Source organism: Strix aluco, chromosome 1 (genome assembly GCF_031877795.1).
Source record: "Strix aluco isolate bStrAlu1 chromosome 1, bStrAlu1.hap1, whole genome shotgun sequence".
Taxonomy (NCBI): Eukaryota; Metazoa; Chordata; class Aves; order Strigiformes; family Strigidae; genus Strix; species Strix aluco.
Genome location: NC_133931.1, coordinates 114681278 through 114825456, shown reverse-complemented (window position 1 = coordinate 114825456; position 144179 = coordinate 114681278). Strand labels below are relative to the sequence as shown.

Genomic DNA, 144179 nt, shown 5'->3' with positions numbered 1-144179 from the left:
TTAATCATGCATTGGGGATGAAACTCAGGGTTTTCAGCTGCTGCAATAAAAAATACAAGCTTCCTAATTTGGACACTTATCTCCGGGTTATGGTAGGCCAAGAATCCAGAAATGTTAGTTCATTTTTCCCTTGTATAAATGAAAGCTGGAGCAGTAAACAGAAGTTGACCCCTATTCCTCCCTCCATTATCAGTAGTCTTTTTGAACCAAGTTTCTTTAATCTTACAGGCAACAGGGAGGAAAGTGCATCGCTAGCCCTGAGAAAGACAAACATGTAATACTATACATAGTGTTGTTATATTATCGTATTGCATAGCACATATATTATTCATGATATGCATATGTAAATGCTAATATACATAGTGTAATACTACATATAAAAGGAAGGGTTCTCTTGTTTGAACTAAAGAACTTACATTGGTTTTCATCCAACAAATGAATGAATGTGTAGAAAACAAGACATGCTTGTGAGCAAAGTGCCATTAAACACATACAAGACACAACAGTACAATGCGTACTGATGTCTAGCCATAAAAATTAAGACTAGAAATTTTCACAGGCATTTGAGGACACAAGAAGAAAGACTAATCTTACCAAATTTAGAATAAAGATCTGAGTTACTCATTTAGATTCCCTAGATAGTCAGTGGAGAGAAGGTGGCATATTTTAACTTGTCCCAGGGAAGGAATCTTACTTAGGTTGGATTAAATGCTTCCTGTTAGTGCCTGTTTCTTTCCATTGCTTATACAGAGTTATCGGGTGACCAAATCAGAAACAGACGTGTAGAAGCAGGTGTCTACAACTGGTGAGACGAATCACACCAGAGGACTCATAGCTCCTCTGGGGCTATGGTTATCAGTAGGTGGGGTTGAAAGCAATGCTGACAGCTCATGTAATGGTGTGTATCTTTGAGTGCCCTTAAAAATAAACTGGGGGTTGTCAGTCTGGAAAAGCATTTCTAAAAAAAAGTCTACAAAATCAGAAAGATCATGTAGATAAATAGGAATTTTTTTCTCACCATTCTTCTTAGTTTCATTAATGCCCTCTAATTCTTGTACTATGAGGTGACATATTCAAAATGTACAATGTAGGTGTTGGGGTTTTTTTCAACATGATAGGATGCTGTCACAAGACTGGATGCCTAAACAGCAAAAATCAGTGAGACCAATACCTGGAAGGCATATGTGGTAATGCCTGTTGATCACATGGAAAACATCTCTAGGTGAGGAAGTTCCAAAACTGCAGAGTGCTGGAAGGCAGGAGAACACATCACAGGAGCAGGCACTTTATGTGATTCCTTTCCTTGGCATCTGCTGTCAACAGCTACTGGCATCAAGGTGCTGAGTTAAATGGGTCAATGGAGGCATACTCATGTCCCTACTGTGTGCACAGAGTGTGCCTTTTTATTTACAATCTGGTACCCGACATGTATTCATCCAGAGTCTAGTTACCTTCTATCTTGAATTTGGAAAGGAACATCTGAAGCACACATAGATTCCAGAAGAAAAAGCTCAAATCTCAGCAGACTGAAGAGCCTGCGTAAGTGAAGGGACCCTGTCTCATAAGGGCACGAAGCAGTTCCTCCTTGGCCCCTTCCCTACTCTCTTTTCTTTAAAGATGACTTCATGACTTTAGAAAGTTCACAGAGACTGAAAGAATAAAGCATTTTCTGAACCATTACTAGAGGTTTGTGGTAAATCATATTCTCTAGGAGAAAACTTGTAATGTCAGGATATACTTATTTGGAGTTCCTTGTACTTGAAGCATGGATCATCCAGGGACAGGAGCTCTTGAAGCAGGTGTACCATGGGAAACTGGAAAAAATATGCTATTTTATTGACAAGCATCTCAGTTCAAGTATGTCTGAAATTAATTAAGGTTTAAAATTTAAGACAAAATAAAGTATTCAACTCCCTGTGCATGCCATGTGGGATTCACAATAAAGCCAGCTTGCTCAACTCTGTACTAGGGTAAGAGAACATGAACATCAGCAGCATGGCTCTATATGACTCCTATGGCAATTCAACACCAATTGAAGCTAAGAAGAAAGGCATCCAGCATTCCCCTCTGTCAGTGTGCCTGCCTTACACACTGCCTTAAAATGGATGGGAGAGACTGTGTTCAAAATCAGAGCCATTCCTTTGAGGCAAAGGGTTTCAAAGAGGGTAGGCTCTCTGTCAACGCTTGCTGCATCATGTTTTCAGAAGTTGCCACTGTCAGCTGGAAGTGGCTGCCCTGCAGCCCACACATAAAGATTGGCTGTGTAGAAACTACAGTGTTGCAGTGGGAAATAAAATAATTTTACTGGCTATCCTCACTGATGCACTGTAACCTTCTGCAATGGTTTAAGCAAGAATATTTTAGTTCACATTATGAAAAAAAAAGGACCATGTGCAATTACCCCAGCTTAGCTGAGAGAGGCTAACATCATCACATATGCCACTTGGTTTCTTGCAGTTGTATCATCCTTAGATGTTGGTCTCAGTTTTACTGAGTTCTGGGCCAATAGCAAGCTTTTAACTCCTTGGAAAAGAGAGAACAGGAGAAAAATTACTGGGAAGAAAGTTATCTGGTGGTTACCTGTACTAAGGTTACTCTGAGTCTTCTGGCAGGTACCAGCTACCGGGGCATGTAACGTTATATCCTAGGGTATAATGCTGGAGTTTACAGACTTGTATTCTTCTTGAAAATCATTATTTACAGTGATTTAAACTTCAAATGAAAGTCCAATGAAAACATTTTTGTAGTAAGCAGATAACTAAACAATCTTCTTTCTCAAGGTTGCATCTTAAACCTTTTGTCCATCTATTTTCTCTTTAAACAGCTGTGAGCAGACTGAAGGAAACCCTGTTAGTGCTGGCTGGCTGTTTGAGCCATGGTGAGTGCACGGTGTCTCAGGGGAAGGGAAAATGGATCATGGTCTGCAGTGCTGAAACCAAGAGATTGTCTGTCTGGTTTGTGAGATGGGGGAGAGAGAGCAGATAAAGGTTTGCTGTCTGTAAGCAGAGAAACAGCAGAAATAGACAGGTCTTCATGACCGACTCAATATTTCTGATCTCTACAATACCTTGAGTATCATTTCCTGGTGTGTTAATTATGAAAGTGCCTAAGCTGGCTCAGGGTCTGTGTTGCAACAGGCACAACGTGTAGCAGCCACGTTGCAGTGAATTTTCTGATGCTGACCCACTGCCAGACCTTGCTCGGGCTGGGCAGACTCAGGGAGGGCTACGTTTGCACCACTTCAACCTCCCAGAAATATCTGCTGTTTGAGTTTTTCCTGATACTGGGCCTGGGAGGGCTATGGACACGGCTGGGCACAAGCCACGAGGTGATACCGCAACCAGGTCTGTGCTCTTCTTCTTCTTTGTGTCCTTATCTATTTGCAGTGAGTTGGACCCATGACAGGGACTGAATTGGCAGCACTAAAACATGTGGCAGAAGGCAGGTCTGCTTCAGGGCCAGCTACAGAAAGTACGTCAATTCAAGATAGTAGCAAACCCATGTCACTGAGCAGAGAAGAAAGCTGTGACCTGCTGTCCTGTGCTTGCCCACAGCTGGGAGAACTGGAGTCCCTGTAATCCTCAGCCTGTCCCAGCCCAGGCAGTGGTGTGATAAACCTCTCCCAGTGAACCACATTTGGCTCAACATCTACTGCTGTGGGCAGAGCTTCTAAGTGGGATATACCCACTTAAGAGGACAGAACAATTATCTGTTGGCTACTGCATGCAACAAAAAACCAGGACTTATAGCCTACATTAATACATCTCACCATCTTTAGTGAGAACTCCTACAAGCCTTTACTGGCAGTGCAGATGTCAGCCCTGGTGGAAGGATTGGCTTCTGCTGATCCTTGCACCATCTTCCTATACTCTGTTTTTCCCCCTCGGGTTTTATACCTTGTCATATCAGTATTTCTTCTCTTGGCTCACTGAGCCACTGCTAGTGTTTCAGTAATGACACCTCTCTGTTCTTGCTTTTCCTACCTTTCATGGATTCAGCTAACAGCCCTGCCCATATCTTGGTGACCATTTTCTTGGTTAAACTGAGCCGAGTTCTCATGGCCATGTTGCAGCAAGCGAGGCTGTGAGTCCCAAGCAGCTCATGCCAGCGCTGAGGGTCATGGGAGGTTAACTTGCAGAAGGAGTGGATGGTGACAAATGGAGAGGAGCATGCCAGGTCCCAGCTGTGTGGTCGAGGCAGGCTCCATCGCCACCAGACTGTCCTTAGTGACAGGTCTGGGTGAGATGCTTTGGAGAGAAGCACCCCAGTGCTGGTGTGATGGTGTGAATGAAGGACGATGTGTACTGCATGATCTAGTTTTTAAGAGCTGCATTGCGTGCCAGGCTGTGCTCCTGTGAGGGCTCAGAAGTGTAAAATGCAGTTCCTGAATGTAGGTCATTCTGAGTATGTGCATGGGTGCCCTGCCATGTGCCTTGGGTCTCTCTTCAGTTGTCTCCACTCCTCTCTTTCTTGGCACAGCAGCCCTGATTCACTCTTCTTCTCCCAGAGGGTTGTCCAGCAGTTCAGGGTGCGGGGACTGGGGGATCAGGGCTCGTGAGTGCTCTTGGGAGAAGAAGGAGTGGGGGGTAATACAGCTTTGGTGATGCCTCTTTGCTTTTTAGGATTAGAGTCAAAACCCAGGATAACATCAATCATGAAAACCATTACAAATATATTAATCCTTGTCCTCTCTATCAGAACTGTAATAATGTAAAGTGGCATCCATCTAGATTAAAATCAGAAACTCTGTGCTTTTAAAATGTTGTGAAATCCCCAGTTGTTATATCCTGAGACCAGTTTATTCACTGAAGGAGAGTAATGCTGATGAAATCTGTGTTACTTCACAGCAAGCACCTCTGAATTCTGCTTTCTTCTACGAAGGCTTCCAAGCATGAGAGCTGACTTCTTCATTTGTTTCACACACGCTTGAATCCTGTTAAAAACTGCAAAATAGTAAAATTTCATTTACCAGGTGTTTTATAATGTGCTTTTTGCTAGTCCATGGGATTACATTTTGCTTTTTTGTGAACATAAGGAAAACAGTGGAAAAGAAAAAAAAAAAAAAAAAAAGGAAGTTGTGGGGTTTTTGGAGGTTCTCGTCAAAGTATTTTTATTCAAAAACCAAAAGTTAAAATTGTTATCCTTAGGTGGCATTTGACGGGTGCACTGTACAAACCTAGTTTCACAAAGTTCAATGACTGAGCAATTTATACCTTCCTTACCATGGATCTGAGAGCCTGAATTCCTGGTGCAAGATGCATAGCTCATGACTGCACAGATTTCTTGGCAGCATCTCTCAGAAACAGCCCCTCTCTTTCTTCCACTCCCTCATCTGCTAAGTAAATGCTCTCTCATAGTAACTCTGGCATTCTGCTATGGTTGTGTTACTGCAGTATGTATGGGTCTTTGGCCAAACATGAATCAAAAGGTACATAGGTACTACTAGCAGTGACTTTAAAACAATTTTTCCAATTATTAGTTGGTAAGTAACATAAAATCCTTTGTATGCATGTAAGCCATACATACATACACTGATATTCAGCAAACTACTTGTTAGAGAATTTTGGCTACAAGACAGTTAAAAATCCAACCCTGTTTGGAAACAATTTACCAAAACAGTGCAATGCTTCTAAGGAAAGAACAAGATTGCAATTAATCATCAGTATTGGTGCTGCCTGCGACAGCCTTCATAGCTACCTAACACAGGTTTTAAAAGTCTGAAATGGAGATGCTTAGTAGTGTTTCAGGATCAGTTTAACACCAAAGGATTTTTAACCTCTTCTTTCTTCTAACAGTAGATATTCTTCAGTGCAACCCAGAGCAAGTGCCAGAGGACAAGGTCACTTCGCACGGCACATACCTGCAGCTGGCATGGTGTGGCAGGAGAATGACACTCACAAATCTGAAGCAGTGGCCAGTGGTGAGAGCACTATAACAGGGAAACAGGGAAAATCATAGGTTTGCTAATGAATGTGGCTGTGACTGTGTTTTGACAGTATAAAAGGTCTCATTTAACAGAAACCAGACATACCAGTATCAGTCCCCAGATGTAACAAAAATATGTTTATCTGAGGATACCCACTGCACTGAGAAGTAATCACTTCCCATGCTACACCAGAAAAGACTTTCTCACTTTCTGTGGCAACAAAATCCTGCAGCCCCAAGCCCACTCTGCTGAGATGAACAATTAAATGAAATTACTCTGATAATTAAGTTCATACAGCAACTACAAAGCATGATACTGTGCCCAGTGAACAATTTGTGGTTTAGTTACATTTATTATAAATTCAAATATCCCATCTAGAATATAAGCTAATTTATACTGCTGTCTATTAGAGGCATGTTCATCCTTTTAGGCAATGAATGTTTAAGAGCAACTGTTTGGTTTAGTCTTGGAGAAAGGTTTTCATGGATCAGAGAGCAATATTCAGTCCCTCTGTAAAGGGCTTTGCATGCCTATGTATTTAGTTAATTTTACTTAAAAAGTACATATTTTTCAAGCCTCTCCAAATAAAAGGCCAGCCTGTGTAAACTGAGGAAGCATTTCTGACTTCAGTGGGGTTATGACCATTTACCAGGGGCTTGTCCTTGGTGTCCAGGCTGGAGTTACAACCCTTGCAAATGCTACATCAGAGACAGTTTTGTGGTTGGGTTTTTAGTCTAATGCTAGACATAACTGGGTCATGACCTTTTTGCTGATCTTTTAAGAGGCATCTGATTTGCTCTTTTTCAGGACGAATCTCTTTGTGTCGTTACCAGATGAACCCCACCTCTTTTATCCTTTTGAAAACAACCCACAAGAAACAGGCATCACCTCTGTACAAACTTGAATCGTGTTGTTTTTTTTCTTTAAATTTAAATTCCTAAAGGAAGATATATCCTTATTTCCAGAGTTATTTCTGCACAGCCAACAAACAAAAGTAAAATGCAAGAAAACCACAATTCATATATCTACTTTTTATCATTCTCCCTCCTCTTTAGCTCCTTTTCTGAATGGGAATGAGCAGAATGGAAATCAAATGTAAAAGAATATATATAAATGCAGCATGGGGAAAAAATATTTCACAAATGCTTAGAATCATGTTTATTTTATGGTTTTAATACTTGGTAAAAATAGCCCCCAAAACTGAGTGCATGTGGAAAAAATGCAAACTGTGCTCTGTGTCTTCAAAATGCAATTTTGTCAATGCCACATGCAAAGCCAGAGCAGCACACTGCAAAAATGGATTTCCATGTGTAATCAGACTGTGTAGCACAAGCCTGTTCCTTGAACTTTTACCATAGAGTAAATGTTGTCACGTTAGGTCCTGTTTTCACATTCTCCTGACACCACAACATGTTCAAAAGTTGTTTGTTGTGTTTGCCCATTGCTACTATGTTCTCAATTACAGAATATTTATCACTTTTACAATTACCAGGGTAGTATACTTTGTGAAAAGTTACCTGAGATTCTGTTTGTCAAGGCTTCTGTATAAACACAAGCATCCACTTAGCTTTTTTCACTCAGCCATATCTCTAAAAATAATGGCAAGCTAAACATCTCCTTGGAAGAGCTCTCAGATCTGAGAGGCTTTGGAGCTGTGAGGGGGGATATTCTGCAAACACAGGCTTTGGGTGTAGTTACTGTAGTAATTGTCTGTCACTTGTGTAAGTAGGCAATAACCATCTTTTTCTCTTTGGTTAACATAATTCTGAACACATGGAGGAGGCCTTAGGAAATGAAAAAATGAAAAAAGTGATCTTCAAAATAACTTGCAAAATCGGTGTGTAACGAGGAGGGAGGAGATGCCCTCAGGAGAGTGAGCTCTCCCCAGCCTGTGGTAAGACCTGTAACTATTGACACATGAGAAACATTTTCAAAGGGAAGAGAAACATGCCACTGTTTACTAAAATGTTGGTTATGTGCTGTTTAATCCTTTCATCATTCTTTTTTTGGCCTTTCTTTTTTCCTTTGCCACCTTTCCATGGAAACATAACACAGTCTATTGTTTTGTTTAATTTTTGTCATTTGCTTTTCTTCTATTGACCTCGTCTAATATGTGTCTGATTCTATTTTTTTTCAGACAAGTTAATGATTCAGGAAGAGGAAAGACATTTTCAGGGCAGCTCGAATATAAATGATAAACTGTAAGTCACATTTGTTTGCACATGGATAGTATTTGTGGTTTCACACTGTTCCAAAGCAGGGGCTCTGCTTCCAAGAACTGGCTGGGTAGCGTGCCTGTTATTTATCACACTGTCCCAAGCAGATGATTTCTGGGTGATTAACAGAACTGTCATTGCACTCTTTCTTACATGCAGGCCAAACCTATCTTGATGCTTTTGAAATATTTAGTAGTTGTTAGAAAAAAACCAAAAAGCCCAGAAATACTCATCTACTAACCATGTTGCTAAATGTCTTCTAAATGCTAGTAGTATTTTACCCGTAATTAAAGCCTAAATGAACTTTCCCAGCCTTCCCATTCTCCATGACTTGCAAACAGTTGAAATCCCAACCTTTTTTTAAATTACAGTGTGGAGATTACATTAATGATTATTGACTTCTCAAAGTGGGAAAGGATCTCAGATAAGATACTGTCTTCCAAAGAGCATAGGGCAGTTTACCTTCAGTCTCCCAATGGGACTAATTCAAACAGTAGCCTAAACTCCAAAATATTGCAGGTGGTTTTTCCTCCTTCAATTTAGAAACTAGATTAGCAGAGCCCAAGGTAGGGATGACGCTACCAAGGAAATGCTTTCTACGTGCCTGGAGAGCATTTGTCAATCCTCCTCTTCAGTTTGTGGAAGTGAAAGGCTGGAATCTGAGGCTGTCCTTGGAAAGGCAAATTCATTTTTAAAACCACTGAGTTGTGTGCCTTCTTACTGCATGGGTTTAACAAATCCAAATTACAGCCATTGTTCTGTAGTATGTTGGGGGAGTTATCTGTGGTCTATTTAGGAACATTTTATGATTAAAGCATAGGAAGTGATTATTTTTACTTCACTGGGTTACACTGCTCACATTGCACTGTGGTAGCGAAGTCTGTGACCTAAGAAAGTTTGCCAAGTTCCATGACACATCTCTCAGTACAAGCAAATCATATATAAACCCATCTTGGGTTACTTTATTTTCCTTTTCTGGGCTGTGGGAAGCTAAGACAATCCATGAGTGTTATTATTATCATTACATTCACTTGTTTCATATCACTGAGCCTGAGCATCAGCCCTGTGGAAATAGAAAAGAGTCAAAAATATTCTTTCAATCACTTGCCATGGATTCTAAGCTGCATTTACCTCTATATTTCATGCTTATTTATGTGATTAATCTATATAGATATTTTAGAGAGGATTCAATCCCAGAGTATGTGGAGAAGTATGTTCAAATCTCCCTCCCCTACTGGATGCAGAGGGAAACATGGTAACTAAGGGTGAGGAAAAGGCTGAGGTGCTCAATGCCTACTTTGCCTCAGTCTTTAGCAGTGGAACTGGCTGTTCCCTGGACACCCAGCCTCATGAGCTGGGAGATGGGGAGGGGAAGCAGAATGAGGTCAGCACAGTTGAAGAGGAGGTGGTCAGAGACCTGCTACACCACTTGGATGCACACAAGTCGGTGGGACCAGATGGGTTACACCCAGGGGTGCTGAAAGAGTTGGCAGATGTGCTCGCCAAGCCGCTTTCCATGATTTACCTGAAGTCATGGCTAACTGGGGAGGTCCCATTGGACTGGAAGGTGGCAAATATGACACCCATCTACAAGAAAGGCAGGAAGGAGGATCCAGGAAACTATAGACCTGTCAGTCTGACCTCGGTGCCAGGGAAGGTCATGGAGCAGGTCATCTTGAGTGCCATTAAAAGTCATATAATGGACAACCAGGGGATCAGGCCTAGTCAGCATGGGTTTATGAAAAGCAGGTCCTGCCTGACAAACCTGATCTCCTTCTACGACAGGGCGATCTGCTTATTGGATGAGGGAAAGGCTGTGGATGTTGTCTACCTTGACTTTAGTAAGGCCTTTGACACCGTTTCCCACAGCATTCTCCTGGCAAAACTGACTACTCGCGACTTGGATGGGCACACACTTCGCTCGGTAAAAAACTGTCTGGATGGCCGGGCCCAAAGAGTTGTGGTGAACGGAGTTAAATCCGGTTGGCGGCCGGTCACGAGTGGTGTCCCCCAGGGCTCGGTTTTGGGGCCACTCCTCTTTAATATCTTAATGATGACCTAGATGAGGGGATCGAGTGCACCCTCAGTAAGTTTGCAGATGACACCAAGTTGGGTGGGAGTGTTGATCTGCTTGAGGGTAGGGAGGCTCTGCAGACGGATTTGGACAGGCTGGAGCGATGGGCTGAGGCCAACTGTATGAGTTTCAATAAGGCCAAATGCCGGGTGCTGCACTTCAGCCACAACAACCCCCAGCAGTGCTACAGGCTTGGGGAGGAGTGGCTGGAGAGCTGCCAGTCAGAGAGGGACCTGGGGGTGTGGATTGACAGCCAGCTGAACATGAGCCAGCAGCGTGCCCAGGTGGCCAAGAAGGACAATGGTATCCTGGCTTGTATCAGAAATAGTGTGGCCAGCAGGGACGGGGAAGTGATCTTACCCCTGTACTTGGCACTGGTGAGGCCGCACCTCAATTACTGTGTTCAGTTTTGGGCCCCTCACTACAAAAAGAACATTGAATTACTTCTTGAGTGTGTCCAAAGAAGGGCAACGAAGCTGGTGAAGGGTCTGGAGCACATGTCGTACGAGGAGCGGCTGAGGGAACTGAGGGTGTTTAGTGTGGAGAAGAGGAGGCTGAGGGGAGACCTCATCGCCCTCTACAACTACCTGAAAGGAGGTTGCAGAGAACTGGGGATGAGTCTCTTTAACCAAGTAACAAGTGATAGGACAAGAGGTAATGGCCTCAAGTTGCACCAGGGAAGGTTTAGACTGGATATTAGGAAGTATTTCTTTACAGAACGGGTTGTTAGGTGTTGGAATCGGCTGCCCAGGGAGGTGGTGGAGTCCCCATCCCTGGAGGTGTTTAAGAGTAAAGTTGACTTAGCGCTGAGGGATATGGTGTAGTGGGGAACTGTTAATGTTGGGTCGATGGATGGACTGGATGATCTTCAAGGTCTTTTCCAATCTAGACAATTCTGTGATTCTGTGAAATATAGTTAAGTTCCTAAAGATGAACTGGAAACAACGATGGATTATTCAAAAGCAACTAAGCTGCTTTTCTATCAATTTCTTCATGGCTTTTTATTGCCTGTAAGTAAAGTGGGTGCTAGCCAAAGGGAGAATGGTAAAGAAAAAAGGCTTAATTTTACTAAGAGGTGAACTGGCCAAGGTCAGCCCTCTGCCCCTGCATTAACAGGCTTTTGACAAGATGAAAGTGCCATGCTTTAACTGTGTTTTTCACCTTTGAATACCTCATATGTGCTCATCATCTCAAAACAGAGGAAAAAAAACGCTTGTTTTGCTCAATGAAGACAATCCCTTTGACTCTTGATTAAATTTGAAATCTAGTTCTTTTAGGAAAGTGTTTAATCTAGTTTATGCTACACAGAAAAATAAACCCAGTAATTCCCACCTTCTTTATGTAGATATAGCAGTAGCTTTAAAAATGTGGGGAATAATACTTCTTTGTACTTCTGATGGAGGGCTATTTTGATTCCATTTTCATAAGAACAAGACTCCTAACCCGACCTGCAGCATTTTTTCCCTTTTTTGCTCTGTTTTCCAGATGCTATCTTCTACCCTGGCAGTATGACCATTTCCTGTCATAGAAGCACAGCGAAAGGAGGAAAACAAATGCAAAATTTCTTATTGAATCATTCAATCCACCTAGAATAACATTTGAAATAACAAGAGCAGTCTTCCATTAAAAAAGTCCTGTGCACACTATTTAATCTAAAATGTGTGCTGTGGAATTGCAGTCCTGTCTGTTTGGAAAGGTAAATGAAAACTTTCCAGAAAAATTAGTTTTCCTGCTTATTGGGCATTGAATGCAAAAAAAACCAACCCAACATTCAAAATACCACAGGGATTTATAGCACTCATGTCCAATACAAGAAAGGATTAATTTACAGGTTATTCACCAGAAAATTTTGCAACAGTTTCAGTGCCCACTGTTACTGCATTATGCAGTGTCCTGCTTCCCATGGCCCTGTCACCCATCTCTAGATGGTAATAAATTTTGAATTATTTTTGAAAGTTATATTGAATCCTGCGATTTCCATTTGATTTCCAAAAGCAGTGTAGTTGTCATATTAAGCTTGTAAAGATCAATGTCCTGAATCAGGTCTTACTGAATGCTCAGTTTCCTCCTGAATCACTGGTTCATGTTCCAAAGTTTAAGTGGTCATAAGCACATTATTTGGTCAAATGTTGTAAGGTCAGTTACTATATTATGACTGCTGGCCTGAAGGATAGCAAAGATGATGAATATGCATTAATTCCCATTCTTTTTTCATATAAAATGGTCTCAAATAGTCATTCACATGGATTAGCTGGTTTAAAATGGTTATGTGCATGACAAGAACATGATCACCAAAAGATATTGAATCTTAATTCTGGGATTCACAATGTCTTCTACTTTACTCTGTTAATGTAAAGGGGTGCAAATGTCCTTCGTGAGGCCTTGAGAGAGGACTCAAGACAGCAAGAGGAACGTCAGGCAAAGATGAGTCTGTTTAAAAATGTTCTGATGAAAATGAGTGATGCCTTTCTGGCTCTGAAGTCTCATTGCAATAGAGGAAGTGTTTCTGGAGTCTTAAGGATTTTAAAACTATTCTGGAGTAAGACTGATCCTCTAGATTATCATATATGGGACCAGCTCTCTAGAGTTGGAGACAGAATGTGTGAAAAAGAGCTTTGCAAACTGATGAGAGGGAGCACCAGGATGTTCAGCACCAAGCCAGCATTTCTGCAGGGTTGCTGTAGCCCCCGCTCTGAGCTAAGGAAAGGATGGGTTTGTGGTGGAGGACTGCAGCCCACCCCAGCTGTGCTTTCTGTGACATTGGGTTCAAGATATATCTTCACTATTCTCATCCTGTGCTTCTTTTAGGACAGAAAAGGTATTGCTATTATTGCTCATTAGTTTTGTCCTCTTGATGACATTGAGAATTAGAGTATGCCTGACTTCCTAGAGACATTTTTTTTTTTTTGTATCAGTGATAATAGATAAACTGCTGGATTCCTCTGGAGAAAACTTAGTGGTATAGAGAGACCGCTAGTTGTCTTTCTAGTGTTTAATTTAATGTTCTATATTTCAACATTGTTACACTCAAAAATTATTTCATATGTATAATGAAAGAACCTTTTGTGTCTGTGACATGAATGTCAGTGTAGAAATAGTTGGCATGTGACAGATTCATTTTACAATAGACAGTGGGAAGCAGGGTCAGATCTGTATAATTAGGATGAACTTTGAGAAAACTCTACCATATATCAAGAGTAAGCTCAGTCCTTAGCTAGCCCCACAATTCCAACTGAGACTTCGGGGAATATGAAGTTTACCTGACATTTCTTTCCCTCAAAAAAATTCTCTAAAGCTCTGTCTAGCAGCCCATCTATAGTTTTAACTAACTCTGGCAGCACTGAGTGTATGAAGACCTGCTCAGAAATGGTCATTAAGGTGTAACCTGTTATCCTTAAAACTTGAAAGGGATGTGTCTCCACGACAGTTCAGGAGAGTTGTACTGTGTAATAAACCAGGATATCAGTTCAGTTTATGCAGAGGACTGTGAAACCTGGCTGCTGTGTACCAATGTAGGAGATCATAAATGAGAAAGCCCATAAACTGGGGATCCAGGAACTGCCTTGGAAAGGATTTTGTTATGCTCCAACTTTTTGTTGTTCTGAACAGACTGAATTGAAATGAAATTCAGGATGGGACTCAGCCGTAATGAAAGAGAATTTTTGTTGTCTGGTGACTGTTCGGCTTGCAGTTAGCTGTGATTAGCTCTATTGTTCCCCGATTAGTGATTGCTGGCCTTCTGCCACTCTGCTTCATAACGATAATATTAAAGAACTGTAACAATCTCAGGGATGTCAGTGTGGACTCTGCTCAGAAGCTGCTTATCTATGTTTTTTTAAAAAAGAAACATCTACATTAAGTAAGAATAGTTCAAAGAATGGGACACAAAAAACTGAGACTTGCTGCTTCCTACATCTTATTGTTATCTTTTGGTATACTTGTATAGTTTCAGGTTCTGGTTTTGCATACTGGGAAGGTTTTTGCAGCTAGCTCAGAGCTGGGCTGATGTCTCCAGATTCAAACTGGTTCTCAGCATCCAAGGAATTTAGTTACATGAACAATAAGAACAACTAAAAGGATAATAAAAAAAAAAAAGTGTGGGATATTAATTACACTACAAAAATTAAATTAAATTTGAGCCTTTCTTTCTGAGCTACTAGATTCAGAAGGTGGGCTTCCATTTCAAATAGTTGTAACTGATTTCCCTCTTTGAAACTTATTGTCCTTCTATTCATATCAGAACTAAATTCACCTTCCAATTCAGTTCTCTTTGAATGTGCACATTATTCACTTTTCTACATCTCTTGTAGGACTATTAAAGCACTGATGCTCACATTATTACTTATGTCCAAACTACACTTCAAATTTGAGAACATGGACCTTGTATGTGCAACAAAAACTTTCATCACTATTTAGCTAGGCTTTAAAAAAGCTCAGAAAGGTAAGAATTACTCTGAGGAAAATTCTAAATAAGTTAAATCTGAAAACAGCATCTAGTGTACTAGGGCAACTGTAAACTTATGCCACTGTGACAACATGCAGTGACCTTATTCTCATCACTAAAGCAGTTTATTATTCTTACTTCTAAATTAGCTTAAACATTTAAAAAAGAGTATATATTTCCTTTTTGTGATTTCCCTCCCAGGCACACATATGGTTATTTTAGTTCTACATTTTGCTACCTTACGTTTGCTGCCTTAATATATTTTTATTTCTTTTAAGAGGAACTTTATTTAATACAGCAGCCTTCATCTTATAATCACTCCAGTTTATCATCTGTGTTTCATTTGTGGAGGAGAACAGGATACCTCTTTCTTTTGAATTCATCTTGTTTTGAATAAGTCTTGTGACAAAGTGGAAGTAATGAGGTTGAAAGCATCATTGTACCTGTACAGACATGTTGCAGAATCAAAGGAAAGAGAAATCATTAACAAATACAGTCTACCGGGTCATCATGTCTTTCCAAATGGCACAGGAGAAGAAATATGCCAGAGTTAACAAGGCATAGTGCTTTTGAATTAGGCAGAGGAGGGAATGAAGCACAGTGTCTCTCTTGTGCCAATATGAGATACTTCCTTTTAGTCTCCTACTAATTTTCTTTTGATTGTTTGAACCAGTGCTTTGAATAGTTGGAACTAGCTAAGGAATGAATAGCTGATTTTTTTACACTGTTTGGTTCATCTTTAATTAGCAGATTTTACTAGCCTTTTCAGCAATTATTGTTAATCATTTATGTAGCACCTTAATGATCTTGTGTGAGTATTTTATATTTTTCAGAACTAATTGTTGCCTTACAACAGAAGAGGAAAGCTCCTCAAGGTAAGGTTGAATGACAGCTTTTGCACAGCTTCTGATAAATAACACTCTGAGTCTCTATTGTGTTACAAAGGCCAATGTCCACTTAAAAAACACTTTAAGAACATCTGTCACTGTCTTTGTTTTGCTTCAGTGCACTATGAACTAAAAACATTATTTCCACAAGGGAAATTAGAAAATCTACCTGCAAAATTGTCTCTATACCTCCAGGCTAGCTGGAGAATATTCACAGCAGCTTCTTGTTATTGGATTTAGTTATCAAGAATGTAAAATAAATCCAAGTAAAAAAAATTAAATAAATTTGTGGGGTTTCCTTTCCTTCCTCTGTGCCTGACAGTTGCGTTAACACTTAAACCTCCTTTTCCTTAATGCCTATCACCTTAGGACAAATCATTTATGTTTTTATAGCTGTGATCTACATTGACAGTCTCTTATGCTCTGTAAGTGCAACTTATTTTCTGCTGGGAAAAAGAAAATATAAATCAATCAATTCTGGCATAGTTTAGATACTTCATGAGCATGTTGGTCAAAATTCTCACATTTGTTGGATGTTTCCACTATGAAAATTTTCTGAAATCTGGCACATTTGCTGAGCTAGAGAAGATAACGTGGTCTACTTGGACACATGTGCTGGGACCTTGGTGTTTTGGGAGCTGCACAGAAAACAGAACAAAGACATGGTCAAAGCATTGAGAACTTGGAGTCTAATGTGCAGGAAGAGGCAGCAGAACAATAAAAGTTACATAAGTGCTTGTCAACAGGAGAAAGCACAGTTGTCCCAGGAAATTGCCAAACACCAAGTGGCTGTTGAAGAATTATGGAAAAAGAAAGTTAGGAAAGAGTTTAATGACAGACTGGGAAGTTTTGCACATATTTGTAAGACGTTTCTCTCAAACATTAGCAGTAGGTGGAAAGAAAGGATAAAGCTGCTTTTTGAAAATCTAGACAGGTACAAGCTAGCCACAAGCTCCGAACAAAGGCTTCAGAGCCAACTCAGAAGAAAAAAAGCTGTTATTGGTTGGGAATGTCCTCAAAAGCCTTTCTTTGATATGAAAGAGAGGAGAAACCTCAGAGAGAGAGAGAGAAGGAGACTAATGGCATGGATAAAGTAACAGACTTGGAGAATTATCACTGCAAAGGTCTTTTGGGTATATAGGGGAGACATGGGATTTACTCAATAAAGCATGCCACATGCATGAGATGAGAGCCTGGATAACAGTTTGAGCTGAGTAAATGAATCAGAAACGGTGTATTTTTGAGATGTCAAATGGAGAGATGCTGTAAAGCTGAGTGCGAGGACTTCAAGAACATGAAGGTCAAGTTATGGTCCTGTGTGATCATATGCTTGATAGTTCTGTCTGCAAGAAATGTGCAGAAAAATACTATGGAGAATATTGGTTTTATATTAGCTATGTTGAGCCTAAATGTCTACAAAGAAGTGTTAGAGATAGACTAGGATTTTAATTTGGACAAAAGAGTAAGATTTATCCCACCCAGCTTTATATAGTACGATGTGGATATTAACCTTCACAGTGAAAGAAAAGAAGCACAGTTAGATCATCATTCAGCTGTCTTATTTTAGAGATGTTCTTTAGCAGTCGGATTAATTGCACCCTATAGTTCTTCAAATATTATTGGCTTGATTTTCGGACTTCACAGAGACCCTACAACAGGTGGTTCAGAAATAAATATCTACATTCAGGCATATGAATCCCACCCACAAGGCCGGAATACAGTGGTAGAAGTGAGACATAGAAGCGGAGGGAGAATTTATGTTTGTAGATGACATTTACTTAGGAAAGATGTACATAGAAAAGACAGAGCCATAGAGGATCCCCAAAGAGGGACGGAAAAAGACAAGGATTCACTGAAGAACATACAGAAGGAAGTGTTAGAGAAGTAGAAGTGTTTATTTACTGAAGTCAGTCACTAGAGACTGGGGAGAAACAGGAAAGAGGTCTAAAGAGGGTGAGTTGAGCATGTATGGAAAATCATACCAGAATTTGTCAGTTTTCTCTTGGAATAAATAAATGAGGTTTTTTGGGAAGTGAGAAGCAGAGGAAAGCATAAGGAAGATTTTGAGGAATGGGTCAAGTTTGTGAGCAAATTCTTCATTTTTTTCCAGAACTCAGTTTCCATACCTGTAAAATGGGACCATAACAAACACTGCATCCTGAATCATCATGCACAGCATGGAGATACAGGAGGAGAACAACAGCAGGAGCCAGAGCCAGAACTAAGAATTAGCAGAACTAATTCTTTTTGCTTCTCACTGCACTGCTCCAGCTGCTCTGTTACGATGAATCAATGTACTCTGTTTCTTCCAAGGCCACGCTTTGTAGTGTGATGCTTCTTGATGAAGTATAATATGGCAAGACAAAATTTGATTCATTCACTTTATGCCTTAGTTCACATACAGTGCACATCAGTAATTGTGTTTCCATGAAGGCTCTCCTCACTTTGTTTCTTTTCCATCCTCCCTGTATCTCATACCTTCCATCTGTCTTTAGGGTAACAGCTTAGAAAGGAAAAATTGCAAAATATGCTATTGCTTAACTATTCATTGGATGCAGTTAAAAAATCCTGCAAAGGGTGAGCTGGATGGTATTACAGATACATCAGGAATAAAACTGGTTAGGGCAAATTGTTACCATATATTACTGTTCTGGAACGTAGACATCACAAGCAATGAGGGAAGATTTTCCAGTAGGAAAAAGTAAGCTGCTCAGCTTGAAACAGGCAGCAAAGATTATGAATCTGGATTCTCTATTTTCAGCATAATAATTAATAAATTAAAATTAAGTTTTACAGCAATGACAGTTGCTGATTCAAAGGAATATCCTAATGTCTGAGTTTCCTAGGGTGGGAGGGGTTGACTGTTTTGTTTAATTTTTAACACACGGCACTGGTATTTCATAACACTGTCATCTTCATTACTGCAAGATGATTAAACCTTTTTGCTTCAGTTTGATCCAGGCACTTAAGCAAACCAGTCTTTTTGCACTATAGGAAGAATGAAAAATCCAGAGCAAAACTATAGGCACACCTCAACTTGGGGAAAACTCAAACTTATGTTGGTTCTTATCTGCTAAAAATAATGTGTAGTTGGCTGTAAGCCTACTTGAAAGGGGACTTGTGAGGGTTTTCAGGTTGCTTCAGGTGTTGATTGTCACCTGCTACCCTTTTGGCAAAAAATATACATGGAACTTGGATGTTAGGCTAAAAGGGCCTGATGGAATTGCAATAACAGTAAATTTACTTGTATGTGCAGCTCCACTGAAACTTCAGAAAACCATTTAAAAGACTCCTGCCACTTCAGGGGTTACATTTCCAGTGCATTTTAATTCCAACGAGGTTCACGTGTCTCTTAAAATAGAAATACTTGTTTTGCTTCTTTAGTTCAACAGTGAACTCTCTAGTTGGATTACCACTAGTAACATGGACACTGACAAGAGAGTTTTCAGGCAATGTTAAGACCCAGAGTCTTAGATTTTCTCCTAAAATGGACTAATCAGGATACAAAAACTTCCTAGGTTTTTAAAAATGTTAATGAAAACAATAATATTTTTTTAAATTAAACCTGTTTCAGTCATGCTGGTTACACATACCTCAGAGTATCACACAAGTGCATGAGAACTACAGATTGACTTACATCATTTTGTGTTATAAAATGAAGGCGTAACTTGCTTAAAAAGCTAAAATGCATCTATTTTTAGACTCATAACTACTCATGATATAAAGGAAACTTATTTCAAAATGTTTTCCTTATTACAAAGGAACAGATTATTTTGCTGCATTACAATAGCACTTTCCTCCAAAATTTTTATGCATGCTATTATATAATACTAAATTACTTGTGAGAAAAATGTTTGAACATCTTTGAATCCAGGTCTGTGGATCTGAAATGCTAATATTTAGCACAGTGGGGTTTTTTTCATATCTTGTGGTTTATTTACATTAATATGCTTTTGTGGGATTATAACTACATTATGTTATTACATGTACAATAATATGTGAGGATAAAACATCATAATAAATTGCACATTGTGACTTTTGCTATAAATAACATTCCTTGTTTTACTCTCTTGTGCTCAGTTTTCACCATTAATCTGCTCTGGACTTCTGTCAGTTGACTGCAGTCACCACTGTGGTCCTCAGGTTTTTAACTGGTTTTTTTCAGTGCTGAAGCAGCAAATCTGGGAGCAGAGCTGATGCAACAAAAATGTGCACTGTACATAGATAATATGGACAGTACAAACTAGTTCACTGGCTGTTGTTGCTTATCTCGTCTTTGCACTGAAATAAAAAAGAATCTGTCTAAATTAGTTGATCGCAGAATGACCTTGGTCCACTGTTATGTGCACCCATCAGAAATGACAGGCAGTAGTAGGATTGCTGTAGGTTAGGTAATTTCTTTAGAGAAAGAGTAGTTTTGATGACCTTGTGCAAGGCACATCTGGGGCCCTGCTGGAATATTACATACAAATTTAATCACCTATGATCTGGCCTCCATGAAAAAAATGCAGGCAACTAAAAGGGAGAAAAGAGTCTAAAAGATTCATCTTCTTTAACTAAGTGAAGCAAAGGCTGAGAGGGAATATCATGGCTTTGGAAATATATCAGAGCTGAGAAAAAACAAAGTGCTCTTAGTAATATTTAATCTGACAAGCAGATGACGGATCCAGACTGTCTAGGAATACAGGTAGGCTGGAAATCAGGATGAGTTTTACACATCAAAGCAGTGTGATATGGAACAATTTTCCAGTACAATAAATAGAGCAAAAGCCATACATAGTTCAAATCTTGATCAGTTTTTTAAAAAATTATTGTATATTCTGAGGTCCCCAAGTGATATTTTGTACAAAGATATGAATCTTGAATATATGAGTTGAGGCCACTACACAATTATCATTGCAGACAATGTTTACTAAATATTTTTGAGTTGGAAGAAACATTACTCTTTTATCTCAGGCTCAGAAAGCCTGTTTTTTCCAATGATTAGGAGAAAATGAAATCTTGCAACAAGCTAAACTATTTAAGAACAGTAAACATAAATCAGAATGAGGAAGGTTTGGTACAATCCTATGGCTAAATGTTTATCGTATCACAAGATTAATAAACATTTTGTGTCAATTTGTTCAGCCTCTGAGGCAGTTACTCCATTTATAACATTTATAACTTCATTTATAATTTCAAAACCTTTGACAAACAAATACTTCTGAAATTATCTGTGTTACTAGAACTCTCTAAGTTTTCTCTTTTATTTTTGTGGAATATTAGCTTTTAAGTACAATCCATAAATCCTATTTTCTAACACTTCTTTTTACTCTCAGTACCCAAATGTGTATCACTGTTGATATATTTTTAAAATTTTACTTCTATGCCAAGATATATCTGACACGAAGATGTATGGAATGTACAAAACAAGTTGAAATCAGGGTCTCTGAATAAAAAGTATGCTTGATGCTGTGGTCCACTGAAACCACATGGAGACATCAGCAAGTCAACTTATCAATGACACAAGTGGGACTTTTTGGGGGTTGAAAAGGCCTCTGAATAGTGTCCCATCAATGTTTCAAGTGAAAGGAAGAAGATTCTCTATTAGTGAACACATCTATTCCGTGAAAAACAGTATTGCAAATACTGTACAAAAAATCCTTATTATCTGAATGATATTATCATGAGCAATAAGAACCCAGGTATTCTAGTCTCAGGTTCCAAAATATTCATGCATACATACTGTGATGGTCTGAAACAACAAACAGCGTTTGAATCACATGGAATTTTAAAGGAGTAATGGTGAATAGGGCAGTCAAAACTGCAGTTATCAATAGATCTGTAAAAGCAGAAAGTCCTGCTGCAAAAGTGATTAAAGCTGCTGTGGTGAAAAGGAAAAATTAGTGCATTACTTTATGCTCACTGCAATGGACTCGGCCTCTCTTCTACTCCTCCTTTTCTTGAGAATTAAAGATGCTGGCCCAGCTCAGTCAGCAAAGACACCAGCCAAAGCACTTCATTATTTACTGGAAATATATTAGAAAACAGGTTTCTAGAGCTTTCTCTGTTTTCTGGCTAGTGCGGAGCTGGGTAGCTGAGGATGTAACCCAGGGACTGTGGGAAGCAGCTGAGCCCGGCCAGCAAATCAGCCACGACTTGTAGAGCTGTGGCAGGAAAATGCACTGCCTGAAGGAGGGAACTGTGCTTGTCCCTGTGCTCTCTTAGGCCAATATCAGGTCTGCAGTTTACTGAGTATCAGAGTATGTATATGGTATGAAACCAGGATGAGGCAAGTGGAAAGTGACATTTTTTCTTGGTTTATACCCTGCTAAAATTGTGATAATTTTGAGCATGAATTACTTCACACTTAATGCTTAACAGAGATTTAAGACCTGTACAAACATCCATCACTGTACAGCTTTCTCATGGTTCAGGCACTCCACAATTTGAGTGTTTTAGGACATATAATTTATTTCTTTTGATTCTTCTCCATACACTGTCAAATTTTCCAAATATATTAGAGCTCTGGTAGGGAAAGTCCTAGGATAAAATTCAGGACTTCTCATTCAACTTAAAACCACAAATTTATATCATACCTCTTTGTGAGTATTTTCTGTTCATGATTGAATAAGTATAGCAAGACTTCCTAAAGAAAGCAAACAGCTAGTGAGTATTTATTTGAGTGAGTTAATGTGCAGTTTTTCCTTAAGTACTTTTTTTTTTTAAAAATGTAAAATTTTGTCACTTTAGTAAATTGGAGAAATTACACCATGTGGCTTAAGTGATCAACTTGCACATAGCTAGAATTAGTTACTCTAGAGTCTAATCTATTTGTGTGCAGTGTTGGGTAACCTGGTGTCGCAGATGAAAATATTAACACGGCAATCCTTTAGCAGCAAATCAAGATTTATTAGTGACTAGTAGCACTCAATCATTAACCAATTTAAGGATTTACAAAATAATTCAGTAAAATGTGTTATAATTAAAATAGCAACTTAATTACAGATTCAAAAATGACAAGATTCACACTAACTTGCGCTAAAGTATCCTAAATCTATCTATCTATATATGTATATTCACAAACACAAGATGTACAAACACATGGACAGACAAAAGTATTTGGATCCAATGAAATATGTATGTATGCACACTTGTAAACATAACTGTGTATACCCAAACACATCAGTAGGTAGCAAGGTGGGTGAAAGAGAAGCTAGCCCGAAGTTAAAATTTCCTTCTTCTCAAGTTTAAAGTAAATATTCACAATGCATTGGCATTCCTCAACAAGCAATAATTGAGACTCGAGAGGGTCGACCTCGCCCTGACTCTAACAGCAGATGGTATCTCGAGGATTTGATATATACCTGAGAGGTGTCCCAACTCAGGAGAGATGTTGGTCACAGGCCTGCTGCGATCCAGGAGAACTCAAAGAGTCTCACTTGGTGTCGCTATTTATAGGTTCCGAGATAATAGACTTTTGTTGGGTACTTTTCCATTCTGGCTCAGCTCAAGTGATGAAATATTCTGGTGTTTTCCACCAGTTGCACAGGCCAAGAACTTGATGGAGGTGCAGTTCTATTATTGTTCTCCCTCAGCCACATCCCAGGTACAAGTGTATCAAGACGTCAGGAGGTGATGGGCTGTTATAACTCTTCCCAAGTGATAGGGAAAGCAGGGGCCAGGCACGCCAAGCGGGTGCCTTAATGCTCTGGTTCACTGCCATTTTCAGTCCATATCACCTTAGGTTGGTATGTGGCCCAGGAGGGGGGTTGAAATCACACTAAGCACTGAATGGCCTAGCAAGGAGTAGTGGGGGAGGAATTTCACCACCACACCTGAATTACAAATTATCTTATTAAGAATTTGCCATCTAACTGTATGAGATTGATTCAGCACAATGGCATTTAAGGCTTCGGAGCTCACTAGGAAAATGAAGTCTTTCAAGAGGCAGTTTGTGCAAGGTGGGTTTGGAGGAGGATGGGCTGAACAGGACACTCCTTTCCTGCAGGACACAGGAGGCAGATGGATGGGCTCACGTCACCCAGGAGTCAGAGGCTTAATGCAGGGGCTGTGCTTAATGCAGGTAGCTCTGTGCCCCGGTGGCCATCTCCTCTCCTGGCAGCAAAGGTAGACATGGAGGCTCTCCAGACTTTTAAAGACGTTTACAGTGTCTGAAACCTGCCTTTTGGAGTGCAAACCCTCTGCTTCTGGGGGTTTCTGGAATGGGCATTCTGCATTATAATTTTGAATATAACCACCTCAACTCTGCCCAGGTGCCTCTCTCTCTCACCATAGAGACTTTGCCACAACACTCTATGTAGCTGTAGTCCCAAACCACCCTTGTATATTTTGCAGTTAGAATGCTATCTTCAACATAGCAAAACTGAGTTTCTCAAGTCTGCTTTGTAGCCAGTTAAGCCTTTGACATGGTGACATGTCAATACTCTGTGGACCAACTACTTTAACTTCTTGGTGAATTTTTCTAAGCTAATTTTCCCTGCATTACAATTACATAATAGTCTCAGATTGAAATCTCTTCAAAACTTCTGCTGCTTTAATTTGAAATAAATAGATTTTATTTACATCTTTCAGTTTCTTAATTTATTTGATCTCAGGAGAATCAGTTATTCTTGGGCATTGATTGGTATTTAAATTATCTACAAGAAATCATTATTGAGTATTAGGATAATAACACAATAATACTCTGATTAAGGTGGTAGTTTTAAATCCCTAATATAAATTTTGTCTTCAGCCTGAGGTTTCATAGGTTAATTTTTGGGACAATATGTACTTAGCGCAGCCAGATTGGCTCCTTAACAGAAAAAGTTATTAACATATAAAATGTAAAGTGAAAGCTCTAAGTATTTTGTAAATAGCATTGATGGGGTTTTGCATCCAAGAAAGATCATAATGTTAGATACATTAAATCTGTACAATCACTAATGCATGTGATTAGACACAACTGTCTGCTTATAATAGAATCTCTCTGAAGAGCTGGGAAAATGTGTTTGTCTGGATGCACAACAGTTTAAATAATTCACGGACAGAGGAAAATGTAGTTACTTGAATAATAGATAAATCAGCAGCCTGTGAGGAAGAGGTCTAAAATAAAACTAGCTATCTGAAAAACTCTGATGAGTGACAGGGGAGATAGTTTTGATGACTCAGATGTTGTCTATCTTCAGAAATTAAGTGAAATATCTGTCTCAGAAAATAGTGGCCATCTGAGGATTTACAATGAAACAGTTATTCTGGCTATTTCACCGTATTTTAAAACGTAAACAAGTCTTGAGTGCTGACGTATTTATGAGTTTATCTGCTGGTGTTTATTTTAAGTTGATGTTTGCAAAAGTCGGATGACTTAAATGATTAATAGTAGAGTCAGAGACTGGGTAACTACAGCCATCCCAAATGTGTCTATGTAGTCCATTTACCTTATTAACACTGTATTTTCCAGAAAGTAAAAGAGATTAATTACCTTTTTCTATCACAGACGTTACTAGCAGGAGTCTAATTCAATCATGCATGTTAACACAGACGTTACTAGCAGGAGTCTAATTCAATCATGCATGTTAACACAGCTGAATAAAGTTGTCACTACATATTGAGATACCTGACAATGGAGAAGGATTTCGTGTGTTCTGTAACACATGGCTGGATACCAGCTCAGGGACCTACAGCGCTGGGCTATCTGTTATGCTGCTACTTGGTGTGGTTGATATTAAAGGAAATACTGGGAAATGTAGGTCTGAATGTGAGAAAATTGGGAGTGAAGGATTTTTGCATTCTCCACCTAAGAAAACTAAGGCCCAGTTCTTAGAGCTATTATCCTAATTCTGCTGGAATGAGACATGTGAAATCAGGCTATCTGCAAAAAGCTTCCACTGACAGGTAAAAGCCCAAAGTGTTTGGGTTGTGAAGGCTGGAAAATTGGTCATTTTTTATGGGCATTATCATAGGCACCCACACATGCCTCACAGCAGTTACTGCGGGGATACATATTAGTTATTTTCTACTTTAGTGTAGCAGTCCAAATTGTTCTTTCTTCTATGTTTATCTCAAATAACTCTTTATTCTTAATAGAATTTTGTAGATATATTTATCCAAATTTTAAACAGGTAGCCCAATACTAATTCTTGTGGGACATCACCAGCCAATTTCTCTGTCCTTAATGAATTATTTATAATTTTTCATTGTCAGTAGCTCACAAGCCAGCTTTTGATTAGAATAATTGTATTGTTGTCTAAGACAAACTGATTTAATTTTCTCCCTAGACTATCATATGCCTCCTTATCGAAAGCCTGTCTAAAATCCAAGTATATTCATGGCACTCCTTCACTTTGGTATTCTGCCTAAAAACTATCAAGCTTGTCTGGCCAGCTTTATTTTTAGTATTTTCATGTAGTTTTGTTTCCATGGCAACAGCCCCATCTATGGACTAGATCGTGACAGCCCATTATCTGTCACACAGGGACTACGAGGGCTGTGGGACACCTCATGACATTTCTGAGCTTCACCTAAATATTCACCCAGGACATGAGAGTGGGCTCAAGGACTTCTCTCCAAAGTCCTCTGAAAGAGAAGGGCCTAGAATAAACAAAAAACAGCGTTGGCTATGGCCCATACTCCAGCTATCAAGCCCAAACGGACAGTAAATGGTTCCACTGAAACAGGCCCAGAAAGACATTCCCACCAAACATGGGGAAAGCAGTGAGAGAATTATGACTAGAGATATCAGAGGCACAATGTACCCACGTGACACGTACCAGCCAGCATGTTGCTACTGTCAAGAGCTAAGGGATCCCCTGGGGATAGGATGCAACCATAGCAAGGCAGGTTGTGTTAGTTATACTGCAGTTCAAGGTGATCTCACCATGTGGTGTTTGCTTCAAGATGATCTGAAACTTTACCTGAAACCCAGGATGCATGATGAGGTTGGATGATTTTAACTTGGTCTTTCAAGGAATTCAAGTTTGTCTTGAGGTAAAGCAAAGGTTCCTTCATGAGATGTTATGCATTTGGGAAAAATAATGAATATATTTGTGGTACATTTTCTATCATGATTGCTAATATACAATAAGTTGTTACTCTATAGTAAGGGAGGCTTTGTTTATCAGATTTGTACAAAGTAATTTCAAATTCTATTCTAGTATACTTTCTGAGTTTCAAATCTGACTCAGTCTTTCTGACAGTCTTAAAAAGGAACCAAACATTGCATGAATGACATTCAAAGAGAGTGTTATGTGTATTGAAGCATGTGTGTTAACTGATTAGATATAATGAACTATCTGTCCTGTAACAATTGCTTGTTTTCTTCATTGAAACAACTTCAAATTTTCCCTTTATCAGCCCCATCAACATCATTCTAGAAGTGTCAAACACACATACTGAAATGAAATTTAAAATAAGGACAGCAACAATAAATAAATAAAATATAAGATGTTTTTAAAAGAGCTTGAAGAGCTCCTGCTATATCACTCAAGGAAGAATGAGGAAGATTTCTTACCACGGATTAGAGAAATATGCTTTTCTCTTGAGCACAGACCCTTAATGCCCACCCCTAGCCATATGAGCATGGACCATCACATTTTAGTGTATTTTTTTCAAGTTGTTGAGTCCTTGAAGGAATTTTAGATGCAATGTGGACTTAATTTGAGCATTTCATAATCATATGCTATCTGGTATGCAATAAGTCCAACTCTACCAGTGTAGTAAACAAGGTAGCTTACCTGTTCACTGAAAGGACAAATTATAAAGGGGAAAAAAAAATTGAGCCTAGTACAGTCTCTTAAACATTTAGTAGCAACAACATTGTAAACTGGAGGAAGAAAAAGACCCAGGAGGACAAAGGTAGTGAGATCACTGGTTTTTAACCCAAAGTGAAGCAGAAACTCCTGTCTTCTGTCCCACATACGTGTCTTCACCTTCCATGGTTTTCAAGTGTTCTCTGACCAGCACATTCTCAAGTACTCTCTGACCAGCAATCATTTAGGTGCTTTGCATAAGAACACTTTCAGTGGGACAGAACCAAATGTATCAGTGTTTATGGTAAACACCTGCAAGGTGGGAGACTGTTCAAGTTTCTATTCCAGCCAAGTGAAGGGAGACAGCTAACTCAGGTCTTCAGTTTCTAGAGAGTATCTGTACCACTGTGCCATCCTCATTATCAGGTGGGTGTCTTAAGAGAAAGAAAGGACTGAAGAGATACAGATGGTTAACTGCAGGAGACAGGTTCTGACTGTGAACCCCAAAGTAGCTGTGATGCTTCACACTGTTGGGGAAGAGTGCAGGCTATCTGCCTCACAGGGGAGCTTTGTCTGTGTATTGTATAGGGCAGGGGTTCTCAACCTTTCCTTCACCACAGACCCCCTTTAAATATGTTTTGTGGCCATGGACTACAAAGACTTAATTCAAATTTAAAGCACTAAACTGCCTTGAGGGATGGCACTGAGACTGGGAGAGCACCTTCATGCTTGTTACTGGAGGCCAGCCCTGAAGAGCCCAGCGACAGAGGGACTTTCTGCTGAATCTGAGGGCTGAGGGGAGAGTCACCTGGCAAAGGTGAGGGTGCTTCTACCTCTCATGTGCATCTTGGCAGGCACTGGGGGAGGGGCTTGAGTACGAGAGGAGCATTGAGGGGAGAGAGCTGTGAGAAAAAAGAGGTGCAGTGCTTGCCACAGGCCAGACCAAATATTTCTGGGCTGGATGTTCCCCACTCATGCTTTAAGTCTCCATGGACCCCTGTGATGACAACACAAGCCCCCAGGGGTCTGCGGACCACAGGTTGAGAACCACTGGTATAGAGGATCCTGAATTTTGATTTCCCCTGTAATCAGGGTCCTTGCAAGATTAGTTCTCTGTCCTTTGTCATAGCTAAATAATGGATACACAAGTCAGTTTTGTTACTTCCATGTAGTATCTCATCATATCATACACTTCCATACTGCTGTTTATACAACCCTACTTCATCATCTTTATATTTTACAAGAAGACAATGTTTGTACTAGAAGAGGTATTCTCTTGGATATGTCCAAGCAGTAACACTGAGCATTCTTACATGACTACCAGTAGATTTCTTCAGCTGGACTACTGGTTTCTGCTGGCCTCCAGTTAATGGGAGGGTCTGCTCTCTCTACATTTCATCTATCATCTCATTACTTTGTTCCAAAGCTGTAATACTTGAATAGTAGAGGCAAAGGTGAATCACATTAAATTTCTTGTTTTCCACAAAGACACTTGAAATACATCAGACTTTCATGCAAATGAAATGTTTGATGTGCAGAATAGTCTAGCAAGAGTTAACTTATATGTTTACAAGAATTATTTCCACTGAAGAGTAATCAGGTATGCTCTCATAATCCTCCTCTAACTCAGCTTCTATTTAACAAATTTGTTGTGTCCAAGTTGTGTCTTTTTATCTGTACTTGCTGCTATTAGCTCTGCTATGACTTCTACCTTTTTATTATGTTTGAAAGCTACTTCTTTTCAGACTACTGTTTCGAAGCCATGGGTCAGACACATTTATATACAAAACCACCACGTGTGGGATGGATAATGGCAATGAAATTACCATGAAAATCATTTAGTCTGAAAGAGTGAAATTACAACTATTGTGCTCCCAAGGAGACAATACATGAAGTGCTAAGGGAAGGGTTATAATCAGATACTTTGATTAAGCTTATCAAGAGAAACATGAAAGGCTGCTATTATGTGTACCCATTCCCACAACCATTGGCAATTTTCATATTTAAGTTTCCAAACAAACAAACAAATCGATCTAGCAACCCCCCCAGTTCCTCCCCTAAATTATGAGAACAAGTAAGTATCAGTTTAGGTCAAAGAAAAGGTTTATTTCCAATACTTGTAGTGAGTTAGGTATCAAAATTTTGGCTGTTAATTTTGGCTTAGACTAAGTATCCAAAATCTCAGTGTCTTTACTGAACTTCTTCAATCTTTAAAGCATATTTGGAAAGACTGAAAGAAAATTAAGGTATTAGATTTTTTTTTTTTTTTCAAACCTGCAATTCTGTCTCTTTATAGTCAAATTCAGAATATAGCTGTCAAATAGATCTATCTAACTCTTTGGCTATCCATACATATTTTTGTTTTGATGTGAAAGACCTTTTTATTCCCAACGTTCCCCAAAGTGCCACTGTTATTTGTCATTTCAAAAACAAACCTTCTCTTTTCCTGAAAACCATTTTCTCCAAAAAAGTATAAAGCTGTGTTGTCTCTTGGGTCCATTAAATCTCTTTCTTGATGAAACCTCAGGAACTAAGTCAAGACAGACTTTTGTGTCCTCTACAGTTTTTCCACATGTCCAGAGAACAAGTACAGCCTGATGGTCCCAGTGAAAGTGGCAACACTCATTTCTGGAGCACAGCAGGCTCTCTTCTGAACATTGTGGAACATGGGAAACCTCTGCTTTTCACTGAAAAATGAAATTTACCTTGAAATTGAGAAGTTGGGACTGAGCAGCCAGGAACAAAGGGGAAGTTGCGTGATGAATTCTGTAGTTTTAAGACTTATTAGAGTGGTATATTACAAATGGATTGCAACTTCCTTCTAAACTCTTCTTTGGTGTCTGGCTACTAAGAAAACACCTATGTCATTCATCTGATAATCCAGCCTTAAAATCACCCCTAGTTTGGAAAAGTCAAGTCACCCTGTTAAGCTGTCTTGAAGATAAAGTGAGAAAGTACAAACTTTCTAATAACTTCTGATATTGTATTTTTATGCTATTTTTCTGTAGCTCTGAAAAAGTGAATTTTTCTGCTTTTGTGCTATATGGAATAAATAGAATTGTAGGTCTGACTAACCTATTCTGTAATTAAGATTTTAAAAATGTTTTATTTTATTTCTTCTAATACCCAGCTGATCTCAGTAAAGCTGTTTTACTGGTAATTCAAATAAAATGTAGTCCTCCTTGTTTTGCTTTTAGAAGAACAAACCTATCTGAGCAACAATAAGGTATAATTACATTGGATAGGTTGATTGCAAAGAGACTGTCAGTCCACTACTGTCTGTTTTATGAGGCCTTTTACTGCTGGGAGCCTGCAACAACATTTACATGTTTAAAATGTTGGGTAAGTACCAGATGAAACTTCAGCAATCATGGGCTGGTTCTTCCTTTGCAGGTCCTTTCACTGTACAACTGGAGAGTCACATTAGCAATATATAGATAACATTCTTACATACATTTGCTAAAACTAAGGCTTGCTTGGCTCAAATGTTTGATGCAATAAAGTAACTTGGCTTAATATAGAAATAATCAAGGCTCCATCTTGACGTGACCCAAGAAAATAACTATCTTCTAACAATCAGCTCCACTGGCAGTAGATAATTATGCTTTCTCTCTTGCAAAAATGTGTATTTATAGTGTAGCAGATAACTGCACTGGATATATTCTTGGAAGCCAAGATAAAGCCTTTATTTTTCTGCACAAATAATCTGGTTTTGAAAAGCATTCCAATGTAAAAATGATGTTAATAAGTATGGTGTAGTAACTCCAGTGGCAATACCTTTGTAATTTATCAAGTAGGAGTTTGAAATGCCTACATCTACATTTTTGTGATTTTCAGAAGGTCCACTTTGACCTCAAAGTGTTGCTCTTGACTAAAATAACAACCTATCCTTGAGTTTTGCTGAGTCTTCAGAAACTGTTGAAAATTTTCATCTGAACTGAGACAGCCTTCTCAAGTCATGCATCTGGTTTATATGTCTGTTCCCTACAAACAGATAATCTCCTGCAAATGCAGTTCGTCATCTAGACTGGAAACCAAAGTGTCCGCAGGCTCTGCGTCCGTTGATTTCAGCTGCCAGGAGATCAAAAGAACTGAAAGGTTTGCTGCTTTCAGAGCTTTATTCCTTTTGAGTCTTCTTTAATGAATAAACTGTTCCAAATCTCCTTGCTGGCAAAAAAAAAAATATTAACCCATGAATGTTTTTTTCATACTGTATTATAGTGCTGCAACATTCAGTAGCTAACTATGGTTATATATGCTACTGATCCCTCATTCATACGAACAATATAGTATTCAAAATTATAAAATATTTGAAAATAACATGGTTATGGCAATGGCTTTGTTTTTCTTTCTGACAGTGGAACTATTCTTTGCTTAAAAGCTTTAATTTCTTATGCAGGGGGGAATTTCTCCAGGGAAAATCACACACATTAGTTAGAGGGAAGGAAAAATTTGTACTCATAAATTTTAATGTGTAATTTATTTCCTTGTTTCTGTGGATTAGTTTGAAGAAAAATGTGATGGGCAAAAGCCAGCATGGCTTGATTAATGGTCCAAAAGGCCTTTCAGGGATTAGGAATCTGGATGAATTGTTTATAAGCATCTAGAGTTTTAAAGGCCCTTCTAAATGTTTTAAATTAGAACAATACCTTTGTAAATTGCATAATAATAATTCTTACCATATGGTGAACATAACTGTATTCCAAAGGCCTCATTACAATTTCATTTGGTCTGGTTTAACTCTCTATTCAATACAAGGCAGAATATTCTTGTCATGAACAGCAGTATATGAAATACAAATTGGTCACTAGAGATAAGAGAAACAAAAACATGTGCTACTAACCCCTAGTTCATATCAACAATACAGTACTAAAAAAAGTTATAAAATATTTGAAATTAACATGGTTATGGTAATGGAACCTCTGCTGTCTACCTCTGTTAATAACAGCTAGCTAGGTCCCTAAGAGGTCACTAGTTAGAAGGAAAGTAAGATCTACCTCTAAATTCAAATCAAAGATTGCATTTATTTAAAGAAATGGCATCATTGATCACTCCTACCAAGTAGAGATTAAAGTTTATTTTGCAGGCTTAAACACAACTTGATAGACTGAGAGTATGCAATGAGGCTCTACTGGAAACAAACCCCAGATAGCTGGTACACCTAACTAGGCATGCCACCTCTTACTAGTACATAGTATTGTGATATGAGGACCTCCTGATTAAAAAAATTATATTTTTGTCAGTTACATTTTAAAAAATGTTACAGATAAATAAACATGTACTGTCAAAGACATTGTGAGGGAATAATTAATTTAAATAAACATTTACTGACTGACTGTGTCTCATTCCATTCCTGTAATAGTATCTAAATCTAACTGTGGGGAGATTTTTTTAGGTTAGGAAAAAAAATTAACAAACAAATAAAAAGAAAGAAAAAACAAACCTGAACTAAACAAAAAATCTAGGCAAGAACTTTTCCTGTTTTCACATCAGCTTCAACCCCACCTTATTTAGATAAGCCTACAGCAAATATGTTAATGAGGAACTTCAAACCCAGTGGCTGGGAAAACAACCCAGAATAAATGTACAAATATAGCATGAGTTTCCAAACCAGAATGATGCATAGATGTCTGAATTGTTTCTGGCACAGGAGCTCATGAATTATATTTCCTCATAAAGAAATCCATGAAGTAATTTGGAATTCTCCCAACATAGCTATCAGGTACCATATATGTATTGGAAAAAACCTACATGAATGTCTGGATATGCCATGATCCTAATCCTCAGAACCAAAGATAACAAACTATATGTGATAAGACAGCAGATGAAACATCAGAAAATAAACCTCTGAAAAATAAAAGAGGAAGTTGACCAAAATGGACTAAGAGTAGTGTTATTTACTGCAGCATTTTCAAACTGAAGTCAAGATCTCACATGCAACAAGGCTTGACTCATCACAGGACATCAACACTGACATCTTGAAGCCCTTTCTGTATGACAGTATCATAAATTCTGGAAGAAATACAGTTTCCAGAGAAGCAATCCTTCAGCATGGGTAAATGAGAAAATAGAGAGCTCTGAAAACAAAAGGAAATCAGCCAAGATAAACTTTTTCAAACAACATTTTCAAAAACTCCAACAAGCCCACAACTCTTCCATGTGAAGCTAAATTAGTAAAACCACATCAATAAAAGCAGTACAGAAAAATCCAAGAGGATTTACATGAACAGTAAGGAAATTGATACAAATGTTGAAAGAGGTGGTAGTAAATCACAAGGCCTACTATATTCATCTATAATATTCTTAAGTTATAAGGGCTAAATAAATTATGAAGCTCAACCTGAGAAAAGTTCAGCAATGGAATTAAAAAGCCAAATATGCTACAAAGACATCTTAAAGAGAATAAACACAAAGCTCAGCAAGAGTAAGGTAGATCTTAACCAGTCTTCAACCAGAATTTCAGCCATAGAAGGCTATATCAAAGATGCATCAAACAACAACAATTACTTAAAATATGCACCACAGATTTTAAGAGAGTATTTGATAGCCTCCTTCTTGGAATTTTATATAAGCAAAAAGAAAATAGATATTATATGATTTTTTTATATCGGAGTATAACTTGCACAGATGAAGTAGACAGACAATGACAGGCAACATTAGCACTGATGGCAGAGAGGTTGTCTCAACATCACGTCTGGCACTGAATTTATAAGTTTTTGAGATGGAGTGGGACAGATAAAGTGTGAACAGAGTGATTCAACAGCAGAACATTACTTGGGTTTTGCTAATGATACAGCTCTTACATAAGACAAACAGCTAACAGGCAAGCAGAACACAATACTGTAAAAACAGATGGGTTAATAAGCAGTCATAAAACCAATATGGAGCACCAGATATTTTGTAATTTTGGCATTGTATTAGAGGGCAATGAGTATTAAGACAATTTGCTTTCATGTAGATGTGAGAAATAATCAGATGGAAACTCTATTATGAATTGGGAAGTCAGTTGCATCATTCATTAAATCAAATGAAATTTGGTCACTGCAAATTTAGGTACTCAAGACCAAACTAATCTTTGTTTCAAATATAATTTCCAAATTTCCATCTGGACGTCCCCATAATTTTAAAAGCAAGTGCTTCAGAAAAATATTAAATATTGAGAAGAGATTAATTTATAAAAAATTCATAGGTTTATCCTAAAATTCAATAATTCCAGTATGTGCTAAGAATGAAGCTACAGGGTGTATCATTGCCTGACAAGAAAACATGGAAAAGGGCCAATGAAAATAATTTGTGTTGCAAAAAGCTTTGATGAAACTTAGAGGACATAAATGAGATGAAGAAATGTGAATAGAAAAGCTGCTTTTTTTTTTTTTTTTTTTTTTCCCCCCATCTCTGGTTTGACTGTATGGGACAATCCAGATTCAGACAAAAAACAAATCATTGACTATTTTAACACTCAGATCTCTGCAGTTATTGTTATCTTTCATGCCTTGGAGGAAATTTATTTTTGAAAGAAGTTGTTGCCTCTTGTAAGATCTCTCATTACAACTCTGAAGTTATTGCTGATTTTCATGAATGCAGTCTTCTTTCACTTTTATAACTGAGAAATATTGACCTTGGGTATTTTGAACCTGCATTTATAAAGCTGATGATGATGGAATGAATCACACACACTTGCATTTCCATTTCATTCGTATGTCTTTTGAACTGGGTGTTTTTTACACATCATATCCTGAATTTAGACCTTGGAAAATTGAATTGCTAGTTGAATTATAGTGCTAAGTGGCACTTTGGAATGCCTATTGAAAGTTCTTAGTTTTTTCTATTCGCCATATGCAGTACTAATTTTTGAAAGTCATTAGGGTTAGCTTATCCTTCTGAAGAACTATTTTTGGAAATGAAGAAATCATCCTCCCTCCCCTCTCCCCACATGCAGCCCAGAAGAGTTGTTTTTGCTGGTGAAGTGATAGACATCAAGCACATGAGTGCCTCAACCCCACAGTGACACTCAGCCTTTGGATGGGGCCAGTCAGAGAACACAGACCAGTTCATTGTAGAATTGGCCTTGCAGGTAACCTGCTGGGCAGGGTAATTTCTAGGCACAGGTGAAACAAGCAGTTCTCTAAAGCCACTGTGGGCCCACTACTTATTTTTTTTGTCTTTGAGCCCTGAAAAGCCACAGTCATTGCTGTGTTGACAGGAGACCCCTGGGTACGTGTCAGGAGAAGGGGGTGCTGGTCATCCCTTCTCCTTCCACCAGAAGCAGAACCAATGCTCCAACCTCCTCTTGCTGGCAGTCAACATTTTGTGGCTCTTCTTTAGCTTGCTTCAAATCTCTGGCTTGGATTTTATTATGCTTCCTTCCCCCTTTTTTTTTTTCTTTTTCTTTTTTTCCAGTAGGAATAGACAGGTCTGAGTGCTGGTCTCTCAGTCTTGGAGCAGGAAAATAAAAATGAAATGGTGTCTACACTGCTGAGAGGCCCTGAGCTGGCACTGTGGACTGAAAGTATGGCCGTGCATGTAATGCAGACGAGACCAGGCCTGGCTTTGGTCAGTATAGGCCAGTCACATTAAAGGCCTGCCGGAGTATACCCTTGTGAAATGATTTCCAGCCTAGGGGAAGCTTATGTCCAGCCAAGTCAGAGCAGCAATAGAGGAGCTTCAGAAAGTCCCATTCATCTATATCAGCACACTGCCATATGATGAAATAATTGCATTGCATTTCTCACAGAGCAAAGTAGATGAGCACAAGTCTGCTTTCAATTATGTTGAAGTCCAAGGTGGTACTACAGCCTCTTCTGAAGCCACTCAAGTGTGTATACAAGCCTGTATAAGCCTTGTGCTAGAGCTGGGACTGAATCACTTGAGTATGCTGACTAGAAAGCTAGAGATCTTGTTTCCACTTTCTTTGGGGCTTTGTGTCTCTATATTACTGCTGCCAGCCCTAAGTGCATAGTTTCTTGCTTTGTTAATAAAAAAAGTAGTCTAGTGTTTCACTTAGTATTGGAAGAGTCTATGGAATATCTATAAATATATATACCCTGCTCCAGGGCTGAGTCCCTTATGAATCTGATTAACCTTGAAGAATGTGGAAATTCCCAGTGCTTTTAGACCATAAATCTGTCAGGATGCATCCTTTTTTCACTTTGTGCAATATGGCTTGAATATGAAAGAATTATTTTTTCATTCTGCCCTTTTCCAAACTGGAAGGACATTATACACATTTATTTATTTATTTGAATGAGTGAAAATTCATTTTCTCATTCTTGATATCACTGTTTATTTTATGATTGAGGCTATCATAAAGGGCATCTTTGAAATGCTTTTCTTTCTTCCTGATAATTTTTGATTTTTTTTTTCCCTGTGAAAATAAAATATTATTTTTCAGTTGAGTGAATTCTGTTATTTCTATTGTCGTTTCCATTACGGTTTCTTAAAGTGCAGTGAGAAAGAAGGAACTGGAAGGAAGAAATAGCAGTTCAGCCAGCAAAAAAATTTCAGAAGCGTTATTGAGCTGTATCTACCATATTTATATTGTAATCTGTTTATAATTTCCTGATCAGCCTGTGCAGTTCTCTGAAGATTGTGACCTTAACAGGTATGGCCTGGGTCAGGTATGGTCCTTAGAGATAAACAAGTCAGTCTTTTACCCTTAGTTGCAGACTGCTCATTCTGTTTGTTCATGTATTAATTTAGATACTACAGTTTAGAAAAAGGAGAAAGGAGATAGCTTGCTTCAGATAAATTTCTTTTAAGGGCAGATCTAAGTTACAATTCCAAGAAAAAAACACTCTTTTTTTTTCATTACAGTAGGTATTCTAGATCTCTATGGCAGAATTAAGATAAGAATAAGGTCTTATATTTCTCATTTTTTTAAATGAGATTAATCAATACTAGAATATCTGATCCAAAACTTTGCTACATGCTCCAAAACTGAAGGTTCACAAATGATCAGAAACAAATTTGTGTTCATGTTGCTTTGTGAAATCAAGTTATGTAGCTTTGGGCCATTTCTAATGTACGGAGCTTCCTTTTTTAGCAAAAAATCTGCAAAAGGATTTTGTCATACCAATTAACATCCTAAGCTTTCTGAAAGCAAAAACATTTTTTTCTTTTTTTAAAAAAACTCCATCAAAATCAAATCCAAACAAAAGAAAGTATGTATATGTAATAGATTATTTGTACAATATTTTTATGAATAGACTTTAATGAATAGGAAGGACAAAGGAATCTTGAAGTCATTCTGAGCCACTTAGCTCAGGAAATAGGTGAGGTCCCAGTCAACAAAGCAAACCATGCTGGTGGGTTCTCATGAGTTGGTATAGGATTTCCTTCCTCCTTCCTCTGAAGGAACTCACCCTTAATAAGTATATGATGAAGTTCAGGGTAGCTCTCACATCCAAGGAAATAAGAAACATTTAGGATTAAAAAAAAAATCAGTGTAACAAATATCTGTTTCCTACATTGCTGACTAGATATGCTTTAAGCATATTCTCATATCAATCTTATATTTTGGTGAAGAGACTAACCCATCTCCTGTGTAGTATGATTTTGAAAATAATAGATGAGACTAAACAATAACAAAAGAAACAGGGAGGTAAATATTTTCAGACATGCCAGCTCTGGAGCCAGTGAGGAACATTTGTCATGATGAATTGGTTAAATGGGTACAAAAAAGCAACTAAACAAGCTAAAGTTAGTAATAGGCAGTTGCTGTCTGAAAGCTTGCCCAGTTTCTCAAGAGTGGTAAGATGAAAGACAGTAGAAACTTTATTCATGTTCTGTGTGTTTCTGTTTCCCTCAAAGAGGGTTATGAAGAGTGTTAAGAGGAAGAAATATATTCATACATCCTATATTGTCCACAATTCTGTTGACAGTCTAGGCAGTTGGCAGAAGTCAAGAGCTTTAGGATTTTTTCTGTCTGCTGTGTGTCCCAGAACTCTGACTTTCAGCATTTGCATCAATATGGCAAAAACTGATCTTATAAACCTTCTTTAAACAAATTTTGTTTATGCATCTCAAAACATGGCACCCAAATGATGTTTACCCATTGTAAGGGCAATAAAACTCTGTACATATTCTCCTTGGTTTATATCAGGGTAATTCAGAGCAAAATTCAGCCATTGTTTTGGGTACTTATTTTGTTATTTTTCCTACTTTTTAGCAAGGTACATGATAGTCTGTTTAGTTAATGCAGTCTTGGTAACAGAAGATCTCTCTTCATCCATTTGCTGTTGAAAGTTGATGGTGTTCAGGGATTTGAACATTGCTGGATTTACTACAAAGTGTTAATGGATTTGTAAAACAGCAAAATGAGAACCGCCTACCCTGCTTCTTCAGTAATGATTGCCAAGAGTTTTAACAACCTCTTGAAAAGTAATGATTAATGAATATCCACTGTAGTGGTCCTTCCCTAATAGCAAAGGTCTGAGTTATATCATTGCTTGAGTTTTTTGAGGTCAGAGGTTTTCATGAGTCTCAGGGCACACAGCCCCATATATCGGAAAACATAGCCCAAGGGGAGTGTAGCAGCACAAGATGTCCAGAATCTTTGTGCTCACAAAATAGAGACAAAAATTTAAATGCTTTAAAAGAATAAGTGTTTGGGGTTTTACTTCAGTCACTGAATGTCCCATGTAATCAGAATGTCCAGAAACTCTTCCCAGGAGTATTCAGGCTGTTTCTTCCTTCCTTACACAGGGCATAAGTATCAGTATAGCTGTAGTTTGGTGCATGGGCAACAGAGTAATTTGTATTAATGCCATTGTTGTAGATTGTGATTGGAATCCATTTGCTTCTTTGTCTTTTGCAGATAAGAAGTTTGCTCCCCTAAATGCAACAGAATAGGAAAATGAAAACATCCTCTCTCCTGCCACATAGAGTGAGGTCCCAAAATGTCAGTGCTGAGGTCTGTGTGTAGACAGAGAGTCCAGACCTCTTCCATAGAACTGCTCAGATTTACATTAGCATTGTCACTGGAGAAGTCTTTGGGGTGGTTCGGAAATCTTACTTTTTTTAAACCAGTTTTTGTCGAATAGAGGGCCAGATATGTTTAACATAGGATTTTTTTTTTTTTTTCATTTTCCATTGTCTGGAATGGAATTCTGATTCATTTACTTGCATGTCTTTTCCTTGTTGAGTCCCACATTTGGGGTAATACTCCTGTGTAGACAAAAATTCTGTTTTCCAAAATACCTAGATTTCTGCATCGGTATTTCCACATTTAAAAGTAGAGGAATAGAGTACGCTACTCTGGCAGCACTGTGAATGGGAACTGAGCACAATTAATGCCAGAACCAAGACCTTGATAATGACTGCATAGACTGTTGGTATCATTATTATATGTTTGTGCAACTAAATTAAAGTCATTGCGCGAACCCATTATTTTAATTAGCTCTGGAAGTGACTTTTTTCCTTATATCAAAATATTTTTGTTACAAAAAATGAGTTCTCAGATCCAAGATTTTCTGTTAAAGAAAGGTAGATTAAATCTTTGTAATCAGAAGCTAAATGTGATTTTGATATCAGTCAGAATACTACCTAGAATGTGTGAAGTATTTTTGTAAATTAACCGTCTAGAATTCACCTCACTTAGTAATCACCATTTAAAAGTTAAGCCTGACATCTAAGAACCCTCCACCTCAGTGATGGGACGAAGGCACCTCCTGAAGAGAAATATACATCCCAGACTGTTGGAATGCATTGCTTCTTCCCAAGTGCCTGTTTCTATAAATTGCTGGTAGAAGGTGACTTGTAGCTTCACTCAAAGACTTTCCTCTTAGGTGAAGTGAATCCCATCAAAGATTAATAAATTCAGAGAAATATTAGAGGGGAAAAAAACCCAAAACACATGTTCTGCAATGCAGGGCATTGTGTGCCTTCCCACAGTAAAATTATGCTTTGGATAATAAATGTGCCTATAAATATCAGGTAGCTATGGGAATTTTTAAAGATTGTATGCTGCTGGAAGGATAAATAGAGACTGACTGCCAGTGCTAGCAGGACAGTAATCTTTTTCTCAACAAAAAACTTGTAAGTTGCTATTCATGCGTGAAACTTTGTAGAGGACAACATTTAAGAATCAAATATAATAGAAACTGGATTGAAGTGATATGCTTAATACACTGGGTAGATTTCAGCAGTGAACAAAACCTAAAGCCCACCAGACCCTGGGAATTCCTGAATGTTCTGAAATAGAGTTTATTTTCACCATATAGCAAATTATTACAGCCTTAAAAGGCAACTTAATTTTTACTTCAGTCTCAAATGACTCTTTTCCCCCCAAATAGCCTGTTGGTTAGCCTATTTCTTCACACCTTCTGGGATAAGTAAATATCCAGAAACTGAGGCTTTAGGTATACATCTAAAGATTTAGGAACTTAACAGTTAGATGCTTTAATGTTGAACCACTGAAGTCTGGTTCCTGAACAGAGACCACTGCACTCATTCTCATTCTGCACCTGAGAATGGATAGCCAGCTCTTATCACACTCACCATACACACCCCTCGAGCAAACCAAGAGTAAGCTCTGAGGTTACATGTGAAACACAGCCCACCTTGCAGTACTTTTCACAGAGCTGTAGAGAGGCACTACTATGTATTCCAGTTCTATGGTCTGTAACCATTCTTTGAAGAGATATGTATAGTTCTCTCTTCGTTTTTTTTGCCTGAGTAAAACTTTTTTTCCTCTCAAAACATAGGTATTTTCCCTACTTTTACACCTTTGCACTGTAGAGCACACAGCCCTAAGTGAGAGAAAAATATTCAAGTATGTTTTTAGCTTAACAGCTCTGCACCCATATTTTAGCAAAATGCCCTCACCACAAAACCACAAGCTGCTCAGGAGAAGAGCAGTGCAAACCGCTCCAGCTGAATCTGTTCCAGTGTGCAGAAAGCAGGTAATTAGGAAATATTCTATACTTTTGTTTGCTCAGATTATATACATGGAAAAAATGACAAACTTTGGGGTTCAAGATGGATTCATCAAGGCTACCAAGACAGGGGTAAAAAAAAAAAGGGTAACTGTTGTAAAATTAGATTAAACACACTTGTGCTTCACTTGTTTTAATACAGTTTAATCATCTTGGAACGTCTTGCTTTTCTTTGCTAATAAGAAATCTTTTCCCCAGACTTGTCTGTTTTCCCACCTATATTAACTTGTGTCATGGAAGACACCTACTTCTGCCTCCAAACCTTGTCTTCAATATCTTCAATACACTCAAGGAAAAAGAAAAGCAAAGTTATCTGAGCTACAAACTGTGCAGAAGCAGCTCTATAACCACAGGGATGATGTGTGTGGTCTGACACTGCCTGCTAGGACTGTGTATGTATTAAAAGATATAGGTTGATATGATATAGATATATTAGATATTTTACATCAAAAGATATAGGTACAAGATATTTTTATCAACATCTAAACTTAAATGTTATGACACTGTTCTGGAGCACTGGTGAACTTTGCATCCCATTAAATCAATCTTTAATCATTACTTGGTTAGAAGACTGAGAAGATATCATCAGAGGTTAAGGAATTTCCTCAACAATTACTTGCTGATGTTGCTATCACTGTCCTAACTTTGTCCAGTGGGACTTAGAAGTCCTTATGTCAAGTGATTTTATCTCTTTCCTTACCAGAAAACATCTATCTTTTACAGAGGAAAGCAAATATAAATAGCATTTTCCCTCCCTTTCCTTTGTGAGCATGAAGCTTATCAAGGGATCAGAGAAATATTAAAAGAAGACTTTTCCCAGCATTTGCTGCATGTTTTTGACAGCTAAATGAGGGGAACAGGAATAACCTATAAACTCAGGGAAAAAACCCTTCTTTGACACTCTACTCTCTCAAGGCATATATTCAAGAGGATTGCTTCTCTCCAAGAAGGATTACAATTTTTCCATTCATATTTCCTGATTCCTAAGAGTTGCTCATGCTAGGGCTATAGTGACAGATCTCAGTCCTGAGGGCAGGCTCTATGTTCAGTGAGATGATTTCTTTTTCCCCTCACTCTGATCTGTGGCATGAAAGTGCAATACAAAGTATATGACTCTAAATTTTCAGTTACACAAAATCAATCTGCATACCTGCAGCCAAGAATCATCATATGAGCAGCATGAATGTGGTGGCAATTTCTGGTATCCAATATTTAAAGTTTTGCAGGTTGTAGTCTTCACTGACAGCTTAATAAAACAAAAAATATATATACTAAATGTAAAACTCAAGCTGTATTGAAGTAAAGTATCATTTTTTTACAGACTGAATTGCCGTATCAAATTCATAAGCGACTTCAAAGTCTACCAAAGTAAACCCTCTTCAGGCACAAGTGAAGAATGTGCAGCAGCAGCACAGAAAGAAAACCTTTCCCTAAAAAGCCTGGGAAAACAAAGGTCCCTGATTTTACTTTAAATATAATGAATACTATTAGGTACCTGCTAAAATAAGCTTCCAATATAATCTTGTCAATCACGCCAATGATTTGTGCAAATGGTAAATGACGTTTGATTAATGGACAATATATGCTCCATTTTCTTGAGTGAGTCCAGCAGGAGCTGGTCCTCATTTGACATTCCCTTGGTTTCTGCCACTCTTCTTACCAACATATTCCACACAATCATGAATGTCAGTGTGCTAATGACTATAAAGACTTTACAGTAAACTAGTTATATTTCTAGATAGTCACTGTCTACGCTTTGAACAGATTGGTGATCTTTGTTTTAGCTTACAGATTGGGGTTTTGGAGAGGTCTACTCTCAAAGGCCTCCACAAATTAACTTGTGTACTAGCACTGGAGTCTGCAACAAACATTGTTAGTTTGTGGATTATGAGATTATGAGATCAGATATATGAATGGAGAAATTTTGTTTCACTCTTGCCCCCCTTTAAGTAATTTGTTATCCTAAAAATGAGTCTACTGTTTCCTCCATTGTCTTCTGTGCCGCAGACTGCTTTCGAGCCTGCCATTCCTGTCTGCAAAAAGTCCCCTAATGCACAGCTGGGCCCTCTTCACATAGTGTTGCAAAAAAAGAATATTCATTACACCCAGAAAGGAGCGGGATAAATGCAGCCAAAGATCAAAAGCCAGGGTGTTCTTTTTTTGATCACAAATTATTAAAATGAGCTCTTGTGCCCAACAAGTAGGAGGATGTCAGACTTCACCTGTTTTTCAAAATCCTGGAGCTGGTGAAGAGATTCCCTCCTGGCCTTTCTCTAGTTCTACACTCATAGTGACTATAGGTGTGACTACTGTCATGAGCTCTTCAGACTCTGCCTGTGTCAGGCTTCAATGCAGTTTAAACCAATTTCTAATCAGAGTACAACCAATGTATTTAAAGATGAATCACTACATTTGGGCAGAACGATCATGGAAATCAGTTCATTTACATTTTCCAGGCTATGCAGAAGTCAGTAGACAAGAACACTATTTGTGTAGAGATTCTTGAATTAAATGAATGTGTTAGTCAGCATGTTCCTTAACATGGCATTCAAAAAGTTATTTCTTAGAGTGTCTTCCAGCTGTTGTATAATATTCTGATTTAATTTATAATATGTGCAGTCACACAAATTCTGTTGAAGTCAGTTGTAGTTCACTCCTTATAATTAATGCATAATACTCCTATGTTTAACACAGGGAAGTGGAGGAACTATTAATTATTCTAAAATAATTAAGTTGTCATCAAAATATAGTGAAGATAAAAAAATTAAACAAACTCTTTTATGAAACTGAATTAAATCTAAACTGAAAAAAATAGACTATCTACATCTGTCTTTTTTTTCCAAAAGTAAATAACCTTATTTAAAAAAAAGGCAGTTCAGCTGATGCCTTGACAAGTGTGTACATCTATCACGTTAAGAGCAACCCTGAAACACTTAAATGAATTAATAATTAAGGATATCATAAATCTTATGCCATCCACATAATTATGTCACTTTAGTAACCTATGACTGCATAAAACAATAGACTTGGAATGGATTCCTCTGGTGCAGAAGTAACAAGAGTGCTGACATCCAGCTTAAAGCTACCTTTGTCCCCCATCAGCCTTTCTCCTGAGCCCCAAATCAATGAAATTCACATTGAAATCAATGGAAAAACTCTCACTGATGCTAAAAAGACTCAAAATAATGCGGCTCTTTTCACACATGAAATACAGGATCTAGCCTATTATTCATGCCTATACTAAGCTTGAAATAGTAATTTTAAACAAACTTAAAAACAAAACAAAAATCTATGTGTTACATTGTTATTACAGTAAAAACTGAAATAAAGACTGGAAAAAAGAAGGTATGAAGGTAGTCAATTAATTACTTTTCAAGAGGGGGATCAGAAACAGTACTGTCAAATCATCCCTCATCATGCAAAAACTTCCAGTGGTCATTCATTTAAACCTTTAGCAAAACTGCTTTGATAAAACTATGCTTTAGGAAAAACTTCAAGTGCTAATGATATGACTAAACCACAGATGCTTCTTTTTATTCAACCCTATTGAAGGATTGAAGATATCTATTTTACAGAGGAGAATCTGAAAAAGTTTTCTTCAAAATGTATTTCTTCTTCCTCCAATTTAAAAAAAAAGACTACTTTTCATTGTTGCAGAAGACCAAATTTGTATCTTTTGGCATGACCACAGGGATGGTTACATCTTGCAGATAACATCTCTGAAAGCTGCCAAACCTTGTAAGGACAGAAAATCCAATGACTAGAAGCATTATTTGTTTGACTGACTTGAAGAACTCAATGGTTAGTGAGCAGACAGAAACAAAAGACTCATTTGCAAGGTACAGCCTTGCGTATGTGGGGGTTTTCTGTGCACTTAGTTTCAGGCCTAGTTAGCCCAGCATATACAGCTGAGCAATTGCAGCCTATTCTCCAACTTCTTCTAAATAGGGAAAGACTTGGGATGTGATCCAAATCTCAGTGAAGTCAATGGGCATCTTTCCACAGACTCCAATGGACTTTAAACTGGGCTCTTTGTTCTGAACACTGTTAGTAAGCAAAACTGTGAGAAAGTATTATAAGTGGTTGCTCTACTAAACCTCTTTAGGAAAAAAGCTTGTCTGGGAGATGTGGTTATGCACATGTGAGTGTGTGGGTGTGTATACAAATTACATACAAACAGGAAAAAAACATTTTCATAAGCGAACTGCTTTCCTTACATGATTCCCTCCTGTCCCAGTTATTTTTGACTGGAAGTACTATAAACAGCAAGACAGATATTTGTATCATTCAGACAAGGATTTCTCTTGGGTCAGCACATGAGCAAACAGAATTAAGTCTCTTCTAGTGAAGCATGGGATATATCTTGGTCTCTTCATATGTGCATGCAACCTAAGCTTTCCATGACCCCCTTGTTTTTGTTGCCATCTTTTCACAACAAAGTGACATCACCCATACTGGCCTCATATTCCTTCCCCACCTCCAAATGGCCAGTGGCTCCTTGACATTCCTCCCTTCTCCACTACTGCACCCAAATCCCACCCACCTTTTGGAAGCTCTTGCCTGTATCCTGAATAAACTGTCTGTTTCTCCAGGGCAATTCTAATGAGTCAGAAGGAGAAAAAAAAAAAAAAAAAAAAAAAGCCAGTGGGAATTTGCCATTAATTCTCAGTGTATTTCCACTGAATCTGCCCACCTCTCCCTTCCAACTCAGTCTTTCAGTTGTATCTGCAATGGAAGATCTTTGCAAATGCAGACTTAACCTTGTCCATCTTATTTACTTCTTCTTTCATTGCCAGGTTCCCTTGATCATCAGAAAGTCTAATTAATTTTTGCTCAACATATTCATGCTATTCAAAGGGAAAGTTGAGGGCTTTGCATTAACTTAGCTCAGAAAATCATTTACTATGTCATAAACAAAGAAGAAATATTATCCACACAAGCAATGTGTGAAGAGAGCGGGTCCCCAAATCTGCTGCTGAAAAAAACAGTGATAACCTCCTCATGTTTTTCTTGCTGAGCTTTTGGTAGCTACAGTGTTAAGTTGTGAGTTGTAACCTGAAAGAAGATTTTATTTCAGCCTGAGTTTTGGCTGTAGGAAATAATGCACTGCACTCCACTAAGTATCTTGTAATTCATCCTGAAATTCCCCAAATTCAACAGCTTCACTGCTGTTTCCCATTCTGTTCTTTTGTTGTAGAACTACAGACTGCTCCCATACTGTTAAGAGTCCATTGAGTTCTTCTTTCTAATAACTTGCAGATATGTGACTGAAGGTGATGGGTATGACTACAATGCAGGCTGCTTCTCAATATGATAAATCAGCCTTTGTTAAGGTCTTCCATACCAGAGTTAATTCAGGGAAGGCCACCACAACACTACTGAGTAGACATCAATGCCCTTGCTCAAAACTTAGGAACAAAAGCTCATTTTTGTATAGGATTCAGGGATTTGGGCTTGATTATCTGGTTGGTGGCAGAATTTGGACTCTCAGAATCATGTCACTGCTCCAAATTTCTGTAATAAAAGTTTTGTTTGTTCTTTAAAGACATCTCAAGGAAAAAGATCTTTCCTGACAAAACTGTGTGAGAAAAACCTAGGTCCAGATAAAGACAATGGGAGTTCTGCCACTGAATTTACTGAGACCAGCGTTGCACCTTGAGGACTGTAGATATCTTATAACCCTGTTGGATCTGTTCTTGTTACATCTGATCAGAAATTTCTTGTGAGGGAAAACACAGGAGCTAAAGCACTTATCCGTACTGGATCCTCTCCAGTACCAATTCTCTTTTAGCTTCCAAGCAAGGAATGAAATACAAAAATGAGCACTCTTCTCACCTTCTGGACAGCCTCTCAGCCATCTGTCTGAAAAGCCACTATGTAGAAGCTCAAAAGCTGTCTTTCTTTTTTTTCACAAGTAGCTTTGCTTATGGCCTGAAAAGCAAGTTTCATTTGTTGTGTGGAACCACAATACTAAGACTTTCTACAGTGACTTCTGTTTTGGGGCAAGACTTTTGTTACATTGAGGCTGAAGGGAATATTCAACACTCTAAACCTTAGGCATGTAGCAGGTGCCTAAATCAGGAGCCCAAGTCCAATGTGTCACCTCTGATGGCTCTAGAAGAGGGTGCAATGCGCATAAGTTAGGCACCTACTTCTTTTCATTGACTGCAAAATTTACCATGTTCAAAAAGAAGGGTAAAATTTACTTCCATGCAGGCAATCCAAGCAAGAAACAAATCTTGATCTCCTAACAGTGATATTAAATACAGATTGTGATCAGTAAACCATAAACTGTTGAAAAAGATCAGGACTGAGAACCACCCAAAAGTCTGAATAGTTCTCGAAGCTATTTGAATCCCTTTTATCTGCTGAATTGGGTTGGACAGTCTTGTGAGAACTGTTTTTTTATGGGTTTTTTTAGTTCTTTCTGCTTCTGGATAAGCTGTAAATAGCCTGAGAAAAGGCTTTCTCATAGTATTTCGGCTATTCCCATTCTAGTCCCAAGAGACCTGGGGCAGTGTGAAAACAACGAGGGAAAATAATTTTTAAGATTGTCTAAAAGCTTGAAGTTGAAAGAGAGGTTCATGATAAGAGAGTGGAGGTGAGAGGAGTAAGGTAGATGATAAGGCCAGTTTTTTGTTCTGAGATGATTTACCTAATATAAGAAGTTAGGATGACAGTTGACAAGGCCATGAAAATGCAAGAACTCTACTCAGACCATAGATTTGTCTAGCCTGGTATCTGACAAGCAACAGATGTCAAGTTAAAAGTACAAGAACAGGACTAGCACATATGCGTACCTCCCTGGGGCTGTTCCCAGTGACTTGTGTTTTATGGCTTTCTTGAACCAGTGATGGCACCCCAGCACTGCTTATTCAGGAGATGGGCTATGCAGCCCCTTCCCACAGGGTGCTGGGAGATTGCTGTTCCTGCACATCTTCTTTCTACTTGCAAATTCACCGCCCACCTACCAGCAGCTTTCTTCATAAGGCACAAACAACCCCCATTGCTCTGAGCTGGATCTTTCCCTGTACGGCAGAGAGTTCACAGGGTGTGAGCATCTTACCAACAAAGAATATTGGGAGAAGACTTGTTTTATTTATACCATCCTAGAAGACAATTGAAAACCACTGTGGGAAATAAGGGAAGAGTAGAGGGAAAGATAGAAGATGAACCTCTGTCCCATTGACTGCTATTGTCAACAACAGCTAATTTCTCCCTGCATTCAGGTCCTGGCTTGTGTGAACAAAAGCAGAGAGCTCTGTCTCCCAGGAGACAGTCATCAACATAGAGAGAGGCAGCTATGGCAATCTGGAGGCAGAATTACCTGTCAGGAAAGTATTCGGTCAGGCACACATGTGTGTTTGCTGTGAACACACTGGTCCATCAGCACAGCTCACAGCAGCCCCAGAGCCACCACTTGCCGCTCTCTGGGAGCTCAAGTGCATCTGTGCCCAGGGATGAGGGTCACATGGACTGTGGAAAATTGCATGGAGCATTGTGTTAACAGCAAATGCCGAGGTCATAACAAGAAATTAGTCTTTTAAATCAGGATTAAGCTTCATGAGGCAGAGAAGAAGGGAGGAGACTGGTTGATCTTAATTCAAAGTTTTTATTAGTGAAACATGTTTATTACCATGTAATATATCTGTGTACTATAACAGATTATATTACTACTAAAACAGAAATCACAAAAAGTCTTGTCAGTAAAAAGGAGGAGGCAACACTTAATTTAGTTGTGCTACAAGTGCATTTTCTATCCTGATACATCAAGTGGTCACCTTGTAGAGAATGGAGTGGAAAAGGACTCCCTTAGTTGCTGTGTTAAAGTAGATGAAAGAGAATATGTAGCCATAAGAGGAACGACTTCTGTCCTTGTATACCTGACTCAAGAAGGTAAGGCCAGTAGAATTAAGAAACTGAATAAACCCCATGGCATTCATAAAATCCCACTCAGCAACACAGCAGGGTGCAGGAATATTCTCCTTGCAGACAAATTGCTCTTCCTTTAACGGCTAGGCAGCTGGCCAGCAGGGATTACTAACCTCATTAATATCTCATGTTTAGTTCTAGCTTATAAATACAGCCGCAATTATGCATGTACATGGTCTGTGCAACTAAGTGTTCTTATCACTGTTTTCCTCCTGTCCTCTTCTCCAGTCTCTCCATTTATTTTATTTGTTTATCTTGTCTGAATTTAGACTGTTATCTCTACAGATCAGAAACAATTGTTTGTACAGTTATGATAAGATGATCTTGTTCTGATGGGAGCTGTTACATTACAAATATAATACAAATGCTGCTAATCTGTTAATGTTAATCTGCTTGACAAAATCCTTTTGCAGTTATTTTACTAACAAAGGAATAAGCAGTCTGGTGAGCAATATCTGGATTAGAGCACTGGAGACTCAGGCCAAAAGCTGTGGCATACTCTCACCTTTTCCTCCTACCTTCCTTAGATGTTTTATGCTGCAATCTCAGCTGTCCTTGTGATTGTCTCTCCGTTCCTTGTGATCTTGGGCTAAAGGCAATGGCTTGTTCCTGAAACCAGCTCTCTTTATGATCACTTCCCCCGCTCTTCTATGTTGGGGAAGACACCAATGATATAAATGATTATTGTGAACATAATTGTTCTTTGGTAGATCTACTAAAATTGAACAATCAGTGGAAAAAAAGACAAAAAGTTTGTTTTTTTCTTTTTTTTAATATGACAAATTTAAACTAAATATTTTCGTTTGTACAATAAAAGGTTTCATTTGAATATCAGACACCACCCTCGACCATGATGTAATGAAAAGATGAGTGTGACGTTAGCCTCTCTAAAACTGGAGGTAGGTCATCGCACTTGGTGATGGTGAAAGTCCTAAGGTTGACTTTTCTGCTCTTTTTAAAAGGTTCTCACATTCCCCACCGTGTTTCTTCCCTGCTCTGTATAAAGTACAAAAGACCAATATTGTCACTGAGACAAAGAGTGACTTTATAAGATGCCTGTTGCTCTTTCCTATGTGCAGTTGTGCTTCAGTGACTTAATTTCTGTGATTAGTATTTTATATTTAGTGGTAGACTAACAACAGGGGAGTGAGATGTTTGGAAATTGGGAGCGGTGGATGCAGATCTCTTAAGGAGAAAGGGGAATTTGATGTATGTTGTCCTTTCCTTGGGTGAAAGCCTAACTGCTGTATCAAAGGATACAACTTCTTCCAGTATTTTGTGAATCTAACTGATTACTTCTCTTTCACTGTTTTGATCAGATTAGCTCTAAAATAAATAGAAAATAAGTTATCAATAACTTTTTATAGTATGCAATAAGTGTATAATGAGTAATAATTTTCATTAACAACTTTTCTCTGAACTCAATCTGCAATTACATGTGGTTTGAGGTTATTCAAAAGCATATTTTCTAGTTAATAAATGGCTCATATGGAAAAAATCATCCAATGCTAACATTAGCTACAGACAAACATAATTCTCCCTTAGCTAAGATGTTTTTAGACTGTTGTTGGACTCTTCATGATTTCATGTTGCAGATGAAACATGATGATGACTGTGCTGCAGAAAAGTAGTTAAACAAACATCTTGTAGCTGTGAATGTAAGCAGGACAGTAAAGCTCAGCTGCATCAACTTCTTTTATAGTATCACAGTGCAACCGTGAGATTTTGCAGAAGTTTCTTGACATATTCTAGAGTAATATTTCAGAGCATCTGAAAATGTTTTTTACTCTGTACAAAATGGCAGTCAAGACATAGTACGCAACTAATGAAACACCAATCAATAACCTCTAGCAGTCAGCAATCTAGCAAATCAGTTCTTTTTTTTTTTTTTTTTTTTGAGAAGGATTACTATAGCCTGAAGTCATAAAAATTAGTTTTGCAACAAAACCTTCTCATCATATTACTTCAGGATATCTATTTAATTCCCCTCTTGCCAGCATGTCTTCTCCCTACACCCCTTCTTCTGATTTCAGACAGGCTGTGTGAGCAAAATTTTAGGGCCAGCTAACAGATGTCTTCATATAAACCTTCACTTAGGGAAAAAACCAAACCACTTTGGCTGTGTCCGTACAAATAGCTTGGCCCATTCCTGAATGTCAGAAAGTTCTTTGAAATGATTTGTAGTCTTTCATAAAAATCATCAGTTCACTCAAAATTTGAGTCTACCACTTGTGCTCTGCTTTTTGGTATTACTGGGCCAATGATGAAGTCTTGGCTTGCTGTGTGGACATAAAAAGCAGCCAGGATGCTGGCTTTCACAGGAAGAATCCACTTCTCACTGACACTGTGTACACATATTCCTGCTCCTCTGCATCCTCCTCCTCTTCCATCCCTGATTGCACACTCACTCCAGGACTCAGATAAGAAAAAATGCTTGAAGTCCTGCTGGTTGGCACCTGGACCTGGAGGAAGCGCTGCTCCATTGTGCTTACAAATACAGTTTCTTTTCCTATTTGTTGCATCTGTGTTCTTCCATGACACTGCAGACACATTTTTTTTCTTTTGTATATATTTACAAATATTCCATCATCTTAAAATAAACAATCAAACCCATCCATCAGGTATACATATGCATTCAGGGTTAATGTAGAGGTGGAAAGGGTAAAGGAAGTGTATTACTAGAATAACAGTGGCCAGACTGACAGTGACAAGTTAGAAATGTATGATTCCTCCATAAGAATGTGTCTGAAGTCAGCCATTTAAGGCCATGCTTGTGTAGACTTAATTATAGGTTAAAAAGCATTTTTATTTCCTAGAAGTAAAATTAATATTGAATTTTCAGGAATTAGCATACCAACCTTTATGGAAAAGTTCCATGGAATGTAATTACAATTTTAAAAATGGAAGGGGAGATTATGTGAATTAATTAAGTTTATAAAACAAATTTTAAAATATAGAGTTTGAAAATAATTAAATAATTATGCATAATTTCAAGCTTTTATAAAATTAATTAGATAATCATATCTCTACAGTAGTGTTCTCTAGGAAGTTTTAAATCAGTTTAGAAAGGTTATTATTCTCTGTTCATAAAGGATAGAAATACTCAGTACAGATTTTTTTACTGACTAAAAATGTTGTGTGCTTGGCGACCTCATTGAGTTCATTAGCACTGCACAGATTTGATGACAATGATTTGAAACCCAGAAATATCTGATAGAGATCAAACCAGAACAGAGCAAAACCAAAGGAGAGCATTCTGTGCAATACCCTTGAAACAAGAAGATGCCTGCTTTCTTGAAGGCTTTAGGGATGTTGGTTTTCGAGATTCAACACAAACCCCCTTATTTTGCTCCTATTTAGAGCTGCCATCTAATCAGGGTTCACCACTGCAGTCTTCAAAAGGCACTGAGAATGTTTAATCATTAATGAAATTAATTTATGCATAACTATAAAGCTCTTAACATCTAGACGCCAATTTTTTTGTTTCATTTACTCCTTCCTCAAAAAGGTACTTATTTTTTCCAGTTCTCCATAACTCACCAATTTCAAATGAAACAGGAGTACATAGAAAGTAGATAAAACTCACTCGATATTATTTTGTAACACTCTAAGAAACAGTTCCAGCACTTTCTGTGTCATACATATCCACAATTATTAACTGTTTAATTAAAAGTGCAAATATACTGCAAATGACCTGGTTTAGTTGCTAAATGCCCAACAATTTAATGGTGATAAGGCTAAAGTAGCATTATTAAACATTTTTTCTGTATAGATATTCTGGGAGAAATTAATGTAGTCAGAGTTGATTAATGTTGACAAGCATTTTCCATTTAAGACTCTGAGGTTGCCTACGATGTTAATAGAACAGAACAGAACAAGAACAGAACAAGAACAGAACAAGAACAGAACAGAACAGAATAGAATAGAATAGAATAGAATAGAATAGAATAGAATAGAATAGAATAGAATAGAATAGAATAGAATAGAATAGAGTAGGATAGAGTAGGATAGAGTAGGATAGAATAGAATAGAATAGAATAGAATAGAATAGAATAGAATAGAATAGAATAGAATAGAATAGAATAGAATAGAATAGAATAGAATAGAATATTTCAGTTGGAAGGGACCTACAATGATCAACTAGTCCAACTGCCTGACCAGTTCAGGCCTGACCAAAAGTTGGAGCGTGTTATTAAGGGCATTGTCCAAATGCCTCTTAAACACTCACAGGCATGGCGGGGTGTGGGGTGCGAGGGGTGGAGGTGCATATAACAACTGCATATTAAAGCAATCATTCCACTGAGAAACTAGGGGACTTCTGTGGTTTGGAGGATTGTCCTGGTTTCATTCCTAAATAAATCTTCCAAAATCTGGGTATGTTGCAAAGTTCTGAAAAATCAGTCAGCGATAGAAACTTGCTAGTATTTAACAGCTATGTAAGTCTCCTGAGATTTTATTTGTACTCAGTATGCTTCAATACATGTCTGCACAGTTTGAGCTGTTCTTCCCTTGCAAATCCTCTTCTTGCAGGATGGTGCTGAAAACATTAATAAGGTTCTCTCAATATACCTATGGTATGGAAGAAAAAGTAATGGCATGGGAGAGTCTGCATGAAGCAGAGAAGAAGGAAACATAAGAAACAGAGGAAAAAATATTCAGGGCATCATATAAAAATTGCATAGTTAGCAAAACGTGGAATCCTGAACACATGCCAGAAGAGCATTCTGAAATCCATGACAAACACTTCAATGATACTAAGAGGATATCTACCTATAGGATACCTACTGATGTTATTTTACCATTTTCACAAATTGAAATGACATCCAAAATTAACTTATGTAATGATTGAAAAAACGAGCTTTCAAATGATAGGAAATACAAGAAGACATGCATAGGTGTCATGCATAGGTGTTATGAAGAGATCCAGGAGACCTAAATCTTACTGAACAACCTGATACTGAGCTCTCATTATTGAATAGTCCCAACTGAGCTCACTCATCCCACACAGAGTGGCAGCTCATGGCAGCAACATGTACGCCTGTCCTCCTCTGTGACTTTCACAAGACATTTTTGGCACTAGTGGCAGGCTTGAGCCTCCAAGCAGTCAGAACCCACCCCATAGTGAAGCATCTCCATGCTCAGGGTGCAACTGTATGATCACTGATGTGGCTATTCCCTCACTATTTTGTTCCTTATAACTTACACATTTCACCCCATTTATTATTCACTTGAATTTCCTTCCTCCCTCCCTCCCCCACCCCTCTCTCCCTTCCTCTTCCCTCTCTCCTTTGCTTCCTCCTGTCCTCACCCATGTACCAGTGGTGGCTGCAGAGCGCTACAGACACAGACAAGAGGGCGAGGATCTTGGCCTTTTCTTGGGGTCTGGTCTCATCATCTTTTTTTTTAATTTCTCACCCACAAAATTCTCTTCCCTTGCTCCTCTTAAAACTATTATCACAGATAGCTCTGTCTTGGGACTTCTGCAGGGAAAGACCCTCTCTTTACATAAAGTTTATGCTGGTTTCTTCTCCATTTCACTGCTTACATTCTGATGAGAAAGCAAAGTCTATGAATCACTTAGGGACCCTTCATTATAGTTATCACAGGAATATTTTGGCCAAAAGACCTTCCCAGACCTTCCTTGTGACACCTCTGAAACCAGAGCCATATAAACTGAATGATCAGGACAATCAAGCGCTCCTGTTTGCAGCAACCTAGTGGGCAAGAGTGCCAGAAGTGAAAAGGCTGTTGCATGCTGGAGGCGTGGGTGTGCTGTAGCTCATCTGGTATTTTCCTATTTGAGAGTGGCTTGCCTTTTCTTTTTCTAACCAGTTCAGTTTTATGGGAGGAAACAAGCCATTGTTTTGAGCTGAATGCCAAACTACAAGGAAAGGGAGGCTTGAGCTAGGACACAGTGATTGTTTTGCTTTGCTTGCGCATGTGGCTTTTGCTTTACCTGTTAAATTGTCTTTATCTCAACCCATGAGTTTTTACTCTTCCAGTTGTTTCCCCTTTCCCACTGGGGTGGTGTGAGTGAGTGGCTGTGTGGGGCTGAGCTGCTGGCTGGGGTTAACCCATCATGGAAAGAAAGGAGAGAAGAGGAGGGGAGGAGGAGAGGAGAGGAGGGGAGGGGAGGGGAGGGGAGGGGAGGGGAGGGGAGGGGAGGGGAGGGGAGGGGAGGGGAGGGGAGGGGAGGGGAGGGGAGGGGAGGGGAGGGGAGCGGAGGGAGGAAGGAGAGGAAGGAAGGAAGGAAGGAAGGAAGGAAGGAAGGAAGGAAGGAAGGAAGGAAGGAAGGAAGGAAGGAAGAAAGGAAGGAAGGAAGGAAGGAAGGAAGGAAGGAAGGAAGGAAGGGAGGGAGGGAGGGAGAAAGGGAGGGAGGGAGGAAGGGAGGAAGGGAGGAAGGGAGGAAGGAAGGAAGGGAGGAAGGAAGGGAGGAAGGAAGGAAGGAAGGAAGGAAGGAAGGAAGGAAGGAAGGAAGGAAGGAAGGAAGGAAGGAAGGGAGGAAAGAAGGGAGGAAGGGAGGAAGGGAGGAAGGAAGGAAGGAAGGAAGGAAGGAAGGAAGGAAGGAAGGAAGGAAGGAAGGAAGGAAGGAAGGAAGGAAGGAAGGAAGGGAGAAAGGGAGGGAGGAAGGAAGGGAGGAAGGGAGGAAGGGAAGAAGGGAGGAAGGGAGGAAGGGAGGAAGGAAGGGAGGAAGGGAGGGAGGGAGGGAGGGAGGAAGGAAAGAAGGAAGGAAGGAAGGAAGGAAGGAAGGAAGGAAGGAAGGAAGGAAGGAAGGAAGGAAGGAAGGAAGGAAGGAAGGAAGGAAGGAAGGAAGGAAGGAAGGAAGGAAGGAAGGAAGGAAGGAAGGTCAAAAGAAATTATGCACCAAAGCCGCAAAGCCAAGCATTCTAAATTTTCAGAACAGCAGACTTAAGGTTGCTTGTAACTTTCCTTTGGCCTTCTGATGTGTGCATTACAGTTCAGACCTTCATTACATGTTCATAGTTTTCCCCAGTATTTGCCTCATTCAGTGCATGGATATATAATATTTCCTTTTTTTTTCAAATTCAGTATGTGACCTCAGAGATCTTACTTAATTCATGCTATCCAAACCCTTCTCAGAACAGAGATTTGTTAATTTTCTCAATGGCTGTTCTGATGTGCTCAGTTTCAGAGTATTTAGATCACAAATGTAATGGATCAATTTTCACAGCACCCAGCTGAGGTGCTACATTATTATTAGCCCTTAGTAGGGACCTAGAGATGAAGGTCAAAAGCTAACTACCTAATTTGGAGGTGTTTAAGAGTCGGGTCAACATAGCGCTGAGGGATCTGGTGTAGTTGGAAACTGCCAATGCTAGGTTAATGGTTGGACTAGATGATCTTCAAGGTCCTTTCCAACCTAGATGATTCTGTGATTCTGTGAATTTTGTGTTCCAAGCTGAAGTGCTTGGAACCTAATTGCTCAGGACTTCCTACGGTACTTTCTAGCAACCTAAAACCTGCAATTTTAAGAAACTGTGGTAAGAGTGTTTCAGACAGTCCCAATGAAATTAACATTGAATTCCAGACAGATGCTCCCAGAAAGGTGTCTATCCCACCAACTTTCTGCCATCCTGGAATGGCTTTCCAGTGCTTACCCTCCTCATCTCCACACTGCACACCCTGTGACCTGCCATGCAGCCTGGCATTAGCAGGCACAGCTTCCTGCCTTTGACATGATCAACCAGACTTTTGTAGCAGAGAGGGAAGCCAGACTGAACTTCACTCTCTGTGCTGCTGCTTATTTCCACTGTACCTCCAAGGACCTGTCTGCCCCTACAGACTACTAGCAAGAGGGGGACAAGTCTTTTCCTTCATGAGCTCAGCTCTTTTGAAGGGCAGCATGGGGAGAACCTCTCTGACATCCTAGGCTTTTAGGCCAGGCCTACCAACATGGCCCACGTACATCATCCTCTAAGGACTGGATGTCACCTCCTGCAGGAACCCTCCATGCCTGGCTAAAGCCAACAAAAACCACACTGTCTGGCATTCAGTGTTGATTTCCTAGGCCACAGAAGACAGTGCTATTACGGACAGTCAGAAAACTTCTACTTCTCTTTGAATATTGGAGCAATGTGTGGTGTTCCAGGGAGTTCTTCTGACTCTGAATAGGACATCAAGGAAAAGGAGAAAAGCTTGATGTTGATTTGGAATTTGGGATACAGATGTTCAATTTCCTCCTTCAGCACAGACTTCCTATATAACCCTGAACACTTTTGGGTCTCGATTGCAGGAAAGACTCTGATAGCCTGATGCTGAGCCTTGCAATGCCCAACTCCTAAGTTGCTGGTCTCCAAAGGAGGAGCCAATAACACAAAGATAGGTTCTAGATTTCTCCAATGCACAAAGAAACCACAAACAGGATCATAATGGTCAACATATGAAGCAGAGGGCTGCTTGGAATAATCAGCAGGTTAGAGTGAGCATATTTTGAATTCTACTTTATGCTAGTTCCTTGCTCAGGGCTGGAGAGAGTTGGCTCTCTTAAAACAGAAATAGTTTGGCTAGCTCTATCACCTGGTGGGTGAAAACTCTTTAAAAATTCTTTGGACAATACCAATGATTTTTACAGCTATTATCATGCTCATTGCTACTGTTATCTCTGAGATCCAGATTTAGTTCCTTCCTCTGCTTTATCTCTCACATCTCTGGAAATGCTCTAATTAGCAACTATAAGCTATTGTATGGCCTGGGAATTCTTTGTCCACCTAGTAAGCTCTACTGCTTTGTATAAAGCAGGGGTTCATAGGGTAAGAGACAAAGTCCCTAATTTTTGAATCTGGAATGGCATTTGGAACAGTCTCTCCACCAAGGTACTTTATTAAGACCTGAGATGCTACAGGACATTTGCAGAAGCAAAACAGGGTGCAGCAGGGAAGCTCGTAATCAATAATGCAGAATCTGTGAGGTTTTGACCTCACAGAGTGGTGAACTGGAGTTCTGGGGATCACAGTCTTGTATTTGCCCTCTATATTCCACACAATGGCTTTTTTGTTTTATTGTTATTTTACTAGTTTATTCTTTCATTGTTTAATCTGTTTGAGTCTCAATCTCTCATCTATGAAACCAGGGGGATGGGCCTACCTTAACTGTCAGCTGAGCTCTGAAAGCAAAGGCTGTACAGATTTTGAGTCACTGTTGGAATTAGGATCATACAGCTAAGATAGATGCTTAAAGTAAAGCTAAAGCTGAAGATGAGCATTCTTAGAGCAGTGTAAATCAATTCTCTCACTTAAAAAAGGTGTTATCCATAAAAATATTTTTGGTTAATTCTATTTTTTCTTTATTTAGAGTGAACTTTTATATGCAGTGTAGTATACTGAGGACAGAGTATTTTGCATCCAAGTACAAACCCCCCTGAGCCATACCACCTTAATTACTATGAAAAGATAGATACTAAGTTCCCAGAAATTTTATGAAAATAGCTGAACACAAAAGGGAAGAATTCCATATGTCTATCAATCCCACATAGAAGAAGAATGAAATAATAGTTCAGACCTTGCTACAAAGAAGATAATTCATGGAAGACAGAAATGTTAGAAATGCTCTAACCATGGGGAAAATGTCAGTGGGAACTTTACCTTATTAGGCACTGATGAATGCAATCCTTCCTCAAGATTTTTCTTCCATGTGATCTCCCTGCACTAATGCTCTCACTTAACGCTAAACACAAATGCTTAAAAAAACCTGTGTTCTTCCCTTGGTCCTGTAATTACTTTTTTTTGAGGTTGCTCCTATTTAGATTTTAAAATTCTAGGAGACTATAATTTTCTCTAGAACTAAAGTTTTGTACTTTGGAAACCTTGGTTGCTGGTTTCAGCAGCAAGTTTTTAAGCAATTGAATCAATTATATTAGATGCTTATGGAAAACCTCAGCTCTTCCTGTAGGATTTGCTCTGCTAGATAATGCAAGCTAAATTACAATTTCCTCTCTATAAAGTATATGAGGTTTAATTAGGTTGCAACTAAAAAAAAGCTATATCCCTTTTATTCTAATATGAGCAGACACTAAAGTCTGTCTGGAAAGATTGGTAGAATAGTGACATATCCTAGATCAGAAGTGACATCTCAAGACCAAAGGCAGTGAAACTAGAGCTGTTCAGAATAGAATGGATTTCCTCTCATGCTAACAAAACTGTTCTGGGTTTTCATGGCCCTTTATTATCCATTAATTAACTTCAGAAACTGAACTAAGCCTTTTAAAAATACTCAGCATTCATGACATTTGAAAAAAAGTATTAACAGGTTACAAAAACATCTTCATTTTCTCAAACTAATGATTCACCAAACAAGATAAGAGTTGATATTTATGGGGTTTTTTTAAGTTACAGTGAAAAAAAAACCCAACAAACCCCCCAAACAATCTTCTACCCAAATCCCCATTTTTTACCAATTGTAGATAGCAGATACATATCAGCAGTGTGATCACAAAGGGCTCACAGCCTTTGGAAAACAGCTGCAATTTTTTGCAGACTACCTTTAAGAAAGCACTTCAAATTTGTAGCCAAGTATCTCCAGTAAACTCCTTCATCTTAAATCTTAGTATGGGAGTTCATGAGAGAAGAGAAGTTTTCTCACTTAAAAGGCCGAGACCTCAGCTGACATATGCTTTACAGGCTGTAACTGAAGAGATGATTCTCTCCATGTTCAGCAAATGAAAAGTATTAAAATGAAACGTGTATAGAAATATGAGTCTAAAATGAGAATTTCAAGATAATACTCTAGAAATTGGAACGAAAAAACAACTTTTATAACTATTTTGATGTCAGCTGATGTGAAACTGAAATAACTTTAATCAAATTACATTGACACTGTATTTCAACAAGTTTATACCATCTTTTTCATCTGGTTATTTTAATCCATCTTGTTTTCATATCTTTATGCATTTTGGGGCAGGAAGTGGTGGAAGATATTTTACTAGCTGGGGTGGGAAGTGGAGGATATCTTACATAGCAAGTTCCTTAATGTGTGCCTATGCATATATAATGAAGTAAAGAAATAAAAGGCAGTACATGAGATACTACAATCTCATTTTGGAAACTGCTAAAAGAAAGCTTACTTTTTGTTTAATTAGCAATTGGAATATACACAAAAGAGAAGAATTGCGTATTTCCTGCCCTACTGATTTGTTTGGGAATGCAGTAGCTATATTTATTCAGACTTCCCTCAGTATTTTGAGCAGGTGCCACATTTTAATCTCAAGCAAATTTTAAGAGGACCATCTCTTCAGTTTCTGTAGCCTTCAGGTACAGAATAGTGGAGTTCAGACCTTCTGGCCCATGGACTGACCTCAGAAAAGCCACGTCATCTGAGAAACTTCAACTTTGCTACTTGTTTGGGCTGGCTGAGGTCTTGTTAATGCCATGCTGTGTTGGGTTTGTGTGTGGCAGGGGTTTCTGGTAGCGGGGGAGGGGGGTACAGTGGTGGCCCCCTGTGAGAAGCTTCTCAAAACTCCCCTGGCTCCAAGTTGGGCCTGCCTCTGGCCAAGGCCAAGACAACTAGCAATGGTGGCTGCACCTCTGCGATATTTCAGAAGGGGAGCCTGGGAGGAGGAGTGGGAGTTGTGAGGAGGAGTCATGAGGGAGACACCTCTGCAAACACCTAGGTCAGAGGAAGAAAAGAGAAAGTGGTGGAGGGAGGTATGCTAGAGCAGAGAGTTCCTTGCAGCCCATGGTGAGAGGGCAGGCCATGCCCCTGCAGACTGTAGAGGTCCACAGTGGAGTCGATGCCCACCTGCAGTCCATGGAGGACCCCATGTTGGAGCAGGTGGCTGTGCCCAGAGAAGGTCAGGACTCTGTGGGAGGATCCTGCTGTTGTAGTTTGGTGCTGGGAGAACTGCAACACATGGGAGGGACCCACGCTGGAGCAGCTCAGGAAGAGTTGCAGCCTGTGGGAGGGATTCATGTTGGAGTAGGTTCATGGATGACTGTCTCCTGTGAGAGGAACACCACACTGGAACAGGGGAAGAGTGCAAGGAGTCCTCCATCTGAGAAGGAAGGATCAGTGGGACTGACTGACCCCCCCCCCGCCATCCCCTGTCCCCCTGTGTTGCTGCAGGGTGGGGGGAGGTAGAGCAATCAGAGCAAAGGTGAGCCCAGGAAGAAGGGAGGGATGGGGGTAAGGTGTTTTTAAGAGATGGTAATACTGTCCTACTCTGTCTGTTAAGTGTTGTTGCTGTTACTGTTTGAATTAAATTGATGTTCTTTTTCTTCCCCTAATGAGTCTGTCTTTTGCCCATGACCATAATGGGTGAGACATCCCTCTCCATCCTTATCTCTATTCCTGAGTCTTTTTGTTTAAATTTTTCCTTCCCATTCCTGAGGCGGAAAGGGTGAGCAAGAGACTGCATGGTGCTCAGTTTCTCTCCGGGCTCAAATGACAGCACATGCACATAGGTACAACTTCAACATGAGAAATGACAAGTGCTCCCCTGCAGAACAAACTTTCTCTGAAAGAGGCGCTTAAGCCCCATTAGGTAAAGAAGAACTCTGTTCCCCTGCACACTGATTGGATACTCTTAATTGCAAGGTTCTGGAGCAAAATTATAATTTTTTCTCTCAATGGACTCTACCCAAGGAAGGTCCAAGCGATGAAGTGCTTGCCTGAGACTCTAAGCTCCAGTGGACATGCTGGAGTGACAGAGAAGCCTTAGGTCACAGCTGTCTCTTCAGTGTTTTCTAGAGGTTGGTTTGGGCTGTCCGCACTCGTAGTGCTGGCTGTTGCCATTCTTCTGAGTTGTGACAGTTTCCCACGCTCACTTCATAGACACTAGGGAGAGACTGTTATTACTTCATAATACTATTGATTAATGGATAGGCACTGGAAAAAGCAATACACAGTGTCTGAGAAACCACCAGAGATGTTTGTAACTGGGGACAGAGAGAACTGATGTAGCATGTTTTGACTCAGGATGAGTAGGAACAACTAGAAGAAGAAAGAGCTTTACAGAGCTCTGTAAGTGGTATGAAAGATTGTATTTGCTGTAACAGAAGAAGTTGCACTGAGGTATTTAAAAATAATGACTTGATCAAAACTTTTGGCATGGCAGAAATCTATGCATATGTACATAGTCTGGAGAGAGGACAAGAAGAAAACCAAACAGCTAAAGAGGAGGATCAGAGATTGAAGTAAAAAACAAATCCTTGGGGGACTGCTATCTTCTACTCTGGTAGGCACTCCCTACAGAGGGCTCAGTGCATTCAGCAGCCATTTGGAGGCACTTAAACTTTCTATGAGACATATTGCACATGGAAGCACAAAAGAGAACCTGAACTTTGTCACTTTTTAGTCAGGCTTATTTTTAGACAAATAAAATGTTTTAAGGGAGTGCTTTTTTTTATATGAATTAAAGAGTTGGAGCCCTGTAGAGCAAATTGCTGGAATTAAAATTGTGCAATATTCATTCTGTCATAACTTCATATGAATTAGGTGAGTGCAGGTCAGGTAGAAAGTTATGAAAGCTATCCAATGGCTAATATTGGTCCCATACTCAAGCCTCGGTGCCAAAGCCTTCAAACTGAATATCTGGGCTATTTCACTTCATCTGGAATGAGGAATTGGAAACAAAGACCTGTGCTAGCATTCAGGAATGTATTTAATTTTCTTTGACCTGATACCCAACTACATGTTTTAAAATCTGGTGAATAAATTCTCCACCTTCTGTTTGTGGAGGGAACGGGTTTATAGCTGTTTATCTGATTTGTTTATAGTTCAGTAGGAAGGATTTGGAAATTAGATTTATCTTTCAGAGAAAGTTATTATAGAGGAATGAAGCAGTTGGGAACAGAAATAATAAACAAGGATATGTATTCATCTTAGCAATACTGACCTTGCAGGAAATTAATTTATATTTCTGTTTCTGGGTAATTCGAGAGAAAACTTTACGAAATAATACACAGCTTGTTACTGAAATACATTTTATAAGTATAAATATTTGGGGTTAACTAAACAGCTTGAGCATTTGTATTGGGACCAAATCCAGTCTTGTGGTGTTAAGGCTGCTTAGTCTTCACCTAGAGGCATGTTTTAAGGATGGGATCTTAAAATCATAGCCAAAGTTTAAAAACACATTGACACATGCTTTTGGAAATCACAGTCTTCCAGGAAAATGAACAGAAGCTGGCAACTCTTCTCATCGGGGCAGTCTGCAAGTACCAGGATTGAGCCCAGAATTTTCTGAAATACATTTTTCTTTTGTCCGTTAGCAATTGGTGTTGGGGCTTCTAGGACTGTTTCCTTTTAAAATTTTCCTTTTAGCCATTCTTTGGCCAATATTTTTTAAACTTAGCCTCTGCCAGATTTTTCTTGATTTAAAAAAACAAAAGTTAACTGTGAGAGAGATCTGGATAATCTTTAGAAATAATACAATCAAAGCCAGCCATACTGTCGCCATATCCATACATGCCTAATGAGATTCAGGGAAGTAAATAGGCCTTTCTCTGTGCAGTTTTTTCCAAGACACCCCATATCTACTTCGCTGCAGTAGCCATACCAGCTCAAACTTGTGAGCAATGTTAAAGTCTGTGAAGAAGTATCCCATGTTCCCATACCAATATGGAAGAATTGGTTCTTTCTATCAAGTTCCTTACTGATCACTGTAGAAAACTACATGTTCCCAAATAACTAATTGATGTTGTTTAAATCAGTTACTTCCCATTTATTGATAACAGCAACAACTTTCTGAGGATGACATTCATATGAGGATAGCTCACCTTCAGGAGACAATCTTTGTGAAAATGTATATATCCACACACCCATGTTCTTGAGCCAGAAGTTTTCCAGTCCTAACAGTACCTGCAAAAGACATTACTCCTTTGTGTGCTCTATATTTGAGCTGGGAGGGAACCTGTTTCTCCCAAGTGTGTTTTTGCCTGTAGTGTTACACCTCAGAGTATCATTCTTTTCTTCCTCATGTCTCTTTACAAAACAGTATATTGGTTCTCCTTCAGAGAGATAAATTCTCTTTTTTCTTTATATTCTGCCTACTTTTTGTTCCATCACTTTGTAATGTTCAGCCTCTGTAAGGCGTTGTGTTAAATGGACATTCCTTGCATTTGTTTGGTTTAGAACATGATATACCACAGGAATATCACATTTATGCTGCCAAGAGCTAAAGAGCATCTTGGAAGATCTTTCAGTTCTATCCCTGATACAGGCAAGTCATGCTGCAGACAGTAACTGATTGCTAATGCAAATTTTGTTTTGGGAGTAGTGAAATACTGTGGGTCATTCCTGATATGTTGCAAGTCTTTGGAGCACCTGTTATGAATATTATTTTAAACTTCAAGGATGGATGGATTCCTAGATTGTATGAGGCATGTTGTACCTGATTAATTTATGGAATAAGTGGTGTAAGAAACAATTTATTTGCCAAATAAAATACCAATCTAAATGGATCTTCTGTCCTCACTAGTTTGGGAACACAGTGTACCATGGACTTGGCTAATACATATTGCTAGTTGCTGTTTCTGCCCTTTAATAAAATCTTTTGAGGCTGATATGATTTCAGTTTTCCATTTCCTTACAATTAAGTAGACACCAAAAAGTGCTTAAGCAAACTTAAAATGGCAAATATATTCCCATAAAAATTATTAATAAACTTGCCTGTCAACAAGAAATAAATGTGCACTTTAAACTAGTAAAGAAGGTATTTACTAATGCGTATACACTTAACACAAAGTGTATGAAGATCCAAAGAGCAAATTAAAACTAAAACTAATGTGAAAAAAAATTAACTAAAAGGCAGAGTTTTGATGCTGCCTGCCCTTTTCCTGTTCTTTGTTTCTTTATCTTTCAGTTTATTCTTACACATTTTGGGTAGAGCTGTAGAGGAGTTAAATAAACAGGGATTATTTACGTCATTTGTTCATCTCTCAGGGAATCGCCTCTAATCCCAGATCTTGCGCAGCTGCAAATTACTGAGGATGATTCCAGAGAATAAATTTGCCCTCTTCCTGTCAACTACCTGCAGAAGAACCAGCAAAGATACATTTATGTATTGGATCTGCTGGAACATAAAATCTAACACCATCAGGACTTCCATACTAATCCAATACCCTGTCTCTGACAGCAGCAAAGAGCAAATATGTAGAGAAGATTGTAAAAACAGGAAAAAGACAGTCAGTCTTTCATATGTATTGTTTTAGAATCCAGTGATTTGCATTTAAAGTGTTTCCTAAACCAGCGGTAATATCTTTGTATTTAACCCTCTGTGGGTTTTTCTTCTATTAATTTGTTCAATGTCTAACCTGTATAAACTTTTAGAAATCCCAGCATCCTCTGGAAAGGTCTATGCATTGTCTGTGCATTGTGTGAAAAAAGTAGCTTGGTAGTTTAATTTCATGTCCTAAAGACATTGTATTGAGAGGGAGTACCAGCAGTCTTTCATCATTCATCTTCATGTCATCCACACATGTTTCTTGGAATACCATTTAAAAATTTGTACCGTATTAACTCACTGCCAATCTTCTGCACCAAAGATTTAAGTGAGAAATTGCACACTATTGTTAGCAGTTCAGTTCTTTCACTTGGGAATTCCTTAGGATCCTTTGGGAATATTGTCAGACCTGGCAGTTACTGTTCTTTTTGCCTGTTTGTTCCATAACTTCTAGTAAAATCTTGACCACAGATTTTCCTGAAACATCACTTATAAGTAAGGCTCTGTGAAGCTGAGCTCTCTAGACTACTTCACTGTAATCACAGGGACAAAGAATCCATTTCATTTTTCTGTGGCTTACCTTAAAATGTTGATGCACTTTAATCCTCTATGGGCCATACTGACGCTCCAGCAGACTTGTTGATTCTGATGTTTGAAATAACAAGACAAGCTGTATTGAGGGAATCCAGCCTCCTCAGCCAGAAGACAGAGACTGGGAGAACGACCCCCCCACATTGCAGGAGGAGATAGTCAGTGACCTGCTGCATCACATAGACACACACAAGTCTATGGGACCAGATGGGATACACCCGAGGGTGTTGAAGGAGCTGGCTGGGGTGCTCGCCAAGCCGCTATCCATCATTTACCAGCAGTCCTGGCTGACTGGGGAGGTACTGACAGATTGGAAATTGGCCAATGTGACGCCCATCTATAAGAAGGGTCGGAAGGATGATCTGGGAAATTACAGGCCTGTCAGCTTGACTTCAGTGCCCGGGAAGCTGATGGAGCAGCTCATCCCGAGTACCATCACACAACACATGCGGGACAACCAGATGATCAGGCCCAGTCAGCATGGGTTTATGAAAGGCAGGTCCTGCTTGACAAACCTGATCTCCTTCTACGACAGGGTGACTTGCTTATTGGATGAGGGAAAGGCTGTGGATGTTGTCTATCTTGACTTTAGTAAAGCCTTTGACACTGTTTCCCACAGCATTCTCCTGGCAAAACTGGCTGCTCGAGGCTTGGATGGGCACACACTTTGCTGGGTAAAAAACTGGCTGGATGGCCGGGCCCAAAGAGTTGTGGTGAAAGGAGTTAAATCCAGTTGGCGACCAGTCATGAGTGGTGTCCCCCAGGGCTCGGTTTTGGGGCCACTCCTCTTTAATATCTTTATTGATGATCTAGACGAGGGGATTGAGTGCACCCTCACTAAATTTGCAGATGACACCAAGTTGGGTGGGAGTGTTGATCTGCTCGAGGGTAGGGAGGCTCTGCAGAGAGATCTGGGCAGGCTGGAGAGATGGGCTAAGGCCAACTGTAGGAGTTTCAATAAGGCCAAATGCCGGGTGCTGCTCTTTGGCCACAACAACCCCCAGTAGCGCTACAGGCTTGGGGAGGAGCGGCTGGAGAGCTGCCAGTCAGAGAGGGACCTGGGGGTGTTGACTGATAGCTGGCTGAACATGAGTCAGCAGTGCGCCCAGGTGGCCAAGAAGGCCAGTGGTATCCTGGCTTGTATCAGAAATAGCGTGGCCAGCAGGGACAGGGAAGTGATCTTACCCCTGTACTCGGCACTGGTGAGGCCGCACCTCGATTACTGTGTTCAGTTTTGGGCCCCTCACTACAAAAAGGACATTGAATGACTCAAGCGTGTCCAGAGAAGGGCAATGAAGCTGGTGAAGGGCCTGGAGCACATGTCGTACGAGGAGCGGCTGAGGGAACTGGGGGTGTTTAGTGTGGAGAAGAGGAGGCTGAGGGGAGACCTAATCGCCCTCTACAACTGCTTGAAAGGAGGTTGCAGAGAACTGGGGATGAGTCTCTTTAACCAAGTAACAAGCGATAGGACAAGAAGTAATGGCCTCAAGTTGCGCCAAAGAAGGTTTAGACTAGATATTAGGAAGTATTTCTTTACAGAACGGGTTGTTAGGCGTTGGAATGGGCTGCCCAGGGAGGTGGTGGAGTCCCTATCCCTGGAGGTATTTAAGAGTCAGGTTGACATAGCGCTGAGGGATATGGTGTAGTAGGGAACTGTTAATGTTGGGTTGATGGTTGGACTGGATGATCTTCAAGGTCTTTTCCAACCTAAACAATTCTGTGATTCTGTGATTCTATTAGTACTGATGTCATTTGGAAGCTCATCTCCTGCCCTATTCTGCTTTTTCATTTCTAATATGTGGAATTTTATGATTTTTCTGGTTTTCTTCATTTGGGCACATTTTCAGCATTTGAGACGTTCTTTCTTGCTTCTAATAATCTCCCCTACCCTTCTGTTCAGACATGCTGAATTTCTTTTTGCTTTTCTAAAATGGGATGCACTTGCCCTGAATTCCTATATGGTATCTTCGAACGGCCTCTTTGCTGCTTGCCAGAGCTTTACCCATTGACTATCATTTTTCTCGAGCTTCCTCCTCTCTATGTAATTCTTCTTTTTGAAAACAAGAATAACAGGAGTGACATTCTTGTCTGTGTATCTCCTACCACAATTTAAAATGGGCTGCCCAGGGCAGTGGTGGAGTCCCCATCCCTGGAGGTGTTTAAGAGTAGGGTTGACATAGCACTTAGGGATATGGTGTAGTTGGGAACTGTCAGTGTTAGGTTAATGGTTGGACTAGATGATCTTCAAGGTCTTTTCAAACCTTGATGATTCTGTGATTCTGTGAAAATGACACCAATATCTAGGCCTTACCCAGAGACACCACTTATCCCTTAACCCAAAATGCTCAGGGGCATCATACTCCACAGAAAGTGACAGACTGTTGAGTATCATCCTATAGCTTTCCATACTTTATCATTTCATGAACATTTATTGCATTTCATCATTCCATGAGCAACCATCTATTTCTTTGTGCTACTTCCCTGAATTTGGTTCTTCCCTTATACATCCTTTCTGCAATGTCATGTCTGCATCTTCCCATCAGTATTAACATAATCAATGCACTCAGCCCTTGGCAAAATGGCAAGCCCTTTGTATTTCAGAGTAGCTACAAGAAAACAGAAAAACATACCATTCATTTTCAGAACACATAATTCTTTTCAGAAATAACAGAAAGGCTCTTAGTTTCAAATTCAGTTAGGTAAGTGATCTCTATGAGCAATATACTCAAAACAAAGTAATGAAGTTGCTGTGCCTACTGCAGTCAAAATCATAGCCACTGGGTATTTTGAAATCCAGATATTGACCAAACACTGCACTCCTCAGGTAAGCTATCATCATGGTTTGACAAGTAGGAGTTGGCAAATAACCTTAAGAAAACGTTGAGGAAAAAAGAGTGAAATTACTACCATGTGCTATCTAGCGTCCAGCCAGTACAAGGTGGATAGATAGCAGTGCATAAAGGCCAGAATCAATAAATCAATAAACAGTGAAAACACAAGTAAATGACACTTTGAATCTGAGCCCTATAATTCATCATCATACTACAACCAAAATGCAAATCAGCAGCATAGGGTGATGACTAGCAGTTAAGGGACAGAACTGCAGCAAAGACTTAAAGGATGTGTGAGTTGGGGGCTGTTTCACTAATAAAGAAGTAAATGAGTAGCAGCAACATGTAAGTTTAGTATTGCATGAAAGCTGGTGTTAGCATTTAATCTTACAATCTTTCATGTCTTCCTGTGCCACTACAGACTGTGATACTTCTAGTGAGTGAGTACATACAGTTAGTTCAAGCACAATGTCATTTGGAGCTCACTTACTTTAGAGCAGTCCATGCAATCAAACCTCTGTGATGAAAGATGTTTGTCAAATAAAAAGCATCAGCATTAAAGGTTTGTTACCAATTGGCATATGCAAATGCATTAAGAAAAAGGGGGAAAAGTGCAATGACTAGGAAGGGGTCCTGTTTTTGGCTGGGATACTGTTAATTTTCTTCATTGTAGCTAGTATGGAGCTATGTTTTGGATTTCTGCTGGAAACAGTGTTGATAACACAGGTATGTTGTAGTTACTGCTGAGCAGTGCTTACACAGAGTCAAGGCCTTTTCTGCTTCTCACCCACCCCACCAGCGAGTAGGCTGGGGGTACAAAAGTTGGGAGGGGTCACAACTGGGACAGCTGACCCCAGCTGACCAAAGGGATATCCCATACCGTATGGTGTCATGCTCAGCAGATAAAGCTGGGGGAAGAACAAGGAAAGGGGGGACATTCAGAGTGATGGTGTTTGTCTTTCCAGATAACTGCTATGTGTGATGGAGACCTGCTTTCCTGGAGATGGCTGAACACCTGCCTGCTGATGGGAGGGAGTAAACCAATCTCTTGTTTTGCTTTGCTTGCACGTGCGGCTTTTCCTTTACCTATTAAATTGTCTTTATCTCAACCGACGAGTTTTCTCATTTTCACTCTTTTGATTTTCTCCCCCCTCCCACCAGGGGAGAGTGAGTGAGCAGCTTTGTGGGGCTTAGTTGCCCACTGGGGTTAAACCACGACAGAAGGGAAAGTGTGCACTGTGTGTGCTCTTGCTATGCTCTATTTGGACAGAACTTCAACATTTCAACCCAGTCTAAAAAAAAAAAAAAAAAAAAAGAAACCTTAAAATCTCTGCAGACAATTGCTCATAAACCTCTTCTAGGACATTCTGAGCTTGTTCCTTTGTTTTCAGTTCTTGTCTTGTTTTAACTGCCTTGTGCCCTGTGTCATCGTTAACAACTGTGGAAGGAATATGTAAAATACCATCAAATTTGGAGAAATGGGACATTGCATCCACTCCAGTCATTTTGCTTCAATGTAAATCACTACATAAGGTGCAAGGCAATAAAGACTGAGCACCATTGTATTTCCATAGCCTGACCTTAATATTAAATCCTATGACTGGTGAGTCAGTTTCTGTCTGGTATTTTGACATTTGCCTCTCAGTAATCATTCTTCACAATTCCATTAAAAACGGTATATATTAAAGCAGGGAAATTACATCTCTTAGGATTAATTTCTAAGTTTTCAACCCAAAATAACATTGCGACTGGGGAAAAGTTGAACTGGCATTTCAGCTTGGGAAGCTTGGTTAGCTAACTGCTGGCATATTTAGTTAGTGCATATCATTCCTCAATATATGAGGTGCCCCACACTATAGCTGTTATAAGATACTTAAAAAAGGAGGACACTGTGCCATCATTTCTCTGGTGATCATAAGCCCAGCCAGCTATGTGCTCACCTCAAAAAGAGCAGTGTGACTTACAGAAATTTTAGGTTTGAGCAGTATTTACATGGTTTCACAGCCAAGTCCTTGACTGTGTTCCCAGCTGAAGACAATGGGACTGTTGTCATTGATCTCACGGTGAACAGGGTTGGGCCACAAATGCAGGATTAAGGCTAACAAGGCAACACTCAGTTTCTCTTGGTGGTTCAATGATTCCAGTCTGAGCTTCCTCAATATCCACTGCAGCTACACAAACCCAAGGACACTCAATACCTCTCTAGAATCAGAGCAAGAGATTTTGGAGCTAGATTCTCGGGCCCTAGCTAGCACTTGTTAAAAAATGAGTCAGGAAATATGGGGCAAGGTCTAGCCCACAGATATACAGTTTTCCAGCAAAATGTAAGCATCTAGGGCCTTACAAGCACTTTATAACATATATTCAAAGTCATAGTTGCTAATATGCATCTTTTGTGTAATACCACAGCAATAAATGCACTTTCCCAGGAAGTAGGAAATGTGGGTTTCCAGGGCCACATAAGCCTGAGGGGGCTTGAACATACAACGCCTAGCTGTCCAGTCCACTAGGCTCTCTGCTCAAAGACATCCTTCATGTGTCCTCTTGAAGCTGGGCCATTATGCAGCCAGGAATCTGGCTGTCATTTTCTATCCATCTATTCCTAACAACTTTCAAATCAGGTAGGTCTTCTCAACCAAAGAGAAAGTATCAAAGATGTAATCTCTAGAGACGGACAGAGTACACATCTGCTCCCAATATTTTATTTTGCAGACAGACACTTGCTCACCTTTCTCTCATCTTTCTTTACCCACTAACGCTGGCAGCCTGTGTCACAACTGCCCTGCATTTTCCTGCTTTTCAGACGTTTTCTGTTTAACTTGGGCACCTGAAGTGGGTGGTGTTGATTTTGTCTCTGGAGTGCTCCTGTGGATTACAGGGGCTTGTTTTTTCAACATGTATTTCTTTTACCCTACTTTGACGTGGGAAAGGTCTTCATACAAACTTCAGTAAGACATTCCTGATGAGTGCCATTCAGATCCCATTACGCTGGACAATTATGCTTTGCTTTGCTTACTACCTTATACTGTTGAATTTTTCTCTTAATGAAGACAGCAGTTTAAGAGTGTTTAAAACTTTGATTAAACTAAAGATGAAGTTTCTGCTTTCATATCTCTGGGTAGACTTGAGCTAAGCAACAGAAGCAACAGAAATCAAGCCCCATATTGATAACCACAATGAAATCTCATCTCTCTTCTTTCTAGAATTCTTGCTTTACATATATATCCCATTAGGCTGATGGTTATTAAACAAAGTTTTTGACAGAATGATTTTCTGAATTTCTAAATTATGCCATGCTTCAGTCTTCTTCCTGAACTGTCAAAAAAACCCCCTATGGTGTAAACAATATTCTATACTACAGATACCAAAACTTAACAATCAAAACAACCTCAAGCTGTAACTTACTCTGACTAAAAAATCACTATATATTTACTTGGCTCTATTCCAAGACTTAAAATCATGCAAAATTAGCACTCAGTCTTTTGACTATATTAACGTAATTTCTTCCCCTTTCCCTTTACCAAGACTAGAGGTGGCCTGGATTTTTCATCTCTTTTTAAATCATCCTTTAGTACAAGCCTTAATGTTTCATTTTCCCTTGCTTCTGGAGAAGATCCCAGTGGAGGGTTCCTAATACAAATCCTCCCAGATTACCAAAAAATGAAGATCCAGATCTGGCTTTTGTAAATTGGCCTAAAATCTGCTTTGTACCAAGTAAAGGTTCCACTGAACAAATAATCTTCAGAAAGTAGAGCCTGGTAGAGAATTTTTTTTTCCCCTCTAGCAAAATTTATCGTTGTTTTGAAAAGCCCCAAATGGAAAAAATTATCCAAAAGCTAAATATTTGTATTTATGCCAAAAATAGTCATATTTTTGATGGAAAACAGAAATTTTCCACAAAGGTGTGCACTTTGTATAGAAAACTACCTTTTCCATGTAAAAAGACAAAAAATCCAGCAACCAATTTTCTGTAGAACAGTGATTTTGATGGAAAAGTTTGGAGATGGTCTATTCACCACAAAGCAGGATAGGGGCTTGGAAAAGACCTGTAGAAAAGCCTGGTCTACTGTTTGTGCATGGAGTCATAGTACAAAATCCTTTTCACTGGCTGATCAAGTTCTATCTTGAAAAGCAATTTCTTTCTTTGCCATCACTGTTAAAATATTTGTCCAGAGGAGCTACCTGGATATCAAATTATGCATTTACCCTCACTTAGGTTAATCCACTTGGTTTTATACCAAACTTCCTTTAGTCTACATAGTTCTTTTCCTGGTGTCATATTCCATCTCAGTGTACATTTTAGCAGGCTGTTGAACCAAGCATTCTCTAAAATCCTTACCTCTTAATTTATTTGCTCTGCACCTGCTGAATTCATCTTTCTTGACTGTGGATTGCTAAATTTATTTGCAACACTTCAGATAAGATCTGATCAGTCATTTGCATGTTACCTAGCCTCACTATTTTTCTAACTCTACAGCAAGTATCTCTCCCATATGTCCTATGATCACATTTATTTTTCACAGCCGTGTCACATTAATACTTGTATTTGCCACACACTGACTTGTACACTCGGGACTTCCTGCTATTGCCCTTTAGCTTAAGGTGGAAACACTTGTTCACTGTTCTTTAGCACATGACCTTCCATTTTGCTTTATTAAATTTCCAACTTTTTTCTAGTAATTCATTTTCAGTAGATCCAGTTCTTTAGGCTATCCAGATACTGCTTACTATTGACAACACCTTGAATCATCAGCAAATTTTGTTTTGTCAAAACCAAAAATAATTACTAAATAAAATAAGATCCCAGCCTGATCTCTGAGGAACTTCACTGCTATTTTCTGTTATCCTCCTATTTATGCATCAGCATTATTTGTCAGATTCATTTAACCATATTTTGGCCAAATAGATTTTTCATTAAGCTCCATCATTTCAATTTTAACTAGCAATTTCTATGGCACTGTATCAAATGCTTTACTGACAGCTATCAAGAATAAATCTAATGTCTTTTCTTTGTGTAGAAAGACATTTTCTTACTTAGTCAAAAAAAATTTATTGGACTAAGCTGGTACTGACTCCTCTTGACAAACACTACTTGTATTTTATTCTATTTTTAATTTGTTTTTCCTTCTGCACTTACTCTTCTCTGCTTTTCTAAAGCCTTGCCTGCCACTCTATCAGTTCATTTTTTCTGCAGTTTTTGAGTTTTGCCTCTACAGTTTTGTGGCAAAGTCTATCATTTACTAATGGGGACAATTTTTCTCTCATTGTATAATAATAAAAAATACTTCAAGTTTTCAGAATAAAAAGATTTGATTTCTTCATGTCCAGTAGAAGACTCAAAAATCCCTGATCAAATCTGGAGCTTTGTAGCAAATCATAGCTAAAATGACATTAGCCAAGTATTTTCCATTATGCTAGATACCCAAATTATTTATTTTATATTTAATTTATAAATTCAAAGATCAGATTCTACTTCAGCTATACATGTGAACGTAACAAAATACCTATTAATTTAAGGTGTTTAATAAGTTTAATGAAAGGACCTGCCTGTAACGGAAATAGGAAAAACAGAATATCCTGGCCAAGAAATTAGAAAGGTTCATTATTCTGAAGGGACTTCTTTCACTCTTTTCAAATTACAAAAGACCTGGGAGTCTTATAAATTTGAGGGAGAGAGGACAAAACTGCATACTTTATGCAAAGTATTATAGACTACACTCTGTGTCTTTGGTGAACAATGTCCCTATGCCATATCCTGACTGGAGACTTCACAGTTACATCTCCTTAAACAAGCCATTTAAAAGTCCTGAGTTTAACATACCAAAAAGTATCTTTGTTTTCATAGAATTTCTTTGTATTTCTGATCTGCAGAAACATATATTTGAGTAGCCAAGCTACTTACGCATTATAGAAAGACCACTCTGAAGAGTTCTTCATATCACTCTGTTGTTGGTTAGGAATATGTGCTCTTTGGGTGCATTTGGTATGCTGATGTTGGTAAACTGCCATTTTACCCGCCACTGCCAAAAAGCAGTTTGTGGAGCAGTTTGAGCACCATCACTAGAAGATATGCCCTCAGCCACAGCATGAAGCTACTCTTCATGGCTAGAGACAGCAGGATACTGTTGGGGATGCTGAAAGGAAAAAGAATGAAAGAGGTTACATTTAAGGACAGCCTTTCCTTAGCAAACTCTCCCTCTGCATGGTATTGCTTCTTTGTCTAAGAAACAAGCATAGGGTTCAAGAGATTACATAGACATGAGACGATCAGTAACGACAGCAGAAGTTCAAAATAACTAGAAGAATTTTTTCAGCACCTGCTGGAGCTGCAGATAAAATACATCGATGAGTTTCTTTTGTTTATTCAGAGAATACACATTTCACCTTCTCCTCTTACTGCAGCTACAACAACATTTGGTGCAGAAAGGTCAACTGTTGGACAGTAGCAACACTGTGCTGCTTCTCAAAGGATGGTGTTGTATCCATATGTCCCCTGGAGCCTGTCCAAGGTCTGAATTCCCATTGTCATGAGTACGACACACATTGTTTGCCTGACTCAAGCCCGGCATCTTCTTTGTTCTGCTTCCAGCTTATCATTGAAAGAGGCTCAATAAGGTTATCTATGCTAATAGTTACCAATGCTAAAATTTTGGGGAACTTCAATCTTCTCCACTATAAAAGGTCCAAACAGCATGTTCACTGCAGTCAAAATTCCTTTTTCTTGGAAACCCTCTCTAACATCTCTTTCCATGGCTGATGAAATCTCCTCTTAAATATTTGGACTGCAGAAAAAAAACCCCACCTAACAAAATGCAGGATCACAGTAGAGAGTGCCTTCGGGAGATTTAGGAATATCTGATGAAGACCTAGTGTCTTCACTAAGTGTGAAGACTTAGAAAGAGCATCCCTTTTGCAATAAGACAGTACAGCATTCCACATAAAGTGAAAGAAAAAAAATCTCTCTGCGGTCTTGAAAGCAGGACTCAAAAGTTGTGAAATAGCTTGAGCAGGTCAAGAGATAATCACTCTTGAAAGAAGCACATTGTCGAAGATGGCATGTACACATACTTTGAGGGAAGGCCTAATTTTTTCATGTGGTTCAGGTATTTCTGGTGATTGTATGTTATGCATTGTGTAAACAATAACTGTTAGATGATTGAACAAAAGAAAATCTCCTTTTAAACAATGAAAGCAATGTTTTTTTAGTCTTTAAACACATGACTTGAACATGATTTGTGGACAGAATACAAATTGTCAAAACATCTTGAACTCCACAAACAATTTAAACAAGGATTCAGCAAAAAGGGGACTGATGTCATTGCTTCAGTATGGAAGGCTGTTAGCTGCTTCTCCATGGGCCTGACCAAAATCACATCCGCTACTTATTGCCAACACTGTGTATTAGAGGACTCTGAAGAGGCAGATGTCCCAGCAGAAGTTACTTGTTACTTATAACTCTACTGGGATGCACCTCTCCTTGGTAGGAAGACTTTTCCAACAGCTGGAATTGGAGCAAACCTTTTGGCTCCTGCATGTGCTGCGGTAACAGAGAGCTTGTGGTACCTTGACACTGCCTGCCACTATGGCCATTACCTGCCACTGAACTTTCCATTTCCCATTTTACTGCCCTCTCTGTAACACTCAGGCTCTGCTGATGGAAAATAATATTTATTTCAAACTGCATTTACTTTTCTATCACCTCCGTTGTGAAGAGAGGATGAACTTCTCTCCGTGTTTGGACTCCATCCTTTTCCCCCATTTACGTGCAGTCTTTCTGTGCCTCATGGATACCTCCATGAAATCTCTCTCTTTCTTCTTTCCCTTGAATTTGACAGGTCATTCTTGGAAATGGCATCAAATCTACACTGATTGTAAAAATTTATATGACTCCTTGGTTCCTTCATAACCCTATCCATTCTTTTCTGCGTATCAGTCTCATTCGTATATATCTCTATATATCAGCAGCTCTTTTAGTTCCATTCTTGTTCTTTTTTTCCCCTCCACATCTGCTATAACAGGGCACTGAGCTGTGCTATGTTTAAGCGAAAAGAACTTGAACCACATTTTCTGGGCTTCATTCATCAATAATTTGTATTCTTTTCAGGAAAAAAAAAAAGTGCACTTAGCTATATCTAAACAAAATTATTAGTATTTGATGCATTTCTTTCATCTGGTGTCTCTTTCATGTCGGTCACTGGGAATAGTGACAGAGGAAATGGCTGAGAAATAACAGATGATTTTTCTTTTCACCTAAAAATGCTGATTCATTGAAAACAAAACATCACAAAAATCTGACTCTGGATAATCTTCGGATAGAACAGATGCAAGTTTCAAAACTTCTTTGCCAGTTCTGGGATATGTGGACTGCCTACTACCCGAGATACTAGTTTCTGTCATTCCACAGAAGGAATAATGATGACAGTTCCCAAGACTGTTTCTACACAGAACGTTAACACTAATTTGTTAATTGGTTTCCCAGGCTACTCAGCTTCAGCAGCCTAATGAATCATTTGCTCGAAGAATCAAACACTGGGTTTTGGTGTCTGGCAACTCTTGTGTCCTCAGCTGCTGGGGCAGTCCAGCTGCCGGACAGTCTGCCCGACAGCTCCTTTACGCAGGGAGTGCTGTTGGGTTTACTGCTGAAGTATGTGAAGAGCCTTGACATGGATAAATTTCACTCATGAGAATGACTGCTTTCTTAGCGGGATGCCAGTCATCACAAAGGGCAAGAGATAACTTTTAAAGAGAGAGAAGGAAGAAAGGATTTTCCAAAGCCTTGCAATAATAATAAGACATCAGATTCTTGTGAAAGATAAGATTAGAGAAATGGTTTTGAGATAGTTATTTTGGAAAGGCCTATAGCTCCTAAGAAATTGCGAGGAGCACCCGCACACTGTATGTGTCAGTAGCCAGGAGTCCGAAGAGGAACCCTGGACGCTGGTCTCAGGAAGCGGGGGGTTGCACTGGGCAATTCTCCGTTTCCAAGAGGTTTGACCTGAGAGTCTGCCCAGGAATCTCAGCATTAGCAGCATAGCCAGGTTCTTCTCCAACCCAGCTGTTTTAGAAGTAGGTGCAATTTGGCCTTTCAGTCCACTTGTCACATGCAGATCAAAGTCAATCCAAAGAGGTACTATTTTCTGTTACATTCAAAATATTTTTTTTTACTTGATCATATGCCAGCCTACAAGAAGTTTTTATTTCTACATTAACATTTCCCTCTGCTCTCAGCATGCAGGTCATAATATTGCTCATTATGGTTTGTAGTATTTCTTTTTAATAATATTACAGAGGTTGTAATTAGGCCTTCTCAACATACTAAAAGAATTTTTGCATATGCATTCAAAATATGAAAATTCTCTTCAGCTTTTTCCTAGAAGTGTCCTTGGTTTTGCTTAAAGCTGTTTTTTTTGGGTGCTATAAAGCTATTTAGGAGAGTCTTATGTTGCCCACTCAGTCCCTTTATAATATATAGTATTATACATAAAAAATATATATAATATAGTCCTTAAGTTACAGCACGGTGTAAAGACAGTGGACAGACGACTCTAATTTATTCTTTCTCAGCTAAAAGCCAGCGTACAAACTCTGCTTTTTCTATAACAAAAGGCATGGGCTAACATGAATGTCACTTAATTATATGTCTTATATGCCTTGTGAGGTGAAACCACCATTCATGCCTGGTGTAAACACCCAGGCAATAATATGGAGTTGCCTTAAACTGTTGAAACCTTCAAAAAAAGAGTTTGGCTTGACTAAATATTTTGTAACATAGTTGCTGATCCGCCTGGTGATAAGACTGACCGGCCAGGGACCGCCTCACTTACCCCACGTCTGCGTGGGGGATTTCGCGTGTGCCTGGCTTGGGGGCACGGTGCTCCATTATTTTACCGGTTTCTAGGGCAAAAGGCACCCCAGCGCTGGCACCGGCACGCCGCGGGGACGAGCACCCAGGCCCCTCCGGCTGCGGGGGCTTCTCCGGCAGCCCAGGGCAGGCAGAGCGGAGGAAAGCCGTCCGTAACCCCAGGAGCACCGGCGGGGCGCCGGGATGGGCGGGGGGCGGCCCGGCTGAGGGGAACGACTCGCCCCTCTTACGAGGGGGAGCAACCGCGGCAGGGAGAGGGAGGAGGAGAAAAGGAAGCCGAGGAGAGGGGCTGAGGAGCAGCGGGAGGGAAGGGAGCCGGGCTCTAGAGGAGGAGCTGAGCGCAGGGAGGCGGCGGCGGGCACGGGCTCAGTGGGGCCGGGAGCTGAGGCCGCCGGAGCGGCGGGCGGGGGGCAGGTGCGGCGGCGCCCACAGCCGCAGGGCGGCGGCCGCCCGCGGGGCTCGGGGCTCGGCTCGACACCCCGGCGGCGGCCCCGGGCCCTATGGTGCTGCGGCGGGACCCGGCTCCTGCTCGCCGCCTTCGCAAGGGGCCCGCGGAGCGGCGCCGGGCAGCGGAGCCCGCCGGCCCCGGCACTTGGCGGGCATGAGGAACCTGCCGATCCTCCTCCTCTCCCTCTGCTGCTGGAGCCTGGGGCGGGTAAGTCACCCCGCGCTCACCCCCGGCCCCGGCCGCGCCGCCGGCAGAAGGGTGAGACTGGCCCCTCAGGACCGCGGGCGGGGCGACCGCTACGGCTCTTCCCGCCGCCTCCGGCGCGGAGGTGCCTGCGCGGACACCCCCCGGCTGGCGGTTCCCTCCCAGCTGCCGCCGTTCTCCGGCGCGGGGGGCTCCGCCGCAGCCGCAGCAGGTGCGGAGACTTCGGCGGCGCTGCCGCCCTCACTTCGGGAGACCAGCTACTCCCGCCGCTGGCGCTTACCGGGTGTCCCCGGGCGGAGCGGAGAGGCGTCCCCGGGCGGGCTCCCCGGGACAGGCTCCCCGGGACAGGCTCCCCGGGCCGGGCCGCGCCGTCCCCGGCGTCGGGCCGTTCTTCGCCGAAGCGCTTGTTCCCCGCTGCTCTCACCGGCTGCCGGTGGCCACCGGTAGTTTGCGAAGAGTTTTCACAGGGCACTGCCCTGCTACGGTGTGGAGGGTCGCTGGTAACCGTAATACGGGGAAAAAAACCTGCACGATGAGTTTCTCTTTAATAGATGCAGCCGCATAACAACGTACAAAGCACTGAGAATATTGAAGTCCTCAAACTTAGGGCGTCTGCTTTTTACATCGTTATATTTTTAAGCGTGTCTTCAGTTGTTTGTAAAAGTCTATAGCGTTGCTGGAAACATGGTTTACAAAAATAAAAAAATAAATCTGCCCTCTAAATCTTTCCACTTTTTGTAACTGTAAATTTAAAATAATGGATGATTTCCACCAAAAGTCGGGAAACCGTGCTGAAGGTAAATGTAAGCTGCTAGTTAGAAGAAATGTTTTTCCAGTCAAACTGCTGTTCTGGACACCTTAAAAACTGTTACATCGCTAAAACCACACAGAGACTCCTCAGCTGGATTTCCAGCTAACTGTACCATTACAATGTGCAACACACCGCACACGGTTCTGTACTCAGTGGTTGCAAAGGATAACCTGCCCTTGGTAAAGCAGAGGGACAGGTGGATGAGCACCAGCCCTGCAAGGTGGTGAGTGCCCTGAAAATCCATTTTGGGGTTCTTGATGTGTTTCAGGATGTGGTCAGTGCCACATAGTCTTGAACCCTAAATCTTTTTAGCTTGGTGAAGTACATCTGAGTGAAACAGGTGTATGCATTAGAACAAAGTCTATTGCAGTTTGGCATGCATCCCAGGTTTGCAGAGTAATGTTGTGCTACCTTTGGGTGCTAACAAATTTGTGTTCTCAAAGTAACCTTTGGTATTAGATCACTGGTACTGGCAAACTTGTAGTTGTTTTGGAAGTACAAAAGAGAGGTGTCATTTATTTGGCAGGTTTCTTAATTGCAGTGGCAGCTTTGATTTATCCCTCATTTAGTTAACATTTTTATTTACTGGAACCTACCTTTTCAAAATCCAGTAATTATATTACTTTCTGATGAGTAGGAGATCTGCTCTCAGTTACTGAATTTTTGCAATTGTAAAAAAAAAAAAAAGATTCAAAATCTGTTGTGCGAAAGGAAAATACAGTTAAAACCATCATGTATACATGGGGCTTTATTTTCCATGGGAGCTATCTGGAAAGTAGATAATACATAACAAAACACAAATATTTTCAGTATAAGGCTGATATGAATAATTCTATTATAAGTGCTAGAAATCCTAATTTATGTCAAGGATCTGTACAAATTCACTTTAAAAAGAAAAAAAAAATCTGCCCTGAAAACATAATTTCAATAGTCAATGTAGAGAAAAGATGGGAAAAAGGAAGTAAGACTCTGATGTTGTAGGTGGTGAAATGAGACATTTGGAGAAGGGACAGATTTTTGTGAGTTTTCATGACAGCTCCTGCTGTTATGCTGATGGCTATTACGCTGTATTTTTAAAAGCTGCACAAGTGGCTTGCCCACAAGGAGACTGCAGAATAACCAGGTTCTCAGTCCTAACTCTGGACTCTGGGTCCATGATCACAGCTTAATTAATTAAGTATTGCCATTTTAAAAAAAATGCTCTCATGATTCGGAACCAGATCCTGTTATTAAATGTCTCCTAAAAAAAGTAAGAGAGAGAAAGGAGAGAGAAACTTGGAGAGACCACCCTTTTCTTGGTAACTACAAGTGTAAGGATGTCTGGAGTACTGCATATTCACATTTTATTTCATTATGATACTATTTGATTTGAGCTAATCACACTGTCCCTTCAGCTTCAGTGATGTTTCCTGCTTTCCCATTTGTCACCTACTACAGTCATTTCTCCCGTGCAGTCTCTTACGGACTCCGCATGTTTTTCTATTATACTCTCTGCCTCTGTGAATCCAGCTGACTTCAGTACAACTTCCTGGTGTCTTCTTTCTCTCCCCAATACTGCTACATCCCTGCCTCTTCACGTGGACGTAAATAACCCTTTCTGAAAACGAAGGAACTTGGGGCAGGGCTATAAACAAGTAAAGGCAATAGTGCTTTCATTTTTAAAGGAGTGGGGTTTTCTTCCTGTGTAGCACTTGCTTGAATCAAATAATTGTGCTCTGTGACCTTCAGGAGATAAAATATACATGGTGGAAAAGGGAAGAAAAGCAAAATTTACCATGTCAAAGAAAATGCAGTTTGATCAGTTTTCAGGTCCTGTGATTTGTATTAAACTTTCAGTTTTCTAACTTACCACAAAACCAAAAAAAAGCAAATGTGTTTACCTTCCTGCTTCAGTTTAACTCATTTTTTTCTGAAGTAAAAGACTCATGAAACAATATTGGTGAATGCACTAGAAAGTTAAATATTTTCTTGTAAATGACAATTGGCTTTGAAATGCTGCAGGAAGGAGCCAGTGAATGCTCTAGTAGATTATTTTGACATTTTGTTTTGAAAAGTCAATGTGTGAAAAGCTAAAATGGGCAATGACTGGGTCTGTAAAATGCCTAGCACATACCTGGGCAAAACCAGTGCCAGTTAAAGTTGTGGCTTTCATTATTAGTAGTTGCATCCTTCATAAAGAATCTTAATTCGTGTTTCAAGACCCTGGCCTGTTTGTTAATTTGACACAGGTGAATGGTGTCCATCCAGAATGCAGATTTCATCTGGAGATTCACAAGGAGGAAACAAGGTGCATAGAACTTCTAAAGAATGCAAAGCCAGTGGACTACAAAGGTAAGAAAAGATAAGATGTAATGTAGAGACAGCTGGAGTATTCAAGATTTTCTCCATTTACCATCTTTGGTGTTGCAGTTGCTGTATCTGTCTGTACTGTGCTTATAATTTTATGCATTTTAGAATTTATGCAGATTTTGCATTAAAGGTACAGCTGCAAGTAAGCATGTTGTGAGAGGTGTGCCAGGTGCTAGACATGCACTGGGTGGGACACTAGATGGGAGCAAATGCATTCTCATGTTTTAAGCTGTTGCTGCTAGTATTTTCTGACTGGCAGAGAAGCTGCAGGCTGGTGATGACAGGACCAGCAGAAAGAACAAGTCTGAGGAAAAGTTGAAAGCCTTGGATCCAAGCATTTATCTCTAGCTACAGCTGAGATAAAGTAAAGTACTAGCAACAGGAATGATCTCTGGACTTCTCAGGCAGAAGATGTTTCAGATGGAAGATCAGATTCACACCCAGAGTACCAGAGTCATGCAAAGGAAAAACTGGACAGGAGTGTTACATTCAAAAAGCAAATTCTCTCTGTTACTTTATTGTTTTTATTTTCTCTCTACATAGAAACATAAATATATAGATACAGATATGGCCAATTGTAATTTAATAGAAGAAAGAAGGAAGAGGAGATGTAGTTTATTGTTTTTTAATTTTAGATTTTACTAGATTTCCTTGCTACATTTTCATGTGAGCAGAACATAAGATTATGAAAAAAATGACATTTTTCTTGCAAGTTGGAGCTGCTAATAAAGCCATTTGTTCAGCAAGCAAAATACGAAAGTGACAGATAAATCCAGACAAATGAAAAGCAAATCTGTAACATTAAAGTAGCTAGGGCAGAACTTGGTTAAAAGTTTTTGGCTCTTCAGGGAAGTTGGAAGTGTGTATTTATTAATTTTTTTTAATGGCAAAGATATTAATGTTTTATGATTAGTTATCTTTTGTAAACCATATGCTGGAACTTGCGAGCAGAAAGCGGTCTCTACACACCTACAGGTGAAAAGGCAAAAGTGCTTCTTGGAGTGCTTCATTTGCATACATTTTCTGCCCAGCACTCTGGTAAAATGCGAACTACTGAAAGGAAGGATGGGCTTTCAGTGAAACTTAGATAAAAGGGAAAGAAATTTTAGATCTAAAGGCAACTGAACATTTTTCAATTCAAAACACAATTTTGATTTTTACAAAGTAATTTCACATCCAAAACTAATCATTATATTTCTGTTGTTAAATGATCTTTAAGTGGCTGGAAGTATTTAATTTCAAATTAGTTCTGCAAAGCTCTAAGTCTTATCGGTGTCCTGCCTTTTCATATGGTAGTCCAGACATGTATCATCTCAGAATGACTGGGCTCCTTGGAATACTACAGCTCTTCCAGTGCGGTTGTTTTCTTTTGGCTGAAGTAGGTGATACATAGTGCATTTGCTTTTTCGTATTCACTCTGTTTTGAATGCACTCTGAAGATGATTATGGTACTTCAGTGACTTGCCATCTGCAGTGCTCTGTGAGCATAAACATGAGTCCCAACTCATGATGCTTTCTCCACCTCTCTTCTTGATTTAAATGTGTAACTCCCACTAATATCAATTTGTATACAATAAAATAATTAAAAGTATCATCAGCAGTTTGTATTTTACTATAATTTCTCCTCTTTATTAATCCAGAACTGTAATTAGGAAAATTACAATAACAGGGAATAATTTACATGGATATCTCTCCAAGCGAAATCTTACTGGAATAATTCATCTACATTTAGATTTTTTTATTTATGAGTGGTGAAGAGAGGCGGCTCTTACATAGATAATACTAGTGTGAAGCCAGATGGAAAAATAATTACTAGCCCAGCTTAATGAATTGAATCTTGAAGTAATAAATTCACTATTAGCTATTATACGTCTTTGAAAGTCAAGCTTTCTTCAAGATCCACTTTTGTGATCCAGATGCTGGGCTGCTCCAAGGGTATCCTTGTGCTGCACACCAGTGTTATCTCGGGTTCCCTAGGGGAAGAAAGAAGTTTTCTGTCGATATTTTCTTCACAGCCTCTTTTCACTGGAAGAGGGGTGCCTGCTGAAGGCAAACTGCTATGGAAGAACTTCATGTCTTGGAAAGACACAGTATGTCTGATGGTGTTGATTCAACACTGCAGGTCGTGATAAAACAGCAGTGGAAGGATTTATAGATTTAATTGAATTCCTGGCTGAAACTAAGGGAATATTCTATTTTGTAGGAGGCTAGAATAAAGCCCCTGTGGTAGTGAACCCTTAAAAACTGCATGTTTAATGTTACAGGAGAATTCATCCTATGCTTCGTGTTACATATACCTTTACCAAGAACCTGTTCAGAAGAGCCTACGTTAAATATATGCATTTGCATTTCCAAAAATACCCATTTCTCTATGTGCCCTTATTTTCCTAATAAGCTCTCTGTACTCATACAAAGATGCAAGGAGTATTTTGAACAGAGACTTGCAGAATGTCACAGTGATACTCTGACTGTTGATAAAGAGGAATTACTAATGAAAATTGGCAAACTGGAACTAGTCCAAGTCCTAGCTCCACACCTAAAACTTGTAGTACATTTAAAACATAATTCATTACAATAAATTCACAAATCCTATTTCACTTTTTCCTGAATGGGAAAGATGGACACTTTTCTAACTTTAGTATGTGCTACCTGCCTTACAAAAGCTATAATGAAATCTAGTGAAGGTCCTGTATAGAATTTGGAAATAAAGGTTCACTGAGATTTTCCACTGGAGGCTTGGGCCTCCATTATCAAAATCAGTGGGAATTTTTTCATTAACTTCTTGGGCACCTGGGAAGCCTTAACACCCCTAAGTAATGTGCTCTAGAATTTGGCTGGCATGCACGGCTACTGAATTTTTAAAGATCCAAATTTTATGGGACAGGCAGTTTCTCCTTTGACCTAGATGGCAATTATGTACTGAATACCTTATCTAATACTTCTCAGCTCCCGTTTGGAGAGAGTCAAAGGAAAGATTTAAAGGCGATTGTAGGTTTGGGTGTTTTTTTACATAATAAAATGATATAGTCATCTTATCTGAGCTGCCTCATAACATGGGCTGAAGAATTTCAGTAATTTTTGTAGTGCACTTAAAATCACTGACTACGAATTCTGTGAAGGACTTGATTACTTCATGGCTTAATAAAGCAATAGGGTGTTTTGCAAGGAAACACTATATAAATAGTATGCAAATATCCTTTGAATGATGCTAAGGGTATATTAAAACCACAGGACTGAGTTTGTCTAAATTCTGCTCATTTGCCAACATCAAACTGTTAGACATTCGGACCTCCTGCTTTGCACCCTTTGGGGGATTTTCAGGCATTGGCACTACTCTTCTGTTAGTGGAGAGCATTGCACTCCATTTAGGGAAGAAAGTCAATCTCCAAAGATCTGTGGCAGTGCCTTCCTCTCTGTAGTGCTCTCCAGCAAATCTAGTTGTTTATTTTATGAAGACTGCACTAGCTTCTTTGTGCATTTGTTTTCTTCTTTCCTCATAAAATTTGACACCTGAGGTATGGATGCACCTTAGCTGGAAGCCTAGGAGAGGATTTTTTTTGCGCGCTTAATTTTGGAGGGCAGTTGAATTGCATTCTGAGTAGCTCGTAATAGCTATGAATTTTGAGGTCCACATGGAAAACAACTAATTTATTTTTTACGTATTACTGATGGCTTGTCTTCTTACAAAAAATAGAAAGCTCCCAATAAAAGTGATTGAAAATACATAAAAATTGGCCCACTGCATATTTCTGTCTTTATTCAGTATTTAGAATTTTTCCTTATAAAATAATTGACTTGTTTCTGTTTACCTTTAAATGAAAAGTGAAATCTTATGGTCAAAAAATGTTAAAACTCAGTCAGTAGACCTTATAACAGGGTTCTACAACAAAAAGTTCTAAAAAGAGTTCGTTATCAGAAAATGAAGTCTAGTGGCTTTTTTATCCATTTTGGACTGAGTGGCTGCACAGTTAAATGAGTCTTTTCGGCTCTTGCTTTCCAAAATGTGTTTTTGAGAGACCCATATGCCAGACAACATTTTTATTTTAGATATGACATCTTAACTTTGAGGAAGGGATGTAGACAGAAAGAGAAATGGCTTTGAAAAGAATTTAATAAACTTCTCAAAGAGAGTCTTCATAATGCAGCTAGTAATGGGAAATTAAAACAGACAGGACTACCAAAATTATACTCTTACTTATTCATAAATGTAAAGCAAGAGGGACCAATGTTGCTATATAATCCAATCTCCTGAATTACACTGCCAGTAGAATTTCACTCAGTGATTCCAGCACTGAGCTCATGATCTTGTGGGTGAAACAGAGCACATTTTTCTGGAAGCTCTTCAGAACGGTGGGATGAATATTAAAGTGTTGGACCCATGGCAAGTTGTCCAAAAGTTAGTTTATCCAACTAACCTCTGCTGTTAAGGTTATTTTTCCAGTAAGAAACGTGTTTATTTTGCATTCTAATCCACATACACACACACATGTATCTCTGTATTGTGCTAAAGGGCTGACTCTAACTAAGACAACCTGACAATCACTCTCTCCTCCACATCAATACATAGGAGACTTATACAAAGCCAGATGAAAAGGAATGTCCTCAAAATTCCCGCTTTCTTAATCCTTCCAATCTCATCAAGGTCTTCCGTCAGTTTTTGTTTGGTTTTGCAGTTATTTTCTCTGTAGGAGTCGGTAGTTCAGACTGCAGTGTTGCTTAGAGTTATCTAAGAATTAAAGGTAGAATTAAATGAGGTAGTAGGATCATGGAACTTCCTTTGATGCAGCACCAGTAGGTCTTGACAAGACAACTTTAGCTTTCTTGAATCTCTGTGCTGCTGCTTTTCTAGCTGTAGTACAGATGTGGCTACTTTTTGGTTCACGCATTTTTTTATGAGGGGAGCTGAAGGGGCTACTTTGAATGTCTATCTTGGCTTCCATTCATTGAAGTATCATCATTAATGACACCGTATAAAACTGATCATCCCTATGGTGTTGACAGTGTCTGGGCTTTGTGGAAGCTGTTCTTATTTATTTGAGGGCAAAAGAGAGGCAGAGCTGGTTTGTCTTTTGAGAAGACTGGGCGATAGGTGAGAAAGGATGTTGAATGAAAGGAGTTGCCTACTGAAAAATAACCAACAGGAAATAAACTGCAAAGACCAAGAAAATGTCCTGATCAGCCTCATTCAAAAATCTCACATAATAAAGGTTACTAAGAGTGACAGTAACAAACTTTTTTGGAAATAAGAGAGGCATCATGTGGCCACAGATACATTGTACAATTCTGAAGGTCTGAAATTTCTACCCCCCTGCAAAACGTAAATAGAAATTCAGCAGTAGGCATTAATAAATGGTATTTGGAGCTCTGAAAAAGGAAAGTGCACAGCCATAAGTGAACTTACTGTGTTTTTCAGAAGATTCTGAAAGAAATACTGCCCTGCATAGTTTTGCACTTGAGTCCTTGAGACATCTTGAGCACTTGTACACTTGAGACATCTGTGGACATGGCAGTCTACTCTCCATGACATCCAAAGTTTAAAGACCACAAGCAATAATCTTGTATACCAAAGCACTAAAAACCTCCAGCAAATACAACAAATAGCACATGGGTTAGACATAATCCAAAATAACAGAAATATACGGTCCCAATATACAGAGACTTTTAATATTTTGTGGTATGGTTTATATGAACAGTAGATTGATATTTAATAATATTTTTTGAAGAATGTACAGCATATCTAAATTGGGGCAACACGAAGATGAAGGTACCTCTTGCAGCTTTGACTCTACATCCGTTAATATCTTTGCAGTATAATAGAAAATGGTGTTCTTATAGTAAGATGAGAGTGCTGTCCAGTCATACAAAAATAAATGCTCTTGTCTCCAAATAACATTTTGAGTAATTGGAAAGCAGGATTTACTTGGCGGAAAAATTGGATGGAAATGCATTTTCTTTTTCAGAGGGTTTTTTTCAAAGTTTTTAGCTGGCAACTTCCATGTTTCCATATAGAGCCCTAAAACTATGTAAATTACATTAAAATATAAAATTTTCTTATAGATTTTTGATTCCTTAATGAGAAACTGTTCTTTAGAAGGGAAATAAGACATTTCTTCTGAAATGTTTCATTTAGTGAAAAGCCGGTAATCCCCTAGAAATCTCAGTAACAGTATTTTTGCCATTCCTGGTAATAGCACTAGCTTGTGAAAACCTATAAACTTCTAAGATTTTATGTGAATATGAGGTAAACTCATTTGGTTTCGTCATTCTGTTTAACTAGCTAAATCTGATGTATACTGTAGACTTCCAAAATTCTACTTGCTGTGTATGAGTAGTTTTTGTTGACTAGTAGTTAAAAACATTTACCTTCACATTTCCTCCGCATTTCTAAATAATCAGAGCTTGTGTACACTTCAGTTTCACAACAGTGCTTTCGTTCAACATAGGCATATTGCAGCTGCTGCTTGAGCGTTTTGCAGCCAGTGTTTCCAGTTTCACATGACTGCAGGCTGGAAGCTCCTTGCGGAGGGAGTTTGGGGGCCCCTGGGCAGGCAGAGCCCTTCCCACCCCCAGCTAAGGCAGCCAGAGGGCAGACATGGGCAGGACCAGCCCCAGGCATCGGGCATCTCCCTGGGGTAGGGACAGCCGAGGACATTGGCCTGCAGGTGGGGGTCAGGATCCAGCCTGGTGCAGGGAACACCAGGGTTGGACCCAGCCCTGGGGTGGCCGGGCAGGGCTGTAGTGGTGGGTCAGGGCCCAGGCAGAGGCAGGCCCAGGCACTGCTGTGACGAAGCTGAGCTCAGGTGCACCTACAACATCGCTGAAGGCCCAAACCTGAGCTTAGATGGGACCCTGAGCAGAGGCGTGAGGCTGGTCAGGGCCATTAAGGCCTATTAATGCACTCAGGACCCTGACGAAAGTAGGTGGCATATAGCTTTAGCAAAGTAGCTTGGAGCAACGGTATTTTTGCTAGTCTTATTCCTGTTACCACTTTAAGCAGTTTTGCTGTGTGTTTTCTTTGCTTCTAGTTTACTAGCTTGCTATTTCTCTAGTGCCTCCTTTTACTTTCTTTCTTATTACTTGTGTGAAAATGCGGAAAGAATTTCGGTCTGTATATGTTCATAAATTCTCATGCAGTCTAAATTACATGCTGTGGCATTCAGACCTACAGTCTAGAGAACATTGCCCATAAGAGGTGAGATTGCTTCTGCTTTGTCAAGTAAAGTACAAAAATCAAAACGTTTCCCTGTTTGAAAAATAAACCCTAGACTAGCTGACAACTTTCTGGCTGGTTTTCAAAGCACTCTCTCTTTGTTTCATGTATCATGCACGCCTAGACAGTTTAAAAAATGCTAAACCTCCCTTTGAATTGGAAATTTTAAAAATCCAAAGTGCCACCTAGTGGTTAATATGTGGATAAAATGTATATGTAAACAAAACTTTCCAGTATAAACCAATGTTACACATTTTTATAGATGAAGAAGCACATCCAGGTAAGCAAACTTGTTGCTCAGAGACTGGATCTTTGATAGCAGGTTGGTGAACGTGGTGACAATACTTACATAAGCTCAAAAAAATGAGAAACAAAATGTAGTTTATAGTCTGCCACATTTCCTTTCATTATGAAGTATCTGCAAGTGCATCACAAGTATTAAAGACCAAACATTCAAATGAAGTAAGTGATCTCATCGAAACTAGCTAAGAATAGCATCTGCAATATTATCTGGAGGAACCAGAGGGAAGAGCAGTAGAGGAGTGATACCATGGCCACACTTTTGAGTGAATCATTGATCAGAGGTTTTCTGGGAAGACTGATTGTTTTTTTGGATATGCTGTGAATGACACACCAGAGAAATACATGATGCAAATGAAGAGATTGAAAAGAGATTGTTATATGTAGGGTGCAGGAGTGTTCTTCTAGACACCACAGAAATAGGGATGAAGAACCTTTTTTTCTTGCCTTTGCTAGCTTCATTAATAGGTAAAGAAGAAAGTAAAGAGTATAGTAGTAGAGATGTGCAGAAAAAGTTGAGGAGCTAAGACCAATCAAGACCTGGACTGGTTTTATAAGTGTACATAGTAGAGTGAAAGGACAAAAACAGTCAAGGCTTGAGAATTTATTGAAGCAGAATGCAAACATAGAGACTAAATCCATTAATGAACATAAAAAGATAAAAATATACATCAAAATAATTTTGCATACTTAGAATATTTTAAAAAATCTATAAATAAAAGTGCAGACATATGAAATAAACATTGGAGCGATTTAAGTTTTATTTAAATTTGAAATATTTTCTATAGAATTATGGGTAAAATCGTTACTAGAACTAAAACTTAAAACCTTATTTAAAGGTAAAAATAAAAATGTTTTGTATCTTACTTGATTAATATCCTTTGGAGACAGCAGGAAACAGGCGTATATATGTGGGAGATGAGTAAAACTTGCAGAGAATAAGAGTGTACATAATGATTTTATGCAATGCAGCAGTGATGGATGACAGTCCAGAAATCATGACACTGAATGAATTAATGGCTGGACAGAGAGTAGTAGAGAGTAAGTGAGTAGAGAGGAGAATATCAAGCTTGATCAAGTTAGATTTCTATATGCAGAAAGAGTCACATTTAACATAGTATTTATTACCTCTTCATTTTCCAACAGTGTAGGTATTTATAGTACTGTAGGCTTCTCTGTAGTCACTGGGGAGAAACAGGCAGTTGTTGGCAGCAATTAATCTGGCCTATTTCCATGTGTTTTAGGATGAAGTGAAGAATTCTCGTGTCACCCTCTGACAATATTGCATATGTTTTTGTTGTAAAAGGATACTATGGTGGGTAAAGAGCAATATCTACTTGGAAGACCTGTGAAACTCACCAAGGTCTCCAGTTGTGCCACATCTTGAATTTCCAAGATCAGTGGGAAATTAATTGCTAGTTTCAATTGTACACAGTTAAGCTCGTGCTTTACAATAGAGATATGTTTGGGGGATGGAAGAGACAAAGAGATGCAAGTGGACTAAGAATGGACTTGTTAATTGTATCCCGCCTCTGCAATGGGGTATGTTTTGCTAAGAGAAGAAAAAGATATATGACGGCAATATTGGCAAAAATCTGTAGTAATAGGAGGAGAGGAAAATGAGGAAAGGTGTGATTTGAAAGCCCAGAAAAATGCATATTGTTTAACAATTGTACTTCTAGCAGCCTCTAGCAGTGCACCAGTAATACCATCATTTCAGCATTCAAACCTAGACCAGTTTACAGAAGCACACTGTAGTCATTCAGTGATTATAAATGCCTCCAGGACATTTCAGCAGTTTTCTCAGATTTCCTGTACCATAATAAATAAGCCTGTAAATATACATAAATTGAGGCTTAATGTTCTTCTTGGAATTCTGATGACAACCACTCAAGTTTCACTTTCATAATTGTTGATGCATTTGAATGCAGTCTAGATGCAGGAAATATATCTTTTGTGTTATTTCATCTATTTGATTTAAGGAGTCTGAAAAAATATCATTCTATCCTGTACCGTAGATGCCTGTGAAGTCTTAAAATACTGAAGAAAAACTGAGGTAAAAAAATACATTCCCCAGAAAACACTAGTGACTTTTAATGTTTTGAATGTCAAAAACTTGTTTACTGATTTCCTTCCTGCAAGCTTGTTTCAAGATTTGATACAAATTGTGTTACTTTTGGTGGGAATAGGATTTGCACCTCATTTTTTCTGTATAATATTTCATGTAATTGAAGCTTGAATAAAAGTTTTGTGGGTTTTTTTGTGGAAAATATACTAATGGAGCTCTCAAGTCCATGTTATTCAGCTGCCTTTTTATCAAAACCTTAGCCCAGTCCATACAGCAGTGTAACAAAAATTTATAAAGGCCTCTGAACTGTTTGCAAGTTACTGTAGCAAATCCACAATCTTACAGAGAGTATATTGAACAAAAGGGAAAATTTGTGAAAGTCATCAGCATTTATGGGTGTGCGTGAACACTTTCATGACTCATGTCAGCTCTCACTTGTTAGTGGAAATGAGGATGAACTAAAAAGGTCTGAAGTCGCACAAGATGCTAATTATTCTTGTGTACTCTAGGGGTTGTTTATGCTGGCTCAGTCAGTACATCCATTAAAGCCAAAAGAGTTTCATTTTGTGACTGTAGTTCTGAGTGCTGGCAGATGAAGAAAATAGTTTCTTTGTCTTTCTGATTACTTGTATGTCATGTTGTTGATGTTGTTTCTGGCTTAAAATCAATTGGGAAGGAAGCATGACCTGAATTGTCTGAGGTAAACATTCTTTTACTTTGCATAAGCCCTGGTGATGCATCATAGAGAGTTGGACTTGATTTTGATCCAGTATTGCAACTCAGGAAGCACCTAAGCATGTTTAAGTTCCATTGACTTCAAAGGGTATGAAGATGACTTTCTCAGATGTAAACCTCTTAAATTATATACAGATGACCAAGTCAACATCATCTCAGAGATACTGTTACTCATGCTAACAGAAATGCCACAAGTGCTAGAAGGGAGTACAAGGTAGACAGATATAATGGAGCATAGATAAAACTCATGAGTTAATTCTTAAAGAAATGTATGAACTGGCTGTAGGAGCAGAAACACTAGGAAGGACAAACTCTGCATGATCATCGGGGAAAACAGAAGTGTTTATGGAGTCTAGAGAGTATTACACTCTGAGTCAGTTGCTAAAAACATTCATTCAAGAGGTAAGGACCAGAAACCTGAAAAGAGTGCATTGTCAATGGGAACAGAAACTTCTCAGCTAACTATGGAATACAGCTAAAATGAATTTCACTCTCACAGTTCCTAGTCCTGAGTAAGTCTCCCTTACCCTAAAGTAAGGCTACAAGGAATCAGATACATTGGTCTAGGAGTCACAGTTTGTTTAGCTTGGAGAAGAGTGATCTGATTGCTGTTTTTAACTACCTAATGGGCTTATAGAGAAGATGGAGTCAGACTCTTCTCAGATGTGAACAGAAGAAAACCCCCAAGAAACACAACGGGAAGCAACGGAGGCAACCTGCAGCAAGGGAAATACTAAATAGATACATAGAAAAATTCTTTGTGGAGGAGACTGTGTTTGTGCAGGTTGCCCAGAGAGGTTGTGATATCTCCATTTTTGGAGATTTTTGATGCTTCACTGGAAAAGGTATTGTAATGAGGGTGGGTGTGTGAGGTAATGAATGTTTAATACATTTCTTGTATACCTTTTTGGAGGTTGATACAGCGTACAAGGCAGTGGAGGATATGACATTACATATTATCTATCCACACAGATAAACTTTGTGAAGTGTTCCCATTAGTAATCCCTTATTTTTGACATCATCTTTCTGAATGCAGAACAGATGCTGCATTTAGAGCTGTATAATCCTAAGAGGAGTGAAGAAAGAGCCAGTCCCCATGAACAAGTGACTCCTCTGGAGAGTATCATTTCCTTGGGAAACTGTATAGAGGGGACTCTATTGAATTGGTGACCAAATGCAAACTTTACCCCATAATCCTTCTCTCAGAATCACAGAATCATCTGGGTTGGAAAAGACTTTGAAGATCATCTAGTCCAACCATTAACCTAACACTGACAGTTCTCAACTACACCATATCCCTAAGCACTATGTTGACCCTACTCTTAAACACCTCCAGGGATGGGGACTCCACCACTGCCCTGGGCAGCCCATTCCAACGCCTAACAACCCAATCTGTAAAGAAATGCTTCCTAACACCCAGTCTAAACCTTCCCTGGCGCAACTTGAGGCCATTCCCTCTTGTCTTATCGCTTATTACTTGGTTGAAGAGACTCATCCCCAGCTCTCTGCAACCTCCTTTCAGTAGTTGTAGAGGGCGATGAGGTCTCCCCTCAGTCTCCTCTTCTCCAGACTAAACACCCCCAGTTCCCTCAGCCGCTCCTCGTACGACATGTGCTCCAGGCCCTTCACCAGCTTCGTTGCCCTTCTCTGGACACGCTCGAGTAATTCAATGTCCTTTTTGTAGTGAGGGGCCCAAAACTGAACACAGGAATCGAGGTGCGGCCTCACCAGTGCTGAGTACAGGGGTAAGATCACTTCCCTGTCCCTGCTGGCCATGCTATTTCTGATGCAAGCCAGGATACCACTGGCCTTCTTGGCCACCTGGGCGCACTGCTGACTCATGTTCAGCCAGCTATCAGTCAACACCCCTAGGTCCCTCTCTGACTCGCAGGTCTCCAGCCACTCCTCCCCAAACCTCTCATCTTTTTTCATCTCCAAACCCTATTCTTGGTACAGCACAGAGGCTCCCTCCCAACTATCACACTTAGATGTCTTCAAAGGAAAGCAAGTCCCATGGGAATGCTATGCCACTGGCTCTCTTTCATGCTGCAACTAGGACATACCCCTAGGGGCAAATCCAGCTGCCACATTCTTGTGTTCCCTAGTTTACATATACTTTGAAAGTAAGTTAAACTTTGAAAGTAGGATGCTAGACACTTTAAGTCAACACAAACTGCCCAAGTTTAATAATTGCACTAATATGGTTTAATACAAATATAGAACTTTTAAATATTCGTTTTCCAGCTTCATTTAACTCAGGTGGCTTGATTTGGGGCATGACCTCACTAGCACAGAGCAAATGAGTAGTGAATTGCTAATACTATAAGTATGCTAAAGAACAGTGTTATACATGGATGTAAGCAATTTCTAATCCAAGTTTCATGTTTTCTACTGAGAGGAGCAAACTGTCCCTTATACTTTCTAATAAACTTATGGAGATAATATTGGTAGGATAAAATTTTCATTTCTCTCTTTAGCATTAATTGCAAATTTAAATTGTGAATTGTCAATTGCCTTATTTGAAGACATAAATTCCCAGAATTTTACACATGATTTTTTTCTGAGATAACTCAAACTGAGATAATATGAGTAACATTTCCTTACTTCTTTGTCATAATAATTCTTCATAAGGCTCATATTCAGAAACCTTCATAACTCTTCACTTAGCTTAGAAGGCAAGCATTATAAGTAGACACCTTTAAACAAGTGGAGCATGATTGATCCAAGAGCCCGTAGTGGGCTATAGGAAGATTTACGCTCATTCACAAGATACTGCTTTTGAGCCACTTTTATTTGGGTATCAGCATGGGCAAAACTGTAGCAAGTATTTACTATCTACTAGTAACAAGTTGTTACTAGTACTACAATAAAACATGCCTATAAAATTTTATGACCTCCCCTTCCTGAAATCAATATGCACAAGCATTCTTTGTTCAAATCCCTGTTATTTAGTTCAGGAGAGATGATTTTATAAGTCCATGCCCATTGTCCCAAAAATTCTCCAGTCATGATGTGCTCCTGTCGTATTTGTGATGCTGAGTCCGATGAACTACTTAAATATTTCTTTGTGATGTTCAAACTGCCTATTACTGCAGATTAAAAAGTTCATTTTAACTGTGTTTAAGAGATCCTCAAAATTTTTGGAATGTTAATAATCCGTATAAATACTCAGAAGTTACTTTTTAACATTTCTTTTCTTAGCACGATCCCATCAAAATGACATACTTTTAATGAGACACTTTACAAACAATGTTAACTGACCTAAAAATAAACTGATTAATCAGTAGACTCTTATGATTCCCTTAACATTTTCATAGAAATTACCATGTTTGCAACTTTCTTGAAAAAGGCTAATCTTTCTTGAACTAGCCATCCAAAGCTTCCACCAAGTCTTTATAAGGTAAATACAGTAGGGTGATTCAGACCAGACTGAGCTTTCAAATATATTACTGCTGTTTTTGTTTCAGGATGTGTTGGAATTTGGGATAACATCACCTGTTGGCGTCCTGCGAGGATTGGAGAGACTGTCACTGTCCCTTGTCCAAAAGTATTTAGTCTTTTTTCTGGCAAACCAGGTATTTCATTTTAAGGTGTATTTTTGCTGGCTTCTCTTTGGTATTTTATAACATATAATGTGCTAAAAATGGTTTATTTGCAGTTTAAAGTTTTTATTTTCTTTTTAAAGAGTTAAAATAATAGGTTCTTAACGGAACTGTTCATGATATATCATGTAAAGATGAAATAATTGTCTTTGTGTTCCATGTGGTGTTCTTTGATAGATACTAAATATATATTCTGATATAGTGACATTTACCATGGCTGAAGACATTGCTTGCTCTTTTTTACCTATTAGTGTTAATTATTAAGGCAGCTGAGCCTGACTGATGTCTTTAACAGTTGCAGGTCACATGCAGGTAACTCCTTCTGTGCTTAGGAGGGGAGCTCTGCCTTGCCTGCATGAGAATAATGAGCCAACATTCACATTTAATACCTAAAAGTTATCACTATTGCTATTTAAGGTTGTTATTATGAAACCTTTTATTCTGTTTTTTAATGGAACTTGAAAAGAGCTCCAGTGTCTCAGATTGCTCATGAAATGTTTAGCTGTTTTAAGTCCACCATCCTCTGTACCATCTTGTCAATACATTATACTGTGGTTTGACTTTGCACTTTGGCTTGCGAGTGGGGCTTTAAAAATAGACAATGCACACACAGCATTTCACATAGGTATCTCAAAACACAGCAGGAAAAGTCTTATCCATGTTGCGCAGGTGAGGAACCTTTATCATGAAGAGCTGGTGAAAGGTGCAAAACTTATCACAGTGATTTAATTCAGCTTTTGAGGTCTCTGTAGAGAGCTTTGTAACAATATTACTTTTAACATAGAGGCTAACATGGGGTATGACTAAAATACCTTTATTCTCAAAACTGTTGATTAAGTCTCGTTCCACTAAAAAAATAGATAACTAAAACAATCTACAGATGAACAAAGGTTTTCATTCTTGGAGCTGGTGAATCTTGGTTAGTTTATCATGATAGTCTAAACAGTTTATAAAAGAGAAGGTATGTGTAATCACTAAATGTTGTAAAATCTATAACAGTATTCAAATGACTCAAAGATATTAAGGTGTTGTCATGAGACAGAGGGAACTAATAAATATCAAAAATTGAAAATGTGAATTAAATCACACTGCTTCTATTTGCCAGAAGCTAGAGCATGCACACTGTCTCTGGAGTTTAGATGTTTCATATTTAACAACTGTTAGTATCTTATATTACAATAACATTTTAATTTTCCTATAAAACAACTGTAATAAATATTTATGTCTGAAACCTTCACATTACATTACAACTGTATCTCACTTGGGCATGTTGTCATTAAGACTGAAAGATCACTTCCTATTTATAGTTTGCTTAATTTTCCCGTATATAGCTTTTTTCACAGTTACCTGTTTACTTCCTTGTGGAACTAACAGGATGGTTTGTTAGAGGTACCTGTTAAGACAATTTTTTAAAATCTTGTCTTTCTATAACTTCAGAGAAGGAAGACAGCAAACATCTTGCATGGTTGATTCAATTAAGATCTAACTATCTCAGCACCTTTATAATTCAATTATGGTCAGGAATATATAATTTATTTAATTCATACACCACACATACGAAGTTCACTTGATTCTTATGGCAGGAAATTATTAAAATATCTTTAAACAAGAAAATTAACTATTTAGCCAGATTTGTGAGATGTATGTTTTAGTTTTTTCAGGATTTAAGAGGAATTAAAATTCTACTACAAGATGATCTAGACTACCTTATTTTTTATGGAAGCATTCCAGATCACAAGTAGGCTTTTAAATACCATCAATTCTTTAAAGGATTTCTTAATTTAAATTGTGAATTTAAAAAAGTAATTGTCTTCTCATCTTCACAACTTTTGGAGGACTGGCTCTTAATTTCTTCTGTGATTGTCACGGTTATAGTTAAAACATACCACATAATTAATTCTCTATTGAATATTAGTAACTTCATATTAAATTAATTTTTACTGAAAAGCAATCATATTATCCTATAATGCTTTTTTTGTATTGTACATGATGATGTAAGTATCAGAGAGTTATTTTTTTATTTGGTATATGAGTATCAGAAAGTTATTTATTGAATAAAAAAATGCATTTTTTATTCAAATATATGTGTCAAGTTATAGGTTTTAAATGAGATTGACATCTGAAATATTTAATTGCATGGAACAATAGTATAGAAATAAACAATGTCTTCCATAGAACATTGCCTAACTGTCTTTAAGTTAGAAGACCTTACAGTATTTTTAGTAGAAAATATTTCAGCATCTTGAGTACATAGTCTTTTTCTTGCAAAACTGGCTTTGACGTAATTTGTGGTTCCTTTAACACATTCCTGTGCTCTGCCTCGTCAGAGAATCTTGATGTACTTTTAAAGTGAAGACTCTTCAGAGTGTATAAATAAGTTACATTTTCTTTAAAAAATGCCGTGTCTATGCCAAATGGCAGAAATGGTCCTGTTGTTTGAGGAGACGCTGTAGTTTGAGGTCAAGGCCTTGTTGTAAGCTAGAAAGATTTGGTTGTTGGTTGGTCAACTGTTTGTAGGATATTTACAACTTTCTACTGAAGACTTTATACAAAGAAGAAATTCCAGTAACCAATCAGCAAGATAAAAATCACAAAAGCTTTAGTTTGGAGTGTATATAAACACATTTGGTTATTCTTGGCCAAAGTTGATCTGTGACACATAAATTTGTTCTTGTGGTGAAAAACAGGCATCTTTAAGTCAGTGAAAGACCACTCCAAACCAAAGCAGTACGTTATTATAGATTTCAAGTATAATGGATATAACAGTTGCTGTAAGAAGGGCGACGGGAAGTTGCTTATGATTTAACATTGTAAGAGTATGTTATAATAATTTTAATGACTATTCCTTATTCTGACATCAGACTCTTCAGTTCTCTCCTGTTGAAGCTGTTCCATATTGTATGAACATTATTTCATATTCATTAGATTAAAGAGTAGAATCCTGGGTTGCCCTCTTCTCGTCTGCATGACTTTATCTGGGAAAAGAGTCAACTTCTTGTCTCAGTTCCAACCAAAAAGTCCTTTCTGAAATTAATAGATATTCAAAGTTTCTTTCCAACCATACTTGTACATCTCCTATATGTTCCTTAGACTACATTGTTTCAGTGATTGGTTCAAAGGGTGGGATTCAGCATGCATATTTATTTCCTTGTTCTTCAACCTATCATATAATTTGGCCTTTAAAGTGCATTACCAACTGTACAACATTTGCTGTACCAGTACTTCATCACCATAATAAGAGCTTTTGTAACTCTTCAGTAGATCATTTGGTATTGCCTTCTCAGAAAAGCCTAGATAGGAGGTTAGAACAACTCTCACTTAAATTACTTTTCTACCAGATTACTTTACCTACAAATTATCCCCTTTATAGAGTGAGCTGAAAGACCCCCTCCAGAATACTTTAGATAAAACAGCAAAATATTTCAGGCTTTTGCAGATGTAACAGAACTAGCTGGTATACCAAAGCAGAAGCCTATCATCACAGCTTGGAATTACTTTTGTAATTACTCTAGTGCAAAGGCAACTCAGAGCTAGAGTAAAAACCAGGTAATATGAATGAACAGTACATGAAAGGAAATGGCTGAGTTGCTTTAACAGGAGTGCTAGAAAATGCAGGATGTTAACAGAATGACAAAGTTATGTTGTCTAAAGATTCATTGATGAGGAGACTTTGGAATCTTTCTGATTTAAATTCTCAAATTTTGCTTTACAGGAAATATTAGCAAAAATTGTACAAGTAATGGGTGGTCAGATATTTTTCCTGACATCTTAAGTACTTGTGGATATAATGACTATGAAGATGATTATAAGGTAGGAAAAATACTTTTTTATTCATTTAGATGCTGCTGTTCAATACAGCTGTCAGACATACTGCTTCTAAATAATACCCATTTTACTCTGTCAGAATTAATGAAAATCTGTAGTAATACTTGGTATCATTGATTGCCATATGCTTGGATTGCAAATGTCATATAAGATAAAATCAGAAATGTAGAATTCAGTAACTGTTTGAAATTCAAGGCTATAAACACTTGGTAATTGCAGTAATGCATCTGTATTTCTAATATTGCAGTGGCACTCAGCTTGTGCACAGTATGTTTTGCATTGTGTTATTTCTAGAAGTTTCTATTATAACAAATCCTACTACTGTAAGAATCTGTTAATAATACATGCACCACTTGACACCAGTGTACGTGTTTAAGTAAAATAGAATTAATTTAGGTCATTGAAATTATTGCAGATTTATATTGGACCTTAGCAACTAAAAGTCGTTCAAAAAGATACCAAGATATCTTAAATACACTATAAATGGAAAAATTAATTTGTTCACTTTGCAGATTTTCCATCACGTTTTGCCTGTTTTCTATCTGTTTTCATGCTGAGGCTAACAGAGCAAGATTTTGTTTACAAGCATGAGCTCATAGTGTCAGTAAAACTCTTATCATGAACAGATGAAGTCCTCTCATGAATAAAGATACTTGTCTGGTTGGGTTTTTCTGGATTTTAGTATGGGTGGAATAGCTCTAGCAAATCTCTTCTCTCTGGTTTGCAGAGATGTGCTGGCATTCTAGCTAAGACATGCAGTTCTTGCCATCTCTTTCTGTATTTAAAAGCCCAGCCATTACTGTAGTTGAAAATAGATAATAAAGAAGATGGATAGAATATGTTGTTTTTCCCAACTTTTTTGAAGACACATTCTAAAACATCGGTATCATCTGACAGCTTGGGAACACACATGCATTGCTGCTAGAACAGCCATTTTAAAACACTGTCATTCAACCCAGACGTTATCATGTGGAGTGAAAATCGGTCAAGACTTAAAAATTCAAATTAACAAAAAATAACATTTCAAGTAGTGAGAAAATACTTAATTAAGTATTGTTTTCTTGAATTCAGATCTTAGTGCTCAATGATAGCACCTCAAAATAAAAAATCTTTACTCAACGTAAATCAGTATAGTTCATTTATATTTGACCTAGAATTTCAACAAAAAGATCTAAAAATGAAATCCTAAGTATCTGGATACAAAATACTTTGGACACAAAAATGTTATGCAACAATATGCTTTGCGGATAATGTATGAGGTTGCCCTCAAAGTTACAGTTACTAAAGAGATCATGTTTTAGGGAAGGTGGCAAAATACTTTTCTTATGGTAAGTCTCAAGTTTTCTTCAGTATGCTTTCTCTGAAGACAGTGTTAAAGGAGAAGATAGAAACTGTCTTTGATGTGAGTTTGGTGCCTGCATCTTCACTGATGAATGACTTTCCATTATAGATCAAATTAATTATTTATTCTTTGTTTTTTGCTGTCTTTTAGGATACGGACTTGTGTCTTTACTTCAAAAGGAACTTATTTCTATACATGTTTTATATTTATTTATATCTATATATGCATACACCCAGACATATATATCTCTCCAGATATGCATCTATTTTAGGCAGTTTTGAACATTCTAGAGAAGGCTTTATAGAGATCAGTGAGCAAATACTGAACAGGACATTTATTAATAGATACAAAATTTTTATGCTGAAAATGCACTGAAATGAGAAAGCTTATTTAAAAATACCACAAGCATGTCATCTGTTATTTATCTGCTGAAAGAACTTGTCTGCTTCCACAGTTTGCATTGATTTTACTGAGAGTTAAAATGTTCAATTTTGTCAATATACCATGTCAAATGGTATACTAGTAGGTATACTATAAAAAGAAATGGTTTGCCTAACATTTTGAAATTAACTAGAAGTTCCTCATACAGCACCCTTAAATTGAATGTTTTATTTTATGTTAGATATTAGTATTCTTTAGTGCTTCTACCTGTATTTATCAGGGACCAGTTTGACAAGTGTGACAGTGTCTGAACAAACTATCTGTATGTTGTTATCACATCCAATTGTAGATCTAAACCTTTATTTTATACTTCCAGTCTCTTTCCTATAAGTAAATTGGTTGCTGCTAACATTCAAGATCAAGATTTAGGTTCATCTCAGTAATTCAAATGTTTCTCTTCTTTTTTTTTTTTTTTTCCCTTTCCTTTTTTATTTCTGTTGGGCTCATGGTAGCACAATGACAAAATGAGTAGCTTGATTTGACCATGCTAGAAATACACCTCAGGGTGTGTTAACCCAACCCAAGCCTCACTGCAACATTTCCTTGACATATTTTGACATCTTCTATCTAGACTGAACAAGCTAGAGATGTGTCCTAGCTGTCTTCAGAGGGTATTCAACTCTCTGTCAGCATTATTAATACATGACAAGGTGCCTGGTGAATGTAAAGGACTGAAAGATGTCCACTTTATTTAAAATAATGACTGGGTCAGTTAATACAGCTTTGTCTAATTTTAGCATGAATTGGCCTGAGATTTATTAGATCACACAAAACCCCCCAGTATACACAAGTTACAGGCTATGTGATTTGAATGCATAGGGTCATACAAAGACAAATTAATGGAGAGAAAGATCCTCAGGTCTGTTAAATGTGGTGATACTGTTGTAGCTTGTGCATAAGGAGAAGCATCATCTATGGAAGTAGTATTTCCCTATTTGGCCAGTTTCCTGAAGCATTCGCTCTGAGGCTGCTGTCAGAGAGAAAATCCTGGGTGTGCTAGCCACTATGCAATACAGATACACCAGCCAAGACAAGCGGAGTCAAGGCAGTGAGGTCAGGACTGACACAAACACTGTCTTGAATGCCTGTAACTACCTTTAGAAAACAGATGCGTTACTACTGTCTGTGAAGTGGGTCATTGCACTGGACTAATGGATTGTTTGTATTGAGCCTAAACTGAATCCTTCACTCTCAACAAAATGCAGTACAGGGCAGCCATCTACCAATGCTTTTTCTGTGTGCCTGTAAGTCATGTTATATTTATTTGCATTACATTCTGCATTTTTCATGACCTTTTCCATGAGATGTGATTAAGATACCACTATTCCTTAAAATAAATAGCAACATCTTCCATTGACTTCAAGTGAGAAGGGCTAGGCCTGAATATAACCTGATATTCTCTCTTGTAGAGCACAGTGGGAATTTAATTTATTAATTTCACTCTGTCCAAAGACACTGCAGAATACCAGTATGCAGTGAGAATGTTCACATTCACGGATACACATAGGCTGGTACACATTTACACAGGAAAATATGGAGGTTTATGCATTTATAAAGTTGTCATCTCTCCCACTATGGTTAGGGAACTTTGAATAAGAAGATACTCTTACTGACATAATTAAAATTAATGAAGCAACTGTTATTACTTAAGGCAATGATGGTCTCATCTTTTTTGGGTGATGTTTAGGCTTAAGGTGAATTGAAGGAGAAACATGTCGGAAAAGGGGTAGCATTAATTACTTGCATACAGATTATTACATACCATGAGGAATACCAATTTTATTACATATATTTTTGCTAAATTCTATTTTTCTCTGCACCATTACAAAATATGTAGAAGTACCTGATAAGAAAAAAGTAAATTGTCCATAACATGTAATCTATCTGTTTATCTCAGTGTATATTTGTTTGCTTATAAGTAATTACTACAAAATTTTAGAAATTACTACTGTGTTGTTGAAGTTAATTTTGCAAAAGGAAAGAACTAGGGCTCTTTATTCAACTTCTATTTGCATTTGCTCATTTCAGTATTTCTAAAGTACTGAATTCATTTGCTAGACTCAGTTTTGATTTTACATTGTTTGTAGAGTTTAAGGTTTTCCGATTTGTTCTTCTAGTATGACTATTTAGATATTATGGAATGTACTCTGACACATGTATCATAAAAATGTAAGACCACAAATTTTAATAAGTTGTAAGTAATCATATCTGTGAATATTAGACTCTTACATACAGTATTACAGAAATATACTGGCCCGCAGAATAAACAAAATGAAGAGTCACTTGGAATGGTAATGATTGTAAATACTTCAGTAATAACCAGTTATACTTCTGGTTAAATGAATAAAGAGGTGTGGGTTTTTCTTTTACGTTAAGGGTGACTTCAGGTCAATAGCAAAACTCCTTTGGACAAAGAATCAAGGCCTAAACTTTCTTCAGAGTGGTTTGTTCTTCAGCACTGAATTATCCTCTCACCCCTAGAGGTCCTTCCAAACCAAGGCTGATGTAGAAAGATCCAATGGGTAGCTGTCAACTTTGCCTAGGAAACTTCTGTGCTATGTCTATTCTGTAAATAAACACAAGACTTCTGTCTCCTGAACTTAATAAAAATAACATGAAACTAAAGGAAACATTAGTCGAAAAAGGTGTCTGTTCTAAGAAAACAAAACACAAGTGTGCGGAAGAACAGATTTTACAAAAAGGTGTATTGAAGATAACACTAATTACACAGACTTGTATTAATCCAATTTTTGTGGGTTTTTGTACCCTTTTAAAACATGTTAACATTAGGTAGCCACAAAAAAAAAAAAAAAAAAAAAAGATGAAACATTTTAGGATTAGATCTTTATAGTCTAGAAAGCAGCTACAGATTCTGTAAATGTTTCCATAATATTGTTATGAAAATCATAAGCCAATGATTTTTGCTGTGCCTAACCACCTATTGAGTTTAGTTTAGTAGTTGTGATTTGAATATTTTCCTCAAAAATTTAAAAGTAAGTTGTTGGATTTCAGTTTTGGAATCAGTGTTGCTCAGATAGTCATGTGAATATTTTGCAGAGGCCAGCTGTTCTTATTACTGTTGCACAAGCACTGTATTTGTTAGTCTTGCAGAAAATTTCATGTCATTTCAATTTCATAATGGCGTTTCAATTTCATATGCATGACTCGAATCAGTTTAAACTTTGAATACAGTTACAAAAACTAGATGGGATTTTGATATTTATCCTGTGTTAAAATCTTTTAAAAATGTAAGTATAATTTAGATTTAAATTCTGTTTTGGTCATTCCATACCTTCTTTAAACTCATTTTACTCCTGCCAATCTTGTACATTTTTTATTAAGTTCACAGGTTAAAGCTAAAGTTTAATTGAGAACTGGCTAATTATGGTTCACACAGAATAGTAAATAAGAAATAGGATATGCCCATTTTGCATAAAAGACATTGATTTTTACGTGCTATCAGATTTGGTATTTCTTTGCCTGTTTCTTTTGCAGCAATACAATATAAAGAGCTTGTTTCTAAATGGTACTATGTAAAATACAGTGGCAGAGTAGTATTTAGTAGCTATAACTAAGTCAATAACTAAGTCTAAATTAATTTCTGGTTTTCAACTACCACAACACAATGCAGAATTTAATTCTTTGTCTTTATGGAGGTTGTATAGATATTTAATAAACATATAACTTCAGAACACCACGTGCCAATTTTTTTGTTGAGTCACTAAGGGTTGTAAAGGTCTTACAGGCAAATTAAGACATTTCTGTTTATGCTTATACAGAATATTTAAGTAGCAGTATGATTGCATCCTCTTTGATGCGGAGTCTGATGAAGTGCTTCATGCTAATCATCTAAAATGTTTGCTTGTTTTTGAAAATCATAACACCTGAATTTAAATAATTATAATTTTTGATGTAATGGATTTGAAATGTAGCAGTGGTTACTTAGCTTTCCAATAGTTTGAGAAGCAGGGTTAATTTTTGATCAGTAGAAAATTTTAAAACATTTAAGATTTCTTACCATTATAATAGTAGACCAGTAAAATGGTCTGGGAGAAGGAAGTGTGTTCATTAGTCACAATTTCAAGTGTAGAATAGAGAATAATTAAAAATCTGTGTCATATAATAAAATAATTTCAATTATGTAATTATTTCTTATTGACTTGTACTTACTTTGAACAAAATGCCCATGGTCAAGTATTAAGGTAATGTCAAACTGCTAATCTGCTCATTAGCTTCAATCCTGACATACTTCCATGTAGTTATTTCTTGTTCATCCCTTTGGCAGATGAATGGCCAGCAGATAGGTTCAGTCCTACTGACACCGAAAGCTATTGTGCTGGACTAAAAGTACACAGGATTCTTGTTTTGATTTTAATCAGACTATTTGTTGTAGGGGTCATGCATGTGTACAGAATGACAAAAACATTATTTTAAATAATGTGTTTTTTTCTGGAGGAAGACAACCTCTTCTGTTCTCCCTAGTGGGTAGAAGTGATAGGAGTCATTTTACACCCAGGCTGCCTGACAGTTACTCTCAAGCTCAGACTACATAGCTAGAGGTTAAATTAGAGGCACAGTTACATCAGTGTGGCTGGACAACTGATGCTTTGTTAGAAAGTTCATGCAGGGTTTCACCTGTTTTTTTCTTCATTTAAGAATTCTGAAATCAGATACAAGTAAGACAGGTTCAATTTCAAAAGATTCAGTCAATGGAGTTTTTCTGAAATCAAATCTAGACAGATTTTTCAAGATGATACAGCATGATAAAAAAATGAAACAGGTCCAACTTTTTCATTGGGTGTGTTTCAATCAATCCAGTGCTGTTTGAACCACAGCTACTCTCTTTATGCCAAAGTGCAAAACACTGTCTTATAATATAGTCTAATGGCTGAAAAATATTTAAAGGAGTATTTTCAGTGTCATGCAAGTTTTTTTATAGATGGCGACAATTTTGGTAAGTTTACGCAGTTGAATGCAATTTATGCATCTACATCCACTTGAATACGTGAGTTTTATGATGCCTTCAAAAACTGACAAGGTGAAGGACCTTTCAACTTACAGTGCCATGAACATAGAGAATATAGGTGGTGTAGTTCCATCTGCTTCAAGAGGTGACACATGGCTTATAGAGCGCATGACTCTTGGGAGAATGTAAATATAATGGCTCCTGTGTTTCTTGCCAGTGCTATAGAATTAGCCATTAGATACTTTCTAAGGACTGAGATAATCTCAGTTGCAAGTTGATAATAGCTGAAGCATGAGAGAACTGGAGTAAAAGGAGAGTAAAAATTCTCTAGTGGGAATCCTTTACTGCTTTCAGGGGATTTCTGGACCATTCACCATTCCCTTTAGCAGATGCTTTTACTATTGACTTTGGAAATTCACTACTTACACATAAAAATAATCTCAGAAATGCTGTTAGATAAATTTGTGTTGAATTCTGAGACTGTCTGCAAATCCGTTTAAGCTGCTTTACTTCTCTTTGAATGTTTATGAACAATTTTTAAGAGAACATCGCTCATTTTTTACTTCATATGTTATTCCTTTTGTCTGTTTATTTGATGCCTTTGCAGACTGACAGCCTCCAAAGCTGGTTAACTTGGCAGCATGATGGCAGATCATAGTCTAGCCAGGCCAGTCAAGAGCAGACCCCAAAGGAACAATTTGTCCACTTAACCATGAGCACCAAGGGGTTATGAATTAGGTATAAACTCTCCAGGAAATTGTGGAGGCATTATTACAGACAGGTCAGTCAAGAACTTTGTGCAGTATACTATATTAGTAAAAATAAGGGAAGGAAGCCATTAGGCAAAAAATACCTTTCGATGATATTGTTCTCTCTCCTACATATTTGAGTTTAGATTCACATCTCAGGAAATAGAGGGTACAAGTCAAAAAGGCAAGTTATATGGTGAAATATTAAGAGGAGACATAGCTCGAAGACATTGATCGTAAGATAAAAAATGTGTTAGAGAAGGGCTTTTAACTCTTAAAGTTTTTATCAAAACTTTTCCTCAAACAAATGCAACATAGGGATGCTATTAAGAAACAACCAATTTGAAATAGACATCCTGGGTTTTTTTAGCATGCTATAAAATCGTTCAGCAGCACTGTCTTCTGCAAGATACCCTTTAAGAGAAAAGCACAGGATATTTTGAACAAAAATAACATCTGCAGTTTAGAGTAACTAGAATTGGAGCTGTGCTCACGACATGCTCTGTGCTCGTTTTAGATCTGGTGAGAATGACAACTCGTTTTGACCAGTGTCTCATTTTGAATGAATGTAAATTTCCACAATAGCAATGAATTAAAAACACTAAGGCTCAGACTCTGGCTACCTAAAAACTTTAAGCAGTTTAACTATGTGGTTTTGAAGTAAACCGAATTGATGAAATTAGTCTTTAATTTTATTTGTTAGGTTTATTTGAATTACCTTAGTTTCTAACTGACTTATACAATATACATCATGTGCATGCATACATAGCTGTATGTACATATTAAAGCCTCTATATATTGTAAGAATGGTGCGATACAAAATTAAAATCCCCGATTTTTATATATTTCTGTGGGAAAATGGTATTTAAAACATAGCATAATCAGTAGCTTTTGACACCAGACCTTTTAATAAATTTCCCTTCAAAAATGCCTCCTCCCTCACTTCCCTGTAATTTCTCTGTACCAAGCACTACTGGGTTCTTTTTCATTAGTCTTTGGTAACTTTGAGAGACATGCTCACTGTTACACAATGGCATCACTAGGACTGTGTGCAGTTGCCAGTAATAGTATGATGGCTGCTAATGTACAGATACATCACAAAACTGAGATTTTTGAACAGTAAGCAAAAAATATGTACTTCTGTGTGGCTAGAATTACAACTCAAATTAATTTCGTCTGACTAGAGTGTACAATGTACTCATCTGCATTTAATCCAGACAGTTTATGCCTTCTCTACAGTCGAAGGAGATCAAGTGTTTGGAGGCTGAATGGAAATTGTATCATCCTAATTTCTTTGAATTGCTACAACCACAATGAAGCACTTGGATCATAGTGTGGAAGAGTCTGTTCTCTTCCATTGACTCCCCCTCTCTCAGGGGACAATGACTGATTCTGTTGAGTTGCCTACCTTTTAGAAAGATTATATCCCACTGTTACATGTATTAAGCTAAATAAGTCTCACCTTATTGATTTCATCTAGTCATCAGTAGTTATTTGAAAGGTTTTAAAAGAATATGTTACATTTTTTCATCATGTTATTATTACTGAGGAAACAGACTTGTGGTATCAGAAATCCCATGAGAGTTGGACCTCAATTGGAAAAATTACAAATAAAAGCAAAACCAAATACCAAACATCAAATGTTGGCCTTCAAAACAAGATGGAAAAAATAAAATAAAGGAAAAAGTCTGAATGGACATAAAACCCAAAGTTTTGCAACGTTTTTACTGCCTAATGGAAAGCTGACCAAATCAGTGGACAAGCTCCTGGGGCAGAGTCATGTTGTCTAACTCTAGACATGTCAGCTGCATCTGCACTAGTCTCTCTAGGTTCCATTCATATTTAATTAAGAAAAAGTAGATGTTTTTACTTCACTATCCTTCTAAATTATTTTAGATGCCTGTCTTAGGATGACATGAATAGCACTGTGCTACTTCTATTCATTGGTTATAAAGACAATCTAGGTACCTAGCCCAGATGGCCTCATCCCTGCAAAATTCAGTGGCTATTAGTGCATCTGTTTCTTTACTGTACTGTCCTGCACTTTATTCTAACTTGTTTTGAAGAAGTAAACAGGAACTTTGCATTCCTAGGCATGGAAAACATTTACAGGAAGGCAAAATTTCTTATCCTCAAATCGACTTTATAGAGATCTCCCAAAAAAATTATTCCACAAGACATGGAAAAAATGCACAACTGAATTACATAAACTAGATAAAATTCAGCGTTGTTACTCAGTGTAGTGGATTCCAAGAAAAGCGGAAGGAAAAGATATATTGAGTTCAAATTGTTCTTGACATGAAGCAATGCAGAACTTATAAGCAGAATCACGGATTTCCCATGGGAACATTGGTCTGACTGCAATTTCCCAATAATGACTTCTGGTCCAGAATCATTCCTATACACATCTTAGCGCATGCCATCTAAAGACTATGGTGATTGCAGATCGTTAGAGTCTGTAAATCAGTTGATTCTGTGTTAATTTATGGAAGTATAATAGGTACTGTGTCTAGGACCAGAATGAAGGGAGGAAAAGAATGTAGAAGCAGTGCAATTCATTCTGAAATGAAGATGGGCAAAAATATGGAAAAAGTGAGCAAAGACAATGCAGACTAAACATAGATATAAATTTGATATTCTTGGCACCAAAAACTTTACGTATTTCCTAAACAAAAGCTTCCAAGGCAAGACAATAAGGAGAATATACAATCCCTAGATCTGGTATGCTTGGGCCTTTTAAAGGATTATTAACATCATAAAAATACAATACACAGATGAGACAATTATATGATTACACAAGTGGTGACTGTTTTATAAGCAGCAAACTTGTTGAATTGCAAATAATTGCATCAGAAGAAGCGATCAGACGACAAGAGATTTGTTCTTACCCATTCAGAGTAGAAACCAAATGTGAAACTTTTCACCTTATGCATCAGGTTTTCTTATCTGGTGGGCACCGACTTGGCTGTGTTCAGAACATCAGAGCAGGTGCTGGAACAAATTTCTTGGGTCTCTCAGTCATGTCTGTGCCAACACACTCAACCACATCAAATTCTTTCCGGTTGTTTACATTCACATATTTACCACATATTTTAAAACCTGAAAGGCTGAAATTCAGTGTGCAAATAAAAATTCCTAAAGTTAGATACTTACTTGAGATGTAGGTGTCTATTCACTAGTGTGTGGAAACAGGGTTTGATGTGATTGCCTAAACATAGGTATCTCGTGTCATTTGACTGGCCACTGCCATTCCAGCAAAGAGGTCCTTTGTCACATCTGTCATGCAGATGTCTTAGATACCCCAGGGCATCTCAAGTAGTACTAGATGACTACATTTAGGCAAGTAGGTACAGTTTGTTCATTATGTCAGTGGAACTTGTGTTGACCAAAGGTGACGCTTGAGTCTCTATTTGGTTTTCTTTTATGTATTTGAAAGGAGAGAATGAGTATCAGTGAGTTGAGGTATTCTATACTGACGAGCAGAATGCACACTTTTGACTGCAATTTAAGACATTTAAGACATTAAATGTAAAAGTGCTGACACAGCTTAACTGAATTATTATATATGACAGTAAAATGTGTAGTATGTTTGCGTTTGTGTGTGTTTTGCAGCCTGGATTAGTCACTCAGAATGATAAGGACATATACCCATAATATAGTCTTTGAAATCCACTCCCTGCAGTAGACACAGAAACCCTTTGGGTGGATTAATAGTAAAGGATGTTATGACTAATTTTTGAGAAATGAATGTTATATTCAGTGTCAGGTAGAAGCCAAGGACTTGAGTAATGAGTTCTCAAAAATGTCATACATGTTCCATAATAGCTACTTTCTATTGTTGAAAGGAAACGTGCATGTTAAAATTACTTCTTATAGTTGCTGGACTCTTTGATCTCTATGTAAATACAGGATAAGTAGTCACTAGCAACAGAATTATATAATCAAAATTGCTAATATCATTATTGTAAGCTAAATGTATTTTATTAATTCAAATATTTGTAAGGATCCCTGCATCAAAACAACAATGTTTCTAGTACTGTCAGCTTCCTATTAATTCCTGTGTATCATATTTGTGCAGAGTTGTTTACAAGGTCTGCAGAAAAAGGGGTCTGAGGATGTTGTGGGTTAACTCCAGCCAGCAGCTCAGCCTCACCCAGCCTCTCGCTCACTCACCCACGGTGGGATGGGGGAGAGAATTGGAAGGGTAAAAGTGAGAAAACTTCTGGGTTCAGATAAAGTCAGTTTAATAGGTAAAGCAAAAGCCACACACACAAGGAAAACAAAACAGGGAATTCATTCACCACTTCCCATCGGCAGGCAGGTGTTCAGCCATCTCCAGGAAAGCAGGGCTCCATCACACGTAACAGTGACTTGGGAAGACAAACACCATAACTCTGAACATCCCCCCCTTCCTTCTTCTTCCCCCACCTTTATCTGCTGAGCATGACACCATACAGTGTGGGATGTCCCTTTGGTCAGTTGGGGTCAGCTGTCCCAGCTGTGTCCCCTCCCAGCCTCTTCTGCTCCCCCAGCCTACTTGCTGGCAGGGCAGCGTGAAAAGCAGAGAAGGCAGCACTGTTCAGCAATAGCTAAACCATCGGTTTGTTACCAACACTGTTTTCATCACAAATCCAAAACAGCACCCTACAGGCTGCTATGAAGAAAATAGCTCGATCCCAGCCAAAACCCGGACAAAGGCCTAACCCAAATGTCAGCAGTGAGAGAGTCAGCACAAGAAAGTTTTTGAATGAATCAGGGAGATGATGGGAGGAAGTTTAATGTCTAGCCAGAGGGAACTAATCTTAAGTCTGGAGTATAGAGACCATGGTACTTACAGGAAAGTATATAGTTGGGTCTGTTTAGTCATCTGTTTAACAGCAAATGCATGAGTTGGCATGTGTCAATCTCACACATTTCTTGACTTGGAGCTATTTCTGCTCTTTAGGCAAACCTATGACTGTCTTTGGGGCAGATCTTATAATGAACTCATAGCACACTTTAGCTGCTCAGCAGCAGAAAGGGACCTTACAGCTGCTTTAAGATTTTCTAGCACAATGAGAAACCAGAATAGGAGGGAAGACGTAATTCCTACTGGGCGCTGTGAAGGGCCAGGACACAGTTTACATCGGAAGTCCTGGTTTAAGTGCTTGCCTTTTGAAGGCTATTAATGAATACCAATTACAGGAGGCCAGTGGTTACTTTAACATGTAAGGATTTGTTAAGCTACTTGGTAGTTCCCAGGATGAGAAGATGAGAGTGGTGTAAAGTTGTCCCTGTGTCTGTTCTTACCTGGTGGTGTGTGCTTGACTTTAGGATACTTGGGGAGACCCCTGTCTCTGCTCTGCAGTAATTTGATGTTGAACTTCACTGTCACTGTTAAAAGTGTATCTCTGCCAATCAATTTTTCCTATAAAAGTGAACAAGAAATCTACTCAGTATTTAAACAGCACGGATTTCTTGCTATTGCAACTGCTTTTGCAAATGACACTTATGTCCCTCAAATTTACAATACTTGCATGATGGATGTTAGGAAATTTAGAGACCATTCAGGCTTCTATTTGTACACTTGGTGGAAACGTACTCATTAGAAATAGGGTCTGCAAATGCCAACAAGATGATAACAAATAGAACATATTGTGGGACTGATGTGCATCATTTCTAAGCTTTACACTATATTTGCAACTCCTGATGTGCACAAGGTCAGGAAATAAAATTCCTTTTCTTACAGAATACTGTTAATGGGGACATGCGGCTGACAAATTGTTAAGTCATTTAGGGGAGTATCCATTTTCCATGATTTTGCAGAGCAGGTCAGGTTGAATAAATGGAGGGTGCCCAAGTATTTGCAGTGTTCTTGGTGCCATTGACTGTTGTAATTGCTGCTGAGAAACTTGTTTATCACTCCATTCCCAGAAAATTGCCTGGAGACTAGCTGATGTTCCTTTTGCTAAGACAGAAGCCAAATTAAAGAAGCGTAGGGGTGATCTGCAATGCTTGTCTGTAGGCACAGATTTTAGAGCTGTCCAAAAATGAGCTGAACTGGGAAGTATAATTCTGCCATTCTAACAGGAAATTGAAGGGCAGTTCTTCAGAACTGCTATTGTGTGAAATTATGTTAATTTGGAAAAAAATATTTTTAGAATTGCATTTGAAAACAATTTTAGAAACATTGTTCAAGAAACATTGGACTACTGAGAGTCTTATTTAGCAAACACAGGATTCATGTGGAAAACCAGGATCTTTTTGGGGCACCCATCTAAGTGTAAGCGTTTGTACGCTCTGGGTAGCTACACTTGAATTAGTCACTGCGGGGCTTCTTGTTGTCTGTAGAAATATATCCAATGAAGTCCATGTTGACTGCTTACATAGATACAAGAAGTGCTTCCTAGAAAACCCTATGAAGAGACCCCCACATTGCCTTAGATGTTTGTATTTGCAGTGTAGATACCTGACTCTAGGTGAAATAGAGCCTACGATTTATGTCCACAGAGATTTCCTAAGAATACAGTGGGACTCTGCAAATATACATCAGACTTTTTATGGAGAGCAATAAAGTAATACTTTAAGTTTTATCATTTTAACCACCCAGGGGGGCCAATTAAAAAAAAAAATTAAAAATTTTTTTAAATAACTGAAACTAATATTTATTCAGCATTTTATTGGAGGAACTTTCTTACGGTCATTCTAATGGCACTGAAAACTTCATTAACTCCCATATTTTTCTTCTTTATCTCTGCAGTAAATGATTATGTAAAGCAAACAAAATACTAAAATGTCAGGACTGTTGTCAAAAAGACCATCACAGCTGACTTCTCTAATTAAATAAAGAGATTTCTGCTTTCTGTGACACCTCATATACCACTTCTAGCTCCTAACAAGCATGACAGTTGCTATGAATACGTTTCAGCTCTATGGCAGTTGTGTTTCCCTTATTTTTCCCCTCTAACCATATCTACAATAGTACAGTTGCAAGATACTTCATTTCATTTCACATTTCATTTAGTCTTTTCCATATCTGTATGATACTTGCTAAGTGAATGTCCAGCTAATTTCATCATGAATCAGGATTGTTAAAGTTATCTCTTTACTTGACCTTTTAAATTCTATAAAAATAAATATATTAAGTGATTTACTTTTCCTTTTTCTGTCTTTGTTTATATTTTTTATTTAATTATTTTTATTTATTTATATTTAAAAGTATTGCTTCCTTGCTACTTTTTGCAAATATTTTTCAAGAAGGTGAGCGATATAACCATGTGCACTAAATATTGAAATTCTGTCTGTTATACATAGAACATTCTACACTGCTATTAAAATCCTTAATTTCATAACATAGTAAAAAACTTTACAGCTTTAATATTTTATCTAACTTGAGTGGAAAATAATGTCAGTCTAATGACTGTTGTAGGCATAAATGAAAAAGCATCTTAATGCTGAGAATATTTAGCTTTTTTTTGTTTTTTGATGTTGTCATTCAGAATAGGATTTAATGTAATATGTAGCTGGTAAATTTACAGATAACTGCAGTTAATCAGTGGACTGTGTACTTCAGTTTGCTTTTCCTCTGTTGAAAAATTTCCTTTCCAAGTTTTAACAAATAACTTTACTAAAGAAGGAAAGGGTTGTTTGGGTCACAATTTAATAAAGTATTTGAACATTTAGATTAGGAAATTAATGAGACTTAAACATGTCTTTAAAATTAAACTCATGTATAAATGCATTACAAAGTACACCAGAGCAGAAAGACTGAGAAAGATTCCCTCTTTCAGAGATAATCCATTCTTTCAAACTGTGGCTCATTCTTCCCAGCTTATGTTTATGAAAGCTGATTAATCTGATACTTTCTTTGACCTCATTGACATGGGATAATCAGCTGAAATTGTACCAGCTTGTGTGCCTCAGTTTTGAGTTCCTGAGGCTGAATTTTCTACTAAGGTCAATTGGCTTTAAATGTTGCATTGCAAAAACATGTTGGAATAAAGATATAACATTATCGTCAGGTACTGTAGAGCAAAGAGTGAAAATAATGCTATTTATTTAGCCTTCAGAGCTATTTAATGGAAAATTATATCATTTCACTGTCAATTTTACATATCAGTAAGTGGTTTCTGCATATATATTTTTCTGTGCAGGTCAACTTCTATGTAAGGGTGAAGGCAATTTACACCCTTGGACACAGTGTATCTCTGATTGCTCTTACTACAGGAAGTATAATTCTTTGCCTTTTCAGGTATGTATTTTTCATGAGTAAACATGAACAATGATGAGATGGTTTTAACTGTTGTCTGATTGCTCAGATATTTAGAAAATGTATCAGTTTTACACTTTTCTCAGTTAAACAGCTGACAATAATGTAATGCTAACTTGATTTTTGCTAGCACCAGTCATGTTAAAAAATTTCAAAGCACTTTACAAATTTACACACATTACAGCCCACAGAAGAAAGAATACTCCTTTAGGAATGGATTATATAAAGCATTTTCTATTCGATTATTAAAATTGACACCTTGAATTGCTCTTGAAAATTAGTAGGATGCTGGTCTCAACACTGGACAAGTGGGCAGCCATATTTTGCAGAAGCTTCTGAGTGGTCTTCAGGAGTGCTATAATCGAAGGTAATCGTTAATTACTCCAAGTAGGGTTGTAAAGGTATGGATAATTGCACTGAAGGGTAGTGCTGAGGTTGCAGTGGTTTTTTTAGGCAGTGTTAGGAAAGGCAGTACTGTCTGTTGGTTTTGTCTAATTTCTGGGAATTATCTAGATTGAAAGCAATCTCCAACTGGTAAAAGAAGTTGCAAAATGGAATTATCAGTATCATAGCTTTTCTCACTCTCTCCACTTTCATGCCTTTATGTATCACTTCTAGCTGTCTAATAGGATAGCCTTTATATTCTCCATCATAAACTTCACACTTTTCTGTTCCACTGCACCAAGAAAAACAAGAAAATGCATCTCTCAGATTTGGTAGAAAAGAAGTACACATAATTTGTAGAGAACAGCCTGTTGTTTGTCAGAGCCTCATTCCTCTGATGGCAAGTTCTGTGAGGCTTTTAGTCTGCCATCAAATTTTCTCAATATTTATATATTCAAAGACTATTCGAACAGATATATCACCCACAATTATATTTTTTAATATCTTTGAAAATTAATTGAGTCACGGTTATCTTCTTTCTACCAAAAAATGCTACAGGTAGATTGTGCATTTTCAAAACTGCTAAAACCTAGTAACATGTTTAAGACAGAGTGTTACAGACATCTGAATGTTGTCCATCACCAGAAGTCAGTTATAACAAACAGATCAAGAATTTCAGAGGTGTACTCAAAACCTTCAGTTTAAATATCCAAGTTGAGAACTCCCCAATCTCTCTTTGAGTCAGTGGAAAGACCCAAAGTTTTTTTTTTTTTTTTCGGGGGGAACATCAGGACTTCTAAGTCTCCCCATAAAGAAGCCTGTTTCTGTTACCTACAGGAAGCATAGGAGCCTCCTGACCTAGTCAGTTGAATTACGAACACAGATAAGTTTTAAAAACACCCTGTTCTGTATATAGTTTCCTAAGCACATAGCAAGCAGCCAGTTATTATGGAAGGCTGCAGCTGAAGCAAATGTAAATTATCAGTAATAGAAGTGAATGCAAATAGCTATGTGTGTATGTCTGTCTGTCTCTCAGACATGTTGTAGGGCATCCCATATGTTATGGTAATTTTTAGTGACTGAGTTTGGAAAATAAGAATGTTTCTGAAAGTTTTAACTCTTTGCTACTCAGCTGGTAACACCCCCTATCCAAGAAACATACTTTGCCCTGAAAAGTACCAGGGTTCTTTATAGGGAATGTCAATATACTGTTTATAAAGATCAGTCACTCACCCCTGAAACACATTCACCTTTGAATGTAACCAGCAAACTTTCACCTTGCTGTGTTTAAAAAGGAGAGCAAAGAACAGCTGTTCTAAGTGAAACTATCTAAAGGAGATTCACTGGTTAAGTAGTGAGGTAAAAATCAGAAGTTACTAATGCAGTAGGGCTGTCAAAATCCTGATTTCATCCAGCAGGATTAGGATTTGAACTCTGGATATTAATAACACAAGAGATTATTAAAACTGTACATTGCTGGATTTTTATATGTATGCTTCAAATTGTGTGGCATTTAATCTTGAATATGTGCAGTATTTTTAAGGAAAGAAAACATGGACTAATGTGGAGGTTAATTAAATTATAGATAATGTATTCATGACAAGGAAGTGGAATTTTTTTTTTAAGTATTACAACTTGACTTCTGCAGTCTATTATATATTGTTATGTACTGTCTGGCAGAACAGATACAGCCTCAGGATTTTGCTGTTGTTCACAATATCAGCTATAAGTGAATAAAAGGCAAAAAGAGAGTTGTTTCTGAAAGTTTCCATGCAGTTGCCATATTCTGGTTTGCATTTCTTCCAAAGAACTGAACTTGATTTCAATCTTTACAGAAACATTATATGGGTTCCCATTATTAGTGTCTGTACAGGACACATTTAGAAACATTGTAAAAGGAAAGGATTTTATATCTGGCAATCTTTTAATCTCAAAACAAAGACATAAAATGTGAATATCTCTAAATACCTTGCCAGACTAAGCTGACAGCATTTTTCAAGTTACTATGGTGCCACTCCCCACATAATATTCTATATGCTTAATATAGTTAAAGCTAATTGGTAACTTTCTGGCACACTATTTTCCTGTTGGAGGTTGCCAGTTTGTCAAGCACATTCTTGCTTCTGCAAACTTAATTTATAAACATCAAAGCTAATAATTTTGATTTAGTCAAAAGAAGTTGCTTTACCCTTTTTAGAATGTAAGTTTCTATTTCTTCATTTTGAATGTCTAAGTTTTAATATATCATAAAGTTTTAGAAAAGTGGAAATCATAATGATTGAAAATAAATAGTATTTTTCAGATATTTTTAAAAATGTGGGTTTGTTCCAACTCACAGTGAAAAGAAATTGTAGAACAGCATATTTCTACAAAACACTGACGTTCTAGGTATTACTATAGATCTTACTATACTTCCTTCAGGGTTACTCTTGTATAACAAAACTTTCCAAAAATCTCACGTTTCTCTGATATGTGTTACCAAGGAGAAAAATATGAATCTCCATCATTTATGTAGGATGTGCTTTCATGTGTATTGTCTGTAAATGTTCCTCACATGGTAGTTTTGTATCATGAGGTAGTCATATCAAAGGAATAAGCATGATAGCTTTTATTTCATTGTTAAAGAACAGCATTTCTTTTTTGTTCTGAATCATTATACATATCTCAGAAAAAATACTTCCTTGCCCACTACCCGCAAAATATTGGTTTGACAGCTTTGTATATATGCAACATTTATTATTTCAGCTACTGAATGGAACGAAGAACTAATCATCTAAATTAGTTACTCAAGAAAAATATTTTCCTCCCATTTGCAGCTTGCACGTATCTCTGAATTCCATAGGAACATACGATGCAGTCCAACATAATAGGAGTATTCCAGTTTTTCTCAGAACCTGTTTCAGCAAAGGACATGCATAATCACAGACATTACTGGGTTTTTGACAACTGCTTTAAGCTCAGCCTGGTTTTATGTCCTTTGCCACATGGAGCTAGCCACGTGGATCTGTTATTTATTTCCCTACAGTCACTGTAACTGTCCTTGCTTTAGTAGTTTCAGAATGGATTATTTAGTGTTCTTTGGTAAAAATAAAAATGTGAAGACTACTTGGAAGCTGCCACTGCACACCACCATAGCATCCTATTGCATCTTCGTTCTTTCATTGCTCGTACTTGCTAAAATGCCCAGGCTTCTGGCTTATTTCCAGGTGCAGTTCAAGGTGCTGGTTTTGACCAAAAAAACCTCTTAGCAGTTTGGTTTCTGGGGATTTGCTATAAAAAAATTCTGTTAAATAAGAAGATCTTGAAGGGAATGTTCTTTTAAGTGAAAAACCCTCAGTTTATAACTTGTTTCCCCTGAGCACTCATTCACTTACTTGAAATATTTAATTTGTTGTTTGTCAGGCTTTCACATGGCTGCTGGACTGAAGAAGAGAAGTTTTGCCTCTCATTGGATAGAAAGAATAGGCAATGTGATGTTTTGAATGCATTTTTAAATTGTTCCTGCATACACTCACATCACAGGATGAAAAGCCATTATATAGAAAAATGCAGAAGTGAAATAAAAAATTAAACCAAAAAATAATAGGTGAGACCATCTGAAATGTAGGATAATCAGAGTTTTAATTGCAAGAAAAACACTAGGATGAGTGCACACACAGAAGGATATAATAATCTGTGGTTTTTGTCAGCGTATGTTAAAGTCTGGGACAAATACCACTGGGATCTTTTGGTCTGTGATAGTGAAAAGGAGTATGAAATACTTTATTTGTATATTTTGGACAGCCTATAATGATGATGTGGGTGATGATGATAAAAGAAAACAGCAAGGCAGCACTGAGAATATGACAGAGGAAGAAAGGGTAGGCTCTTCTTAAGGTTCATAATACTAAGAAATGATCGGAGAGTAGTAGAAGTATTTCAAGAGCTTTCTGTCTCGAAATCTAAAATGCCTGTTTTTAAATCTCTTCTTAGAAAACTTCATTGTACTCGGAACTACATCCATCTGAACCTGTTCCTCTCTTTCATTCTAAGAGCAATCTCTGTTCTAGTCAAGGATGATATTCTCTATTCCAGCTCCAACACAGCTCACTGTCCAGAGGATCAAACCTCATGGGTAATAAACCTCATTTGCTACCTGGTATAATACTGTTGTCACTAAATTTTCCTCCCTGATCCCTTTAAATATTTAGGAATATCAAGCTGTTAGTGTAGACAATTCTGTAGAGAATACAATGGCCAGTAAAATGGTCTCCTAGAAGTAACCAGAGAAAGAAGGTTGCAGCACAAGTAACAGAACTTAATGTTGGTTTGCATGTTCATGAAGGGACAACATCATCTGCCAAAACATGTCATCACCAGCTCTAGCTCAGAATAAATACGGCCACTGCATTAATCAGCTGGGAGAGTTTAGGACAAACAGGAGTACCATCAGCTGGGAACGATTAAAGGCAGCTTGTCTGGAAATGTTCCAGCAGCTTTATCAGGGGTCCAGGAACTGGACAGGTATCAATGGAGGGAGAGAAATGAGTCAAGGAATTAAATGTTAGTAGTATTAATTAAATATTAACTCCTCTGTACTTTCTGGCAATGACCGAAGTGTTGTCATCTGCGTTCTTGGCAAGCTAATACGTTTACTCCATTTTCATACACGGGGGTTAAAAAAATCTCAAGTCTTGCTGTTAAAAGACTGACCACTCTATGATATTCCCCATTCTCTGCCGCTGTTGTTTCAGTCAAAAGTGCTGCAAAAGAACCCTACAGATATTGCTGAATACCTTCTGAATTTAATTTACTGCAGTTTAAGCTTGTGAAAAAAAATGGAGGGAAGATATTTTTATATTGATGAAGCCATATTGTCCCAAAGCATAAAGTTCTTAGCAGTGACTACCAAGCTGTATGTATGAATTAGTAATCTTTAGTAGTCTTCATTTATAATGAAGACAAATAAGCTCTGAGTTAGTAGACCCTAAGTAGGCAAAGTAGTTAGTAGGCAGTCTGCCAGGGGTAATCAAAGGTTCTTAGGTCCTTGAAAAATTCATCAGCAGACCCTCAAAATACTACTTTATTCTCGTTATTCTTGGCTGCAGAGGCTCATACTTTCCTGTTTGAATATGTCCAGTTGTACGGACTGTTGAGTAGTTTCTGCTGCATTATATGTGGGTTGATCTGACACCAGCTTGGCAAGGCTCTTTTGTGTTGCATTGGCTGGATGCTACCTTTCTTATGTAACAGCACGCAGGGTTTACCCCTTTTGTCACATGTGTGTGATGTTCCACAGTTCTGCTGCACGTGCAGATGTCTAAAAGCACACAATTCAAAATGCAATGTAACTAGGTCCTGGATCTGAATGGCACAGAGCCATAATTCTGTCTGACTCTTTACTGACAGATACCTTCGCTGTTCAGCTTCTGGAAATACACCTGATACAGGATTAGCTGCAGGAGGAAGGGAAGATATTTTGATGTGGGGTTCTGGTATGTAAATCAAGAATATAATACAGGGGAGTCTTGGAATTTAAAAGAGATTACAAAAATTTTAGACTTTGACTGCTAATCTGGTTGTAAGTAGTCATAAGCATAAAAAAAATTTCAACTTGTGTTTTGAAATGTTTAATTTTCTCCATATTAAATTTTCTGGCCCATTACTGGTCTGCAATGAATATCTCTTCAGTGGATACAAAGTCCAGAGGTAAGATTAGTTTTACCAAACAAGATGACTGGACTAAGCTGTTTCTCTGGGCTTCTGTCTTTCTCACTGGACAGTTTATCTCATCTGCTTTAAGCCTTTCTCTGGATATGCCTGTCTCTCTTCATGAGCTGTATAAGGAGCTAGTCGGCTAGTAGGTGGCTAGCTTTCACCAGAAACCTTGTTTGTAGACAGCTAAAATTAGGTGAAATTAATTCAAGCCTTTGGGCTCTTACTTCGTTTTATAGGCATGTACACAGGCATAAATGTGGGCTTGTGTGTTGCTCGGGATGCACTGAGATATCTGAGACACCACAAGGGGCTGATGAATACAAAGAAGTATCTCTAGGAGGTCTATGCACTTCTGGTTTAGCAGCTGGTAACTGGGGTCCCTGAGGGCATCTCACTTCATAATAGACACCTATGTTTAGACAGAGGAATCAATCACTAAATGAGTAAGTTACCTACTTAAGTATCTGGTGTACTTGGAATTTTAACAGAAACAGTGGAGGTATGGAGGGTATTTAAAATGAGGAAGGGCGTAAAGCAGGCAGAAACTAGAAGTTTTATTTAGTTCATTTTGTTTAGTCTGTTACATTCAGCATATCATCACATTTCTCAGCTCAGTCTCAGCAGAAACATTTTTGTGTTCAATTCTCGCATCCCAGATTGCTGCTGGGAAGTACCAAAGTAGCAGCAGCCAGCACTGTGGAACATCAGCCTCACAGACATTTGAAAATTAATTCTGAAGAGCAGCACACAGACTATAAGTATATTGGAACTTCATTTTATGATACATGCATGTGTGTTTTGTTAATTAAGAAACACTGAAGCATTTTCTAAAGGGAAAACATTATTTTTAAAAGTCCAGTCAACTTTTTCTTCTAAGTCTACTTTCATGTAAAGTTATATTTTTCACTCAGTTTCCCGTTTAGCCTTGAAAAATTCATAAAGCACTTTCTTTGTTAATTTTTATTATGTTAGGAAGCCAGCTGGGATTTTAATATATTTATTAGCCACCTAGTAGATGATCATTTGATCTAATAGCCATTTATTAACTATTACAAATGTGTGCATTTATTGATAACCACAACCTTTTACAATATTTGTGCTATGAAGTTTTTAAAATTTCTGACTGAATTTGCTATGAGAGCCATCTAAATAAGTTTTATATAATTAATTTTCTTTTTATATATGCAGCAACATTTATAATGTCTCAGTTTGCTTGACTGAATAAAAAAAATCTCTACGGGATCTGGGTTACTATTATTACATGCAGAGTTAAATCCTATAAGATATATTAATAACAGAGTAATACAGCATCTTTCCTGCAACAACTTTGATCCTTATTCTCATATTTCAGGTGGGCTGCAAGGCTATTTTGGTGTTTTTTCAATATGGTGTTATGGCAAACTTTTACTGGCTGTTAGTTGAAGGACTTTACCTCCACATCCTCCTTGTGCTAATATTCTCCCCCAACAGACACTTCACAATCTACCTGCTGATTGGATGGGGTAAGAACTTAAAACATCTTCCAATAATATTCTTTTTTTCTGTATGAATGTACAGGTTCAGTATTTCATACCAAGGCTGTCCTGCTGTTTCTGTTGAATGACTCCCCAGACTCACTAGTTCCTCAATTCAGCCCCAGCACAGGTTACAGCTGTGGGAGAGAGGGGGCACAAAACCGCTGAAGCATAACTGCTAGCTTGTTCCTTGGCATGGCTCTGACTGGTGCCAGTCTGCACAATGCCCAGGAGTTGTTCAGGACATAGGATGGTACAAGGACTGCCACCACATAACATGTGATTCAGGCTGTCCTAATTTGGGAGGAAAAAGAAAGTTTATCTACACATCCACAGGCTATGCTATACTATTTGCCTTTTTGAAAAGCCCAATAATATTGTCCATCTGGTTTTAGATACATGTATTCCTTTCATTTCCAGAAAGTGCAAAGATATTTATACAGAGCACCTCAAAGCTTCCAGTAATAGGTGGTCATAAAACATTTAGGTATTGCTGGGAAATGGGAATGTGTGGGGGAATGGTTCCTTATGAAATGATTTACACTTCAGTTTTATAGTGTAGTCCTTGGAAGTGCATTGGGAATGCATAACTTGTATCTGTCTCCCTGTAGGTCACTCTGACAGCTTGAAAGAAACCTAAGAAAGGCATGTTCTTTGTGTATTAGTCATTACGGCTGCATTTTTATAAGAAATAAACCCACTTCCCTGCAGTCTTTGTTTGTAATACATTGCTTACATCATGTAGCTCATCAGATGGGCCTCTCCATCCATTCACTAAACTGTTTACTGTATGCTTATATTTGGGGAATAATTGGTTACTAGCAGGCTGAACTTTTTTTTTTTTTTTTTTTTTGTGGACTTATACTTTTCTGATCATCCTTTTTCAGGAATTCCTACCATATTCATTATTACGTGGACAGTGACACGGATCATTTTAGAGGACACTGGGTAAGTGTGCAGGGGAGAGAAAGCTTAAAGCCTCCAACTGTGTCAATACAATCCTTGCCTTGGATATGGTGGTGTTCACACAAAGGCAGTTTGCTGTTCTGACGGGGATGACCGCAGAACTGAAATTTCAGATATGGCAATAAAGGAACAGGTACTTTGGAGCACTTCAGCATGATGATTATGCTTGCTGTTTATTTGAAAAACTCTGAAGGCAGAGATAGATTATGACTAATGTTACCCCTTGAGACCCACATTTAGAGCTATATCTGCTTTGGAACTCAAAATAATACTTAAAATAGCAGTGGGCGTCCTGGGGTTCAGTGCTGCAATACAGTGCAGTAAGATGCTAGGCATTCTAATTTGCTAACTAGCAACTCAAAATATTGAAATCTAGATATCTTTGAGTATATCTAAATTACATTCCCAGAAGTGAATCACTGTGATGTAAACATATGTAAGATGCATGTAGTCAGGTAAGACTATGACTAACTGGACCTAGGCCTGGCTCCTGGCATGGGAAAGGGAACTGAGATAAGAATTTTGTAGGAAGATAAGACTTGCTGCTTCTGCTGGTCCCAAGGAATGGGAGAGCATTCCTAGCTGGTGGGACAAACAGTTTTCACGCTCCTTTTTTTCAGCCTGACTAATATTTTATTGATTCAGTAATTAAACTGAAAAATCATGTCCTACATGATTTCTAAGTTTTATTTGCAAGACCTCTAACATCTAAACTGAAGGCTAACACCCTTTTCCTTTGTCATTATGATCACAGTTAGAGGAACTCTGAAGGGTATTGCCCTTGCTTAAGATTAATCTTTCAGAGTACTTATTCTCAGAGTATTTGGACCAAAAGTGCTGATACCATAGTGAAAACTAAATTTTCAGTTTTTCAGACAAAGTTTCAGGTTCAGTCTCACATTTTCCTAAACCAGTCAGCTGTAACCTAAATATCCCACAAGGAATAATGTAATTTCAATTGTATCTGTCAGTTGCTTTAGCTCTTCCTGCTACCCAGAGGCTGGTGTTAAGCGCTTGTTGGAAAAGTGTCCTTACACAAAGTGAAACTAAGCTTGGTTTCCCTAAAGGCCAACGTCCTCCATGATGTGAGATGGTACAGTCTAGTGTGCCTTATGTTTTAGCTGATTTGAATATGCATATTAAAACCAGGAAAATAAAATTAAAAGCAGAAAAAGATTGACTGCCAAATTCTAGGCTAGAACAGACATTATTTTACTGTGCTTTGACTTGTATATAAGAAATACTTCTCCTCATATGTCTTGCTTGCCAGATGATATTAATGTCAACATCATTTTCCCTTTTTTTTATAGTTGCTGGGATACAAATGAGCATGGTGGTCCCTGGTGGGTTATACGAATACCAATTTTAATTTCTATTATAGTAAGTAAACTTTGAAGCATGAATTATAGATCAGTTCAGCATTGTACAGTGCATATAGCCATTATTCTTTATTGCTAGTTACAGATAGGCAAGAATTCCACTTTAATGAAAAGAAATTGCAGTGTAGGAGAAATGTTAAACAGATGCCAAGGCCATTAAAATTTGTAGCCTTCTAAATTTATCTGCCTCCTATTAAATGAGCAGTTGCTTTTATTTGTATGTTGTTCTTTCTCTAACATCTCTCTTGTTTATGAGCCTGGGGGAAGCAAAAATCTAATTATACTTTTCAATGAATTGCAGATTTGATTTTGCGTGTAAATAGGTAGCCCCGCAATTGAGATTCTGATATTATTGCAGCCATAAAAAACTGTGGCTGTGTATATCTTTCTTTAATTGGTACCCTACTGAAATATATATTGAAGATGAAGTATTTGCAAAAGAATACCATTTGAGAATGTTTCATGGGGATTTTCCTATGTGGAACTCATTAGTATTATTGGAGTATCATAATAAAATTCCTGTTTGCTGTGATGATTGTGTAATTAACTTTGGGCATAATATAATAGGGTTATATGTCCATTTCTGAAAACGGTCACAGTGCAAATGAATACATTTCAGATATACTTACTTTTTTTTTAACATTTTAGTCAGAAAAATTAGGGTGTTATTAGATTACATAAGATTTCAAGAGTCCACATTGCGCTTGGGCTTGCCTTTCAGTCTGTGCCTTCTGAAGATCATTTTGAGAGAACTTCCTATCATCGTCATCAGAGTGAATTCTGCAGTGTTTAAAGAGAAAGCAGGGTAGGCACATGTGTGAAATGACATAAGGTAAGGACTCACAGAAGAGATGTGTTATGATATGAGGAAATGAGCATGCAACAGAACTACAGCATGAACCTCAAAGGAACTGGAGAATGGGTGATGGTCCAGAATGAAGAAAATGTGCTGAAAGTTAAAAGCAAAACAAACCACCTGGGGTTTACAGAAAGATGAGTCTGTTCTCTGGATGTTCAGTTTTAACAGAAAGCAGTGCTTTTCCAAAGAAGTCCTAGACCTGGAAACAGAAGTTATCCAAGTGCTCACTGGCAGACTTGAATTGCAGCTGGATCTTAGCAAAGGCTGGGAAATGAGTTGTGAGTTAAGAAAATGGAGTACTAGTCAGTCAGCAAAAGTCCAGTATATCATAAAAGGTGACCAGAATCACTGTTTGAGGCAAAGGAAATGTCATTCTCTTTTTTTCTTTTTTTTTTCTTTTTTTTTTTTTTTTTTTTTAATGGTTCTATTACTGATTTGATACAAAGGGACTGTAAGATATAGGGAAACATTTTGCAAATGACCTTTTTTGGCTTGCCAGGTGCACATGTTTAGGATCTGCTGGCTCCTTCCAGATATGTTTCTTCTCTTAAACTGCATGTTTTAGGGATGAGAGCAACTAAAGATGGCCAAGTGATTCTGCAGTCTCTACTGTATGAAGCTATGTACTTCTCTGATTAGATGATTCTTCAGCTGGTTGATCAACTACATTTTGCATTTGGGAAGTTAAGCTGTGAAAAGAAGTTATAAAAGCAGAGATACTCACCCTTTTCTGCTGGATAAGTAATGTATCTTGTTGGAGCATTGAACTACAACCAGCACTTTCATTGTGGCAGCTAGGGTGCTACGCAAACGTACTGCTGTGCAAAGTAGAGCGTGCAGTCATAGAGCAAGAGAAGCTAATGAAATGTCACATAAAATTGGTATTTGATGAGTGAAAAACACTACATTCACGAGAACGTAATTTTCAATATACGTACACCATGATAAGCCCCAACATTTCCTGTTACCTTCAGAAAAAATAGAAGTTAAAGATTCAAATCTTTGAATAATGACGTCAGCGCGCCTGCCATTCAGCAATGAAAATAGATCATTGCAAGTTCTTTGGATAGGTGGCGTGAAAGAGCCATGATGTTTCTCAACGATGTACTCACTCACACAGTGCCTTCAGTCTGCTCAGGAATGTAGGAAGACTGGAAGATTTGCAGAGAATGGTAACAAAGATGACCAGCAATAACAAATGGCTTCAGTAGTAGGAAGGACATCTGTGTTAAGTCAGTGAGGTGAACACAGGAAAACTCTGAAAGAAGCTGAATTTCAGGAAAATAAAGGAGCAGAACACCTAAGCTGAGAGCTCTCATTGACTGTCTTATGTAATGGCATAAAGAAAGCCCAGAGCATGGCTGATATTGAAAATCTTTAAGAAGAGGAAGAAGAGTGAAGAAAAGAAGAGTAGAATAGAGCCTGACTGTGAGAATGTTGCCATGAATATACTTCTGAAAGAAGGAGGAAATCAAGTAAAGGTTTTAAGGAACAATGGTTTAACCACATTAGATTTAATAGGAAGTCCACTCAGTCTTCATGCCATATTCACTCTCTTCCATTGATTTCTGTGTTAACTCCAAACATTTACACTGCTTAGAAGATTATACTTCCTATAAGGTTATTATCCAGCAGTAAACAGTGTTGTGAGAGCAAGTTCTGAAGTCACTTCTCAAAGTGGGAATGGCTTCAGTTAATTCAGTGTGTCAGAAACCTTCCCTGGCATCTCCTGACAATTTTGGCTTGAGGAAAGTTATTTGACAGGCTTCCACACTTCATGCTGTACACATTGCAGACATATTTAATTGGGGGTGACTATTCCAAACAGTTAATATGTGTTACCCATGTTCTCCGTTAAGCAAATGCCTCCACAGCTGCCTTCTCCATACTTCCACTTGCATAAACTGCTCTCATTTGGGAAGGAGTGGTGTTCAGGTGGAAACAATACTTCTGTCACATCAAAGTAACTGAGAAATGTTTCTCTTGTTATCTCACATTGCAGGTAGTGTAAGGGACTAAATAGCAAGAAAGAAACAACATTAAGACAGTTTAAATGACACATACTGAGGCAATGTATTTAGACTCAAAATCTTACTGTCAGAAGTGAACCAGTAGAAAAGGCTATCAGCAACATCTTGCTGTTACTCCACTAAAGAAGCATCATTTGTTATCACTCTTGCAGTTTCTCTACATTTATATTATTTTCTCATTTTCCTGTTCTTAGATGTTCATTGAACAGTATACATATTCTATCTTTTATTTACAGATGTTATGCTCAAACAATTTTATGGGACTGAAAAGCTACGATACTAAAAGTAAAATTCCAGGGCACTACTTGTTTCATATTTTATTGAAACATACTATTCTAAATCTAAAGGATTTTAACAAATGATCAATTCAGCAATAATCTTAGAGAAATTAATTTGCTCCACTGTACTAAGTCAGTGGCAGTTGCCACCTTTAGATCTTATTACCCAGTTTCAGCTGGCTGGAGTTACAAACTCAGTGGTGCCAAGGACTGTTACAAACTCCAAACAAGAATGTATGTTTTTCATTAATTCAAGATTATGCTTACAGACAGAAAGGTGTGTGTTTGAAAACAGACTTAAAAGTAATACATGAATGTCAGTCAAGAATGTGAGTCACCTGATTGTAGCTTTGCAGATGATTTGATGTTTCAGAAACTAAATGTATGACAGTGTATTCTGTTACAATAGAAACTAGGGATGCCTGTGAAGAACAAGAAGTTATTCTGCCAATCCCTTTGCAAATACAGAATACAGATTTTTCCTTCTCTTATTTTGTGGCTAACAAATATACAGTGAAATGGAAGCTCTCTCCTTGTCCACTAATACTAGCTCCAGTGAATATGACAAGCTAAATGTATATCCCTTCATCTGTACACTGCTGTGGTAAATCTGTAGATACAATAAGCAATTACAGGCTTCTGCCTGTTGCTTTTATAGGAGACTTGCATCAAGCAAAAATTCTAAGTCATCATCTGCCTGAAAAATGTATGTTCAGTTCAGTAAAGGCCTATATTTTCTAACATTTTTTTATTATTTTTTAAAAAATACTAGATTTAATTTTCCTATTTTTTTAAATCCCTGTCAGTTCCTGTCACTTCCCTTCACCTGTCATTTTCAACAAAATATTAAATACAGAAGGGCATGCAGTTGCTATGATCATAGTTTATTTATTAACATCACAAATTGTACCGGGTATGTCAGAGAAGACACAAAAATTCATTGAACTTGAGAAGTTTACAGCCAAATTGTTAAGACTGGAAAAAGAAGAGTTCCAGCAATAGATCAAGGCAGAGACTGAAGGTTTATAGCAGTGAGGCAGGCACTGTCTGATTGGGTACCCAGCCTCCTGATTTTGGGCTTTGGGATGGGTTAGTTAAAAACAATAAAAAATGCTCATTTTCACAGTGGTATGAATTTTTCTCTAGGTCTATTTCTTCTAAAGTGCGTTCATTTGATACAGCTGGTTGTTTATGTAGCTGTAGCTGTAGTTTTTAGCTCATCTTGTTGCTGTGAAGGTGTGGATTCCAAGTGTTCCCTCACTGTAGTATGAGCATGCAATACTTAGTGTACGGTTTTCTAGACCGCATCAAACAATCCAGCACCAGAAGGGCTGGTGAACACAAGATTCCAAAAGACAAGGGTGAAGAAATAATGGGAGTGAGACTTAGGATCTGCTGAGTTTTATACTTCAATTTTTTACATTTATCAGGGTCTGATCATAACTTTTTTTTATGCAAGTGCCTTTCTGTGAACTAAATTAGGAAATAAAATAATACTACTGTTCTATCTCAGAGGGCTGTCACGAGAATTAGACTGCAAGGATTCAGTTCCTTCAGTGATAATGTCTGCATCAGTCCCCAAGACAGACAGATACTAGTGAGAGGCCCTTTCTATGCTCAATTGGAGTGTACAGATCACCTGTGCAACCAACTTCTCTTCCCCTAATTCAGACAGGATATATTAAAAGTTAAGTCAAGAGGCAAGAGAGGGTCAAAACTGTGTATGGGACTCACCTTTTCCTTTGGGCTTCCAGTCGTGAATCCATGTGACAATTTAGAACAATGCTTGATTGCATCAAATCACATCTGATGTCCCATCCTGCCAGATAACCTGTCTTCAGCTGAGATTTTGGAAGGAGGGCATTTCTGACAACTGGGGCTTTCAAAGGCTTTTTCCAGCCAGTCTAGAACTGGTGGCCATGCAGAGGTGTGCAGGACGTAACAAACCTAGTGAAGGCAGAAAATACACAATAGGTTTGATAGTGTAGAGCTTGATGTGTTCTGGCAGGAGGTGCAGAACACCCACTGCTGAGTTGGTTTGTCTGACTTGATAAGCTGTGTATTGAGTGGAGAAGTCAGAAATAACCATTATATTTGTTTTCTTTGCAGGTGAATTTTATACTTTTTGTTAGTATTATAAGAATCTTACTGCAGAAGTTAAGATCTCCAGATGTTGGGGGAAATGACCAGTCACAGTACAAGTGAGTCATATTTTTAGATATTATATACAGAACCAAAATAATCTCTGCTGAATCCTGCTACCAACAATTGCTGTGATACTAGAATTACATTTAATTCAGACATACTTTTAGATGTGGTTTATTTTTCTAGAGGAAAATCAACTTCATTTCTGTTTAGGCATTCTTCTTTTGTGTTTTGGTTTGAACATCAAATCCTAACATCCATTGTTTCCACAGCTTTAGAATCAAGGAATGTTGAGGGGCAATTTAAATACATTGCTAAAATTGGATTTGTTTTTTATTATATTGCCATATCAGTTTTTGTTGTTTATTATAATAGCTCCTGGATACTGTAATCCAAAATCAAGACTCTGTTGTAGTAGGTCTTATTTTAAAAACCTAGATACAGACACTGAGATTGACACTTTAGGATGTTAATATGGTATTTCAATGACAAAACCTAACATGAACACTGAAAATTCAAAATATGCAAGTGGCCTTTGAAAATGTGCACCTGGATAACACCTTTTTTTCATTGAAAAAAATACTGAATTTCTGTCCTAAAAGCAAATAAAACATGGTGCGCTAAAGTAAAGCATATTGTGAAAGACAAGAGAACTAGGACTTTATGTGTTTTGTAAACAACGTGACACATTTGATGCAAAAAGTGATGGAAGAGGCAACACGACTAGATTGACAGTTGCTGCGTAGAGCTACAAGGGTCCTTCTTTGTGTTTGCTGCTTGAATTGGCTAAACATGTGGGAGAACCAAATCAACCTAGATGAAATTATGCAGCTGCCACATTATTATTTAGCACAATGACCAACCTATGGGCAGGAAATCCCCTCAAGTTTACTTCTTGTGGCAGGAACTTTGTTTCCATGTGGTATTTATGTATTTTATGAAAACAAGGCACTCCCTTCGTATAAGCCTCATAATTTTTCACAGTTTACTGTAGTGCTTCATAGTGTAACATGTTCATTAATAGCCACCTTGTCCTTCATTATTCAGCCCTGTGAATTCTTTGCTTTTAGCGTTTGATTGCCTGATTAAGTTTGGATTGGATGGTCTTTAGCCGATACCCATGGGAACAGTAGATTAACCTCCTCAAGAAATACTGCATCTACAGAGCAAATTAAAGGTCTAGAAGGCTCATTTTTCAATATGCATCTTCTAAAATACACAGAAGAATATTTTGTCTATCTATACAGAGAAGGCTATTTTGTCTGTCCCTTTTCTTCATTAAAATGTAAGTGCAGTATAGAGAAAGTAACATCAGCTAGACAAAAATTATTAAAACAAGAATGGAGTGAAAGTGAAATATGAGTCTAAAATGAATGCTGCTCATGCAAGTCACCATTTTTCTTCCTTTTCTCTGTCCCACTTGCTTCTATCTGGTTCCATCCTTTTTGTTGCTCATTTTACTTTTGCAGTGGGTAAGGTTAAGTTCAAATAAATTCAGTTTTCCATTTCACTTGGGAAGGCAGGAAATTTGCTGCCATCATCATCTTCTCCAGTTGTAAATGAATTTCTTCTGCTAAGGAAATCCTATTTGTCCCACTTACTGCTATCACCTTCAGATGTAAGGGTTTTACTATTCTTGAGAAACTTTGCTGTCAGAACTGTTTTTTTCCACATAAACAGATGCAGCCTCTGGGACATTATGAACAAAGGAAGGCCATGAAGATTGACACAGGAAAAATAAAACCGCTTGAAATACCTTGACTTTTCTGTTAAAATAAGTGAATTCACAACAGCATCCTTTCATTGTTGAATCAAGTTACATTCATCAAGACAGTGATGAATTATGGGACTCAACATTATAACTTCTTGAATTTTATCTGATACCAGACATCCATAATCATGCATGACTTGCCCTGTATAATATATAAAACTGATGTTATTAGAGTGAAATAAGTGACAGATAAGGAATAATTAGCAGTTCATCATTTCAGTGGTTTCACGGGCAGTTTGTCAGAGCTGCTCTGCTTAATAATTTAAAGTTCTCCTTCCTTAACGTCAGTAGCGTCTTGTGCTGAAATTTATTATGTAATTGACTACACTGAAAATTAGTTAATAGTATATGTTTAATACCATCAGTATAGTTACGAGATTTTAGTATTTGGGAGTAAATCTGAAATTGTTCATGAAAATCTCACAGTTGAGATTATTCTGGATGACATTTCCTAGGTACTATTTGCATACTATGTATGTGCAATGTACAGACTAATCATGCAATTGCACATTTAAAGGAAATTAACATCAATTAATTTCAAAGAGAGATTTTACCTTCCATACAAGAAGATGTGTCAGTATGACTTTGCAGGAAGGCATTATTCCTTTCCACTCTGAACCCTTCATGCCAGGTAAAAAACATCTTGAGAGATCTGATGGCAGCTTGTGACACTTTGTCAGATGTGGTCCTGTGGAATAATGCAGTAAAACCCCACCCCCAAAAACCGTGCCATGAAATCAGGTTGGGAACTGGGTGCATGTCAAAAAGACACAGCAGAGGGCAACTGAAAAGGGGTCTTTTGGTTTAGAGGCCCTGCAGCCTTTTACCAGCCTTTGGCAGAATGCAAGGTCAGCAAGATCAAGTATAACATGGAATTGCATGTTAATTTATGAAATTACTATGTGGCTAATCTCACAGCAGGCTTGAAAGGAAGACAGTTTGCAATAAATAACTCTTACTAAGACTTTATAAATTTGAAGTCATACGAGGTTTCTGTAAACGACATTGTGTCAGGTTCTTAGTAAAACAAGAACTTATCATTAAATTCAATTTTTTTTCTCATTTACCCAGGAGACTTGCAAAATCCACGTTGTTGCTTATTCCGTTATTTGGAGTTCACTACACAGTGTTTGCTCTATTTCCTGATCGCAGTTCCAATAATTATAAAATAATCTTTGAGTTGTGTTTGGGATCTTTTCAGGTAAATTTTAAAGTTTTTATTCAAAAGAAGTTTTATTGACCTAGATTGGTGCTGCCTATGAACTAAGGAATATTGTCTCTTTCCAGGGGTTGATTGTTGCAGTCCTGTATTGTTTTCTGAACAGTGAAGTAAGTCTCACCTTTTCTACTGAGGATGTAAAATATTGTTTTCAGTAAATGTATAAGTGCCCCTATAATTCCACTCTGATACATGAAGCTGTTTTATAAGATGTTTGCATTCCTATTTATAGAATATACATGTGGCAGTTTCTATGCAACAGAAGAAATCATTGTATTTGGGTGAAGAGTTAAGAGCTGTTTGAAATCTAATTCCTTGCAAACCGAGGTGTTAGTGTGCCTGCTGTTATTTAACATGATCTAATTCTAGCTCTGTTACAAGGATTATGCAAGTGAGATGCAACAAGTCAAGAAATTTATCCAAAGCTTGAAACACCACTTAGTAAGTATTTAAGGGTAATCATCTGACAGAATCTAACACCCAGAACAGCAGCAGATTTTCAAAAGTGCTCAGCATGTAGCAGCTTTCCTAATCTCAACTGAGGAAGATGCAAGGAAATCCTTTTGATGGTAGCCGCTTTTTAAGGTAGAATATACATTAAAGAGCACGCAGTGTCTGACAGGAGGAATCTGTCTGAAGAAGACACCTGCTTGCACAGGGAATTGACATTCAGCTCTCCTGAGTGCTATTCTGGTCTTTGATATTCATGAGATGCCTGATTTTGGGCTAATCATTTGATTCCACGCTTTAAGTATCTGTGATTAATAGCTAGATACCAAAAGCTAATGTTGAAGCACAAGTGATACAAAACTGATTTCGAAAGTGGCCTTGGGTCATCTCCTCACAGACAGTGTAGACACAATCTTTGCCTCAGTTTTGTAATCTCTAGAGGGAAGGGATGCCATCCAGAGGGATCTTGAAAGGCTTGGGAATAGACCCATGTGAACCCCATGAAGTTCAACAAAGCCAAGTGCAAGGTCCTGCAGGGCCTTTAGTGACAGGACAAGGGGTAATGGTTTTAAACTGAAAGGGGGTGGATTTAGGTTGCATGTGAGGAAGAAATGTGGTGGAGGCACTGGAACAGGTTGCCCAGTGAAGTTGTGGATGCTCCACCACTGGAAGTGTCCAAGATCAGGTTGGATGTCCAAGATCAGGTTGGATGTGGCTTTGAACAACCTCATCTAATGAAAGATGTCCCTGCCCATGGCAGGAGGGTTGGACTAGATGATCTTTAAAAGTCCCTACCAACCCAAACCATTCTATGATTCTATTCCAAGAGGTCCCCATTTGAGAGCCCATAAGCATGGAAGAAGTTCCTCACGTAAAATAACATTTCAGCTCAGCTTACGCATTTTCTTTTTAACACAGGTGCAAGGGGAGCTGAAAAGAAAATGGCGGAGTTTGTGCTGGAAGCAGACAGCAGGCAGAGATTACAGACTCCACAGCTCTTCGATTTCTCGAAATGGATCAGAAAGCGTTTCTCAGCTCCACCGGAATTCAAGGGCTCAGTCATTTATGCAGACAGAGACCACCATGATATAAATCAGCTAGGTCCCCCAAAACATGAAAAACTGTGGGATATATCATTCATTATGCAGCTTAATGTGATATTTTATAAAATGTACAGTTTAGTGCTTTGCTTTTCTACATGTTGGTATTTGGGAAATTGGTTTGTGCAGCCAACCAGTTAATAACAGAGACACCTGCCCCATGGATGCTTTCTGTTTTTTTAAAATGGTATTCATATTAATTCTGACGTTCTCTTGCCGTTTACTAGCTGTAACTATTCAAAAACTCATTTACTGTAATGGTCTTTTACCCTCCAACATGTCAACAAGAAAGATGTGTGGTATCCTGTTCAATGCAGACTGCTTGATACATGTCAGAAAGTTTAAGATGGGAAGCAAGAAAATTTCTTACACTTTATTTATACTTAAGGAACCATTTCTTTCCTAATTATGGAAAACAAAATAAAAATAAAGAAATGTAAGACTATAATTAACTGCACTGAGAGTTTAGTGTGCTAATCCAGGAAATCATTAACATTTATACAGAGGGGAAAAAGGTAGTACTTCTCAGCTAATTGTATAAATTTCAGAGATTACTTTCTACAGAGTTTGATTCCAATCCTGTTGTTCCTTTCAAAAGTGCCTGGTTTTATGTTTAGGTGCAGAAAGTAGGACTACCTTTGCAGTCCATACAGAAAAGACTACTGTAACAGTTTTGATTAAAACATCAGCATTTTCCAGTAGTGCTGTTGCAAATCACCAGTTGTTCTTTTCTGTTTAAAATCAGAGATTTGTGCTCTTTTATTAAACAATTTTCTGAAGAGGTGCTTTATTGCTAGAGCAATCCAGTATATGGTACAGCCTTGGATAGCATATTGCCCATTGAAAATATAATTTTTATATAATATTTTCATTGAAATATGTCTCTAGAACTACATACTTGGCAGCTAAAACAAGGCATATTGCAATAAAGTTACAACTCTCATTTAAGGAATAATGTAAATTCTTTTAGCTTAATTCTATTCTGTATCTGAGTTGATGAAATTTTGTCTTGGCCATGACTCCAGCAAAAAAAATTAGAATCCCTAAAAATTACCATAAAAGGCATAAATAGAAGGAATTCTCAACGACGCCAAGCCTCTTATGTAGCCACTTGGTAAAAAAAAATGACATAGGACTGACAGATTCTTATAGACACAGAACATTTGCACTCTTTAAAAGAAAGAAACCCAGTGATGTTTACTTCCCACGTCCACTCTAAATAGCAAGTGGGAATTATATATATTTCCCATAAAATCAATTGCCCTGATATTTCAGATAACAGTGTATGGAGCTAGCAGAATCCAGGGTCCACAATATTGCAGGTAAAGGGAAGAACAGCAGCAAGGGCATGTCTTGGCCTTCTACATGTACATTCTTGAAAATATTGCCAGTACTGGGAATATTGTTGGCAGACGTCAAAGTGTCCATACACCTTTTGGTCTGATTTAATTTAGCTATTTGTCAGTCAAACACAGTTTATTCTAATGGGGTTACCCTGGAGTGATACAAAGCTATGTCAGACTAAAGATAGAAAAGGCCCCACAGTTCACATGAGTACTGCAGAACAGGTAACTCTCTGAATGACACCAACCTTTACATAGTAGGTATCATTTGAGTTAAACAATAATCACTTGATGAATTGTTACTTTGCCAGATTTGACTTTAAAGAAGCTAATGATCACCTCCAGTCATTCAGAGTGTTTCCTGCTGGCAGTTGGTGAAGTAACTGAGATTCTGGCATGAAGTAGGCTGCCCAGTGACAGTCCCATGGTGTCTAAAGATACACCCCTACACAGGTATTTAAACTAAATATATTCCCAAAGGATTTAGACTCAGGAACCACTGCTAAACTTTAGTATTTCTCCTGGATCTCTGAACAACCTTATCAACAAACTCTTCACTGCAAATATATGAAGACACATTGAGCTTTGGGGGCGGCTCCCATACCTAAATTAAACATATCTCTGCACTTCATGCTTCTTTGTCTGAAGTGGCATTGGGACTGCATAGCTCCCTGAAATGTGATGTGCAGGATGTACTTTTTTTCCCAAATTCCTAGGGTAGAAAGGCACACTTGTCAAGCATTCAAGTATACTCATCTTTGTGTTCAAAGGAGGTTCTCTGAGTGAGTTGACACACAGACAGAATGATGGTATAGAAATAGAGATTTCAAGCAATCTGTGCCATAAGTCTGTTCTTCATGATACATCACCAATTAGATGTGTTTATAATTCATTGTATCCTAGAGAAAACTATCTTTGTAGATCTAGGTGATCCACATTTTAGTGATTTTTGGATTATAAAACAGAAAAGCTTAAATAAGAAAATACATATTAAGTTGAAATGAAACAGCATAGTTTCCTTTAACAGGGTGCAGATGCATTTGTATTTGATTCTACTTTTCATGTAGAAATAATGCCATATGAGACAATGAAGTTGTACCAGTGGGAGAACATAGATGGTATCACTAAGTTTGTAAAGGAATATGTGGACATACAAAGAATGGCACACAAGGGAGAGAGGTTCTGCATGTAGTTTCTTTCAAACCAGTGAAAAGTGCAGTACTTTATAGAACCTCATCCCTCTATAAAAAATCAGAGAATCTAAATACAGAAAATATATTTTCTGAGAGACAGTTTAACTTCATAATGATTTTTGAAAATATTTTCATGTTGGAAAAGGCCCAGAAGAAGGCACAGTGCTCACTTTTTACTCCCAGAAAATTCTGACTTCCAAATAATTTTATGCAAAGTTGCAGCATCAACCCCATCATCACCTGTTTGACTTTCAGCTGTCTTTTCACACAGATAGACATCATGTTAAAATGTATGTAAAAGATGCAAACCAGTTTGACAAATCTAGTACTTGATCAATGTTTTGTGACTTTATGACACCTAGAAACAAAATAGCTTCCCATGGCATTGTATTTTGCACAGGGATGTGGAGTTAAATGCTCCTGCTCTGTTCTGTGGTGACTCTAAGAGTCAAAAGGACAATGCAGGAAAACATCATTTGGCCTTCTGTCATCCCTAAAAACTAGTTCTTGCTCAGTCCTAGCAGCATCGGGGAGGAGGTAGAGGCGGCAAGACAAGCATATGCTTTCCTGGCATGGCCTTGTCACACAGTGCTCCCCTCCTTCTTTCTTCCTTTACTGCCTTTCTCCCTTTGGTTGCACCAGGGTCCAAACTGAGTTGTAAAGTCTTCAGAGCAGGGAAGCTGTTTTTTTGGCCCCACTGAAAAGCCGGTAGCACATCATGGAAAGTTGGTGAACAAGAATGGTAATACAATTCACTCTTGTACTGGGGCTAATTGTTGTACTTTACTTTCCTTGGAGCTGCTAGGGTGGCACCATTCATTCTGAGTGATTTTTATCAGCATCACCTGCTGCTGATGCCTGAGGAACACAGTGACAGATTACTCTCCAGTTGCTAACCATGATCAAAATCTAAATATAAAGCGAGCGTTGACTCAAATTTTCCTCTGCAGAGTTGATTTCATCTAGGTGCTCAATAAACTCAGGTGAAATTCATCTGCCCTGGTTTTGGTATCTAAAAGATGGATGTCTCTCTCTGAGCTAAAGACTTTTAAAGTGCCTTTCATAGTCATCATGGAGAAATAGGCACTAGTTGAAGATGATTCATCCCATGTTCCGCTGGGCATCTAAGGTAGGTGAGCGGAATCACCTTTTTCTCTATATTCAGTCTAAAATGAGCCAGGGTAGCTGGCTAGTAATTAGAGTTCTCACTCTACATCTAAAATTAGGTAAATTGAATCTCTCTAGGTGAGGCCATTCAGTTATCTGGCTAATATTACCCAGATATTCCTTCTTAAGCCAAGTTATTTGGGTTGGCCAAAGTTATCCTCCAAAAAAGGTGCAGGATGATTCAAAAGTTCAGGCAATGGAGGATCCCTCAGTTCATTTGGTAGAGTGTCCTTGTGGTTGACTGCCTTCTGTGATAAAGCCAATAGCCTTATGTCCCTTTTGAACTGCCTGGCTTCAGCTTTCAACAGTTGTTTCTTGTTTTGGGTTAGGTGTTTGGCTTTTTGTCTTTTGCAGAGAGGTCATGTGCTAAAACAAAGTGCTTTAGACCACCAGAAATATTCTTTATGTGAAGTCTCTTGAAAAATCACTCTTTAAATCATGTCTTTATTTCCTCTCTGGGAAACTAAACATGTCAAGTATTTCAAATTCTGACAGCGAGGTATTTTCTCAAATATTCTTCCCAGTTCTCTTCTGTGCCCCATTCCATTCATAATAGCTTCAGCCAAGAGAAGCAAAGAAAATATGTCACTATCTCCTCCTTCAGGAGTGCACACACCATTGACCATATTTCTCACTCCCACTTGTAGCTGACATGGTCATACCTCTGGAAATCTTTGACTTTACATAGTCATTTTAACTGACCAGAACTGGCTAGTGACATGCAATGAGATTATTGCTGGCATGTTTTCTGCCATATAAACTAGTACCTTTTTAAAATATGTTGGCTTTGGTGTCTCAGTCAGCTGCATTAATGTGCTTCGCAAAATAACCTTAGGAATAACGAGAGCACCCTTTTAACCATTGAAAGCAGTGCTGGCTTCATGAAATTTTAAGAATCTGAGATGTATTTAAGTAAGTACTCCATGCACTCCGTGGTGGAGTGCACAAGACCCCGACAAATTACACCTGAACGGCATGGTGATGGGTGCTGCAGGTAGCCAGCTGAGGAAATACCCAGTTTAAGCACACATTGGAACTGTACTGTAGTGGCAATAACTAATTGGTGGCAAAAAGCATTACAAAAAGCCTTGTGCAGTCAAGTTGAAGGCAGCCTGCCCCACTCTGTAGCATCTACTTCATGTCCTGATGCACCCCAGACACGCTTCCCTCTGCCTTTAACATGATGAAGGGGAAAGCAACAGGCATAGACCCTCAGCAAACCAGTGAATGCCTGGGACGGATTTATGAAATAAGGCATTGCCAAGTGCACGTGTGTCACACTCCATGCGTAAGGACTAAGATGAGTCATGTGCATTATTTGTCTCCTATTTTTGTGAGTTCTAAAAAACATCTTCTGTTGACTGTGAATTTGTCCATTTCAGCAAAGCGATTGTGAATAAATTCCAAATTCACTTTGTACAGAATTTTTTCAGACATCTCTAATGAAAAGTGAAGCATTAAATGTCTGATAAAAAGGAAGAACTGGCAAGTAACCTGCAGAGAAGCTGCTATGTGTATGAGGGTTACTGTCTGAGCAATTACTGTCTGTGCATAAGGATACAGGAAATACTTTTACCAACAAAAGTACCTTCATGTTACCATGAGTGCCTATATAAGATGTGGGCTGTCAGTACTACCCTGACATAACCAAATAGCAGAAGTTAGTATGCAGTGCTGTTCTGCTGATGAAAAAACAATATTAACATAAGAATAATGGGTTCTAATACGTATGTTGCAAGAGTACATCAGGGTAACATTTAAAAGGAGCGTTATGTGATGTGGTTTAACCACTCTGTGTTGGACCTGGTTCTGCCCAATGATAACAGTATGTAGTTAAATCTAAGTCAGTAACATTTCAGCTAAACCAGTAGCTGAAATGTCCCAACCCCCTTTATTTCCCAAAGCAGTGTAATAAGTTTATGATGACCTGGAGCTTTTTTCTTCCTAGCACATTAGTATGAGTATTGCTTTGAAATTCTCTTTTGTCATCTTTATCAATAGCAATCTGTCAAGTACAGTAAAAATTAAGCATAATGTAAATGAATGTGATTATTTTTTACAAAATGTACAGACTATGATGTTGTATAGATTAATGTGTGTAAATAGGTTTCCTTTTCATACTGTATTTCACTATACTTTTTTGGTTTTGCTCTTTTGTGCTTTTCTGCTTTCAGTTTTTAATGTCACGTACTAAAAGCCTTCTCTGAGATATGTTATATATAAAGCTGTGAACAAATAAGCGTTTACATCTTTATGCTATTAGAGATAATAGTAGTTAATAACACCATAATGGACTAAAGAGGAATCAGAGAATAAAAATTTTAAAGGTTTTTCACAGAATGTCTTTTATCTATCTGATTTATCTATTTATGACATGCTCTCACAAATTATATTTTCAAAACTGAAAGTGGTCCTTCTGCCTTGGCAGCTCAGGATTCCTCAGCAATGTAATTGAAATTGAATTGCATGGAAAATGAAAGGCCAAGGCTGCTCCTGCCATGGGAACGGGCACAGGGGAGAGACACACTGGGGCAGGACTGGCAGTGGTGCGCTGCTGGCGGGGCCTGTGCGGGAGGTCAGCACATGGAGGAGGAGGTGGCACCTCACGGGGCAGCGTACTTTCCCTGACAGCAGCACCCAGCAGAGACAAAGGACAGAGTGCTGTTTTGCTGTTCCTCAGAGACCAGAGAATCTGTCCCCTTCTGTGTGTATCTAGTTATCATAGAAGCTGTGTCATCAGGAGAGGTCTTCTGGCTCTTTGAGAGACCTGAGCTCTCATCCTCTCCCACCTTACATGTGTGCCTGTACGAGCTGCCTATCATCAGCCTGAACCCTTTCACAATTACATGACTGCAGTGTCCTTGCCCACATGCATGTGCTCTCTCCCCCACTGCTAACTGGGTGGCCCCACAACCAGGTCACCTTGATGTCTGCAGGTGAGCTTCTTTAGGGCTGATGAGCCTGAATGTGCAGAAGAGCCAGGGTGCAGGTGAGCAGGGGTGCAGGCAACTGGTTTTGTTCCCATCAGTGCTGGCAACAGCACCTGCAGGTTTTCCTGGCAAGTCTGCATGCTATTGAATGCAAACCCCAGATCCCTTACAAAAATTCTATATCATTTTAACACTATCAGTGCTGGCAGACTGCTGTAGCTAGAGAAATGGATGTCCCCAGAAGAAAAGCAAAAGTCAGTGTGTTGGGGAGCGAAGAGAGTACGGGAGCCTGCACTCAAGAAGTAGCTTAAAGACACAAACACTTCTATTACAACTTCTGCATGGTTATGCTAGGCAGGATCAGCTGCAGGAGTCGCTCAGCTCTGCACTCATCACCACTGGCCCCCAGGCAGGCTTGAATACAGCACAAGCTCTGGTTGTACCAAGGAGCTTCTAACTGGGACATTTGAAAAGGTAAAGGAGATCAGTGCCTGGGATAGTGAAACAGTCAGAAATACTGGCTGCATTCCCCTCCCCTCCTCTGTAAGACAGCAAAAGAAAATGTATTGTAAACTCTGTGTGTGTGTGTGCGCGAATGTAAATTTGGGTGTGGACTGCAGAATGACGTTGCTTTTACAAGACATCTTGTTTTCCCTTGGCAGCGTGTAAACCAAGTCCCAATCTAGCTCCCCATTCCAGTTCTGTTTGCTTATAGCCTGGCAGAGGTTGCCCATTAGGTGACAGAGTAAAAGGGGATTTGCACAGACCACAAGGAGAAACCAGGTGCTCGGTGAGAGGCTTGAGAGCCTGTGCTCAGGAAAAGCAGCAACCTACACCTCAATCTACAGTGTCTATGTGTAGCCTCCCTGCAACACCGTGTTGTCAGTGGAGTTTGAGAGGTGACTTTTACTGCAGTGACTCCATGGCTGGGTAGAGGGTATTCCAGTTTGCAAAGGGGATTCACTGGAATGCACAATGCTATTGAGTTAATACAAAGTTCCAAATAATTAGACCCTATGTGTCCAACTGAATAAAATAAAATGTTTTCTATTAAGTTCTATTATTTATAATTGACTGTATTTTAATACCCTCATCTTTCCTTAACAACATAGGCTGGGATGTATTGTGAGCTAGCTGACATGTAATTTAGGTTGAACTATTGTATCAAATCATTTAATAAGTATATGTTGTATCAAAGTAGTTATAGATTTTTCACATAAGAAAAATAAATTTTTTAGTGATATCCTATAGAATATAGTCAGTGCCCTGGGATATTCAATTAAATATGAATATTGGATTTGGTAGACAAAAGAAATCAAAATGAAGAGCTGTGCTTTATGTTGAAGCCCCTCTGTATTTCTGAGGTGGTGCCTTTGTAATTGAGGCTGCTTCTCAACACAATCCTGTTAAGCTGTGAAACTCTCTGTTCGAAAAGGCTTTATTTAGCAATAGCCCTCAGCCACTGCTTATCCCTGGTTTCCTGCTTATATTCTTTACCCGCTCTTAATTGGTGCCTTGGGCTTTGGCTGACTGTCTCTGTAGGATATGAAAAAATACTCTGCAGATAATGAGGGAATCAGTAAGCAAGTTTATAACAATATAATTAATAATGGATCCTGACTACTAGGGGACATTTTGTTATCCAGAGCTATATTCATGAGAAGCAGTTTGAAAATTAAAATATAATCTGAGTAACACAGAAAATTGTACTGTAGAGGATGACTGTGTCTTATCCAGGTGATGAATTGGACAATTTAATAATTCCTGCAGATTCTAGCTTCTGTTATTCAGATAAGTACCCAAACCATATGGCCTGTTTTCAAAAACACTTAACTTGACCTTATTACTCAACAGTA

General features: G+C 38.4%; 1 protein-coding gene across 2 annotated transcripts; it reads left to right on the top strand.

Annotated features, from left to right (window-relative positions):
- The first annotated feature begins 78965 nt into the window (after positions 1-78965).
- On the top strand, positions 78966-141733 carry VIPR2 (vasoactive intestinal peptide receptor 2). Of its 2 annotated transcripts, XM_074831739.1 has the most exons (14): positions 78966-79255; positions 82292-82394; positions 96193-96300; positions 100040-100137; positions 115783-115880; positions 120255-120396; positions 123331-123481; positions 124381-124441; positions 125770-125839; positions 131115-131206; positions 133993-134122; positions 134209-134250; positions 134510-134581; positions 135509-141733. In XM_074831739.1, the coding sequence occupies exons 1-14, from the start codon at positions 79202-79204 to the stop codon at positions 135680-135682; spliced, it is 1395 nt and encodes a 464-aa protein (XP_074687840.1). In that variant the 5' UTR covers positions 78966-79201; the 3' UTR covers positions 135683-141733. The 2 variants fall into 2 exon arrangements, with proteins under 2 accessions (XP_074687840.1, XP_074687850.1); XM_074831749.1 differs by lacking the exon at positions 134510-134581.
- Positions 141734-144179: the final 2446 nt, after the last annotated feature.

Coding starts and splice junctions, on each gene's coding strand:
- VIPR2 (XM_074831739.1), top strand. CDS start 79,202: ATGAGGAACCTGCCGATCCTCCTCCTCTCCCTCTGCTGCTGGAGCCTG. Junction 120,397..123,330: donor CAGAGGATCAAACCTCATGG/GTAATAAACCTC, acceptor CTCATATTTCAG/GTGGGCTGCAAGGCTATTTT. Junction 125,840..131,114: donor CAATTTTAATTTCTATTATA/GTAAGTAAACTT, acceptor TTTTCTTTGCAG/GTGAATTTTATACTTTTTGT.